Genomic DNA, 129,753 nt, shown 5'->3' with positions numbered 1-129,753 from the left:
ATTATTATCCTGTGCACAACCAAAAATATCAACACAATGTCTGATGCAATTTGTTGCCATGGAGAATATTTTTAAATTAACTATTTTTATTGTCTTTAACATAAAATGATCAACTTCTCTCATTTTTATAAACAAATACACAAATCATTTTTAATCAAGTTGTGAATTTAAATGTATAAGACATAAATCACCCATAATGTCACTTTACAGAATCAAGTATTAAAATGTCTTTGTCACACACACAACAAAAACATTGAAACAGATTCAATTATTGTGAGGCAAAATTACAGGAAGTATATTTATTTAATATTCATTTTGAATAAATTCGAGTTTTTCTGTATTTTGTATAAACAATCAAATAAAACTTAACACAATTTAATTTTCTGCCGGCATCCCTCCTGACCCTCATCATAATGCAATAAATCAACCAATATAACAATCTTGTTTCTCAGATACTATGATTCACATTTTTGTTTACGCGTCCCTCGGTAAACAAAATCAATTCACATTTTGATGCCACATTGAACATGAAAATAGACATTGAATCGAGTTAATTGTAGTACATCTCGTTTGCGTTCATTGACGCTGCAAATTACAGGATGGCAGCGAGCAAAGCAAAGCCAGAGAAGAAGCAGAACAAAAGGCACTTTCACTTGTTTGATCCGCTGCCTTTAAAAACCTGAAATACAACCTTCGTTTTAGTGACATTTGCTGCTGGATGTGTTTCACCGAATCACACGTGGATGTGTTGCTGAGGTGATGCGGTGATAATGTCTGTGTGCAGGTGAGAAAGTCAACATCATTTTTTTATATTATTTTTAGATACAAAATAATGTCACATAACTGATATAGGCCTGCATCAGACAATAAAAGATACAACTGAGTGAATATTTTCTTTATTGTTTCAGTGGAAGGTTTGAATGCAGTCGCCATCATGAAGGCTGAAGCTGCAAAAATGCATCATCGTGTGACACATAAGGTGAAAATAAGCTTTTTGTTTCCATCATAAGGAAAGAAAATGTAAGAAGTCTCATTTCCCTGCGCTTGCAGTGACAGTAATTAATCATCGCTGGCATGCGTGAGGCTGCAGGGTGCACTGAGGGGGCCCTGAGACTCCACACAGCATGTGGACACACAGTTTACCAATGCACCGCGGTTGGGATAATATTTGGTGGCTGTTAAAAAGTGGGTTGGTGTGGCAGTTGAGAAGGGCTTTCTATCACCGGACTGAAATGAAGTCTGTGACATCTTGGCCCGTCTCTCCCTCCACCTCCACCTCTCTCTCTCCTCTCCCTCTCTCTGTCTCTCCACCTCTGCACTAACCCTCAGGTGAAGAGCAGCAGGTGTTAAAACACCCTCAGCCACAGAGCTACTCACTCCTAATGAGTCCTGCCTCCGCGCTCCATCCATGCATGGAGGACTTTATTTTTAGTGTGGCTAGTTAGAGCCCTCGCTGCCACTATATAGTGCAGGAAGAACCGCTGTGGCCTGCGCTGCCCTCCTGCCAGCGAGTGCAGGAGTCAAATTATTAATGAAAGTTGTAATATTATCACACGGAAGCCTCGTCCTATATGTCACCAAAAATCCCTCAAATAAATGCATTTATAGGTTCTGAGCAATGAATTTGTGTACTTTCAATTTGACTTCAAATCTCTCATTATTATTGTTATCATTATTATTAGTAGTACACTCCTGCTATTATTTTACATTTTCTGCAAATTCTGCCTTTATTCTGTTAATGGTTTTGCTCACAGCCGTCGTGTAGATACTATAATCGTGGGAAAATAATGACAGTTATCAGTCGCACCCACCAAGTACCCATAAAAATCTGTCCTCTGTTCTGGAAGATGATAATTATTGGTTGTACTACCATTATCATTGTCGTTGTTGATAGAGGAAATCTTGAAGCATTTTTCGAAAGTAATTCCAGAGAAATCACTTCAAATTGGCCTATTTTAGAGGGACAAGGGACCAGCTTTCGTTATATAGCCTAATATTTCACAGAAATCTTTAAATCCAGGCATCCGCAGCCGCCTGGCACACTGTGGCACTCACAGGCGCGCTCCGTGATGTCAGCGCCTGCATCCCTGATAACACATTTTGCTAACTTGCTAGTTCTGTTTTGAGTTCAATTATGTAATTACACTGATAATCACAGTGACGGAATTTAACTGCCTTTAATTTGTAATTCAGGTGGAGATGGAGGGACCGCGGATGGAGCAGCCAGGCTGTGTTTCAGCTCTGCACAGACACCAGAGGAGGTGCAGCCTGCAAATGAATCCTAATAAAATGAAGAGCTGCTGGATACTTTCGCCTTCTTTCACTAAGTGCATCCCGCGGAGCCTTCCTGACCCCGGATGGCGCGGATTTATCTGCTTCTCCTCCGTCACATGATCTTTAAGTAAGTGGACAGACGTTGCTTTTTTAGCTGCTGATTGAAATTAACACGTTACAGAAAGATATTATAAGGTTGAACTCCTGCTGCATTTTTTTGTTCCTTCCAGTTTTGTCAGATCACTTTAATCAAATGTCCATGGATAATTATTTTTGTTAGGGCTGTGGGAGGATGACCGCACCCCCCATCCTCCTGTTAGATTCATAGGTGGCGGCGTTAAACAAAAATGTGATGGTGTAAAGCCGTTTGGAGACGCGATAAGAAATGTGTTAAAAAGCAGGCAAAGCTGCAGCTAAAAAAATCACCACTTCCACATTACTGTCAAAAAAGGACGCTTATTTTAGCATGTTGTAAAATGGTGGCTACAGTCAGATTATTGCTTTGGTCTGTGTTGTTCTTTAAAGCATCAATAGGCCTATAGCTGAGGCAGGAAAGCTCCTTACTTCATACCCACATGCTGCCAGGTGTAACTGAGACCCCAAGTCACTCCAACTGTTAAATACATGACTAATTACAGACCTACTTATGAAAATTGAACGGCAGTGTTATGCTAATATGCCTTCCTCCTGATGGAGCATTAATCAAAAAAAGCTTTAATCAGACTGGCCTGCACACAGAGCAGCTCCAGCACGGATGGGAATCTTATTTAACTGCATTAGACGGATGGTTTTTTAATACTAGTATCACTGCTACAAATAATAATAATATAATAATATAATAATCTTAATAATAATATAGTGAATCTTGACATGTCAACAGGAAATCTGAGGTTTTGTGGTTTTCCTTGACTTTATCAGGTTCTTCGGACCCAGCCCCACCGTCACCAATCGGCTTCCCTCTTGGAGAGAGTGGACCAATCAGCGACCGTCTTTGATGAATATTCATGAGTCCGAGATTCAAACCTTTGAGCGAGTTTGTCTTGGTCCACAGCATCATTCCTAGGACTTTTCACAGGCACAAACTACATTTTCTTATGAATGGAAAGAGAAAAAATCAGTTCGGCTTAAATTGGGACCCATCCTTCACTGAGATCATAGAAGGAAAACAACAAAAGCGAGACAAGGGGAACCGCCAGAAGAGATGACAATGACTACGATCCCAGAAAGTCTTAATAGCCCTGCCTCAGGAAAAACCGTTTTCATGGAGTTTGGACCCCCGAGTCAACAAATGTCGCCGTCCTCCATGTCTCATGGACATTATCCCATGCACTGTTTACATTCTGCAGGTCACACACAACACGACAGCTACAGTCCAGCCTCATCGTTTCCCAGATCTTTGGGTTATCCATACGTAAACTCCGTCGGCAGCCATTCCACCAGTCCATATCTCAGTACAGTACAGACTTACCAAAACAGCTCGGGACTCACACAGACGCGGTTAGAGGACGCAGGTAAGTGCGCACAGCAGCATTTTTGGATCTAAAATATTACTGTGTTTCTGTGATGGTATGGCATTCCGCTAGATACAGTCTTCACTGCATGGAAAAGACAACCAAGATGTGGAATTAGGCTTGGTAATTATTTATTGCGTAACGCTATAAACAATGTATGCAATTAAGGGTAATTATACCTAAAGTACAGCCTGTAAAACTTGCGCTGGAGTATTCATTGCTGCGCAGCACTGTTGGCTACAACTGCCTCCTCACTTTTTCCCTCTCTGTGCTCTCCGCTCTCTCTACCAGCGCCAGAAACAGAGAAAAACACCGTGGTCGAAGGCGGAGAGGTGCGATTCAACGGGAAAGGAAAAAAGATTAGAAAACCAAGGACTATTTATTCCAGTTTACAACTTCAAGCTCTGAACAGGAGATTTCAACAAACTCAATATTTGGCATTACCGGAGAGAGCAGAGCTGGCAGCGTCGCTGGGTCTCACTCAGACACAGGCAAGACCATGAACCTCACACAAAAGCATTATGGAATATTGTTATGATTATTGTTATTATTATTATTATTATTATTATTATTATTGTGATTGGTATTATTATTAATATTATGCTGTTGTATCCCACCTTAAATCGTGCGTAAAACGTGCGTAAAACGTGCGTAATTGTTTAGTTCACTGTCTCTTGACACTATTTATTTATGTCCTCTAAAATTACATCTTTATCTCCACAGGTAAAAATTTGGTTTCAGAATAAAAGGTCCAAGTTCAAGAAATTGATGAAGCAAGGCGGTGGTACAATTGACACCAGCGCTTTAGCCACTGGCCGTGGACTTTCGAGCGGTTCTCCCTCGGTGGCACCTGTCTGGAGCTCACCGACCAGCGTGAAGACTTCAGTAGGCACAACCGGATCCTATATCCCCAGCTACACCTCATGGTATCCAACCACACACCAAGAGTCTATGCAACAATCACAGCTCATGTGAACAAAGATTTCAGTATCAGGATGGTGAAAGGCCCTGCAGCCGCCGAGCGCGGCTCAACAGTGATAATGCACAACAACAATCCCGGAGTTTGCTGCCGCATCCCGTCCGCTGAAACACAGAGGCCTCCTCATGTCGGACATGACGACAAGCAGAAATGAAGACGAAAGAAGCAGGGAAAGAAGAAGAATAAAAAGAAGACAGCTGAGGAGGTGAAAAGGCACACAATGCGCCCAGGGGCAACAAGACCGCGACAGCGGAAATCGAATACAAAAGGATCCTTTTTGGCTGCTGTTGATCACTTTTATGTCCGTTTTTATTTTGATTTTTTAACTCTTATTTGTGTGAAGAGTTCTGTTGTTGAGCTGTTGGCTACATGTTTATTAGAAAATACGTGTCGGTTGACGCCCTCGGGCCGAGATGATGCGTTCATCGACAGTTGAAGGCTAATTAGGCCACATCAGTGTTCCTTTAACCAGACTATTCATTCCGAGTCCCATCCGGCCATTACGCTTACAGCAACATACTTTGCAGAGCCTCAAGTCGCTACTATGTTGTTTATATGTGTTTGTTATTTAAGTTAAATTATTCAGACTAGTTTTTTCCTTTAAGGTCAGTCTGTGTTCATTTTATACGCGTGTTTGAACAAAAACACTGTGTTGTTACTGCTGCACTAACGCAAGCAAAGCTTTTCTATGCCGTGGCCCGATGTTATGTGAAAAATGTTAAAGGCCTGACAGTTTGCTGCTTCAGAAAAACATACCGTGAGGGTGAGCAGCTCATCTGTCAGTGTGTTTTGTACATAATTTTCAGATTTGTTTTTGTGCTGTACTGGATACGCTGTGAAACAGGGTTTTAGGCTTTGTGTATTCGTCCAAGTGTGTTTAGTCAACATAGAAAATATTTAGTTTTGTATTGATCACTTTAATTTATTGATCTGTTTCTGAAGTTTATGTACATAATGTGCAAAGTTTCAAAAGCAGTAAAATATGATTTAAATTATGTCAAGAAACGGTGTCTGATTCCAGCCCCCCCCCCCCTCTCCTCCTCCACCTCCACCACCTCCTCCTCTCCACCCACCAAAGGCTTCAGCGTCGTGCAGGTTTAATGTGAGCTGACACAAAGCAGTATCATGTTGGCTATTGTAGCAGACGCCATGTGAGTGTGTGGACTGCAAAAGGCACCTCGTTTAGATTTATGGTCATGTTTAACATTTGGGCTGCTGCTGCTCACCGACTGCAGATGTTGAGCCTCGGTGGCCTAAATAAAAAAAAAATGACCAGAGATTTAAATTGTTAATTGAGCCATGTTTTAAACGTCAATTTTAAAAAAAGAATTTGTGGAAAAAAATCGATGAAAATCCAAAGTAAATTCTTCACCCGATACAAACTGTATCAATTATTTTTATCGCTTTGATCCGCTGCGGTGCAGGAGGTCCGGCTTCATTAAAGAGCATCGTTCATTTCTTTTCATCCATTCTTAAAGATAATCTCCTTTTCTATTTGCTTTCGTCAATCCCTCTTTTCTGTCATGAGAGAGATCAATTGTGTGTGTTAAGTGAATAATCGTGCATGCAGGAGCAGGTGCTGCAAAAAAAAAGTCTGGATGAAGAAGCGCAGGGAAGAACGGAGCAGATCAGCGGGAGGGAAAAGTTCAGACTGAATGAACAGAAATAGTTTTTACATTTGCAAAAAAAGTAAAGTAGATTTTAAGTTTGCATTTAGGACCATTGTTCTCATAGCACTAACACGGTTAAAAAACAAACACACACCGGCCAGGTGTGTTCACCTTTCCATTCAAACAGCATTTATGTGCAAAATAGGTTTTTTATAGCAACAATTAAAACAGAAAAAAAACGACAACAAAAAGACCAAACCTGTAAAACACACATATTTATTTAATGTGTGTGTGTCTGATTAGAAAAAATGGCAGAGCGCGTTTTGTCCTCTCTCCTTTTCCAGCTCTCTGTCTCTTTGAATTAAAAAAAAAACTTTTTTTGTTTTTGTAATTATAATCATATCTTGATGTAATTTGTACATCACATTTAAAAGTGTCTAAACCCAAAAATCAAAAGAAAAAGCCATCAAAACTTAATTTAAATTATGATCAATAATAATAATAAATTAAACAAACACTTAAAAAGATGCTCTGACCTCATTTACTGTCTGTTCTTTTGTCCTCTGTCACCATTGTTGTATTAAATTAAAAAAAACGTATACATATAGAGACCATTGTGAAGAGGCTTGCATTCAGAATGACTGTGTGTATATTTCGATACCATTAAAGAAAAAAGGCAGCGCTGCAGTATAAGGAACATGAAAATCTGCCTACCTAGCCCTAGAAAGGCGCAGCTGCACATCCAAGAGGGTCAGTGTTATTTCGCTGTATTCTCCCCTTGATTATACGAGCTGAGCCCATCAAACCCTGGCATAATTACAGTCATTTCGCCCTTATTTATTCTAATGCAGTTTCCTATCTCTGAGGTAATTATGAGCAATTTTTTTTCGCACCGAGGATCTTTCTGCGCTGACAAAAGAGATGGTGCTGTGAAAGAAAATTTCTGCTGCAATAGAAAGAGGGAGAGAAAAAAAAGTCGAAATAGGTGAGCTGCCATTTCGTCACCGTTCCCTTAGACTTAAGCCTATGTATAAGACTGACAAATTGCTTGCAGGTGTACATCACAGAGTTGTCAATGTGAAGAGGCTTCAAAATTAGCAAAGCACAATGTAAGAGTAACGAGAGCAGCGGCTAAAAGAACAACTTCTTCCCACGTTTCCTTACGTTTCTCCTCGGTATGAACAGATTTCTGTTCTATAGGAGTTCTGCACAAAGGGATAAACGGGATAAAACAACATTTTCTTCCTAGTTTGAAATAGTTTGATATCATCAAAGAATCAGGAGCATTCACACATCAAACTATGAATGCAAATGGATACTTGTTGCCTGCCATGAAAAGAAACGAAGACTCTTTCCTGTTTTTTTTTTAAATAAAAAATAAAAAAAAAATCCCACATGCATTCACAAAAACGTTAAGAATAAACACTTACACACCTTTCAGTTTGAAATCTGAAGAGCATCCTCATCCAGGCGTTTCCCGAAATCAGCATGGAGGCAGATGAGCAGCAGCATCCTGCAGCACAAGGCTCGAGATGAGCGCTTAAATCCCACCAAATGTGTCCCATGTGTCGGTCTAAGCTATAGCAGCAGAGTTCAGAATATGACTGAAAATGTCTGCTTTATTTCCCCTCTTTATAGCTGATGGAGAAAAAAATGTAGATTATTAGCATAAATGTTTACTCCTCATTACGCTGATGACATTGTGCACTCGAGATCTTGGTAATCTTTGGGGGGAAATTATGAGTAATTTTTTAAAATTTAAAGCAGCAGTTACCATGCAATTCAGGCTAATTCTGCGTAGGCTCCACACGGATATAATTATCGTTGCGTCAAGATGTTAGGCTAAAAAAACTATGCATTGATATTCCCATTTATTATGTACATACAACTTTGACAATGTTGATGCTTGAAATAGCGGGAAATTGTCTTGTGTAAAAAATTACACCCCATATTAGGACATCTAAAATTGCAAAGAATTATATAGTAATTGCAGGCTTTCAGATTTGAAAGCCAGAATGCTCAAACCAGAGCAAATGTGGATGAAATTACAGATCAGGGTATAAATTAGGATAGGGGGGTATGGCATTTACAAGTTGCCTGGAGAAATGCAAAAGTATAAACCACAGCAGCTACCGCAGCAGAGAGCTGCACTTTATTTTTTCTAATTTTTTTACAATAAAATCTGTTTTTTTTATTTATTTATTTAAAAAAAATCTTGGTGCACTTTGTTATTTATACTCTCTGTGTTGCATTAGGTGGAATCGTGTAGACATGTATGTAATGTGTTAGCTGCATGCCTGGGCTCTGATACTGTCAGCCCCAGGAGGGAGGCTCCATCATGCAGATATAGCAGCCGCTGACAGGCTGCAGTCCTAATTATGTACAAGGAAGCGATCCCACTTTACGGCCTGTGGTCGTTTGAAGAGAAGCATGCGGGACAGACAGAGCAGCATGAGGGCCTTATCTGTCTGTCTATAAGTCACAAATAAATAAAACTAACATAGGTTCCTGTTTTTCTCGTGTAGCCCGCAGGTCCTACAGCCGCATGAATAATGTGGGTCAATCTGCTCGTCCTCAGAGATCAGAGGCTTCACTGTGTGAGACGTGAGAAAGGTTTCCATGATGCTGTAGCTGCGGGCTGTCTTGGATCCAGTTCCTGTCTCTTTTTCTCTTGTTAGGCTGAGTTCATAAAACGTCTGGAAAGCGGCTCTCTGTCTCCACAGAGTCTGTGCTCATTCTTATACCCACCCTCTTCTTTCCTCTCTCGCATGCCAAGGCGTGTTGTTGTTGTTGTGCTCTCGCACCCCCCCCCCCCCCCCCCCCCCCGGGCCTCTGCCTCTGCCTGCCTGTATATACCCCGGCTCGGCTAATCAACTGCTAACAAAACCCGGCGAAAATAAATAAATGGAAGTTATGTTGTGCTTAAAATATCACCCTAATGTCTTCATGTAATCATAACCAATATTTTTACAACAACGTATTACTTAATGAATAGCATTTAATCGGTGTAATGTTAGCTAGCCAAATCATGCACCTAGCTTAATTTGAGTCAACGTTGCCAAGCAACGCGACTAACAGTTAGCATAATAAGCTAAGCTATTAGTTTGCTGGCAGCGACAGGTGTGCAACAGAAACGCAGTTAAACACAACTGTAAGCTGTGTGTCGTAGTCAGCGGTATTAGCGCTCTTGAACACAACACAGCTAATAATTAAAAAAGAAAGAAATACTACACCACAGTTATAAATGTGTGTAAATAAAACAGATAAAGTATGGCAATAAAAATAAAAATAGGCCACATATTTGTTTTTAGGCCTGCAGGAAAAATATCAATAGCATAAATAAAATGACGCTTAATTTTCTGTATAAAAAAACGCAAAGGCAAATTCACAGAAAACATTTTATTTAAATAACGTTGATCTGGCCATATATGAAACACCGCTAAAAATAAATAAGACAAAAAAAATATACAATTAAGTGTGATACAAGTAAATCGGAGGATAGGACAATCAGTAGCTTACGGTGGTTAATGGATTTGCACCAACAGCCTACAAATAAAAAATAAAAAATAAGAGTCAAATGAAGCGAGACGGGCTGTGGTAAAATAGCCTATTTACAAAGGTGGATTCAGACACTTACCCTCCCATATATAAATCAACTACATGAGGAATGGATAAAGGTAAGCTGTTTTAATCGCACAACAAAATGAGGTCATATTGAAAAAGGCACGATACAGTTAACTTTTGTGCTACATTTGTGACACGTTGTCCTGCCATCAATGTTTTATTTTTTTTTTTTGCAGGAATGGCAAAAAGTGACGTCCGCGTAAAAGTACAGGCTGGCGCCCATGCAGGCTGTGATTGCTTTGGGTAATAGTGGTTCATTCATCCCTCAAAATCAACAAAATAAATAAATACAAAAATAACTGTAAAAATCTAACATTTGCCAGCGCAAGAACTGGCAAGGTCCATGAACCTGTGTCTGGCTCCATTAACTTCTTCTATGCTTGCGTGTAGAGGTCTGTAAAATGAAGGTATTGGCATTTTCTTTTCTTTTTTTCACCAGTATTGTCCGATTTAAACCCGATATTTTTTTAGCATTTATTTCAGAATATCGTCCCAGCGCTTATGGCAGAGTTGTGGTGGTGCTGGACCAGAGGAGGCTGCAGATGCGTGGTAGAGTTCGTAGTAGAGTACCAGGAGTAGTTTGCCAAAAACGATGAAGGCGCAGTCGTGTTGGGAGGGCTGCTGCTCTGAGGTAAACTCGAGCTGACACTGTTCATTCTTTGAGTCTGTGGAAAGTCCCAGGCAGTAGTTGGCGGAGACGTGCATGGCGGAGATTCACTGGAAGCAACGTGTTGTTCAGGGGGGATTTCTCCACTTTTCCATAACTTCTTGAACTTGGAGCGGCGGTTTTGGAACCAAATTTTAACCTGGGGGAAAAAATGAAAGAAATATAAGCATGAAATTGATTAACCAATATTTTCCGGCTCAAAACCCACATGAGTCAGTTTTAATTTCTCTTTAAATGATACATGGAGTTGACATTTGACAGAGCGTGTCTCAGATGTACCCACCTGTGTTTGCGTAAGGCCCAGCGAGGCTGCCAGCTCGGCCCGTTCGGGTAGAGCCAAATACTGTGTCTTTTGAAACCTCCGTTGAAGTGCAGCCAGTTGGAAGCTGGAGTAAATGGTTCGAGGTTTCCTGACCTTCTTTGGTTTTCCATTAACCATCCGGATTTCTGGCTCGCTCTCTTCTTTCTCTGAGGGAACATTCAGATGCAATTGACATTATTTCAGTGTTGTAGAGCTGCTGCACATATATAGGCTATACACTGTTTGCAGTTTTGTGCACACACCTAATCGGATTTGGGCACGTTTTACCAATATAACGTGCTTTTGATTGTCAATATTTGAGTTTCGTTTAAAGGGAATTAACTGAATCTGTGCCGTGCGCATTGAGAGTTTAATGTCTCAGCAGACAATAATAATCATGCCTGAGAAATCAGGTTGCACCTCGGACATTCCAGGCCATACAGAAAAACATGAAAGTCACAGAAATGCGTGGACAGTCTGTGGAGGAGCGTGCGTACCTGTGTCGGCTGGAGTGGGAGAGGAGTTGGTGCCATAGGAGCTGTACGCGCCGTAAGATGCGTTGAATCCAAGGTCGTAGGACTTGGCATTATATGGCACGGAGTTTGTCGCGCTGCCGTGATACTGGTAAGAGCCGAGCTGGCCGAATGGAGAGCCGGCGCAGTGACCAGGCTGCTGGCTGTTGTAGTAGCTGCTGTCCGTCGCCGTGGACACTGGCAGCGTCGGGGACTCCTGCGATTTGTGCAAGCTGTGGTAATTGCTTGAGGTAATCTGGTTTGAATGCATATCGGTGTTCAGGTTCTCAAAAACCCCGGTCATCTTCGAATTGGAGCGGAGCAGCCTCCTAACCTATGCGCAAAAAAATCTCAAAATTGCCAAACTGCAGGCTGAAAGCACGACTCAAATCTTGGACTGATGATGACACCTTTTCGTAAATCAAAACGCATCCCGTGTAAACGGTGACAAAATCAGCGGAAGGTGTGTCCCTCTCACAGTGGCCTGTGATTATCTGCTACGGTCGGCGGTGGGAGCGCATTTATGAGAGCGTGAGAGGGAGAGCTACTGTGTCTGAGGCAACCAATGAGTAAGGGCTGCACGGCTGACTACTCCCCACCACGTCCACCCTCTATTATTTGCCCAGGTCTGCCTGTCCCGGCTGTCTGCCGATAGTTTTCCATCAAAGTATCTCAAAAGAATCAGAGAAAGGTACCGTGACCAAACCAGGCCCAGCAGGTCACGGCCACCATGCACGTGCCCAGCCACAAAAAGAACATCAGAATGACTTTAACATATGGGTCACATGTACCGCACATTAAAAAGGTTAGCAGGCCTATTAATCTGTGGCTTCATCTGGATTTTATGTTATGTTTTAATATGTTAGAATATGCTACTTTACCATTCCTCTGCACACATCTCTCTCTGCCTGCATTTTGATTTAAAATACAATTTGACAGAAACAAACATACAGTGTGGGTTAAAGGGGATCTAAAGGTGTTGGTACAAAATCACAGTCTGTGGATGCTGCTTGGTTTAGTGGCTGTAGAGCAAAGCTACAGCGCCCCCAAGTGTTGGGAACTTACTCAGACTTACAGCACCGTTCCCTTTGTTTCCATCCTCTAAAATACAACAAGGACCAAATAATCCTTCATATGATGTAACTCACTTCGTAGCTCGTGTGAAAGTGTCCACCTCCACTGGAGTGTTGGCTGTTTCTCACTGTGATGCCTTTAGATTCAACCAAATCCACAATGTGACGTCACAGACGTAGAGGTGCTTGTGTTTCTCACCAGAAGATGGCAGCATAGTTCCTTTCAGTAACAACTGGCTTGGTATACCTCTAAAGAGTTGGTAAAGTTAACTTGCCAAGTGGAGTCACTGCACAATGACAATGTGAGGAGCATTAAGGTCATTTTATAATACAGAAGAAGTCTAATACTGACTTTATAAGGTGCAATGCTTGATTGTTTTTAATTTACAGGTACAAATTATTTAAAATAACAGCCTCAGCATTGGTTTTAGAGTCATATACTGACTATGAGATTAAGTGGATATATTCAGTGCTAATGTCTTTTTACCATCTTCTAGCACAAGCCTCCTGTGTGTGTAATTGTACCACACCATCAGTGCTGTTATCTGAATAAAGATGCAGTTTTCTGTGAACATGTGTTACAGACAATCAGACTTTAGATGGCAGTCTGAAGGATTTTCTCCTCAAATGTCACATTAACATCGTGATGTTTTCAGCAGATGGAGTTTTTCATTAACTATTGCCCTCATTGCCCTCCCATTAAGTGAAGTTAGGAGACCTGTGGGAGGAGAGCAGTCCTGAGAATGAATGTAGATTTGACATATTTTCATTTGAACATCTCTTCTTGTTGTTGTCAGGTGCAGACTAAACACACAAGCTGTGAAGTTCTTATTATCTTATTTTATTGATTTTTTTGTCTGAGTAAGCTATACGCGCTGTTCTAATTTAAATATCATTTTTAACCATTTAATGTTGCAAAAGTATTTTAAAAAATGTTCTGCCCTTTGTGAGTGAGAACAAGAGGCTTTTCTATAGCTGCTTGGCTTTACAGGACCACTAGCTCACGTCCACAGAGCGCTCTATCAGCCCATTGTCTTTCTAAAATGCAATCAGCCCTCTCCCAGCACAGACCAGTGGCTGCATGTCACTGTTAATTAGTAAGACAAAGTTTCTGCATTCAGACGGCAGCCATCAGAGCCACAAGTCACGCTGAAAAAGACTGTTCTGTCTAATTAGATATTCTCAAGTTTAACAATGGAGGTCATGGCAGCAATTATCTTCTCTATACTGTTCATGTCCCTCCCTCTGTTTTTCACTGGGGGGAAAAAACACGGGTGATTTTTAAAATGTAGAGTAACTAAAAATACCATGCAGAGGAAAATATGAAAAGTGTGAGCATTGAATAAGGAAGTTCTGGATAACGCACATTCATCAGATTTTTAAATATCAGTCAGGATTTCACAACAATAGTTCACAGTGTGTGTTTTCTATTAAAAATAGAAACAGACTCTGCTCACGCTCTTGCCAAATCAATTGAAACAATTGCAGTTTTCATGATGGTCATGTCCAGTTAGTTGATTATTAATGTTTTGTGCAGAGCAGCTGGTATAGTGGGTCCTCCCTGTGTTCAGTGACGTGGAAATGAAGCCAGATGACCATGCACAGATGTACACAGAACGCAAATCTAACTATGTTGCATAGAGTTGCGTATAAATCTAGTTTACATTGTTGCATTTGTGTTTATATCATGTGTTAAAGAATAGGACAATAAAAAAAGATTTTATTGTGCACCTTCCGGTTTTTGTGCTTTTCTGCTATCAATAATTTAGTCTGATCCTGACTGAGGTGCCCATCTATTATTTAAAGGCCATAAAAAACTTGGCTTTCAACTCCAAGTGCCAATGAGGTAACACAATAGTGATTCAGCCTGTGACCCACTGATAAGATTATATATGAAAATGCTTGCATCTAATGTTATAAATTTGGTGTCTGTGCTGACATTCACAAAATCCCATGCAGCCAAAATTAGAGACATTAGAGACACCACACAGCAGTTTTCTTTCAGAGGGCAGGAATGGCTCATGAAATGACCTCACCTCACCTGTGAAACAGTATGATGCAAGTAAATACATCTATGGCCAACTAAGACTGGTTGTCTTTGACATTTTGTCTATTATTGAATCAAAGTTCACAGAACAGGATGTCTTTAAAGGATAACAGCTCTGACATTTTGAGACGTTATTGATCAGGAGCAGTTGTTGTTGTGCTCAAATGGCAAACAAACGCTGAGATTATTCTTAGGAGAGAAGACAATCAGCATAGATCAGTGTTCACCCTAACACTGGCACAGCTCTGCACAAAAAGTACACTTCAGCTAATGTGTCACACCTGGATTATTAACCTGGTTAATAAACCTAAATATTCCAGGTGCAGGGTTCATTTCTGCATAATCAGCTCTATGTAGAACAAAGGTCGTGATGGTGACCTTTTAATGATCTTTAGTGATCTTTGCAGGAGAGTGGACAGAGGAGGTCTATTGGATGTGACATGATCTGCAGTAGTAATGCTATTTATTTTAATTTAAGGTCATGTTTAATTTAATTTATAAACTAGTGTTAAATATGTTTGTTTAGTATATTATGTATTTTTACAACATATTTACAGTATAATTTAATCCCATTTTACTTAAAATGTTTGCACATGCAGTATTTAATTCTAATTAAATTATAATAATATAAGCAATAATGTAGTTACTTTATGACCAGCAATCTAATTCATTGGTCATATATGGATCTTGCTGAATTTAAAAATGGCAGTTTAGTCATATTTTAAGTTGCCTTCACCTTAAGTGGTTTAAAAATGATTGTAAATAAACTGTAATACCAAGATGCAAGATGTTTAAACATATGTTTTATGTACTCTCCTGGGGTCAGCAGGAGCAGCAGCAGCTCTGTTTGCATTGCATTGTTGTGTGAAATGCAGGCACCTCAGCAGAGTGATTGGATGTGTTGTTGGTGGGTTCTCTCAGCTGATCTCCTGCTGGGTCAGTTGGAGCATTCATCACCTTGGCAACAAACCCTTTCACTCAAATCACATTACAGCAACATTTTCAGGCTGTGGCTTAAATGTTTAAATACCTCCATGAAATGCTTTCCAACAAAACAAAGGAACAGCAGGCGGTATATTCATTTCTCCATTGTTTCAAAAATAAGCCTAAAGCACAGCACTGAAAATGAAGACAGTGTTTTTACGTTTGTCTCATGCGCTTCATTGCAAACATGGAAATGATCTACCAAGTGTTTCTTGACCTCTGTGTTTTAAAGGTTGAGTGCGCTCCGGACATGAGTTTACGTTGGAAACGCTTTGCATGGTGTTCATGATTGAGCATGTGTTTCCTAAGAATTAGTCATGGCGACTTTTCCCCCTGAAGAGAAGTTATTTTTAACAACAAAGACTTTAATGACGAGCACAGGCAGACAGTAACAATTGGAGGGAAGTGTTTAGTTGAAGCTCATAACAGATGCTAAGGTTAATGCTTCACATTGTGGCACTGTGTGTCAAAGATCACTGCTCTGTTTAAGTCAGATGCAGCCCACTAATAATGCACATAAGAAAGGAAACACAATAGATCTATTAAGTGTCGATGCTGTGGCAGAAAACACTCAAGCTCGTTAAAAAAGTAATTATCACATTCCTGATTCATTGATGTGAAAACAACCTCTGCTCATCACATTATTTCTAATTGTTCATGAAAATCTGATTGTTTTTTATCAGGCTTCAAAGATTCCCAGCTCAGGTGGACACACTTCCTACTAATGTATAATATGATCATTATGACATGTTGATCCCAGAGGAACTTGCTCTAAAGCAAAAATCCTTTGGAGCAAGAGCTTTAGAGGGCTGACAAAGGAATCCCCAGAATTCCCTGTGTCATCTGCACGTTCTGGTTGAGAAAGAATTCAGAGAGGTCTGCGAGGTCCTGCTCCCTTCATTGTTGATTCAGCAGCACGCCCCTCCCACCCAGGAAACATAAATGGAAGCGACCCTTTGTGAGAGAGGAGTGGAGCAGATTTACTGCGGATCGTCTCCTTACAAAGGGCTGCAGCACTGTCACAACAGGACCGGGATCTGCTGCTGCTACTTTCACATACTATGATTTAATGCCAGGCTTCACACAGCCACTGATGCAGACACAGCTTCAGTTCTTACTCAGCATCCCTGCACTAACAGTGAGAGCTCTCTCTCCTCTATCAGTGGATGCAAGTTCACAAAAAACTCAAGGAGGACAGGAATGCTGCTAAGCTGAGAGGCAAACACAAGATCAATCACTCCAACACAGTTTTAATTTATTTTCTGTCATTTTATTTATTAATTTTATGGTGCATTTCCCTGTTTTTCTTTGATATCTAGTCTTACACCATCTTCTCTGTATTTACCCCTAAATCAGTGCTTTTATCAATACATGCCATCAGTTATTTAGCTACACTGATTTGATGTAAATTAACAACATCTTCACTGTGGCTTAATTTCTTGGCATGCCAGCTGGCAAACTGTCTGTGCCAGCTGTACCATGTGATCATGTTTTTCATGGGTTTGGCTGGGTTTGGTTTCCTCCATGAGTCCTTGTTATATGTTGAGTTAATTTTGGAGCCGCCTCCATCTGTCTGGAGCTCCAAACACCCCAATACGTTCTTTATGTAGGTTGCAAAACAATGAAATACAAATCCATCGGCACTCTCTCCAGATTGCTGCACATGGTAGTGTACAAAATCAATTAGCTGTCTATAGGATTACAGAAGTCCTCCGTTTAGAGTGACAACATCCATCTGTTTGCCTTAAGTCGTCACTCTGCTTTATGCTTTGGCACACCAGCAAATTGTGACTGCCAGCTGTGCATTTTGGCCATGCTTCCTTGCCTCTCCGATAACTTTTGGGTTTGGTTTCCTCTGTCTGTTGTGTTGACTACAGTACTGTGAAACCTAAGGAGCTCGCCCTTCTGTCCAACCAGGATGAGAATTTCAGAGCTTCAGAAACCAAACTGCTAAAGATGTGAAGGTGAAATCAGCACAATCCAGCCATAAACAATAATTATTGTTTATATATTTGATTATTTTTCTCTTATTCTCTCATATTAGATGTGTGCACATTAACTTTTCTTTAACAGGTGGTTTGAGGCTAACATGCACATTGTGTTTTTTTTTCTAATGCATGGTACAAGATGTTTCTCTCTCTCTCTTGAAGATATTAGTTTAGTTTATAAAAATATCAGCCTATGCTCTCAGACTGATTCAGAATCAGGAAATCTGAGACGCCTCTGTTTACCTCTTTGCTTCTCTCCTCTGCTGAAACTCAATATCTCTCCCAGTGATTTAACTGAGGGGCCACACAGACCTTCCTCAAGTGAGTGTTCATTTTGTTCTCACAAAAGAGCAGCTAATCTGTGAAGAAAGGCATCGTCACCTGCAGGGGTCCACCTGCTCGACCTGCAACCTGTCTCTGGTTTCCTTCTCTTCCCACTGACCCGAGACAATACAAGGCCAGGGCGGCTTTGGCTGCTCCCACAGCTCGCGTTACACAACGACCTGCAGGCAAACAGTGGACATGAAAGTTCTCTGAGGACGGGTGAACTCAGGTAAGGCAGGTCCACACTTCCACACACACACAGACAGACCATACAGCAAACTAGATATTTTCAAAGACATTACCTTAATAATGTGATAGCCTTATTGATCACCAGCTCAATAGATAATTGTTTAGAATTTACAATTCTCTGTATTTTATTTGTGTCTTTTAGCTTTAAAGCTTCATTAGATCTGATTGGCTCATCAGGATTACTGCAAACTATACTGGCAGAAGTGAATGTTGATATACAACCTGTGAATTCTAATAGGAAGATGATGTGTGCCGGGTCTGAATGTAGGTTTCACATCATCCTTATAGAAAGTTCAGCTGTGAAACTAAAAGCAGAAGTGCTTCAAAAAAAAACTGAGAAACAACAAGTGGGAATGTGGAAGCAACTTCATCCATACGCTGCTTCCAACACCGACATGTTTTCTCAGTATATGAGTAGATAAAGCATCTTTATAGTCACACGTTTAAGTCTCTGAATAAAACGGTGGTGGGTGCAGGGCTTCGTGTGCTGTGCTGAACCCCGGTGACATCACTCAAGACATGTAAGATCTGATGCATCTGTTACCAAACCCACAGTGACAGACATGCCTTTCACATATCTTACACTAGAACCCACCCCAAGTCTTTCTTTCGCTGCAATTAGGAATGTGGTTAAGACACTGCTACACCCCTACACCCACCCACCCACGCACCCACCCAGCCCCCGCCTGCCAACACACACACACTCATACACACAGAAAACACCCCATGACATACACTTGTCTTTCTAACTCTAACAATGCCCAGTTTGTGTTGCCTTCTGCTGAGTGGTCGTGGGTTATTCTGGTTCAAACTTCACACCATCAAACAGCAGCAGATATGCTCAGATAAGTGAGCCAGAGACACAATGAAGCAGTTCTGTGTCTCTGGCAGGATTTTAAGATGACACACACACAATGACCAATTAGACTGTGTGAAAGAATTTGTTGGAGGACTGTGATCCTCAGTGACACAAGAAGTTTTTGTGTTAAAATCCATGCTGACTGAAGATTACTCATCTCCTGACCGCAGAACCACAAATTCTCCTCTGACTGATTATTTATTTATGAGCAGCAGGTGCTATTAATGGTGGTCCACATACATATTTTATTTCAATGTAGGATAATGTGCTCTGTTTAAAACACATGTTCAGAATGAGTCCTGATATTCTGAGGACTTTAAAGTCCTGCAGCAGCTTGCCTCCTTGTTTGGCTGAGATTGGGAGGTTTATTTGTTCAGCTGATGCAAACACTTGCTGTTCATGTGCAGCTACACAACAAAAATAGCAAAGAAAACGTTTCCATATGTGATATCACTGCTCACTGAAAGTACTCCAGGATGTTGTGCCTGCTGTAGATGTTCATTATGTGTATAACTGAAGCGTATTTGATCCAGAGAAACAGATTGCCCTTTTCTTTTACCGCGCAGTGCGTCCTGATGCAGCTACCTGGTGACCAGAGGGGGCGCTGTGGAGCAGCAGCAGGGAAAGCGGAGGTTAAACAGGCGGCTGCAGCCCTCAGTCATCCTGTGACTGAGCGCAGAGGAGCAGCGGGGCCCGCGGCTCTTCACCTTTGGGGCTACTGAACACATCTGCACCGCGCTGCGATGCTGCTGCCGCTGCCGTTGCACGGAGGACCCTCTGCTGTAGCACTTTTATTTTCTGTTTGTCTCCTGCACACAACTTCGGTGCTCTCCTTCAACTTGGACACCAGTAATGTCATCAGGAAAGACGGAGACCCGGGGAGCCTGTTCGGGTTTTCTCTTGCCTTACACCGGCAGATCAACCCGGATAAAGTCATGTGAGTGATGTGATGCCTTTTTTTCTTTGCGTTTCCACTAACCTGTTTGGTTCCCGGTGGTGTGTGGCTCTGGTTGAAGAGTGCAGCTCCGCTCTGAGTGCACCTCAGAGGCAGCAGGTTCAGGTACTGGGTCATGTGGGGGGGCTTTTCATACTTCACAAAGTCATGTGACATGCAGAGAGGCCAGAGTGTGCTGAAAAACCACTTTACTGAGTAGAAAGTTTCTAAATGTTAAACCTGGTTTATACTGAGTGGACCTTGATAATTCAATGATTTAAGACGGCTGAACTTATATCCATCCACTGCAGCTACTTTGCTGTATCTCAGCGCCCCTCCATGTTTTTCCCACATCACATGTTTTGTTCTGTTTGTTAATAGATTTCCTCTCTTCTTAGTGGTTGCTTTGAATATGAAATGGGAAGCAGCTTAAGGACAACAAGTGCATCAACAATGCTTGGCACTGTCATGCAAATGTGCCTGTAAGGTCAAACTGAGGGAGTGCATAGTGCAGAGCTGGGCTGGTGGAAGAAAGGAGTAACTCTCTGGTGTGGGTTTTCTCAGTTTAGTTGCTGCACTGTTGATTGGGTAAAACACACCCTGCATGCAGGCTGAGAGCATGAAGCAGTAGCCCTAGATAAGCAGCATTGTATTGAGATTTATTCATCAGTTTCCATGTAGTTGTTGCTGGGGTGCTGTGTAGATCCTCTGAGTGATGCAGCAGGTGCATTTCTTCTCACAGTTTGGTTCTAAAGTATTTACTTAATCACAGCAGTCACATTTTTCAGGCAGATATTCAGAGAAGTTTGGAATTCTAGCTCTAAGGAGGGGGAGAGGAAAGGGCGTGTCAAAAGTCTACAATCAGGGTAATGCTGCATACAAGAGGTACTGTCTATGTGGGCAGACACCCTGCTGCAGCATGTACAGAAGCAGAGAGCCATGCAGGATGAGAAGCCCTGATAACCAGACCTGCAGAGGGATTTACTGAAGATGACATAGATTAGACTTTTTCTGGAATTTTATCTTTAGTAGTTGTATTTTCAAAAGCAAGTTGTGACTTGGTGTGGTGAATGTGTTAAAGCTGTGTGCCAAATTTTTTTTTGGTGAACAACGGCTTCTTAGCAGACACATTTAGTTCAGACCTGTGCGGTGTAAGAAGATAACGGGCTGTCAGACTGATGTCATATTTGTTGGGCAAATAGAGAACTGAAATGTGACACTAGCTTGATAGTTTGTTTTCAGTCAGTAAAAGTAACAGGCTTACCTCTCTTACATGCTGCTCTAGAAAACTGGGCCAGCTTTTGCCAACAAACCACACATAATTTCTTATATTATCAATATTAGTCTATGAACAGAACAATTGGTGAAGCAATGATCAGACCGTCAGATGATTTTTTTTTTTTTTAGCTAAGCATCAACCTTTTGCTGTGCTTTTGCTTCCTCGGGTGTCGTGTAAAATCCACTTCCTGCCTGCTCGAGGAAACACAGCAGAGCACAAAACCCCATCTAACCTGAATCTGTGAGACACACTGAAGCCCTGAAACCACAGCGATGTGTCACACACTCTGCATCTGTCGCTGCTGTTCTCGGATGGTGTTTGATGATGATTGCTGGCAGCTGCAAAACTATACTGGCTATCGCTAATGTGATTATTATAAATCATTTACAGACTCTCAGACAGACTTTTTAAACAGTCTGCTTGGCGAGTAGCACTTTGAAATTCTTCTCATGTCTAAACCTAATAATGTGATGTCATAAAAAGAGGCAAATGGATGCCTTCTCCATAAATTATATAAATGTAATAATATATATAAATGTCATGGATTTAACTCAATGAAACCAGAGAAAAAGGCCATTTGACTGTACACATTTGATCTGTGCACATGTAATCTGAGAGGATCAACGCCTCAGTGACTCATCAGTCGAGATGCTCCAGTCAGACTTTCATGCTGAAGTTTGGCTAACAAAGACAGTTGAACAGGTTCATCTGAAAACTTTTGAAACTTAACTTGAGTCGAATGCGCTGAATATTCATGGTTTGTTCTGTGATGTGTATCCAGCCAATCGCAGGTCAGCACCAATCAATGTGCGATGTGTAAACTGAAGCAGTTAGAACAGCTGCAGCAGTTCTTCTTGCTTTGAGTGCACAGCTGTGAAAGCACTGCAGCACATCTGTTAACAGAGACCAGTGACATCACTGCGTAAACTCACACCAGCCATTTACACTGCAGTGAAAGACGTGCTGCGTGATGGGACAATGTTTCATACTGTAGATCATGCCACTAAAAATTTAGTGTTGGATTTCTTCAGTCATGCTGTAGATACTCGGTAGGTCTACTTATGTAACATTATGTAGAGACAGAAGCAGATAGCAGCACAGTGTGTGTGTGTGTGAGACAGGGGGTCCATGCCTGAGCCTGGCAGTTGTTCTGAGCCCATTCCTGCTTCTCATACATCCTTACCTCTCTGCAGCCTTGTCCTCACATGCCACCAGCTTCAAGTCTCTGAGGCTACTGTCTTTTAATCCTAATATTCTCTCTAGTCAGGACAGTTTGACTAGTCACATCCAAAGACCAGCTTTGGAGTCATTCCTCTCGCTGCAGAATGTTAAATCACTGTTTTCAAGCAGAAATGTGTGTGTTGCATGTAGAATGTCAAAGTTACTCCTCAGTTAGTTGCTAAATTCTACAAGCGTTTTGGGGCTGAGTAGCTCTGCTGCTAAGCTGCAGGTATTTACCTGTTATAATACATTATGGAACAGCTTACGCTTTAAACCTGAGCATCTCTAAACATACCCAACCTTATTCTACAATAACACCTTTTGACACCTATTTTGCTCAGCGGCTAACATGTGAAATTGAAGCCGGTAGAGTGTAAAGAGGAGTGTAAAGGAGCAGGTTTACAGCAGTTTGCTCTTCTTTGGTCTGACTTCCTTATGAGAGTCCTTGCAGAGCAAATGAAGGGGCCAACGGCTTACAGAAGGAACTGTAGAGTCATAGGAAGGAAAGGATGGAGGAGAGGATTTCCTTTCCCTCCTTTGAAGAAATCACTACATTGTATGGCAGCACTCACATGACAGAGCTGTTTGCTATTTGCCGCTCATTTTCAAAGTCAGACATATAAAAACATGTAGTAGGCTAGCTTTGCTAACAGTGTTTTGTGTTGTCCTAACAATAAAAATGGAAGTGAGTCTGAGGCTTGTGGTTTGCTATCTATCTGTGCACATTTCACAGCATGTAAAAAAGGTACCAATACAACCAAGCTCTAACCACAATAAATGTTTGAGAGGCTGACTGACGTACTTTTTGTTACCCAACTCTTTAAGTTGTTTAAGTTCTTGTAAACAGGCTCAGTGAGGCACATGTAGTGTGAAAGAAGTGTGTGCTTTAAGTACACCGTTTCCTCTTTGACAATCAGATAAAGAAAAGAATAACCAGAAGTTGCGCTGTCACTGCCACTGCCACAGATATATGTTTAATACTACAAGTTGCTGCTCTTGAACTTGGTTTTCTAACACAGGTTAAAAAACTATTGATGTATATTTTTGTTGTGTTTGTCCTCAGGCTGTTGATCGGTGCACCCAGAGCCAGATCTTTGGAAAAACAGAAATCAAATATCACAGGAGGTCTTTACAAATGTGAAATCACCCAATCAAATGACTGTGAGCGTGTTGAATTTGATAATGAAGGTAAAACATCTATCTATCTATCTATCTATCTATCTATCTATCTATCTATCTATCTATCTATCTATCTATCTATCTATCTATCTATCTATCTATCTATCTATCTATCTATCTATCTATCACTTACATTATTCTGTTGTGTTGTGTTGCTACCTTTTGAAAGAGGACATCCTTGTTGAGAATAAAGAGAATCAGTGGATGGGGGTGACGGTGCAGAGCCAAGGACCTGGGGGTAAAATTGTGGTGAGTCATAAACATTTTCAGCCATTGTTTCCACTGTGCCATTCTTACAAAGATGTGTCCCTAAACACTGCTTTGTTTTATCATTTCAGACATGTGCTCACCGCTATCAGAATCGCTGGTCTGTGAACACACCCGAGGAGTCTCATGACATCACTGGGCGCTGTTACGTCCTGAGTCAGGACCTGACCATTGACGTGAACTCTGAGGAGGATGGAGGTAACTGGAAATTCTGTGATGGCAGAGGCAGAGGTCACGAGTGGTTTGGATCATGCCAGCAAGGCCTGGCTGCCACTTTCACCAAGGACTACCATTATGTGGTGTTTGGAGCGCCAGGAGCGTACAACTGGAAAGGTGTGGACCTAATCTAAGTGTCTCAGTCTGTACATGACTTGCACTTTTTGTTTATATATTTAATCTTAATTACTCAAACATACATTGCTTTGCTCTCTCCATTCTAGGACTTGTACGAGTGGAGCAGAAGAACAGCACTCTGCTGGATATGGAAGTGTATGATGACGGCCCGTATGAAGTTGGAGATGAGACTCAATTGAACCCTGATCTTGTGCCTATACCTGCCCACAGCTACCTGGGTGAGTCCTCTACTTATGTGTCAATATTCTTCCTGTACCAAACATCTCTAACACATTAAAGTGTCTTTGTGGTTTATCTGGGAGCTACATAATCTCTATGTTTAAGTAAAGACGCAGAAAAATGTAAGAATGATATTCTTCTTTCTGCTTTTTTCCAATCATAAAAATGTATGTTATGTAAATACTACTGTGCATTTTCATGTAAGGAAAAAATAAAATAAATGAATGAAGAAGATTGATGCTGATAGTAAAGACAACAGTTGCAAGTCCTGTTCAAAAAAAATACATGCAATGTGCAAATATGTGCAAAAAAAGATCAGGAGTCATAATTAATCCAACGTGTCTCTGATTAAGAAGCATATATTGCATTTTCGTTGTACACAAATTTGGTGTCAGTTACTATCTATTTTTTGAGAAGAAAAGAACCACACTAAACATATTTCTTTAAGGAGAGATCATTTAGAAGAAAAGAACCATACTTAGTTTAGATGATCAGATGAAACATTATAGTATCTATATATAGATATATAGATATATAGATATATAGATATATAGATATATAGTATCTATATATCTATATATAGCAGCGTCCCAAATGAAGGTATAGGCAATAAGGCAGGAGCTTGTGGATCAGATGCTGGTGGTAGTAGGAGGTGAGGCGAGGAGGTTTGTCTGACAGCAACTGGTTTAAACATGCAGACTGATTGAATCAGAGATGGTGTGTGAAAATATGACAGCATGTAGCAGTCAGTTGAGATGACTGCTGCAGCAATGTCTGTAGACTGGCTTTTGTTATAGCATGAGCGCCTCCTACTGGTGAGGATATGAGATGACTTTATAAAAGTGCTCCTAAAATGACGATGACCTGTGAAGACATGAAGCTGCTCACAGTGCCAGCTATAGCAAGTAGCTCTGACTTTACAACCAGAAGGAGTAAAAGGAAACACATTGACTGTTAAAATAATAATTTTATATGTCCAACAACTTTTCAGGATTCTCATTGGATTCAGGACACCACATCACCACCAAAGGTGAGCTCACGGTGGTGGCTGGAGCACCCAGAGCCAATCACAGTGGAGCTGTTCTCCTGTTGAAGAAAAGCAGCCAAGTCTCCAGCTTGGAGGTGGAGCACACCTTGAACGGACCAGGGCTGGCATCCGCCTTTGGATACGATGTGGCTGTAGTTGACCTGAATAGTGATGGGTCAGTACCGTGGTGGAATGTAACAAGTATTCGTACTTCATTACTGTACTTAAGTAAATTTTTTACATACCTATACTCACTTAAGTAAAAATAATAATAATTGGACTTTCTACTTCACTACATCTCTACAATGTAGAGTTAATTTATAATAACTATTATCTTTTATGCCTGCGATCTAGCTGGCAAGACATTGTTGTGGGAGCCCCTCAGTTCTACATGAAGGACAAAGATATCGGAGGAGCTGTTTATGTTTATATCAACAAAGCAGGAAGGTGGGACAAAATCATTCCAGTCCGTCTAGACGGCACCAAAGACTCCATGTTTGGACTGGCTGTGGAGAACATTGGAGACATAAATCTGGACTTATATGGAGGTAATTGAGCTGCTGTTTTGTATGTTCCCTTCATCAGTTACAGTGAAATAAATGGGCTTCTTTTACTCACAGATATTGCTGTTGGAGCTCCACATGAGGATGGCGGAGCAGGAAAAGTCTACATTTATCATGGCTCTGCACAAGGGATCGAAACCAGTCCTGCACAGGTTGGTTCTGTGGGCTTTTATTGACAGCCTGAGAGAACTGTCCCAGACTCAGCAGTGCATTTTGGGTTAAAGCACAAGTTTGAAAAATACAATAAAGAAGAAACATTACAGTGTTATAATAGTTTTAATAGTGTATATATATTGTTATATTTCTCCTTGATTTACAGATCCTTTCAGGAAAAGAGCACAACATTCAATTTTTTGGATATTCTCTTGCTGGGAACATGGACCTGGATGGGAATGTTTATCCAGACCTTGCTGTAGGCTCTCTGTCAGACACGGCTTTAATCTACAGGTAACTGTGCCCCTGTGCATTAAGTACATTGAAACCCTACTGATATCAGCTATCAGTTATTAATCTAACAACCTGTCTTTCAGGGCAAGGCCAGTCATTAGCATCAGGAAAGATGTCAAGGTATCTCCACAGGATATTGACCTTACAATTAAAAACTGTGATGACAACATTTGGTAGGTGTTCTCATGATATTATATTAAAACAGTAAAAATGTCCTGTTTGTTAAAAATATCTTTTTTTGGTCTACAGCTTGACTGTGGACACATGTTTTACCTACAGAGCAAACCTGACCGCTTACAACCCAAAACTAGGTATGAGAGACAGACTGCTTTGTCTCTAGCTATAAGAAGCCATTTTCTCTTACATGTCTGTTACTTCCTCCCTGCAGCTATCAGCTATTCTGTCGAGGCGGATGGATATCGCAGGAAACGAGGACTGACCTCCAGAGTTCTGTTCCTGAACAAATCCAGCTCTGATTTAGACTACCAGCTCAATGGCACCGTGGACCTCCGAGGCCAAAATCAGGAAACGTGCATCAAGTTAAAAGCCAGACTCAAGGTGAAAGATATTTGATGCACAGCACACACATACAGGACAAACCTGAGTGATTTCAGATTCAGGTACATCCTGGTCAGAGAGACAAACAACCATTCACACTCACACCTGTGGTCCCTAGTTAACCCTAACATACATACACAGCTTTGGAATGTGGGAGGAAGCCGGAGAAAACCCATGCAGGCACAGGGAGAATGTGCAACGCCACACACTGCACTGTCGTGCCGCCCTGATTATAGTATACCTTAGGTAGATCGATTCAGTAGCAGTAATGATGGTCTAACTTGTCTGGCTCCTTCCACTTTTCACAGGACAACATTAAGGACAAGCTGCGTAGCATCCCCTTTGAAGTGACTGCAGAAATCATCAGTACTAAACGACAGAAGTCAAGGAACGGGCTTCCTCTGCTGATGCCCATTTTAGATCCCTCCGAGCCGAGCAAGGATGAGGTAAACAGTCGATTCATGAATAAACACCAGATGTCAGTGCATTGAGGTGACTTAGTGTTTGACTTTGTTATTTCTTGTTGTCACAGGTCAACTTTGTGAAAGAGGGCTGTGGAAGTGATCGCATTTGCCAGAGTAACCTGCAGCTGGACTACAGTTTAGTCTACAAAGATAAATGGGCCCCATTAACAAACAGGTCAGGTTCTACTTAAGAAATAATTTGAAACACAGTGAGCATTTGAAAACAAACTCAGACACTGACAGTACAGTAGATTTAACCCTGACAGCAGAGAACCTGACTCTACATGCCAGAGCTAACAGAACATTGAATGTGATGTACCACAGATGTGTTGTCTTCATGGAGCTCAGTCTGAAGTAGCTGCTCATATTTGTGTCCCTGCTGCAGGAACGGCATCCCAGAGTTTGTTCTGGATTATGAGAAAAAGGACCTGGCTCTGCGAGTGACGGTGACCAACATGAACGGTGATGATGCTTATGAAGCGAAGCTGGTGCTGAACTTCCTGGGTACCCTGTCATATTCTGGAGTCCGCTCAAATCCGACCACAGTAAGAGCCAGAACACGTGACCCTTTCTTTTCTTTTCTTTTCTTTTCTTTTCTTTTCTTTTCTTTTCTTTTCTTTTTTTTGTTCTTTTTAGCACATAGGTGCTGTCACATTTTTTTCTGTGTGCTTACGCCCTAATAACTTACTCAAACTATAAAGAGAGTAGTTCCCTTTTTTTAATGAAGCTTTGCACTAATTTGACCAGAAAGTGTTTGAATTAAACTTCAGTGAATAAAGACATATAAACATTACTTCTATAACTTATTACACCTATCTAAATTATAACTGTATATTTTGTATTCTGAATATGTAATATTGCTACATCTACATTAGTGTAACCCTGCAACACAGCAGTTACATCACATTAGCATGTTAGCATGCGCTGTTAGCTTTAGTAGAGATGAACATGTTTTTGCATCATGTCCTTAAAATAACATGTTTATTGATCTAAATAAAATGTCAGAGGATCCTCAGTCACAAACACATGTTTCTGTAAGAATTGTACACATGTCATACTGTACACAGGGTTGGAAAGGTTACTTTGAAAACGTATTCCGGTACACTTGGCCTCTACAGAGCTCCTGAGTGGATATGTATCTGCCTCAGAATTACTTGAAGTCATTGTTGTCTATGCTATTTAATGGATTGTCCTCAAACCAGCCCACTTAAAGGGTCAATACACATTAGAGACTGCATTTTCCACCTGCCAAAAAGTGATTAAGGCCTCAACAGAGTGTCTGAGTGGTTATTTCTGCCTCAAAGTTAGTTGAACTCATTCTTGTCTGTGATATTTTTGCTGCTACAAAGCACAATGATTTTTATGTGTGCGTGAATAAACACGTTAAAGTATACCGTCGTGTAATCCACTGATTTCAACAATGTAACTGTATACAGTTAGGCCTACTCATATTTTGTATTCTAATTACGTAACGCCGGTACTTGTAATCCGTTACTCCCCATCACTGACTGCACATTACAGTATGACCTGAGAATAACCTCCTGATTGGTTTGTATTCACTCATGTTTCCTCCTTGTGTTCTCCTCAATGGAGAATATCATCTGCAGTGCCAATCAGAACGACACACAAGCCGACTGTGAGCTGGGAAACCCTTTCAAGAGAGACTCAGAGGTACAAACATGTCGCGCTAACATTCTGATGTTTTTTTTTGTCTTCTTCAATTCAAACAAGATATTTTATTTTCCTTTGCCGTTTCCCATAAGACTACCTTGTACATCATCCTGAGCACTGCAGGTGTGACGCTCGACACCACAGAGATAGAGATTGACCTGCAGCTGCAGACGTAAGTGCTAAAGTGCTCAGCTGTGTGTCCTGCACATGTAAAGGAACACTGTCATAGTGCAATGGTGACATGTATTATACTGTTATTGTGTTGTTCTGTCAGGACCAGCGTGCAGGAAAACGTTGCCTCTGTGAAGGTGAAGGCCAATGTGATCATTGAATTTCCTCTGACAGTCAGCGGGTAAATATGCTCATTTTCTTTAACAGCTGTTTTGACTGTAAACCCACACAGTCCCTCTAACAGTGACCTGATGGTTTACTCTTACTTTCATCAGAGAAGCTAATCCCAGTCAGGTTTACTTTGGAGGAGTCGTAAAAGGCGAAAGTGCAATGCAGACAGAAGAGGACATTGGAAGTTTGATTAGCTTTACTTTCACGGTGTGTTTATTCATCTCCCCTACTTTTATTTATGATCATTGGGTCATTGTTGTCATATCATTTTAAAGTTGTGCCTCCTTTAGGTACACAACCTGTGGAAGTCTTCTGTCATGTCGTCTCTTCACATTCATTGGCCTAAAGAGAACCGAAATAGAAAATGGATTCTGTACCTGGTGAAGGTCACCTCTAAAGGACCAGAGAAGATCAGGTGCTCTCCTGAGGCGGAGATCAGCTCTGTTAAACACATCAAGGTGGTACATTTGGCCCTCTAGTGTCACTTGCTTACACATCCTCAGCCATTACAGCCTCTGAAATGTGAACTGTGCTTCCAGGAGTCGCCTGCTTCACGGAAAAAACGAGACATTGTGAAAAAAGAACGAATAAATGTTGGCAAAAAGGCTCTTCTGTCAGTCAAGGAGAAAGTGTTGGTGAGTCTTTTGTCATTAATGCAACCATGTGCTAATAAAGGTGCAGATGTGATGTGCTGCTCTATCTTTCTTTCCAGTCCTGTGACAATGAGCTCTCATGTGTGGTGCTCCAGTGCCCCCTGCAGGGACTCGACGGTACAGCAATCGAACTGAGAGCTCGTCTGTGGAACTCAACCTTTATTGAGGTGACAAGTTTGTTTTGTTTTGTAATCACTTCCACGATAAGAGTGAACCTCCTGATCAGGCATCCTGAGTAATTCTTGTTTTTTTACAGGAGTACGGCTCATTCCCCATCCTGCGTTTAGAGGTGAAGGCCTCACTTGTGTTTCACACGCAGGCTAAGAACATGATCCTGAAAACTCCTCACACCACTGTAAGTATTTCAGCTGCTACACCAAAACGTTTCGTGCCACCTGGATAACTCACTGTGTGTTTTATTTCAGGTGACAGTAGATGTGTCCCCAGAGGGTGCAGTGTTGCAGTACGGGGTTCCCTGGTGGATCATACTGGTGGCGGTTCTTGCAGGGATCTTGATTTTGGCATTGTTGGTGTTTCTGCTCTGGAAGGTGAGTACAGGTTTTTTTTTTGAGTGGTTACAGATTTTCAAAGGAGAAAATTGAATTTGTGTGCATTTGTGAATTAAAGGTAGGGTAGGAGATTTTGAAAGTAACACGCCCCTTTGTCTCGGCGCTCACCCCGAAACCCGGAGAGGCAGAGAGAAGTTACACTAATTTAACAAAAAGTGCATCAGAATGAAATCTCCTGCCCTACCTTTAATTCTTAATTATTTATTATGATTTTTGCAGTTTATAAAAAAGTAATTCTGTTTCTGGTCTGAATGGAAGCCAGACAGTTTTTCAATACAATGAATGACCAAAATTATTAATCTGTTATATCAGGAAAAAACTTATGGAACGTCATTTTAGTTGTAATTAAATAAATAAATGAATGAATAAAACACACAAATAAATAAATGCATAAATACAGAAATAAATAAATCCAAAGAATTTATTTATTTATATTTTATTTATTCATTCATTCATTCATTTATTTATTTATTTATTTATCATAACACTCTCAAGATATCAGTCAGGAGCTCCACATAAGCAGCAAAAAAGGCTTCAGGTGACATTTTAGGGTCAACACTGCAGTCTCCAGATTCATTTTAACAAAATGTGTGACACTCTTGCTCCTCAGTGTGGTTTCTTCAAGAGAAAGATCAAAGACCAGTTCGATGCTGCATATCACAAGGCAGAGATCCATGTTCAGCCCTCTGACAAAGACAAACTCTCAGCCGAGGCCTGATTTACTCTCTGAACAGGGGTAACGTCAGCATGGCGTGTGATTACTGCCGTCGCTAATGAGCACATTTTCCCACCAAACCTGCTGACTTCATGCAAAAAAATTCAATCAGACACATATTGTACTCACGGCTGAAATTAACATATCAGATTACTGAGTAGAGACATTGGTTCCTCGGTGTGAGGGGACACATGTAGACTCAGTAATCAGGTCTTGGTGCAATATGTGTTTCAGAATTTTTTTAAAGATATGAATGCATTGCCTGACCAACAAGCTTAATGATAAAGCTGCTGTGTGCTGTGCTGCTGCTGCTCAGCATGCTTAACCTTCTCGCTGCTCTCTCTCTCTCTCTTCTGTTCTGCATGAATATTACAGAAATGTATCTGCCTTTAAAACATATTGTTTTTTTTAAATTCTCAGTGTGGATTCTTCAAGCGATCCAAACAAGACAACAGCGTCCCTCGTTACCACGCAGTGCGGATAAGAAAGGAAGCTCCTGAGTACCAAGACAGAAAAGTCCAGCTTGATGCGTTTGATAAGAAGCCATGGCTGACGGCGTGGGTCGACAATGAAAGTTACTCGTGAGCGTTCAGGTGGATTTTTGACAGACCACACACTGAGCTTTATTTTTTTTGGCTGATTTTTATATGCACGTGTATAATTTTCAGGAATTTGTTGAGAACGTTTTTACACTGTAAAGACAATGAAATATTTTTTCTAAGTGTTGTATATACTGAAATTTTTGTGCACAATTTGTATTTATTTTTTTGATAAAAAAAATATGCAGCAAACTGATGTTTGGAGCCAAATGTCTACTACTGTTTTTTAAGAGTTGTCCTGCCCACTAAAACATCTATGCAAGGAAGGTACAGCTAGTTCACTGTAACATGAATGTAAACCGTTTAATAAAAATGCTTACATTTCTCCATTAAAGCACATTTAGGTACATTATCATGTCACACAGTACATGTTTGACCCTTCTACTCGTCTGTCACTATTCAGGTAGCATTCACTGTACTGTAGATCACCACTGAAATGAGTCTTTGTTCCATTCGAGGAACCAAAAGGGAAAAAACAGAGAAATGTACATTTTATTGTCTTCACTGGTAATTTGTAATAAAACACTGTTTAAAGATAAAAGACTGATTTCTAGTGTTGAATATTCAATTATTAATATTTTCTTTTTTTTCTTATTTGGGTTTAAATCTTGAATTTTTAAATGGTGGATAAAAATGAAATCCTCTTATTGTGTCTCGCTGCATTAACCAAACAAACAAAACTTATTCCAAAGATTTAATTATACTGTTTTTAAACAAGCACAACAATTTACATGAAACATGTTCACTACTCTACATAAAGGTTATTGCATTGAAAATATAATTATTTATGCCAACCAGACAAAACAACTGAAAAGCAGTAGTTGTTGAAGAAAGCGAATCTAAAGCTTCTCTGTTGATGACAGAGATGTCATATGTACTGTAAATCAGTCAAATGTAAGGCGAAAGGTCTTCTCTTGCTCTTTGCGCTGGGTGTCGCACAGTTTGGACACTTCCTCCACTCTCCTCTGCAGGAGTACCGAGTTCTGATCAATCCACTGCAATGAATCCATGTGGGCGTTGAGGATTTTACAGATCTGTTGAAGCTACGGGAAGAAAAAGGAAGAAAGAAAGGTATTAATTCAAGCAGAAAAACTTTAACATAGCAGGTTTAAAAACACAGCTGTAGGTGTAAATCTTACAGGATCACTGGTGTCTGCTGGGCCACTGGATGTGTTCAGGTGCTCTATGATCTCCTTCAGGTCCTGCGACATCCTCTTCAGCTGTGCATCCACATTCTCAGCAAGCTTGTATGTTCTCTCGCGTTCTTCGTCAGCATTCTGCATGTAGATGGTGCCACTTTGCTCTTTCACGGACTCCTCTAATGGGCAGAGGAGGTCCTCCAGCTCTTTCTGCTGTGACAGGATGAAGTCCAGCTCCTGGTTTAGCCTCCTCTGATCCAGCTTCACCTTCTCCATCTCCTTATGCAAGGAAGTGATCTTCTCTCCGTTCTCCACCAGCATCCGGTCCCAGGCATTCACCTGAGTCGCCTGTTGTAAGAAATGTCTCTCCTGGTCCTCCAGCTCAAGACTCCACTTGTTTATGAGGCCCTCCAGCTGGGCGTAGGTCATCACCGGAGGAGCCGTGGTGGTGGTGGCGATTGTTGTGGCTGTCGCAGTTGTTGTGGGGACTGTGCTGGATGCAGGTTTGAGTCCCAGTGTAAAGCCTGTTGCAGCTGTTGTGGTGGCTGCAGCGGTGACTGTAGAGATGGGGGTAGAGGTGGCCGCAGCTGATCCCAGTGGTTTAAGCATGAAAGCCAAACCTGTGGCAGGTGCTGTGGATGTTGCAGCAGCACTCGTCGTTGAAGCTGGAGCAACTCCCAGAGTGAAGCCTGTACCTGTTGCAGTGGGAACAGCAGCTGAGGTGATAGGTGCAGCAAAGAGAGACGGGCCTGAAGTTGGAGCTGCTTGGGTTGATGCAGGAGGAGCTGGGGTTGTTGAAGGTTTAATTCCAAAGGCAAATCCACCTCCCTGGGTTGTTGTGGCTGGAGTGGTGGAGGCTGGCTGCGGTTGACTGAGGCTGGAGGCAACACTGCCACCAAAGCTGAAGCCCCCTCCTGGTGCAGCCATGGGGGCTGCAGCTGTGGTGGCCTGTACTTTGGTAGCTCCAAAACTGAACCCTCCAAACCCTGATGTTGTGTTTGGTGCTACTGCTGCCGTCAGTGCTGCTGGTGCCGTCAGTGCGGCTGGTGCTGGTGCTGCTGCTGGTGTGACTGTTGGTACAACAGGTTGAGCCTGAGGGGCACCTCCAAAGGAGAAGCCCCCTCCTGCAGGTGCGGCAGCGGCGGGCTGTGCAGATAAACCGACGCCCCCAAGGGTGAACCCTGTCCCGGTAGGAGCTGGAGCTGCCGTGGAGCCTAAAGTCAACCCTGGTGCTGCTGTGGTTTGAGGAGCCGCACCCAGACCGAATGAAGTTGTGGGTGTCCCAAAGGCGAAGCCTCCCGTGGCTGCAGTACTCTTTGCTGGGGTCCCAAAGCTGAAACCTCCTGTAGGGTTGGGGTTGGGGTTGGGGTTAGGGTTGACGCTGGGCTGGGTAGGAGCACCGAAAGCGAAGCCGCCTCCGGAGGGTGCAGGTGTGGAGCTTGTCAGCCCGAAGCCCGTAGTGGGGGCAGCGGCTGTGGTCTTCTGAGCCCCGAAGCTGAAGCCCGTGGTAGGCTGTCCAAAGTTGAATCCACCGCTCATTTTCTCTGCCAAGATAAAACCAACTTGACAGAATCAGCTAACAGACAAAATGGTCACTTCCTTACAGGACCTCTGCGGCTTTTGGCGGGTCACAAAAACAAGCTAGTTCAACTGAAGTTACTGAACGATGTTCTTCATTTACGGTTATTTTCTAGACGTTAGCGACTAATACAGTGAACTATCGGCGTCTTAACGTCCGCTGGACCGTAAAACCAACAACTAACAACACATCCTCAATAAAAACGTGGCCTACTGCCTCCACATTTCAAGCGTCAAGCAGGCAATTCCCGAGTCAACTAACGGAAATGGCGTCGGCACAGAGGTCCCCAGTGTGGTTAGTTGTTTTCCCCTGACCTCTGTCTGCCAGGGTGTAAGTCCCGCCTTATTTGACACGATTGACAGCTGCACAGACCAATCATGAGGCTGATTGGTAGCAAGTTGAAATATGATTGGCAGAGCCTGCTGCCTGACAGACACAGGCCGGGGAAGTGACTACTCTCAAATTGCCAAAGAGTAAATAAAGGACGAGATGAAAATCAGAAAGTTTAAACAGATTGTTTTAGACTAGGCGTCAGTTTATATGAAACAAATAACTGCTTGTCAGTGTCAGTTATATTAACACTGTTTCTAACGACTGTAACAAATACACAACAGGTTTCTGTAAACATAACTGAGCAAAAGTGAAAGTGTGCGTTTTACAGTAGTTTGATGGTGAAGATGACGGAAATATTGTAATTTTTTTTCAGGGTTTAAATATGATATTATTTCTTTATGCTGTCTGTGTTATGGTCAGGAATATGCAAATATATTTTAGTAAATAAATGTGTATTTTCTTTCGTTTGTGAAGGGACCGAACGTTTCTCCTCTTGACATCGTGACTCTTTGGATTAGCTAGCTGCACGTTGAACACACAGTGTTGTTGTCATTTCGACATTTCTGCTAGCAGCTACGCAGCTGCGAGAAATAAAGCAAATGACAAACAATGACTATGGATGCTGAGATTTCACCAAACTGTCAAATAACCCAACGTTAAATACGCGAGTGGGTGCGCGGACTGCTAAAGTTAGCCATCAAGCTAGTGTCAGCAGAAGAAGCTAATTAGCTGCGAGGCTCTGCTGTGGATGTCACCGAGCGGTCCAGCTAAATATTTACAGTCTGTGACACCAGCTAAAGGTGAGCGCCTGTCAACATGAGGCTGTTCAGGTTCCTGAGGAGCAGCGTGTCCATAGGAAAGGACATCGACTTTTATTCAAAGTTTTCACCGTCTCCTTTATCAATGAAGCAATTTCTGGATTTTGGTAAGACGACACACACACACACACACACAGAGACTACAATAAGTATAAATCATGTATAGAGAGATGAACAAAGAGAACAGTCCATTTCTAGCACAATCATCTGTCATCCAGAAACCATTAGGCTACATATAATCGTGTGGTCTAGATCCAAGCCTCTGACTTTATTCAGACCTCCTGCCTCCTGAAAGCCCAGCTGATTCAGCCCACTATGTGCTGTAGTACACAAACAGTGTGTGTTTGTTGTCCCTGTCATGTCTTTATCAGTGTAGTTTAGAAAACATTGTAATTCATCCAGAAATCTGGAGCCTTCAGGAGCAGGGAGACTGTCTGTTTTGGCAAATTCATCATACAAACGTTGCTTTTTGTTTCTCCAGGCTCAGAAAATGCGTGTGAAAAAACATCCTTCGCCTTCCTCAGGCAGGAGCTACCTGTGAGGCTGGCTAATATTATGAAGGAGATCAACTTATTACCAGATAACTTACTGAGAACTCCATCAGTCCGGCTGGTCCAGAGCTGGTACGCTGCTTCTGGTTGTTTTTGGTTATCTCTTAAAATACACTCTTAACAACATAGAAACTGGCTGTTTTTTTCCTCATGTAGGTATATGCAAAGTTTCCAGGAGATTCTTGAGTTCAAAGACAAAAATGCAGACGATGAAAAGGTCACTTATGAGTAAGTCTGACGTATATATATTCAGAATGTTCTACTGATTCTGCCATGCCTTGTTCTAACCATCATTTCATCAGCTTCACAGATGCAGTGATAAATATCAGAAATCGGCACAATGACGTCATTCCCACCATGGCTCAGGGACTGGTGGAGTACAAGGAGACGTACGGCACAGACCCGGTCGTCAGTCAAAATGTTCAGTACTTTCTGGATCGTTTCTACATGAGCAGGATATCCATCAGGATGCTGCTCAACCAGCACAGTGAGCCTCTTCTCTGTTACATTTTATGGACTAAATTTTCTGCAGACACATGGCAGCCATCTTTTTTCTGTATCAGACCCTGACACATCTGAGTGCATTGTTATGTGAAACTTCATCAAATCGCTTTGAATGCTACAGAGCACAGAGTCCTTCACAGAATTGTTAAGGATACTTTTTGTGTGTCACTGGTGTCTTAAAAGTTCCCACATTTAGAATGAAGGAAGAGTCTGACTGAGAAACACCATATGGCTGCAGCCACAGCAGACTGTTAAAGGCCACACCTTTTTTTCTGGCATTGACTCATTCAAGTATTCAAGGAGAAAAGGATTAAGAGATAAACCTAAAATAACTTGTACCTTATCTGCACATACAAGTGAGGAAATTGTTTATTCTACTGCAATAGTTTAAAGTGCAAAGAGGTTACAGTACTCCAAACAGCAGGGTCATTCCATGTAAAATCATCCAGCTTCAGGCACACATCAGCCGGATGCCCCCTCAGATATTTTTCAAAAAAAAATTCACTGATGTACACCTATGGCCTGTAAGTGTAAAAATTTGCAAAATACAGCCCTTTGAAAGTTTAGTTATTTTTCTTTGGTGTGTGATAAATGCCCAAAAGAGGCTGAAAACCAATAAATGCAAAAAAAAATTTCCAAGTTCTATGCATCACTGCTCTGGTGGAGAGTTGATATTTGGTACAATTATAGTGGTAATATGTCTCTACCAGGAAATACCACCAGTATATGTATATCTTGCAAAGAAATGCCGCAGGTGGTATTTTCCTATGTCATCTTTTACACCGGCAAGTATCAACTCTCCTTCTTGCATATTTACAGACCAGTGATGCATAGACGTTGGACAAATTTTTGAGCTTAATGTTTTCTGCCATTTTTAGGCATTTATCAGGCACAAACTATTCATGATAGGAAACCTTTTGATTACATTTTTTGATTCTATGGGGAAAGTTAGCCCTGTGCAGCAAAGACCAGATTCCTACATGCAACAGAGGCCGAGCAGTAAAAGCTTAAACTTGGCAACAAATCGACCAAAAACTAAGAAAAATTACTTCAATTTCAAAGGGCTGTATTTTGCAAATGGTTACACTTACAGACCCAAAACTTTGGATTTCTCCATATTATTGATCGATGTTCACCAGTGAAGGAATCAAAATATCTACCTGAAGGTGTGCTTTACAGTGTTGGTACCTCTGTGTGTGTGTGTCTGCAGCTCTGCTCTTTGGTGGGAAGGTGAAGGTGAATCCTGCACACCCGAAACAGATCGGCAGTATTGATCCACACTGTCGGGTCAGTGAGGTCATCAAAGGTGAGAATGTCTTCATGAAACACTTAATGATGCTTCAACAGTTCTGCCCGGTGTGTAATAAAAAATCAAACACTTCCTTATAGATTCCTACGAAAATGCAAGAAATCTTTGCGACCGTTATTATATGAACTCTCCCGAGCTGATCCTGGAGGAATTCAATGGTAATTTATAAAGTGTATTTATTTGTACATGATAAGTGCCACATGTCATTTTTTAAATGTCTGATTGCCTTTGTGCTACAGTGAAAGATCAGGGAAGTCCCATCACCATGGTTTATGTGCCATCTCATTTATATCACATGGTGTTTGAACTTTTCAAGGTGAGATTTGTATTTTTAAACACTCTCTTTATACTTATTAAATATCACATGTACCCTCAGAGGTTGGGTAGTTGCTGGATCAGATCATCTCTGTCTTGTTTGTTACATGAATGCAGAACGCCATGCGGGCCACCATGGAGTTATATGGAGATGCATTGGAGTATCCTCCTGTTCACGCACAGATCGCTCTGGGAACTGAAGATCTGACAGTCAAGGTAAATATGCACATTTAGTCCGATCTGTTCACCAAAAGCAACCGAAATTAAAGTCCTGTGTGTGTTTAAGACATCTGCATCTTGCATGTTCTCTGTCAGGTCAGTGACCGTGGTGGAGGTGTGCCGCTGCGCAAGATCGACAGACTGTTTACCTACACGTACTCCACAGCTCCACGGCCGAGCATCGACGGTTCCCGTGCTGCTCCTCTGGTCAGTACTCATCATGCCTTAATCACTGTATGAGTCATTACATTCCTTTTAAATGTCTTATTTACTTAGAAGGAACACCTCACTCTGGTTTGTTGCTCTGTAGGCTGGTTACGGGTACGGCCTGCCCATCTCACGCCTGTATGCTCGCTACTTTCAAGGGGACATCAAGTTATACTCTCTGGAGGGATATGGAACTGATGCTGTGATCTACATTCGGGTAACTGACAGTCACACTGGCAGCATGAGGGGAAAAAGACACTACAATAGCTGCCCTTGTTTTAACTTTAGTATCTCCATATCATTCCAGGCACTGTCCACAGAGTCCATTGAAAGGCTCCCTGTCTACAACAAGTCAGTCTGGAAACACTACAAGACCATCCATGAGGCAGACGACTGGTGTGTCCCGAGCAAAGAGCCAAAGGACATGACAACATTTCGGAGTTTCTAGATCAAACCCAGCCAGTGTTCCTGCAGCCGATGTGCAAGCGAGGTTCTTCTAAATGAACGTGTGTGAGTAATTACAGTGCAGAAGAAGGCTTTAGTGTTGTATGTTTCATATGGAACAATAGTTAGAAGTAACATTTCAGAGAAGCAGCCAACAAACAACATTTGCTGATTCACCATAAATGGTAAAAACTGAGCATGAGCAGGACCAGACTATTTCAAATGTGCTTTTAGAGGCTAATTTACAAGCACTGCCACAGTTACAATATGTACATTATTCACTAAGGACCGAAAGGGTTTATTAAAGAATGGTGACCAAAATGTACACAGCTGTTGTGCCAGTGTCACTGTTTCTAAATGACCTCCAGCACATATTGGTCAGTTTAATGTTACATTTTTTAAAATGCTTTAAGAACAAGAAACAAGATTCCCTGCAGCTCGCTTGTCCTGTGATGTTAGCATAAGTCTCAGCACATCAAGCCTCACAGACTGAAACTGTCTGCATGCTTAGCAAACTTTCATACATTTGGGAAACTGATCCTTTAAGGTATGACTAATGTTAAAGTATTTTTTTAGTTGCTTTGCAGGTTTACAGCTTTTCCTTTGGGCACTTAGCATCAACAGTGTTGACAGATTTTGTGTGAAGTTTGTTTTTTAAAAAGAATGTTAGACATTGACAGATAAAAAAAGTATTGACATGCCATCTAAAAACGTTTTTAACTTATTTTCTTTTCATTGTGATGGAAGCAATGAGATAATTATGAGGCATCACCTATGGGGTCAAACTGGCTTTAGTATTCTCTCATCTGTGAGAAGATTTAAAGTATTTGAGTGCTGTGACTGTATGATTAGGACTCATTTGGTAAAATAAGCTTCGCTTTTTGTTTGTTATACAAACTAGTACCTTAGTGGATCATGTTAAGTATAGAATACATGTTTCAGATAAATTATGTGAAAACAGCTCTATGCAAGTTGAAAAGACGTGGACAGCGTGTTGTGATATTTTTTTGTGTAGTGATGATTGAGGGCATTAAAATGGAAATGGTTGTGACTGTGGGACTTTGTGTCCTCGCTGGGCAAATGTTAACTCAACAGTGTCGAGTGTTGACTGGTTAAACTGGCATCAGGTTTCTAGAAGTGAATGTTCAGTATATCCCCTGTACACTGTCAGAAAAAAATGTGTTAGTGTTCAATTAAAGAGTGAGCAGACAATTATTATTGTCACACACACAGATTCTGTTGGTGTTGATTCAGGTGTGCACAGAGGTTGAAATGTAACGCTTGAGATAAAGTGAAAATCAGTTTATTGATGCTGCATGTACCAGGAAACAGAAAAAAAGAAAATCATATTTTTGCAGTCCAACATGTCATATTCTATACAGAACATGGAGTCATGCTTGAGAAGAAGACAGGAAACTCTTGGATTTAGCTGTGAACTCATTGTTCAGCCTCAAAATTCATTCATGACACGGCTTCCGCCTCACACAGGTCCTTGTCCTACCTTCTGACAGACCGGTGAAGTGTAGCAGACCTGCGTGCTGTGTATTTACATGCAGCATCATGGTACCATCAGAGTCAGGGACAACAGAGCAGCTTGTCCCTGCTTGTTTGTTGCTTTTCATTCAGCAAAAAAAAATGATGCCTAGCTATTCTACTCAGTAGAAAAAAATTAGATAGTATAAAATGAACAATGCTATTTAATTAAAAAAATGCAGTTAATAGGCACATGTATAAAACCTTTTTATACATTTAAAACCTTGTCGCCCTTTGAAGCTTAAAAGACAAATATAGTGCTTTTATCTGACCTGTACAATATCTGTTCCTGCACAGAGTTTAACATGGAAACAGGCATATCATATTAGCAAAAATATAAAATGCTATAAAAGCAGAATACATTTGATGTCCATAGGTAAATGTGTGCATGATCTGCAAAAACTACCAAACTTTAGCTTTATAGTGGTAAAAATGTTAGGTCACCTTTTTGGTCACATACCAAACACTTGATATTCCCCATTGTTCAGTTAAAATCTTAAGTTTGATAAAATATTTGGGGAAAGAAAATGATAAAAGAAACAGAAGCTGCATAATGAACATAAATCACAACTGGTCCCTCAGTCAGATCGTGGTTCTCCTGTTAGTCAGTGTACTGTGGCATTGACAATGTGATGTAAACCTCAGGAGACCCAAGACAAAAAAAATGTGTCTCATCATTCTGCATGATTAAGAACTTTATGAGATGCATGGATTCAGAACCCAGAGCTGATACCTCAGCAGACAGAGTCAGTAGTGACCGGCAGTTTCCCGCTGCGTCGACCCTCCTTCTCTCTTTTTTTCTCCAGCTTCTCCTGAGCTTTCCTCATTTCCTTCAGCTTCTTCTTGATAGTTGAACGGTCACTCTGACTCGACACCCCAAGAGCCTGAACAGAGGGGAAAAAAGCACAGATAAGAACACTAGAATATTTCAGAATTGTCATAACTTTTAGAAGTCTCGAGTGTCTGAACATTCAGTGGCAACAAGTAACCAAACTTAATCTCCAGAGGGATTTGTACATACAGTATTTCCACATTTAATAGGCTGAAAATGGCCGAGTTCAGTCACTTTTTTAAACATAAATGTAACCATGTGTTGATGTATATTTATAAAAGTTAGATATTCTATAAATAACTTTTACCATTCTGGTAAAAATGGTCATATGATTCCTCTTATTAATGTCTTCAACATGCTCTTCCTCACTCACAGAGAAGAATTATTTCAAGTACCCTCTGGCCACATGGTGGCAGCACAGGCTGAAGACTTACAATAAGAGCCACTTTTTTCACAGTGCTGCAACCTCAGTAATAGTCATTCAGTTTTCCATTTTCTTTACCTTCAACTTGTCACTATCCAGGTGCAAGAGCTGCTGTCCATCCACTCCCTTAGCTGTGAATTCAGGTGTGTACTGGTCCATGTTCATGCCCATCAACCAGTGACACACCTGCTGATTTGTCCATTCAGAGACCGGCCGGTTCTGCCACTGATATTCCTTTCCTGTGGCTACTGGTTCATCATCCAGAGTCTACAGAAGAAACCAATACCACAAACACATATTAGTATCATATATTTGTGAGTTTGATTTCCAATCTACTTTCTAAACATTTCTGTGCAGGGTACAGAAAAGTAATGTGTATAGGAAGATTCCACATTCATTACTCACAAGCAGTGCCAAGAAACACAGATTAAAGACACAGTCCAAAGATACATAGTGGACACCTTCAAATATTGTTTAGCCATGCTGATATCATGGGCAGTATGTGTTGATCAGTGTAATCTCCAACAGGCTTAAAATGTTTTGTCTGAATAACCGTTAACTTGTACACTGTATGAGTGGAGGAGATGCTGTAAAGCAATTTAAGCTTGGAGTGCTGGCTGAAGTGACACAAAGCCAACTATAGTAGTACTACAAGTTCTGCCGGTACACATTCCCCCAGGCTAGCACTGAGAAAACGAGCGTGCAATGACAGCAGAGTGCCAATACATTTTTGACAGACAATATCAGAAAGAAACAGATGGTGAATTATCACTGAGCAGACAGCAGGGCAGTTCACATTGTTCTGTGGTTTGCCAAAGCTTGTAAAAAAACATAACATACAAACTAACAACGCAGCTGCCTTATGAAAAGCTAAGCCACAAGACTCAGCACAAAACAGCTCTGACACACACACACATGCAGTCTTATATTCCCTCTCCATTCATGATTAAATCTGTGCTATGAAAGGGGGGCGAGGCTCACAGAGCATGCTTGAGAATGTCGCCTTTCAGCCGCATCAAGGCGTCCCACATGGCTTTTGTGACTGTGCAACAAGGAGAGCACTCACCTCGCTGGAAGAGAAGATTAAAGTGTGTGAGCGCCCAGACAGACTGGGTTCAGCAACTAACCCAGAGATGTCTGAACTGGGACTGGCAGGGTTAGAATCATCTATGACTGAAAAACTCTGGAACAAGTGGAAACAAGGAACGCATTTACTAAAACAACACATCATCACCACACAGCAGTTCTTCACTACAAGAGGCAAACAAACAAAACATCATGCGTCAGGGTTAAGTGGTGACTGTTCTATAAGGACTAAAATTATGGTGATTAGAACGTATTACAGTGCGGCTTCCCAAGTCAACAACTGACCATAATCTTCAATGTGTGGAAGAAGGTGAGGTCAGTATCTACTGTAAAGTAGCACACTACTCAAGCTGCCCAAAACAGACACCAGTCCACCACCAATGCTAGAGTAACAACTTCTAAACTACAACAACTAACATTATCAAGTCACACAAACACACACACTCCAGGTATGAGGTAATGTTTTTCACTAGTGGGATTTTCAAAGTTAAACTGGGTTAAATTTAGAATTAGGGTAATATTATTCATAAGTGCAAGTTCATTTCAACAAAGAGTGAGATTTGATTAAAACACTACCACATACCCACTAAACAATTAACAGTGAATGAGCCATAGGGTGTCAAAGGTGAGAATTACAAATCCAGAACTAGGTTAGTGATGCTCTACCATGTCATCTAGAATCAAAAGTGAAACAAAAATGTGTATACTGTACCAAATCTAATGAGCGACTGAATAAAGAGGACCAGGAGAGATTTGTCTGTTTGAAGGAAACATGTTTCAGAGAGATACCATAAAGCACATGGTGACAGAACCAAAATCATTTTCTATGTTGCGTCTCTTCTTGGTTCAGTCTTGAACTCATTAAACTGTATCATGGGAAGAGCAGCACAACTGTGGCCTGTGTGACAGTAAGTCAGGCTTTTCTCATTTGATGTGTCAGTACTTGCAAATTAATTGAAAAGCCACCAAATCTTTCCAGGCTATTTCTCTCTGACAGCAAAAACATGGTTCAGTTATGGCAATATCTGCGAGGTATTTGAAGCCTTGAAACATGAAACCAGCCTCACATCATGTGTCAAGGATAAACAATTTACAATTTTACAGCTTACTGTGTCTTTAACAGCAAACTAGCAGACTGAAGTGTTGTATCTCAGCCTCATTTATGTGGCAAGTAGAAACATTAAGGCTCCACTTTGTACAAATATTGTCTTCATCCTGTATATCCTGCATTTATTTTCACAGAAATTCACACCAAGCTTTATACTGTACCTTATTTTTGCGATCCTGGCTTTGCTCACTGCTGGTCTCAGTTGCAGCATAGGGCAGGCTGCTGCTGGAAGACGAAGGTTCTCTGTCTCTATCTCTGTCTTTGTCTCCAAACCAGGAGAAGGGCATACAAGTGGGGATGGAGGTCATCGAGTCTGCAGGAGACAGGTTCCCTCCAGATTCCTCAAGTAACTCTGCTGACCCCCTGGCCATCAAAGAAGCAAGGACATACAACTATAAATACACAAATGCGAAGGCCTAATATGTAGTTTGATAAAATCATTAAGATTAGATAAAAGAAAACACTGAAGCATGGGTCATCATCTTTTCCCATTATACAGAGCGTTGACTTCATGCTTGGTATAAGTTACCTGCTATCCAAAGATGCTCTCATTGCCTCCTTGTCATGTTTTTTTCCTTTGCCCCCTGATTTCCTCAGGCCCCTGTTGTGATCATCAATAACATTAATTCAGTTTGTTAAGAATTGGGGGGAATCTGGGGTAATAATAGCAGTGGTGTAACAATGACTTGTTTGGATACTTGCCCAAAGTCTGGAAATCGTCTTTTAGTTTTTCCTCCTGATGAAGGTTCATTTGACTCCTCTGTAACGACACAATGATAATCAGCCTGAGCAAAGAGCAGGCCTTCATATTCCAGGCATCATATATGGGCCTTGCATACCTTTCAGCTCTTTGCCCTTGCCTTTAGACTCTCTCTTCTTGACATTGCGCATGAAAACTGAGGGAGATTGTGGAGAGGAATCGTATTTTGGAGAGGACAAAGAAGGACTTCCACTGCTTTCAATGCTGTCTCCTTGTGACAGTGACAAGGACGGGCTGCTGGAAAGCTCTGCCTTACTCTTGGAGTCGTCTCTGTTCTCGCCTGAATCATTTTTGTGTCCTTTCTGAGGATAGCAGACAGGAACTGGGAGTGACAGACTCTCCTGTATAGACCTCCTCCTCCTGGGAGATTCCTGCTCCTCCTTCTCGTTGTCATCGTCTTCGGTTTCCTGTAGGGAGCAAACTAATTATTTACAAGGACAATGTAAGGAAGAGAGGATAAAAGCTATTTATACAAGCTTGGCCCCTGAGTTCTGATTGGCCATTTTTGGTGGAGACAAGAAAAAATAATCAAGGATGCTGCCCACTGTAATCTTATCTGTTAAGACAATTCAGCATTTTAGGAAAAGTTCTGCCGTCCCACAGTAGGTCACACCTGCAAACTCAGCTCCCTCTTTTTTAAGACGGAACAAAGCAAATCAGCCCCAGAATGAGGTACCGGTAATAGTATATCTGCATGATGCTAATACGGCACAAAATACCCTTTCTGTGACAGGGTGGTTCACAAAAACGTAAACATACGTTACAAAGTGTTGAGCCTTCCTATACAGATGGGAGGTGTTTTGTTAGCTTTGAATGTCACTTGAGTGTGACTGATCCCCACTGAGGTTTCAGGCCTCATGTTAACAGTCTCAAGTACAATTCAACTACATGTTCATCAAACAAACTAGCGGCTGTTACTTGCTGACCTGAGAGTGGCATGAAGCCCCAGCAAGGCTCTCCTTGAGTTTGTTCCGAGACGGAGGCTGCCGTTTGGCCCTCTGAGCAAGCAGGCCTTTTGCCCTGTGTGCACTGGTGTCCAAGCGCTCAGTTTCAGGGACCAACTCGCTCCAGTCTTGCTCTAGCAGGAAAAAACATGATAAATACACAGTGAATGCCCTATAGGACTCTGCACCTGCAATTTCCAGAAACTACAAGGGTTCAGCTGAAACTATGATGTGTACTTGTAAACGGTTTGCAGATCACACAAGGAAGGTGTGGTGTGTGTATTTCCAGTTTAATTAGGTTTGAGAAATTTAGCATACCTTGCAGTGAGTCAACAGACTGTGTATTGGTGATGGAGTCTTGGCAGCTTAGTCTGTCCTCTGCAGCAGAGTCACGACCACTTTGACACTCCACAACTGAAGTCCCACTGGACTCCAGGGCAGCTATCTGTGGACAAAGCAATCACACTCAGTGTCTCTAGCAGGTCTGTTGGTATACAAACATTTATCTTACAAAGTGGAATCTTACTCTGTTCTGCAAGCTCTCCAGCTGATCTTTGTACCACTTGTCTTTTTCATCTAGGATCTTTTTCAGTTCCTCCTCCTTCTTCACAAAGTCTATCTCTCTGGGGAGGAAATGAGGTAATGTGGTTCCCATCAGGCTTTTAACATGTAATCATGTCGAACGTTATTATCAACAAACTGCTTAATTTCACCCCCAAATATTTTTATTAGAAACTCTATATCTATCTAATTTGACTGTTAAAATATTTTGAGTAATGTCCAAGAGTTTAATTATTTTTTGTCTGAACAGACAAAGAGCTAAGAGTCCAGTTGCCTTGATTTAAACTTTTGGACATGACCTGAATGAATGAGAACATCCACAGACATCAAAAGTAATGACTTCCATCTTTCACCTCATTTCTATGTAAAACTTCAACAGCACTGAAGTGTTGGGCATCTCAGGACAAACTCACTTCTGCTGGTAGTCCTTGAGCAGTTTCTTGGCTTTGTTGTACTTCTTGTCCAGAGTCTCATACTGTGCCTGAGTCTCAGCTAGCTGTTCATTCACATTCTTACACACAGCCTGGGCTTCCAGCCAGTAATTCTCCAACTTCAGGATCTTGTCGTCGTTATCCTCAAGCTTCTGCTCAAGTGCAGATTCCCTGGCTTCCCACAATGATTTGTCCTCCTCTGATGCCCTAAGCTGTACAAAGGCAGTAACATGTTGTAAGGATGAGGTGACTTTATTTGGCAGGGTCACTGGCAGTCTGAAAGACTGTCTGGTTGTTACCCATTGAATTAAAATATAATTTAGAAAAATCAGGTTGTACATTTTGTTTAATTTCTTAAAAAATGCTGTGTCATTATTATAACTTAAATTGGGAACCCTCAATTTCCCCAAGGGAACATCTTTAGAGGGTTAAGTATGCTTCTATGTATCTCCATCTCTCTATAGATATAGTTTTAAATGTATTTGGATTAATTTTCACTCAATGTGAAGACATAAAATTATAATATTACACTTTGTTATGTTATATAGATGTTATATGAAATACACCATACCTTTTCCCTCAGTTGACTTATCTCAGCTGTGGCAATGCTGTGTTTGAGCTGCAGCTGTGAGGGGAAAAATTAAATCAAATGGATACACTTGTTAACATTATACTGTACAGTTAGTATATATCCACATAAGGAACCCAGGGTAGGTGTAGGGTGGTATTTACAGGAGCAGCACCCTTACCAGCCTCTTACTATCACTTTTTGTGGTGTCATTGTAGTCTAGGCTCCACTGAACGTCATCTGTGGCATAATAGGCCAACAAAGTGTGCACCTCCCTAGCTATTATTTTCTTAATCTTTATTTAAAGTTTTTCACAAACATAAGTACAGTAACACAAAGTTAAGCGTTACAGCCTAGAAAGAGGGTAATAGGGATAGGTTCTACAATCTCAATTGCCCAAGGGTTCTTCTAGAGAAACTCCTGTATCCAAGAGGAAGATGTTTCCCCTCTGAGTAGCCTCATCCGTTTTGCTGTTCTTAAAGCCACTTTGGGAAGTGGGGAAATGTCTTCAGAAAACCACGATGAGTCCAGCTGCTTCTATTTCTCTTTCTCTATGATATAACATGACCTGGATGAATGGAAGTCTTTGAGAAACATCTGTTGATTCTAAACTGCCCAATATTGATGACTGATACCTCTTTGAACCTGAAGGCCATCTGAGAACTGTCCATGTTGGTCGGCATAAATGAGGCCTCTGAATCAGGTAGCTCCAACACCTCTACGTTTCGCCCTGGAGAGAAATTGGACCCCAGAATCCGCTCATCCAGGCCGTCCTCTTCCTCATATCGTTCGTCCTGAAATACATCATACATGGCATAACACTCCCCACAATTCACTAGAGTCTGAAGACTCAATACAGCATACCCAAACAAGTACATTCTCTGTGGATAACAACACTATGAACACACCCTTTACAGAACCACAAATAGACTCTGTCCACACAGAAAGCTGTGCTATTCTTCTTTGACTGCTGTAGTAAAATCCAACACACATTCCCTGCTTAATATCTGTGTTGTAAATGCAGTCTGACTTGTGGCTGCTTGAACTTCAAAAAGCAAACATTTCACAACTCTGGCAGACAGATGGCAGCTGAATGAACGGCTTCCAACACAGCAGAATAGTGACACATGGCTTACTCACAGCCAGCTGCTCATTTCCTGGTTAAGCAGAGTGGGATTGCAGTGGGTGTGACAAAGGGGCAACTGCTGTGCTCATGTCACAATAGTATTGTCTAAATGACTATTTTCTAACATGGAAAGATTTTTTTTCTGAAAGCTCTAAAACATTTGGTTTTACATTTCCACAGCACAACTCTGTCATGGCAGTATCTTAGATCTGTTCACATTACCATATGAATCATTCCCTATCTCTTCCATATCATGTATACAGCATAGGCTTAAGAATCGACTTCTGAGGTCATGATGACCAAAGGGCTCACCTCCTCTGTTGAGTGTTCATAGGGGTCATCCAGATGTTGCTGCCGCTGCTGGTTCTTCTCCTGCTCTAGTGTCTCACTTATAAGGCGGGCTACCTCACTCTGCGTACCTGGCTTCTCTCGACCAATCAGGAACCTGTTTTTTGATTTGATTTGTTAGTGCAGTGTATCACATTTTACATGTTGCTTTAAAATACCATACTGCAGAACCTCTGTTGTATCTTTTTCCACCACTGCTGAAAATGCAAATTTAGTGATGCAGTTTAAACCTGACCTTGTTGTGTGTGGGTGTTTAATTTACCTATGATAAATAATTAACATGCCACAAAACTTTGTGTAGCCTTTTTAACATGAAAGAAAAAACACCTTCATATACACTCCAATGACTCATTAGTGTGGAATAAGAGCAGTACATTCTTATTATCAACAAGGCTGTTTACAGGGTCAAGATGATGAGCTTTGAACTGACCTCACTCTGCCCTTGGTGTTCTTTAGGACTGTAGCTGCAAACAGTTGCGTGACTCCCACCAGGCTAATACCATCCACCTCCACTATCTGGTCATTCACCTGTATGCTAATGAGACAGAAGATAGTGGTTACAAAGCTTTTCCATTGAAGAGTTTTGCATCCCATTCAACATGCAGCTGTGACTAAAACAAATCTAAAAATGTCTGGGAAACAAGTGTTTTCTTTAGCTTCCTTGTGGAGATATAAATAGATTGGGATATTTGTGCAATGTATGTCACTTGAGGAATGAGGAATTTAAACCAACTGTATACAACCAGAAGCATGCACACACACTTTGTACACTACAGAGTGTACACAGAGAGTGTTATAGTAAAAACATTATGACTCTATTGTAAGTGAAGATTCAAGTGGATTATTACACAAATAGGAGGGTGACAGTACTCAAACTCACCGCCCATCATTTTCAGCTGCTCCTTGTTCAGTTATGGTCTTTACAAAGATGCCAAGCTTTTCCAGACCCTGGTCAGCTCCCACTCCCATTCCTATGATACTGATACCAAGTCCATTGTCTCCTAGGCAGAGAAATTACACAGATTTTAAAGAATGGGTAAAATGAACTGCAACAAACTGAATTTCACACTTATATTTAAAATATGCTTTTCACATGGCTACATCATGTTTGATTTGGTTCTGTCCCCTTCACCAATCCCAGTGCATTAGTGGACTACCTCACCAGTGTGTCTGTCTTAAGTGTTTTTAGCAACTCCTGTCCTTGATGTTATATTGATTTTTTTTATTTTTATTTAATGCAGGGATTGACTTCTGAAAAGCTTCATGCTGTGGTACATTTAGTAGAACCACAAGCACCTTCTGATATAATTATTACTAGGGAATTTAGTGGTATATGTTAAGCATATATATAGAAAGGTTTTTCCGTTTATGTAAACTCAATCTTTTGACAGAATTACAAAAACATACATAGAAATGTATTTTTGTCTTCTTATGCCTACCTTTTTCAATCTCCACAGGGAACACATCCATCTTCTCCACTCTCTTCTCCAGCTCATACTCTGCAGAGGCTGCCACTGGGTCAACGTCGTCATTGCGCCGATCATATTCTTCATTGCAAAAGGTACTGAAGACCTGCAATGGTCAAGACATTAAGTGTATAGACTTGATTCAGTAACAGAATCTACTGTCTTTACCAAGTGGTTAAGAAGCCAACATATTGTTGAATAGCATTTACAATATCTGCACAGGCATGAGCATTTCACATAGTTTTTTATGTCAGCGAATCTAAAATTGGTAGACATTGACTGTGTGAGAGGAACTTTAGTTTGCTAAGAAATATGAGGTACCGGTTTACTACAATAGCAAAGCTGCTGATTGGCAGTAGAAACGTTAATGATTATTTGGACCCATTTAATAAAAATGTGTTCTTTATTTAAGATATAACCTACTTATTCCAAAAAACAGAATGGAAAATATACCCCTACGTTTTTAAGAAGCTGCTAACATTTCATTCAGGCTTCCCCAATTGCTGGAAGCATCCCAAAGGCCTTTTTCTGGTTGCAATTATGAAGGCACACACACGCTGTACAGAGAACATGAGCACCGTGAAAAGTAGGGCACAGCTGGGGAGAGCTAAGCAGTGGATGTAGCAAATATCAATATTTGGAGGTGAAAAGTGTTGTCAAAACACATTAAAAAGAATATATAGATATATATATATATACATACACACACACACACACTATAGTATACTATAAATATTTATTATTTCACCTCCAAATATTTGCTACATTCACTATATAAAGGACACACAAAAAATGCAAATCTCTTATCCTTTAGTTATGCAGCAATACTAACACACTGTGCCATTTACCTTGAATACCACAGATACCACCATGCAGAAATGGCATTCATAATCCACTTGAAAGTGAGTGCTACCATGTCAGGCATTAAATGGTCTAGGGATCACCATCTGTGGGAACCCCCTTACTACATCGTGTAAAGTTCATTAAGATCAGGTTGAAAACAAAGCTCTTGGCACAGTAATAATTTTATTATTGCTATATTATTGCTGGTTGTCTCACACACTTTTAGGCTAAAATATTGTAAAGAGTCAAAAAACACACAAATTCAGTTTTGTTGTTTGATAGCATGTTGATACAAAAAGTTAAGAGTTGTGCAGACTCCCTTGGTGGATAATGCCTGTTTAGGAAGGTGAACCAAACAGAGTGCTGGTAACATTAACCCCATGCTTGGTCACAATCTGTCTGCATCTTGGTAGTGCCAATGTGATGCTGGCATCATTGTCAAAACTGCACCAAACAAGCGTCACTAAATAAATAAATAACAAGCATGCAATTAAATGCAAGCTCTGGCAGCTTTTAGTGCTTACCAAATGCAAACAAAAGAGATCCCTCTGAAATTAAATAGACAAGATGAGCAGCAAGGCTGAACATGGAGAGAGAGAAGAAAAAAAAAAGAAAAAAAGAATGTAGCAGTATTCCTTCCCCTTCCCTTATAAATATTACTACTGATATTGGTGTCTTTGGAAGTGTGTCTGAGTTAGATTTTGACCAAAGATCAATCCCACTATCTTTGCAAAAAAAGTCACATGCAGTTGGTGCAAACCTTGGTTTTTTTAGAATATTGACAGGCACAGGATGAGTTTGTGATATTAACTTTAAATTCTAGGAAGACATTATTCATTATCTAGAAACTTAAACGACACCATGTAGACACATGTAGTCGAAGCAAACCTATGCCATTTCTTTAACTCCTCCTATGAATATTAAGCCGTTTTCTAGTTAACAATTTTGAATCCCTTAAAGTCATTAAGCCCTTTCTTAGAGTTGTGAGAAGTGCTTTAAATGGCCTCTATATAGATGGAATGCCGAAAATGAATGAAGAATGCAATAAATAAATGTAAGCGCTATATATAAAAATAAGAGAAAATGGCAATAAAAAAAGAAAAAAGACTAAAGGATTCAACTGAGGCTGATTAAGACATATCATGTGGTTGTGTGATGTAATCAAATAAACATTTATACTCTAGGCAACAGTCTAAGGTCTTAATCCTGCAAGATGACAAGTCTTGAAGAATGAACCAGAAGCAATCTCCTCCTCCCTCTGTCTTTCCATCTCTTCACTATGTAACATTTGGATGAAGCCCAAACAGTACAGATAGTAAGTTTCCAGAACAACTCACTAAACTCTCCATTCAATCTGTCAAAATAAATTACCATAACTATTTCTGTTTTACAAAATCCCACCGATTATCAGATATATGTAACAAAGAGAAATCTAATTTTGCTATCTGTGAAACAGGATGTACTGATGTACTAATTGTTTGCAGGTACCTTACCCAAGTAGTGCCCCCATATATTCACTCTTGTAGCTCTGTAGCTCAGGGAGGAATGCTGTTCATGGGGCCTCAAACATCAACCCAAGAATACCTAACTCTAAACCTTTCCTTTATAGTTTACACTGGAACAAGCGTATCGTCATAGTTTCACAATCTATAACCATTTGCCCCTTTACTAAAAAGTGGTAAATGAGGCTATCCACATAGTATTTAAGAACACAACTTTAAACTTGACAAACTTCCCTGTATCTTTAAAATAATACTGCATTTCTGTTACTAACTAACATGAAAGCCAATCTATAAATAGGACAGACAAAGCTTATTAGCTTCTAAATTACACAGTTAAAATGGACTTGTAGAATTAGAGCAGACAGAAATTTCATTAAGCATAAAAGATGTGTTTTAATTTAGACTTTGGAGAGTTTAGTAATTAAAGGTTGAAAATGTAGGTTAATAGAATACAAGGAGCACCACTGCCTCCTGTGCTGTGACATTAGCAAAGTAGCAGTTTGGCTTCTTCTCTCTACCTTCCCCTAATCTCTGTCTGACTTTCTTGTTGCCATGGCCTTGTAGGCCGTTTTCAAACAATGTTCTGTTCTCTGCTGAAACATAATCACTCAACTGCTGTCTTCTTAGCAAGAAAGACAGAAATCAATCTCTTTTTAGGCTCTCCCTTAAGAGTAAACAACCTTACACACAGATAACTGTCTCCAGTGATCAGACTAACCCTAATTTTCATGTAATGTTCAGCAAATGCTCAGTTTAAAGATCACTAAAAGAAACATACTGCATTAATAAGACAACTGACTTTAACCAGTATGGCACACCAGAGAAAACAGAAAATCATATTTCCATTTCTACCTATACATTTGCTCTCAGCAAAGTGTGTGGGCTTTTCATCCATCTTCTACATCTGTAGTGGTCTGCCCTGTCTGTCTGCTCACATGTACACACCCACACTGAAACCCTTTCCATCTTTCCCCAACTCCCCTCCATACAACAGAATACCAGTGTGGGAAATGAGTCAGCAGCTGTGAGGGAAAGCAAACCAGAGAAACCTCTTGCCAAAGCAGAAAAATGAGGGCTGACCACTGGATTGAGAGACTTTATAATATAATTGGGCCGACCAAAAGACAACAAATCAAAACATGCTGTCAGAGTGCGCTGGGGTAGTGGTGGTGGCCTGGCACAGATCACAGAGTAATTAGAAAAAACACATGGGGTCCAGCTTTTAGATCCTGTGCAAACACGAGAAAAATGACCAAAATATATATCTAGTACTTTCTGTGTGCATGCTCCTAAAATGATTAACACACCATAGAGGTCACACTGGTACAATGAAGCTCATTTTTCTTTAATCCTCAAAGTGTAAATATAAGACAGCAGGAAGGGGTGGAGCCCGAGAAGAGCAGAGAATCATACTGGAGTCATGTTTCCAAAACATGGAGTGGAAACATGAACAGGTTGGACAGGTTTGTTTATGAATGTTTTACAAAAATAACTTTGTCCCGGAAGTGCTGCTAAAACACCTACTGGCTGTTTACTAGCAGTAAAAACACATTGTTATTGTCTGTAATCATATATGAGACAGACTGAGGAAATCAAACAAAGATTCATTCCACGCCTCGCTGTTCAATGAACAGCATTGAACTGACTGCATTAGTATTCTGCAGTCTCGTTAGATAGTCACACACTAACCCAGGTGGCTGGAGTGAACTCAAGATCCTTTCTGCCAGTAGGATGAGGGTGGAGCCATGTCGGATGCATTCCTTAGCAGAAGACCCATCTTGGTTAGTAAGTGGACAGCATAACACTAGTACAGGATGGGCTGGCTGCAGAGGGCAACATCTAAATATGTGGTGTGCCCAGTTTGCTTTAATAATGCAAAATTCAGGTATATGGGCAGGGGACATGTGAAATGTGTACAGATACTTCACTGCAGGCCTAGGACATATTAGACTAGCACAGAGACGAGCATGCTTTGACAAATATGAACAGAATAGATATCAGCAGAGTAAACAAAGGAAGAGGTGCTGAATTCTTTTAGTTACCGTACAAAGAACTGTACAATCCTCGCACCACACCCTGTGTGTTTAAGAACAATGTGGTCACTTGACCAAAATCTGCTGGTGGCAAATCTGCAAAGGGGCAAAGCAGCAGGTACAGATCCCAGTCAAGAAACTTTAAAGATACTATTATGGCTGTTATTTAACTAATATTCCAAATGTCCCTGTATACAAAATGACAAACTCCTTAGATATAGAACTTCCTTGGAAATTACTATAATCTTTGTCCCCAAGAAGATAACACACCTAGTGCTGGAAGCGTTAATCATTTAGCTACTTCTGGCTTTTTGCCGTACTACATGGTTAAGGGAGAAAAACTCGGGTAGATGCAAATTTATAAACTGCCAAACACAAGTCATGTAAGACTGAAAAGTTTTTTCCAGTGTGGACATGCCTGTACACACCAACACTGCATTTATTAGCAGTTACCAGGGAAATAACTTCTATTCTACAAAGAACAGGGATATAATTTAAAGCAGTGGTGCAATATTTGTACAGCCAGAGGGTATCACAAACTGATATAATGCCCTACTGAAGTGTCTTTGTGTGACCATATATGCAGAGGAACCTTCTCAAAAAACATCATGTATAATGTGCAGTGCTATTTTCAACAAAGTTTATCTACAAATTATATTTAATGCATTATGTAATGGCCGGACTGGATTAGAAACCATATTTTATTTCTTTTCAACCCTGACAAACGTGATACATGCTGAGACTCTGTGTCCCTTTTACTTCACAAAGAGGACCTTTCTTCCACACAGGACACCTCCTCTGTCAAGGAGACTCAGGTTACTTAGGGACCTAATCCTGTTGTGCACTGGAGGCACAAAGTACTTCCTGTCTCCTAGTCAGCTACAACTAAAGTGTGCTCATTTCCAGTGCCAGTTCTGACTAGTAGACTGTGGAGTGATGTAGTGCTAGCAGGAGGTTTTAGTTGGCAAGCCACAGGTAGAAATGTTGGGTGAGGGACATTTGTGTGATTTAATTACCTTAAAACTCCAACTAGTTAACACTGAACCCATGGTTTCGAAAAATCAGTGTCTTTTCCCTTGTAGAGATTCTTGCTTTTTTATAAATAACACACAGTCAAAAGATATAACTAATTAATCCATGTAAAAATAGCCACATTATTGTACTTGAAATTTTAAATCATAAATATAAACTGCCGGTATGTAGTAAAAATAATTTCATTTGCAGCCCTACACTCCAGTACCACAATTTTTACATCTCAAGTTTTATGCATACCTTAAAACAGTAGACACATTATAGTAGCATGAACACCGTGTCCTGGAGCCAGCCCTAAGGATGTACACCTTGGATTCAGTTATTCTGCGCCTCACCTGTGGAACAACCTTCCTGAATACCTGAGCTCTGCTCAGTCACTTTAAGTCAGGCCTGAAAACACTATTGTTTACTGCAGTGTTCTCTTAAATTGTCTAACTGCACTCTTCTCATTTGATTTTATGTTTTTATGATTTTAATTTCATTCCATTCAAAATGTTTTTATTCTGTAATTCCATCCTATGTGAAGCACTCTGAATTGCCTTGTGTGTCAATGGTGCTATACAAATAAACCTTGCCTTGCATATAACCTTTCATGTTAACAAATTTGTATCAGAGTGGTTGTAACCAGGATGTGAACTGCAAAAATAAGGAGACAGTCTAGTATAATGTTGTGATATGTGAATACAAAGCCGTGTTTTTATCTGTCATAGCTCCACTTTGAGCAGATGTGGTCTACTGTTGTTTTTGTCCACTAGACTCCAGGTCAGCTTCTGGTCCTGTCTCCCAGGACCCCCTGCCAGGATGACTGGGACAGGGAGGGGGGCCCACACCCTGAGATAACAGTACATTTTAAAGGCCTGGATAAACACTGACCTGTACGGAAAGCACTGAAGTGACTTGTTTTCCATGTTTTAGTGAAAGTTGATTAGATAGTTATGATGGGATACGTGTGGTGGAAGATACCACTTTTACTTGCAGCACCACACAACTAAAAACACACAGAGGCAATGTTTACAATGACGCGGTGATAAAGGAGAGCTTGAAAATTAGATTACAAATCTAGACAATATATTACATGGATATTATGAATGTACAGGGATTGTATTACAGAAAACTACTAACTGTAAAACTCTAATTTGAGGTCTTCTTGGAGATATCATTGCCTTGTGTAACTTACATGACTGTCAAATTACACATACCTTACATTATACATTTTATCAAGGTGTATCCTTACAAATGAATAGATTATTAAAAAGCAGAATTTCTCCAGTGGCAGCAAGATGACTTAGCCATGATCTGTGGTAGTTCATACTGGTGATTAAAACCCCTGAATTCCTATGTTAAAATAGTAAAAAGTAGTCACCAGAAAAGTAGCATGTAGTCCAAGATCAGGGAGGAACATGGCTGAATGAGAAAAAAAATTCCCACCCAGCCCACTGACTCAGAGGTAGTCTAAAGTTTCAGGTGTCTACCTCGCTGCAGCTCTTGTTCAGCTGTGGCCCTGCTCTCACAGGCTCTTGTGCAAAGTCAACATTATTTCCAAAAATACCACAAACTATGATACAACCTTTCAACACAAATTTCTCCCCCTCCAGGAGATGAGGCTGTCACACTGTGTGCCTCCCTGCTCACCAAGATTAGATACACCATAGTCTAATGGGTGGCAAAGCTTGTCTGATGATACAGTGCTGCAGCTGTGACGTCAACAAGCCCAACAAATGTGTTCATTCTCAGCCCCCACTAATTCGTCTTGTGTCTGCTGGGAAACACCCAGAGAAGACACAATTGCTGAGTCAGTGAAACAGTGGTGTATAATCAAGATGCGGTGCAATGTGTTCTAGGTGTTTCAGTTGATCAACAGTGCTTCAAATGTACAAAAAAACATAAAGTACTTACCAGAATGGGTTCTGTGGAGAACTTGATTTTCCTCTTTACAGGAGGTTCATCCTCCTCTGACAGACCTGGGGCCTCATAACAGTCATCATACTCCTTATACATTTGATTCTCCTCCTCGTCTTCTTCCTCCATTGCCTCCTCCTCCTCCTCTTCCCTGAGGACCTGGTCTACATCCCTGTCATCCACAAATGCTGCGTTCTCAATACCACACACTACTGGAGATTCTCTATCCACCTGCTCCTCCAGCTCACCCTCCTCCTCCTCTGCTGCTTCACCGTCTTCATCACAATCTTCATCAACCTGGCTCACAAGTACACTGTCTTCCTGTCTCTCTTTTTTCAGTCCAATATCCTTTTTATCTTCCTGGACTCTACCTTCAGCCACAGTCTCAGCTACTGTTTGTGCCTCTTTTGTGTCATCTCTTGATATGATGTGACGTGCTGGGCCACAGTTCTGTTTTCCTGCTGGAAAGGTTCTCTTCAGGTCTGACTGCCCCTTTTGCTCCTCAAAAACATTATCTTCAATGTTTTCATCCTCATTCTCTTCACTCTCTGAGGACTCATTCTGAACTACTACCAGTTCAGCCCGTACCATACCCACCCCTCTGGATTCCGGTGAAGAGGTCTGGCTGTGTACCACAGTGTCATTACTCTTGGCCTTTTCAGAGTATTGGAGTGTGCTGGCATTCTGAAAGCCACTAGCTGATGGTGAAGGCTGCTTTACATCCCTTGGGGGTGGACTTTGTGGTGTGCCTTCATCACGACCAGCAGATGGCCGACTAAATACATCACCAGATGATGGGGAGCTCTTGTAGCCTTGGCTAAACTGGGTTGTTTGCTCTGTTGAGAGAGGCTTGTGAGGGGCATCAGCTGTCAAGGAAATAGATTTAGATGCTGCCTTGTTAAGCGGAAGCGTTGGTTTAGGCCCAACATTAGACCCTGGTGAAGTTGGTTTGTTATCTTTATTCCTGTTAGTGGTATCACTTACAACTGAGGAGTCAGAGGCATCTCTGACAGGAGAAGTGGGTTTGTGTAAGCTGTCCTTTGTTGAAGAGGTAGGCAGTATGTGTTCAGTGGTACTGTGCTGTTTGGCAGACAGCAATTCTCCTTTTGCAGCAGCTGTGTTGTCTTCTGAGTCATTCTCAGCCATGTAATTCTCCAACCGCTTTGACATAGGCCCTGCATTCAGCGACGCTCTAGACGTGTGCCTCGCCATCTCGCCATCAGCCTTCTCATCCTCTTGGCTCTTGACTGTTGATGTAGCCGTTTGCTCTGATTTGATAGTGGTTTCTGAGCTCCCTGAAACTCTCCTTGTGTTTTTCCCTTCGTCAGAGGCGCTTCCAAGGGACAAGCGATTTACTACTCTGTTCGGAGACTGCTTTTCAGTTGCAGGCTGCTCTTTGATTCCCCTTTCAAAGAGTTTTCTTGTCACAGAAAACTTCTCTGCCAAAGCCACTTTGTCAATCTCAGCATCTTCTCCCTTGGGTGTTTTATCTAAAATGTTAGATTCTGGGCTTGTAGCATTGTTGAAATTAACTCTGTGAGTGCTGGCTGGAAACGGCACCTTGGGTGGAGACACCTGGGGCACTTCAGACTTTAGGGTCACCTTCCCCTCTTGACACTCCTGCTGCTGACAATCCATTTGCAGGAATATGTTTTTTATCTTGTTCACTCTGGTCCCAAAAGGCCTCCCCCTTGAGTCCTCCCGGGTGTCAGTGGATCCATTTGCAAACGTTTTGGATGTGCCTTCAGATTTTGGACCATCAAAGGTGCACTTAATGGCGTGGAAATCAGACTTGTATGCATTTCTGTGTGGAGACGCGCTCCTCAGGCTCCTCTCGCCTCCTTTGCTCTCTGCTTTGATCATTTTTCCTTGTGTATGTGCTGTAGCTGTACTTCTGAAAAAGCCGGGATTGGAGAGAGAGACTGAGAGAGTTACAGTGTTTGTTGGTGCACTCCTAGTCCTCCGCGACTTTATGCAACCGGTGCCATGGGTCCGGCGGAGATTTTAAGAAACAATGCTGTCTCAATTAAACAGACTCAGCACAGTCATCTGAAGAGAGCAAACGGAACGTATTTAGAAATCGTATGAACTCACAATCCATAAATACAGATACTTATATTATCTTATTATATATTAATCATTTCAAACCAAGTTAAAATAACCATGTTCTCTTCATTAAAACATCTACATTTAAAATCAAGACTGAACATGTAACGTGAACTTTTGGCTAACAACTTAAAGGTTAGCATGCAATTGGACGGGTGCCTACTAGCATAAGCTAACGTTAAGCCAAACTTGTTACCTTCTAAAGTAACTTTACTTGTGAACTTGTATTTTATTCAACTAAACTGCTTAAACAGCGTGCTGGTAAAGCCAACAACAGATAAAGAGACAAACAAAGTTCAACTCAGAGGGCCAACAGTTCAATAAGACCGAGTGTTAGTGTCTCAGTCTCAACAATTCATTGTGGCACTTCAACTACGAGCCTTTGAAAATGTTCCGAACACGCAACACCGAACACAGCCGAACACACAACACCACACAAAGCTAGACAACTTTCCGAGATTCTCACCTCGTAGTTGCTTCATCGTGTTAGACGCCAAAAAAATCGCCCAACGTCCCAGCTTTACAGTATCAAAGTTGTCCCTTTTCCGTGCTCACCGCCATCATTCCCCGCTCCGGCAGCGTTTTCCTGCCTCCTCTTCGCACTTCCAGACCTGCCGTGGGGATGCGCGCGCACGAGCCAGTCTGCGCGCTGCACCGCACCGCGACCGGGTGACCGGGAGCGCGCACACATTCCAGGGCTGACTGTAACCCTCCACTTCTCCTCCTCCTCCTTCGCCCGTTTATATTTCTCCACACACACGAGGGGTTGTCGGAGAAAGGCGTGGGAACAAGCTCATACCCTATATCAAAGCTCTGTACGGTCAAAAGTCCACACCTTAAAATGCAAAAACAACTCAGGAGAGAGATCAATTGCACTGCGCATGTTCAGCAACCAAAGCTGTAAGAAGTGAATTCCTGCAGACAAAGAAAGGGGCCTTTCCTCACTTGCTGCTTTTCCACTATTCTGTTCAATGGTCTCAATGAGTGACTGCTAATGTAATATGTTACACATTAAGTTCAGTTTGGTTGTCTCAATAGAAATACCACTGGAGCTGTAAAACCTAATGTCTTTTTTGGCCAGGTGAAGGGTTACTTTTGCTGGAAAGTTAAAGCTCAGAAGGTGGGAGTGTGGGGTGAAAGAGGTAAGAGATTTAAGAAGATTAGTTACATTATGTAAACATTAAGACCCTTTGTTTCTTATCCAGCCCCTAAATTCTTATATTTTGACTATTCTTGTTTTGGATCTGTGTGCTTTTGGTCTTGGAGAGCATAAAACCCACACACACACACTTAACAGTCCACATAATGGAACTCTATGGTAACACTACCTGCTATGCATGGGGAATTGTGAAACACAGAGCAGGCATCTGCATTCTTAGAAAGATGTCATCAGCAACAGAGTGAGTTTAAAGCATGAGTGAAACATTATTATTATTTAAATGCATGCAAAATGTTTTTAGAACTGTACAGTGAGACAACTTATATGAAGGATCAAAATATATATTGTGTTGAAGTAACCCAACATATTTTAATATCATGCTCACACTGAGTGAGAGAATATGTTTAGAACTAAGGGCCTCTGCAACAGTTTAAAGGAGTGTAGTTCAGTAACATAAAGTGAGCCAACTCCTTTGTTGAGAGTATATATGACCTCAATAAATATAGGTCACCAACAGAGATCTTATACCTTTTATACCTCTAGCTCTGGCTGCAATTAGTGTTTTGGGACATTTTGTAATTGTTTTCATTTCTACCTCATTGTGCTCAAATCCCATTGAAGTGATTCCACAGAACAACTGAATTAATATATATGTATGAAAAACATTTAACCACAATGCATATAGCTTTTTTCTTGCCGTTCATATTTAAAATCAGGTCCCGTCCCCAGAGAGCCACACTGTGGATGTTAACTCTTACACTGCTTAGCTGACATCTGTCTGTGCCTGCTATAGTTTGATCCAAAAAGCACAAAAGACCAACTGTTTTTGCCTGAATGAGGACATTTATTCAGATTTCCTCAGTGGATAAGAACCTACATTGCAAAAATATCATCCTGTCAAACTGACCTAGGAAGCAGAAGTGGGAAATCTCCACCCTATGGATAGTTATTTTAAATGTCTTCACAAAAATTAGAGTTTGTATGATAAATCTGTTTATACATGCCTCGACATATATTATCTATATTTGTAGTTATAAACATATAGTTGATCAATATGTATACTTTATAAACAGTCTTTAGCAGGCATGATTGCAGCAGAAAGGATCATTATGTAACAAAATGTGATGATAGTAATTATTGATAAACAGGAAGCAGACTGCAGAAAGAGGCTTAAACAGATGGTGATCTAATTATCAGGCATGTTATGTGTGCTTGGTATTTTCCTTTAGTTGCCTAAAGTCCCATTTACATTTTTAATTGAACAAAACATGAAACATTAAACACTCATTATTGAGTTTTTTCCCCTGTATAAGAAAGCCTTGGAATTGATTATTAGTGTCTATTATGAGCATTAAAAATGTTTTGTACTTTGGGTTATTTTAAGCCTTCGCTGTAAATTGGTGTCTTAAAACATTCAAATCTTTGGAAAGAATCCAGGCCTGAGGCATTTCCTCTGGAGTTATCTCCCGTCACATTCCATCTCTGTCATCTGATATGTAAAGTTTTATCTTTTTAGCCCTTTATATGTGCACAGTTTATGTAGATTGTTTATTTATTTTTCAGTGCAGCTTAAAGATGTGCTCATTTTTTGGATGAAAATCTGGATTTTGGCTGCTTTGTCTTGCTGGGGCACACACTTCAAAAGAGAACATGCATTTAAACACCATACTCTTTGACTGTACCATTATTAACTTTACTCCTACATGATGTCTCAAAATAAGAAGAGACCAATCCAAGTTTGACGCTGAACATACTTTGTTTGCATGAGTTCTACATACCAGCATAGCAAATATCTTTTCGAATGCCCATCACTACTTTAAATTGTGCTGTATTGTGCACATGAGGGCTGCATGTGTCCATGTGTTTACCATTTCCAGCTCGCAGGAGCATCTCCTAGCAACTGTTGGTCTGAGAAAGCCATGTGCACACAGTCAGCGCACTTTGGCTAACATGGCCCACTTCAGGCGAGCCAGTGGTCACTATAGCAACATTTCAAACATCACCAAGTGAGCAGGGAAAGCCAAGTGGAAAAAAAGGAGCAGGTGAGTGGCCAGTGGAACCTTTGAGACAATGTCTTAAACTCTGTCCAGTTATGTACAACTAGTACCACAAGTACCACAGTGTCTCTCTTTTCCACTGAAGTGCTCTTCAGTGTTTTTCTACAATATTATAGTACAGTGTCTGCTGCTCAACCACTTGTGTGGGCATCGAAGTGTTTTAGAAACAAGGACATTTGTAGTGTTACTTTGTTGTATCTCTGAGAACAGTAAGGTACTGTGACTGAACTGCTGTAGCAAAGGTGCAGTGCATGTTGACATCTTCACACATTGTTATGTGTTGGTCTGTTGCTGTTGTGAGTTGGTGGTATGCAGGATTACAGGAATGTGTGTTTGGTGTGGTGCATGCCCTGGCCTGAACACAGTCTTATCCTATTGGTTTTAGAAGAGTGGAGCGACTTAGAAGAATACAACAGGAAGTGGCTGCTCGTTCTGATGGAAACATGGGCCGATAAACATCTTACACTGGACAAAGTTTCAGTATTTTAATATAAATGTAAACGTTTGTCTTCAAACTAAGATTTTAAAAGTATGATGTATTCAAAGACAAAGTAAAATACTTATTGCACAGGCCTCTCTCTGCATAAGGAATGAATCATTTTGGTGCCTTTATCAAAAAAGAATTACAGGGAAAATGCTGCCATCTTGCTGCAGATAAGAGTAATACCTTTTGATTCAAATTATTAAAATCTATTAAATGAAGTAGTGATATAAAAAATAAATTACATTAAGCTAAATTATCAGCAAACCTCTGCAGTATTATGACAGGTTAAGGCAGAAAATTAATACAAATATCATTACATTCAACACAAAATCTTAGTTATGAAGTGGTGAAAAGGAAAAATGTAGTGATAGAGGCATACAACTGGGCAAACAAATGGTTTCACAGACAGCATTTCTACAGCCACCGTGGCTCCTTCTGTTGTCAAGGTAACAGAGGGAGACCGCAGACCCTTTCATTATGTGGCCCCTTGTTACAAAGCATTATTTTCTCATGGCCATTAAGGAAACGTTAACACTTTGATAAAACACAAGCCGTTATTGTCTACACAAAGAACAACAGGGCCCGGTTGCACTCAGTTAAAGCAGCCATTTAACTCCACGGCCTTGGGTGTCTGTGATTCTTACTTGAGTCACTGTATACTCCTGCTAAGGTCACGGCCATGCCCTCCATCTCCCCTTTGCAACAGTATGCTAATGTCCTGCAGCAGAGAAGTCACTTTTTGTGCTGACAGGCCACTTCATGAAAGATGCAGCCACAGTCCTGCAGGCAGCTGCCAGTAACACTGTGACCACTGTTAGCAGCTGTGCATCAGTCCTCAGCTCAGATCCTTTCTTTAATTTACACAGCAGTCTTGTAAATGGTGCCTCGTTGTATCAGGTCATTCAAATGTGGAACCTGTTGGATGTTGTATATCATAGCTTTGAAATCTGAATCACATTTTGTCTGAAAAGAAAAAGCTCTTCTTGGCTTCACATGTATTCATTTTTCCTCCTGAGTGAACCTCTGCTGTATGATGCTGCTGCAGGTATAAGCTGGCTGGTGTGGGCTGTCAGGAGTGAGTGAAGTGTGGTGAAGTTAGTTTAAGGTTGGATATTTAACAGACATCCACTCCTGTCCACCAGCTACACTTAGGAACTATCAATATATTACACACTGAACAACACAAAACTGTTGTTCATGGTGACCTGCAGATATGAGTAAAAATATAAAACGTTTTTTTAAATTAAATAATTGTATTATTAGCTATTTATTTAGACTACTATTTTTTCAATGTATTCCATGCAATAAGGCTCAGTGACAAATAAATATTATCAATACATTTTTTTCATGTAATTTAAAACAGAAACCCTCAAATTCAATAAAAAAAAGTGTGTCTCATTTGTGTCTTGTAACATAATGAGGCTTGGGTTTGGTGTTTTTTTTTTTTTTTTTTTGGCAAAATGAATTAACCAGAGCATTAAAGATTACAAGAGTCCAACTTTGTCTTAGTTTATAAATCATAATTTTCACTCACATCTTCAGGTCAGCATGAACGTGTGGAAATTGGTTTGTTGTCCCTCAGTAGGTAATTTATCGATGGCCCCTAATGAGGCTGTTGGACAGGGAGTGCATGCCAGCCGAATATCCATCCTAAACCTGTCTTCAGCAGGGTAGCGAGTGAAGGTGGGTGAAGCTGTTGTTGGTCCAGCCCTCTCCTCCTTCTCCTCCCCCTCCACCTCCGCAGCAGCATCAGCAGCAAGAGGATCGCAAGATGGTAGCAGCGCACACTTCTTCGCATTCGTCGGAATCTGCAGAGTGGACTATCTGTCTGGATAAAAGGTAATCCATTTTAAGCACGTCCCTGCGTTTATACCTGCTCATGTCAGGCTCGGCGACACCCGCGTTTTAGATTTTTTTCCAGAAGGATTTGGGCGCTGTTGTTTCTGTTTAGCTGCAGTGACACATTGATGGAGACTGAATAGTTTTAATTTCCCAAAGGTACGGCTGCATCACAGCTTGATTTATATACTGAAAGGTGAGGTTACCGGTCACATGGGACCACAGGTTAATACATTGTGACCTCACTGTCCGGCTGGACACAAACCATCACCACACTCAGCTGTAGCTTCAGGGGGACTGACCAGTGAAAGCAAAAACTATAGTCCAAGTACTAGATGCTATATTAACTAAACACGTGTTTAAACAGTTTGTTAAACGTTCACTTGAAGGTTTTTTGTCTCCTTTAGGGGCTCAGGTTACTCACACTAATGTTTAATGGTTACAGGTGTCCTAACTGTTAGCACACACCTGCCTGTATCATTCACAGTCACAGTAGTTAAAGTTCTTTATTTCATCTTAAAAATCTGTAGCCTTCTTTCTTCTCCACTCCCCCATCTTTCTGCCTGTCCTGGTCTCCAGCAGGTGGGTCATGAGCCTGGTCTGCCACCACCAGGTTTGGTAAAGTGGCACCTGACAATTGTATTCATATTATTATGGTTTCTATTTATTTCGAAAGGCCTCAATAGCCACTTGCCTTCATATATCACATTCTCTTTAAATTAATCAATTAATCATTATTTTAAGAGTAAGTGGCACAAAGGTCTCAAATGCAAATACTAAACTCAACTGCAACTGAAATGTGATGCTTCTGTCTTTCCTCTAATATTGTAATTTTCTCATTTTTGCATATTGATTATGGTTTATTGTACTCTCAACGTCCCTGAAAATAAATCATTATTATTAACAACAACGATAAATAATAGTTAAAAGAAAGTTTTCAGTAGTATTTTAAGTATTGAATGCACACCTGGAGGTAACCCATGAAGCAGCTACATATGACTGCTCAACACAAACCCCAGATTTATAATATATATATATAAAAAGGAAAAAAACATTAAGTTTATTTCTCCTATTTTCAGAGCAGTGCCTGCTGCACACCTCATGTGTCAACCAGGCTGATGAATTGGACAGAGCTTAGGTGTAAAATGGGTCACTTACATACGCAGGATGAAGATGGGTACATCACAAAGGAAAGGTCCAAAGTACAGCAGCTATAAACGGCAAAGTGACGCAGTGTGCTGGGTGTATTTACACAGTCATTTCCTGTGGTTGGGTGTAGAAGCCACCTGTGTCCGTCAAATCAAATGGTTCTGGGATGACTCACCTTTTCCCAGAAAAAAGTATCGATGCTTTTTATCACTCTGGTGCTGATTTAACGCTGAAATAAAAACACCTCACCATAACTTACAGTTATAATAGATGATACAAAGCTTACATATCACATGTGCATCTCTCTCATTATTGTGCTCATATTACTCTCCCTTACTTAGATAGATTCATTATTGTTAGGTTCATTGTCCTTCTACAGTGTACACTTAGTAACAAGCTGCCAAAATGAAAACATTCTGTCCTCACTTGGACTCCATGTCAGCACTTTTTTATTATTTAAAAAAAAAAAAAAACTCGGCTCATTTCCAGATATACTGTGGCTTTGAGGCTCTCCCACACATCTCTCTTTTTCTTGCCTCATTGTCCTCACTTTGTTGTGTATATGATGGAAACAATGCAAGTGTGATCTTATCAGGCAGTGTGTATTACAGACATAACAGAACCGCTTCAAGTTACAAGTCATTTATTAACATTATGCACAATGCGGCACAAAAGCTTGATGTCTTTTTGAATTATTGGCCCTGTTTGGTCACGCTCTTTCAAAGTATAGACATGCGTTTACATCAAAGGTGGCGTAAGCTGCAGGATATACAATCTCACACAGAGGCACTGAAACTGAGCAATTATCAGGTAAGGTGTAGGGATGTGTAGGAGCCCACAGAGGTATTAACTGGACTCCAGACTTTCACCCAGGAGGCTGGGGTTTAGTTTAGGCATCACAACTGATTCAATTTTCTTCTGTTAAGGGTGCTGCTATAGTGCAAATATAAGACATGACATGTGCAGTTTAAACTGAAAGAGGACAATGCAAAATAAATTGGTGTCATGACACTGTTCTCCTGCAGAGCGTCAGATGAAGGCTCCTCAACCTATTTATGTAAACGTCTGTTCTTTTTAATACTCCAGACCTGCAGAGCGCTCAGGGGAAGACGTCGACATAATATTGGCCCGACTGAAAAATGTTAAAGCCTTTGAGAGATTCCACCCCAGTTTGCTGCAGCAGATTTGTCTCTGTGGATTCTATGAGTGCTTGGAGAAAGGCATCACCTGTAAGTAAAAACAAAGGATTTAAAGCTGTCAACTAAGAAATAGTTCATGAAAGAGAATAAAAATGGATGCTCCTCTTACTGTTTTGTCTCGTTTTTCTCCCAGTGTATCGCCAAGGAGACATTGGCACCAGCTGGTATGCTGTGCTCTCTGGATCACTGGATGTTAAGGTGTCTGAAACATCAAGTTATCAGGTATGACTAATATAATTTAACAGTGAACCACATTTGTATCTGAAAGGTGATGAAATTCAATTCTGAGGAAGAAATTATGCTGTTTTTCTTTTTTTTTCTAGCATATCAGTTGTGATCACATCTGTCCTAATAAATGATAGCTTTGTGTTCTAAATGTGCACCCAAATTAGCATGTTCTTGTGAATATTGGAGCCATTTCATCAGTAAAGCTCCATTTGAAATTCATTAAATATAGATCTTTATTATTTTGGACATTACTCAATCGACACTGGGTGTTGATTAGAGTAATTTCTTTGCAGATTGGAGTGTATCCACGTATTAGCCACAAGTGCACAGAATTGTCTCTAACCTTTTAGAGTGGTCTGATCAGTGATGGTCCTCAAGAGCTGTGCACAAAACCCCTTTTATTATTTATAGCAGAGTAAGACGTCATAACAGCATCCTTGTCTGGCTGTTTTATCTTTATGGAGGAATGATGCATAGGTCTGTTGTAGGATGCTGTTACTATATGCACACTGGGCACTGGCACAGCGTTTGGCGAGTCAATCCTGGATAACACCCCCCGACATGCTACCATCGTCACGCGGGAATTCAGCGAGCTCCTACGCATTGAGCAGAGGGAGTTCAGGTCTCTGTGGGAGGTAAGTGCCTCTTTTTTTGCTTCGCCTGTACTTGCATCAGCCTACAGGAGGCTTCATTAAGGTCAAATCTCAAAAGGCTCCATCACATGGGCATTTCTTTTATCTATGTTGGGATGTTTTCTCAAAGTAGATCCAAACATATTTTTAGTAACAAAAATTACAAGGATACACATACTGTTTTTAAAATTACATTTCAGATCTCAACTAAATCAAAAATAACAATGTGACTTTGCATCACTATATAGGTGAGTGCATAATGCTTTTGCCCCTGTCCAAGTCTTTTATTGTTGTAAGTGGAACATTTAATGTTAAAGGTGGTGCTGTATAGAGTGTGTTTGTATGAACTATGAATTTATCGACGGGTCCACCTGTAGGCATGATGTAATGTCCCCTCTGATCACAAGAGTGTGCACTTTTATCTCTTTTGTTGGCATGTGTTGGGTTTACATCTTCTGACCACTAGATGGCGGTACAGTGCTGATTAGTAACTGACTGAGTGCCTCTGTGTGTTCACTGATGTCTCATTATATCTCAGCATCATCATCAAATGTAAGTGTAGGGCAGATTAAACAGCCACATACATTTGCCTTTAATGACTATATAGGTCCAAACATAAAATCTAATAAGTGGTTAGAAAAGAAGAATTTAAATTCTATATTGCATCTTAAGGAACTGCATTGTTTTTATGAAGACTTCAAAGTAGTCTTCGTCAGTCACAACGGCTTCACTCATGTCATTATCTCTGCTCCTGTTGGATGGTAGGTGTCATGCTGTATAAAAGTCCCTTTTGTATTAGCCCCAACCTCCCCACCCTTTTGCAGGGCTGGTTTCCTGAGAGAGACAGCCCATTTCCTCTGGGGGCCACAGGGCATCAGCGTGGGTTAAATTATGGCCTGTGTGTCTGTGTCAGTGCGCTGGCCAGCAGCAGTTTGACTGGATACTTACTGTAGCATTGACTGCTTGTATACACAGTACCACGTGGAAGTACTACTAGAGACTGCACATTTCACCTTGGCCCTGGGGCGACCTCTTCGGTAAGATTTGTCTGAAATAAGATTTTACGGCTGCTGCCTCTGCTGCCCAGATTCTCTCTTGTCTAGTTTGTATTGTAAACAATGACAGACTATGATGTGACTCTCAACATGTAGTTTGGTCATATTTTTTTAAACAGATATTTTACTGCTAATTTATGGTACATAGTATAGATGACACCTATACGCCTTCATATGTGTGCACATCAGCTACAGAGCCAGATGGGCCGTTCTGGCCAGTCTTTATAAAAGGGCCATTACAATTTGAGCTAATTCGTGTGTACTCATTTTACTGCCAATGTGTGAACAGGTAATCAACCTGTGGACTGAATTCTATTTGAAGGTCTGAGAAAAGGGTGAGATGTTTGTGCTTACTTTTGATTGATGACATTGACTGAAAAGCACTTATGATCCACAAAAAATGATTACAACCTATTTTAATGTGTTTTCCATCACTTTAATTTCTGGAGGGAATCTGACCTCATGCTGTTGACAAGTTGAAGTAAGATACTTTCCTTCAGTGGAGTTTTCAGTGTTTACAATATACTGCAGGCAATATGTGCAATTTATATCAATACATGGATCTCTTTATTATTAGATGTGCCAAGTCTATAACTGAGAGGATATTAGCTCAAAATTCACATAACCACCCTGTTGACAGGTGATCATTACAGCAGCTCTAAAATTTTACAGTTACAGCCTGGCACTGTGCTTATTTATACCGCCTAGTTTTACTGCAATGCAGAAGAATTGCTTGTGTATCTTGTTGCTGGTGGGATCAGACTTAAAACTGTGTATGCCACAATGGTTAGTGGTCAGTACTCTAATTGTTTAGACAAATACCACTTGATGCCAATTAATATGAGGAAAACAGCAAAGGAATAATGTGACTCTAAAACAAACCTACTATCACCTCCTCCTCCTCCTCCTCCTCCCACACAGATCTGTCCTCCCTGTGGCCAAGCAGTCATACAAAACTTTGCCACAGTGAGAGAGCTGCATTGCCCTAATGAACCAGTGGATACTATTTGTTTATTTATGGCTTTCCATGTCAATTATTCAGTGTATATTTTTCTCTTGTTTTGCCCCTTACTTTAGAATCTTTATAGAATTATTCTTGTTTTACATTAGTTTGTTTCTGTGCTTTTTTACTACACATCACTGCATGTGTGAGCAGCCCACGTGTGTCACTCATGCATGTAATTTTACTATATAACATATAATATTTCTCATGCTGCTGACTGCTACAGCCACTACCATGTCGGCTTTCATGTAGCTCGGTCGGCACGTGACAGAAGCTGGGATCGGGCAGCCGTGTGCCTGTTTGTTTAACAGAGCAGGCATGAGCAAAGCTCAGCATACACAGGGTAGCTGACCACAGCTTAGATGGCCTGATCCTCCACTCACTCCTTACTTTGTTTCCTGCTTCCGACAGCCACTGTGATTGAAACAACACAAATGTAATTTGTATTTTTTAGGGTTGCAAGGCAGCAGCTCTGTTACAGTCACGTCAGCCTTCACATAGCCTGTACAGGAAGCTTTGTCATTTTGTATCAGATGTGAAACAATTACACATCACAAGTTGAGTAAAAGGGCTTCAGAGATGCTAACTGTATTATGTATATCGCATGTGTGTTTTTTTATGCTTGGAAGGGTGGGAGGGCGATTGGTGTGTCACTATCATCATAGCAGCAGCCTGTTGGGCAGCCAGTGGAGAAGGCTGATGAACAGGAAGTGGCAGGGATGCAACATGCCCTCTAGTGTCTGAGGACTGGGTGAGGGGGGTTGGAAAAAAATGAGGCCACGTGTATCCTCTGCTGGTTCAAGTACTATCCAGGGCTAAAGTGCACACAGGATGTGATCAAGAAAAGAGCAGGAGGATTGTATAAAATGTCTCTAGAGGTTGTTACATCATCAAGTGCCTAGGCTTTAACCTTTAATCTGTAAAATGAAACAGTAGCCAGAGAGGCTGCAGCTGGGCTTTCTGATCATTATTGTCACTTTTTGCAGTGTTGGTTGGTTTATACCACCACAGTCATGATGAACAGATGGTAAGAGTATGTTTAATGTGTAAAAGAACCAGAAACATGATCTTTTCATCGCCCAAATTCCAAATATAAAATGCTATAAAACATTAACCCTCCTGTCAAAAAGGAAACTTTTCAATAGAGACCAGAAAAGTTTTTTGTTTTTTTTTTGTACCTGGCTGGAAACATGTTTATTTCAGCTGTAAAGTTTTTAACATTTTAACATGGGAGTCTATGGGGACTGACTCGTATTTAGGGCCCCTAGAGGCTGCAGGGTGAACCTTAATTTTTAACACTTCTGCATTCATGTTTAGAATTTATTATAATATTTATAATAGATTGTATGTCTGAAGTTGGTGCCTGTTCAGCAGCAGAACTAATTAATGTCACGTCCAAAATGAGACAACAACACAAGCCACCAGAACACTAGAGACAAATGCCGCAATAAATATTATTTAAAAACATCTTAAAACAAAAAAACCTTTACCTACAGTTTGTGCTTCAGACAACTTGCTTGAAATTAATTATGATCATACTCCTGACACTATGAATAATTTCATGGTTAGAAAATGTACAGGGAGTTTGATTCAGCTGTCTTGTGGCACTGATAAGTAACAAGGTCAAAGATAAGACACCATCTGCTTTCTGTCCTTCAGAGGAACACTATACTGGATGGCACAGTGTACAGTTTTACTGCTGGATTGGATGCACAAAGGATTAAGGCTGAGGTTCAGGATTTTATATCTCTATAACTTTTATATTTTTCCAGTAATACATAAATACCAGCTGTGCTGAATGGCAACAGTAATCCATATGTTTCTAAAATATTTAATAAAGTAAGAGCCTTTTCAGCTTCTTACATCAAAATAAAACACACATCTATTTTGCAGTATCTAATCAAGTGTTTTCAAATTGCACGTGTCCATGGTATTCATGGTTACTCAGTAGAGTATACATTCCTGTATATTTCAGCAGAATTTAAAAAAAAAAATATTAAATTAAAAATAAATATATTAAAAATTTTATGAAGGGTACATGAAAATAAAATAAAGCCATATTAGTACTTTACGTTGCGAGTATACTGCATCTATAACACTATAACATCCTCCTTTTCAACATCTGAATGTCAGAATGATTCATCCCTAGTTTAAAAGAAAATGCAGTAAATTTCTCTCAGACAGCACATCTTACAGTACATCACTGAAAGATTTTATAAGGTTCTGTTCAAAAACAGTGTTGGCGTTTCGTGTGTTCATGAACTTGCCATGCACATCTCCTAAATGTTCTTAAAAAATGAACATTTTAATAGCGTGTTCAGATTTTTGCATTTACATCTTGAGTGACCTGACTCTGCTTTAGCATTTTCTAAAGGTGGTCATGCTGAAAATAAGCGACTACTACCGTATTGTGTGTAGATTATCTCAGGCTTGTGACACAGAGAGAATGAGTGAGTGAGAAAGTGAGCGAGAAAGAGGGAGAGAGAGAGTGAGTGAGACAGAGCATGCTCTCCTGTGTGCTCAGTGACTGGAGTTGAGCAATCACCTAGCAACTGCTGCTCATAAGAAGTCAGCAGCTGACTGGCACTCTGCTGAGCTCTCAGGCTGACACAGTCAGCTTACAACGCTCTGAAGGCATCGCTGGATCACGCTGGACCCTGCTCATGAGTAGTGTGACGTCCCTGCTCGGAGTGTTTGTTGACGCCTGGATTAAGTGGGTGTGGAGGACCTTCCAGCCATTAACTCCAGTGACAGGCTGCATGGGACGCTGGTAGCATCTTTAGGTAAACTTTTAAACAGTGCACATGTTGCATGACTAAGTTGTTTGCCTGACAATGCAGATCCTTTTAGAATTTGCAATTCATATGTCAAATGTAACAATTTAGTGTTTTCTCCCCACTACAAGTAACATAAAACCCAGAATTTACAGCAGAGTTAAAAGGAGACTCTTGACTGGGGTCTTCCCCAAACTGTCTCCCCAAGCGGCTTGTAGTGTGTCTGGATGTTCAGAATGAACACTTTAAGAACAGTTTGCACTGTGACGGTTATGTAATCTGTTGGGAATTATTCAAAATACAGGAGTGCATTCATGCACAATGATGCTCACAATGCAATGCAACATACTGAAGCATGAAAGAACGAGCAGGAGCCTGAACTGAAGCGATCCGGCTTCACTGATCTGTTGTTATGACACAGATAAGGCTTATCTGTGGGCTCTTTAAAGGTTATCAACCATGTATGCCAATAAATGCATATTTTTTCCACAATGACAACAGTCTAAGTTGTAAGGTGTGTGTGGTTCAACGTAAAATGACACATTACCACAAGAGGACAGGGTTAAGGAATATATAGGAGAGCCTCCCAGCTGTGAACAGCAAAGTCATTGAATGAGAGCAAATAAGCGTAAAGTGGACAGAGCTCTGCTGGAAGAATGCTGAATCTGTTATCGAAGACATTTATAACCACTGTCTTTGTGGAGGAAATGTGTGCTGATAAGTGCAGAATCACAGCAATTAATATAACTTCAATTCAAAACTAAAGCCAGTTGTGAAGATTATTCATGTTATCTGTGATTTAGGTTAGGATAGGTTTATGCACCTAAACAAAACATCTGGTTGTTTGAAAAAAGTAAAATCAAGTCAATGATTCAAAAGTAAAAACAGACCTTCAACATACATACAGTCATCGTCACTATATTAAACTGACAGGTTAATGTTATTATTATGAATTAAAATAAGTATTATTTCATATTCTGGCCGTTATGCAGAGATCAGACTTAGATGTTTCAAATATGAAGCACAACACAAAACATGACAGAAGTTAAAAAACATTTCCCCTCTGTGGGACTAATAAAGGATTATCTTATCTTATCTTAAATACTAGGTGTATCTACAACAAAAATTTTGTTTTGAAATCATAAGAAATACACAGATTCAGACCAACTGTGGAACACTGTGAAACTTGATAAAAAATGCTTTGACCTGTGTGAGCTGATCATGGCTCTTCAACTTTGGGGAAACTTCAGGTTTTCTTCCTCTTTTTTAGGATTAAAATGTTGCCCTTTAAAACTGCCCTCAGAGTTAAACCTGAGTGGAGACAGAATTTAGACTCCTATACTTGTCTGATTGTATTACTTCCAACAGCAAAGCAATTGTAATGAGTAAAACTGTTTGAAACAACAGTTCCTAATCATTTATAGAATTAGTTTATAAAGACATCATTATGTGTTGTTTGAATCAGATGCTATAATCTGAGTTAAACTGTGAAGGATCATTTGATTAATCTCATTTGGTCCATTTAAAAACAGCACTGAGGACTGTCAGTGAATGCTGATGTATAATGTTAACTTAGCGATCATAAAAAGCATGTGTGCATCTTTCCTATTTTGATGAGGATATTTCTGACAGTATTATTGTTGTAATCTGAGAGGCTACAGAGAAGTAGATATTATATACTATATATACTATTCACAGTTTTAGTGTGACATAAATGTTTGAAATAAGTGTTTTGGGAACATGGCAACCACATTTAGCTACATGTCTGAGTAACAAGCCTATAAGTTGGAATCCCTCAGTTGGAATGTCAGAAATGCACATGATGCTTAGAGTCAGGCAAAACTCTCTCTGTCTGTGAAAATCTTTGTGACCAGTGTCACAACAAATGTCAGCCTCTGGTGGAAAAAAAATCCAGGAAGTATATACATATGATGAGCCAGACGGGGGGAGACAAAGGTCCTGCACTGTACCTTTAAATGTACTTGCACCTCTTTTTTTGGCATTAAGCAAAGCTTCTAATGTCTTAGTTTGTCAAAAGATGTCCAAAACCAAAAGATCCTCGGTGTAGATGACTGAAGAAAAGGATGCCATAAAAAGAATATTGAGTGCTGCTTTAATTCAGTTGTCTGTCAATAAACTACTCGATTGACTAATGATTTTTAGACAAGTAAATGTTAAGAACATGTTATTGTTAAAGTGTTCATAAGGACCTGAGGCAAAATTCAAACAAAAGGCAAAATGTACTTTAAGCTAAAGCTGACAAAGGGCGTCCAAACTAAGAGGCACAAAGCAGCACAAAAGAGTAACAGAACAACTGAAAAACAACCAGAAAAAAGAATAACCGTAGAGAATACATAGAGCAGACACAAGGAGACATCACCAAGACAACACAGAGGAACTCACAGTACAGACTGACCAGACAAAGGGGAAGACTGAAGTACACCAGGAAACAAGACAGAGGTGAACACAATCAGGGCGGGGCAGGTAATTACCAGAGAGGGAAACGCAAGAGGAAGTAAAACACTCCAAGAAGACAAGACTTTCAAAATAAAACAGGAAACACACAGACAACAAATGTTAAAGCTCAAGAAACTAAATACTCCAGAAAAACTTGGACAACCAAAGAGTGCAGAAAATACAACAAAAACAACAACGGATCATGACGATCATGACAATTATATAACCAAAAGTTAAAGTCTCCCCTGAAATAAGAGCAGCCAGCTGCTGGTGGTAAAACTGCTCCTCAATTGTGTAGTGTGTCACAAAAGGTGGAGTCATCAGTACAAACAAAACGGAAAGTGCTTTTTACACACCTGACAATGCTCCTAATCCCCCTTCTTCTTTTAAAACAACACTCCCACCCTCCAGACTGGATTCAGTCCCTCTGGGGTCGCGGCTTTATTGACCCTGAGGGGATCGGTTCATTTGTTCATGTGCTCCTCAGTTTAAGTGCTCCTAACTAATCCTAAAGCCTTCTTTTGATCGAAGCGCTGAAGTGCGTCTGATGCTTCAATTCTTTTGCACTGATTAACGTTGAATAATTAAATATGTGGTTTGGACGTGTAAAAAAGTATAGCATATAAGCTCATCATTAATCTGTATTGTTCAGTATCTCAGCTGTGACTTGACTCTCATCGGAAAAACTGAGGTCACTTCTTAACTGAGGGAAAAAGCCGTGTGTCCCCTGAAGGATTACTAAAGTGATTAACTGACCTCAGAGGGTAGAATTGAATTTAAAGCATGACCTCTGAGTATGTAGCCATCGGGGGAAGAAATGGCTCTGGAGTTCTTGCTTTGTCTGACCAGAAGATAGGAAGGTAGAGAGAACTGCCCAGCTGGCACTAAGTGGTCCTCCATCAGCTTTTTATTGACCCAGAATGTCGCTGCTGCAGCTCATAATCAGTTTTTGTTTCTCTGTTACCCCAAATTAACATTGAGCCATCCATCTACTCCACAAATTTAAGATAGAAATACAATTTAAAGAGCAGCTTGGATTAGCGTGACATACATGATGTGGTGTGGATTCCTTTGTGTGTGTTTTTCAAACAAGCAGAGCTGGAGCGTGACAAATGTTTACAGTTAAAATTATAGCAACTCACTGTACGTACTCACTGTAAGAATGTTTGTGCTTTACAGACATGTATATGTACAGAGAGCCATGCAGCTGCTCCTGTGTTTCAACACAAATATTTTTCTGGTTCTCTCTACCTATACACACTGTTTACGTGCACGCATGAATTGAAACATAGAGATGAATTAATCACAGAGCCACTATGAATACAGTAGTACTAAAAACAGCAAATCAGCAGATCTTTTTAATAGTCAACATTGCTTGATCCTGTCATATCTGGCAACTTATGACTCATACAGAGTCATAAATTGATGACCACAGCTAGATCGACCCATCGTCCTAAACAAAAACATGACATTTACATGAGTGCATGGGAGCACTATGATGTCGTGTTATGTAACATCTGTGATGCTGCAGGGCACAGTGATGGTAAGGCCTGCACAGCTGTATTGCTCTGTGGCCTGAGAAGTTTGCACAATATAATGGAGAAAATGCAATCTAACAGGTGAATGATGGGGGCAGGAATAAGAGAAAGTGAATATTTGCACTTCACATTTTAACATTTTTTTTTCAAATTCTAATAATTGCTTGTGTGCTTCTGTTCCTTTTGTGTGATTGTAAGTCACTGAGCCATGCTCATATTCGCATGTTAGGAGTAATGAGGATGAAATATCAACAAACACTCCAAACTCTCATTGACTTTTTTCTCATCCAGCCTGCAGACAAGTGATGGTGTGATGGGACAGACAGGCACAAAAAGAGAGGAGAAAGAGAGAAAACGGTCACCATGGTCTCTCCCACAAACATGTATCCAAAAAAACTGACTGTTGTTTCCTGTAGCTTTACCATTTGCACTGTTTTAGCATCTATTGATGCTTGTAAATATTTTTTTTTTTTTTACACACATTAATATTTCCCACAGGGTGCTGTGATCCGTCTGGTGATCCATTCTCTCACTATTTATCCAACTGCTCATAAATACCTGATTAAAAGCTGATTATAGCTGAGCCTGAGCCGTAGATTTTGTTAAGTGCTAATTAGCCAATGCTAACATGCTCTCGTTAAACAGCTTACTCATTGCTTGTTTCCTCACATACTAGCATTTTAATTTGCTGATAGCTGTGTCTTATGTACGTTATTTAGGTATTTTGAGTATATTTTTCTGTACCAAACTGTAAATTAGTTTATTTCAGCCTTAAAAGTGACCAAGTGGCCAATTGTGGAATTGCACTTTTTGTAGTTTTCTTCATTTTTCTGCCTTGGAGGCTGCATATAAAACAGATGAACTTGATCTGATGGGGATTTTTGAAGCACCATTGAGTCTAAGGATATCCTAAAAGAGCTGTACTTACAGTGTGGCTGTAGTTTGTGTGTGTAATTCAGTTGAAAACTGGTAATTTGTGTGTTAACTGCAATTTATTTTGGCAGAAATATCATCACTGCATGGCTGGACTACTCGCCCCACCCTATGGTGTGATGGAAAGCAGTTGCAGCTCTGACAGTAAGTAGCCCTGCAGAGCTACAATCACAGATTTAACTCCTACTTTTGTCAGACTTTATAATCTTTTATGCTGCTGAACTTTGCATCGAAATTCAGTCGACATTTGGCTGTAAGACATCAGTGCTGATGCTCACACATGTTCAAAAGCAGCAGCTGGTGCAGATGGTGGCTGTGCATTCTGATTACCTTCAGCTGCTTTCAAAACAGTCACTTGGGATGTAAATGTACAGATACAAAAATCTAACCTATTTTTCTGTTTAGAATCTTTTTCATGTTCTGCCTTTCTGCACCACTGTCTGACCCTCCTTTATCCTGTTGCACTGTGATAAAGGCTGATGCTATTATTCATGCTCTTCTGTTGCAAGTTAACTCAATATTGACTTTGTTGTGCTCAAGCAGAGCACTTAACTTGCTTCAAAGTCATGTACCATAAAAATGATGAACAGCAGTGTGCGGTGAGAAGTTTGCTGTTTACAGACGGCAGAGGTACTGTATAGTGTAATGTATATTTAATGATGATTCACAAGTGACTGACACATTTTAAAGTGAATGTGTCTCTTCTTTATGATCAGCTAAGTGGGCAGAGGACCCACAGCCTCAAACTGGCACCTTAAAATCAGTAATTGGATTTTTTTTGGTCTTTTGAGCTGCTTTTAAATGTAGAGGTGCCTGCTGTAGTATTCATCACTTTGCTGAGTATTTCTGCAGCGTACAGTCAGGTGCTTAGGGGATTTACAGTATGCACTCTATGCACGGATCATGGATACATCATGCAGAAGGCACACAAGCATCAGCAGCCACTATAGTGGCAGAGATAAATAAATTAAACATAACTTTGTTGTTAGAACATGTGATGCTTTTAATGCCTGGATTGTTTTGTTTAGCTCCACTCTACTGCACAAAAAAGCACTGAAACACTAAAAAAAAGCAAAAAGTCTTTTAGCAGATGTCTGATCTTGGATTCATCTTTCAAATGCATATTGTACTGTTCACTGCATTCTCTTTGATGTGACTGAGCTGATGTGACACTTCATTGAATGGTGTGTTGTCACATGGGCTGGTATGATAGCCTCACTCATAAAATGATGGACAGCTGTGTTAACTTCCCAAAACAACTATAAACATGCACAAATTTCCACACCATAAAAATAGAAATACATTCTAACAGCGTGCAAGAAGACGGCCACCAAAACAAGGCTCTTCTTTATACAAGTTTTCTTCCTAATAAAATGCAGCAATCCCCACAGGATGATTGACAGTAGTGTAAGCTGTTTGACTAGCACTTACACATCAATATAAGCTAGCCGAGCAACACTTGATTTCCTGAATATTTAGAACCAATAAGCACACATTTAAGATCAAGGATACTGTCAAAGTCCAAAATAAAAGGTGATTTTAAGAGATAAAATATCTCTATCTTATCTGTGCGTTTCAGTTCCATCAGTTCTTTTCTGTAGACATGGAGGCTAACGCTGAGAGTCGTGTCTGCCCGGTCGTGTTTCTGTTTTAATACGCTTTAATGCAGATGATGACGGCTCACAGCCAAACAGGCCAGTCCTCTCTGCTGGGACAGGCTAGCTAGCACGGTGGTTGGCCCACCTCTTCTCACAAGATCCAGCTTTTCGTGAAAGGTCCGTCTTGAAAATGGCGTCGCAGCAATATCTGTAACCAGATCTATCTCTTCTCCTCCTTCAGCTATCATAGATTAAGCAACATAGCTGTAGCTGTTGGTATCAATCGGATCTCCGGGTTTAGTTCAGACATTTTGCAAAGTGCCGCCGTTTAGGCTCTCAGCAGTGCTTATCCAATCACAAGACTCGTTCATGTCCAATTTAGCGTAAGACCTTCTAGCTGGCCTTGGTTGTTACTGACTCGAGATCTGATTGGCTATTGCAGCTGACCGTTCACTTACAGAGCATGCACTGTTGATTCTGAAGGCATTAGGCAGATTTCTTAGAACCTGGCAACAGAAGTAAGCTAAAATATGATTGGATAAAAACTCCAGTGGCTCAACCGAGTATATGGATATAATATGACTGAAAGAGAACAGGCAATAGAGGGAAAAAAGTATTTTTTTATACGTGGCTAGCAGAGAAGTCCTTGCAGGCCCTGACGGCCCACCACTGATAGATATTTATTTAAAAAAATCTTACAAATAAATCTACTATAAATGCATTTAATTTGCATTTAAATCCCTATACTCACTAAAAAATGCTTTTTTTATCACATGTTATTTTCCTTGTTGGACAGTGTTTACCCCATAGATGGGTGGTCCATGCAAACACATTATGCAACATACAAGCAACAATGGAATGAATAAAAACATTTACTAAAAGGAATTCAGGAATCACACGGAACATCCTGAATGACACAGATTAAAGAGGCTGATGCTTGAGCTGTAATCCTGAATGTGCACCCACAAGCACATTGCTCCATTTTGTGTTCCACTTTTTTATGTGTAGTGTAGATTGTGTGGTTTTGTGGTTATCGGCAGACTGGGAGGCACGTCTAAGAATAGTTTCCCCCTGCAGATACAGTTGTGACTGAGCAGCCATGACTGATTTTGCTGTTTGTCCTGAAGGGGAACAGTACAGTATGAGCTTACAGCGCCTAAAGTCTGAGGAACAACCACACCCGCCTGACAAACACTGTACACGACTGAACAGTGTAAAGTAAAAACACAGTTTGAAGTACAGATTTATTAATATTTACTGTTGTCATAATCTCATTTAAGTATATATTCCCTACAGGAGGACAACATGGTTCAATACACAATAATTTCCAATGTGATATACTGTACATAACTTACATGCCTATGGCTGACAGATCTGCACACAGAGGCAGCTATAGGCTGTCACAGAGTAAACTGTGGTGTCTGAGCCTCACTTTACTGTAGTTTCTATTGGCTGTTTGGTTCGATTTTGGGGAACAAAAAGAACTTGGTCAGGTTTACATAAAGATTATCACAACTTCTGCATGCATAAGGGCACATAGTTACACTAGGCAATTCAACTGTCTTTAATCACTGCTGTTTTATGTATATAAAGAAATATCTATAAGCATATGTGATAATTTAATGATTTAGGACAACAAAAAAATGATGAAAGACTGAAATATGTATGACACATTTCACTACCTGTTCACACAGAGGAAAGCAGAAATTAATGTAGAGAGATCTGTGTAACTACCTTTGATCATCATCATTTATTTTGTTATGTCATCAGAACAGTAATTCTAATATTGTCTCTGTACTTTCACAGATCCTACGTCACTTTACATGCAATATATTTTAATATATCCTGTTTTTTTTGCCAGGAATGCCGGACAAAGAGAACATCAGCAACAACTCCTTTGTTTCAGTCTCCAAACATCAGAATAAGGTAACTCCTCTGACACTGATGGATATGATAATTCAGTACAAGACTTTATGTTCTGTAGTTTTAGCACATTTTTTTGAAAAACAGGGAAGGGCTGCACACACACACACACACACACACATATGTTTCTGCCGCCGTCGTTTCCTGACGTCGTTTCCGCTGGCTTGATAACGTGTCACTACAGCAGATTGATGGTGCTTTGTTACGTTTAGTCACAACACAATTGTTCTGTTATGTAAAACAGGACAATCCATAGCTTACTTTGCTGTTATGTAACAACCCAATACAGCTTTAATTTACTTTTAACATATATAAATAATAACTTTAAAAGCCTGGCTCTTTGGTGACTGAGTGGTCTCATTTCTTCTAAATAAATGATGAGGCTTTAAAGCCATAATGCACGAGTTTCACTGCTCTCCGAAGCATGCACAATGCATTTTAAATGTCACAATCGTGCAGCCCACCCCATGGCCTCAGCAGGAGAAAACAATTGACAAAAAACAAAACAGACATGCTGTAATACAGTAGTGCAGAGTACAGTGTCTGCGTCCCATTAAAGCAGCTGAACTGAACTCAACACAATCAATGGTGTCACAACTGTAACTGATTCAGAAACTAGATAAAAAAAACATTAAGGTCAATTAAAATTAGACGCTAGTAAACACAAAATGTCAGCTGTGAGTCATGCAGCAGCAGTGAAGACATCCTGTAGCCCACAGCGAGATAGAAAACAGCCGATATCTATCTGGACTTGTGTGACATGTTGTTTTTTTTCCTGCTGTCTTTTATTACCACCCAATTTCACCTAATTTCTGTGACATTTAGTGCAATGTCTCCCCCAGAGTTTCATTGCCATCCATTTTATTTCCTCTCATTTTTGTTTGTTTCATTTTATTTTGCAGAGGTCATTCATTGAAAGTCAAGCCAAACCCCACCCTAAATGCATTTCTCAGGTAGTAAACACGTTCCCCTTTTGTGTGCAGGAGTTAATACAGCAAACACTCACACAGCATGATTATCAATGTGTTGAGATTCACCTCAGCTTCCTGCTGTTTCAGGTCCCCTCGGAGAAGATCCTCCGAGCGGGGAAAATACTCCGTAATGCCATCCTCTCCAAGGCGCCCCACATGATCAGAGACAGGAAGTACCATCTGAAGACATACAGGTTAGTGAGCATCCCAGAGTAAGGATTAGAGGGATTTGTTTTATTTAATTTAAAATACTGATTGAGTACTGTTCTCAATCATGTAAATCCAAAAAACAAGCATAATAAGTAAGTAAGAATAAATAGTTATAATAGTTGAAACAAATAAAGAAATTAGTGCTTTTATTATATTTGACCTTTGTGTATAAATTATAAATAAACAGTGGCTGAACATAAACACAACAAATACTGACATCAGTGCTCAGCTCTGTATAAGATCTGATGTCGACTGCTGTCCTTCCCAGGCAGTGCTGTGTGGGGACAGAACTGGTTGACTGGCAGCTGCAGCAGAGCTCATGCGTCCACTCCCGTGTTCAGGCTGTGGGCATGTGGCAGGTGCTGCTGGAAGAAGGTGTTCTGAACCATGGTGAGACTCTGTGTGATGTCTGCCTGCACGCACATGTGTGAGACTCACAGATTTCAGATTTGAAGCCCTGCTGTCTCTGCTGCTGTTATGTTGGTGCAGTGGACCAGGAGCTGAGCTTCCAGGACAAATACCTTTTCTACCGCTTCCTGGACGACGAGCAGGAGGATGCCTCTTTACCTAGCGAGGAGGAGAGGAGGGAGAGCCAAGAGGAGCTGCAGGACACTCTGCTCCTCCTCTCACAGATCGGGCCCGATGCTCATATGCGGATGATTCTGAGGAAACAGTATGACTCTGAAGCAGCTAAAGAAATGTCAAATAAAGGACGATGATATCATGAATTTGCTAACACATATTTCCTGTTATCCAGTCCTTCTGAAAGAATGGCAGACGACCTGGAGATCATTTATGAAGAGCTGCTGCATATTAAGGCCTTATCACACCTGTCCACCACAGTGAGTACAGTTTCTCTGTATGAACACAGCCTATCTGACATTTTTGTCACACAGAATGAACAGTCACATTACAACCACCTGACTATTGCTCTGATAGGATGTGTGTCGTCTGCTACAATACTAGGGTAAGTGGTGCGTGAGTAACAAAGCCTGGCCAGCCATACCCATGCAAAAATTCTGTTCGTGAAATGAGTCTGGAATCCTAAACTCTATCATACCAATCGTTTTGGATGTCTTTCTTTGATACTAGTCTGGCTGTTGCTCTGCCTACATCACACACTTAGCTTTTCTGATTGATTATGTGTCTATACAAACATGTCCAGGGGTAGCTAATTCTGCATCCATTGGTACTGACCTTTCGAAATCCACACAAATCAGACTCATTGTATTGTATTGTATTGTATAGAATAGAGAAAGGATGAGGACGGCTAGCCAGACTATGAGTTTCCCAGCAGAACATTATACCAACAGCACACACTCCCCATGAAAGGATTCTGCTACCATCTCCTCCCAAGGATGCCCCTGGCTGCCCAAATGATGCAGCATGTTCTTTCTTTTGTTCCATGGTTCAGTTCTGATGCCTCACATGTAGACATCAGCAGTGAAGAGAGAGCAGAACAGGCACTCTCAGAAAAACTCACATTCAGTTTTAGGGAGATCTTTTTCCACCAGTGGGACATTGATTGCAGAAACCTTTGCACACCATGGTTTAACCCTTAGTTAATATTGATCTCTCTGAGTTATAACGCTGTCTCCTCTGTTTGCACAGGTAAAGAGAGAGCTGGCAGGAGTGCTGATCTTTGAGTCTCATGCAAAGGCAGGAACAGTGTGTAAGTCATGTGATTAAAAACTAACCCCATGAATGATTCCAGGATTAGAGTGAATCACACTCTCAAAGCTTGTTTCTTCTCTTACACAGTGTTCAATCAAGGGGAGGAGGGCACATCCTGGTACATTATTTTAAAGGGCTCAGTCAATGTGGTCATCTATGGAAAAGTAGGTATTTCTCCAGATGAGATTACACAATATTAAATGGATTGTGTTGTCCAGAGCAGCATACTGATCAGTATACAACTCTGTGCAGGGTGTTGTTTGCACTCTTCATGAAGGAGATGACTTTGGGAAGCTGGCTCTGGTCAATGACGCCCCCCGTGCTGCCTCCATTGTCCTGCGAGACGACAACTGTCATTTTCTGAGAGTGGACAAGGAGGACTTTAACAGGATTTTGAGGGTAAGCCTGAAGAAGCAGCAACAACAAAACAAAACACTATCACCCTCTTTTGGCAAGAACGCAGTATTGCAGCCATTAATGTTTTTTTTTCTTGTAAGATTGAACACCAGGACTCATTGCACTTAACATGAAATATTAAGACATATTAAAAGTGTTATTTACAGTGGCAGCAGCTCATTTACAACAACAACAAAATGCAGATATTTCTCATGCACTCCGTGTGTTTGTGAAGGATGTGGAGGCCAACACGGTCCGTCTGAAGGAGCACGGTCAGGATGTTCTGGTGTTAGAGAAGAGTCTTGGCAGTAGTCGAAGCTCTGTCCAGGGATCCTCAGCCTCCCATTACAAGTAAACACACCCATACACCAGTAGACTACTTCAAATCACATGTCTTTTATTGAGTTGGGTGCATAAAATGAACTTGTTGCTGGGATTCTTGCCTACATATTTCAGGGGGTTGTCTTTACTCATACAACTTTAGTGCCTGTCTGCTGTTATATTTGTCATATTTCCTTGACGATCTATGCACATACACAGATAGCTTAAATTTGGAAGAAACACACTTTTTCTTTAAGCTTTGACCAATTTCTCATTTGTCGAATTTGTAATAAATACTGGACTCCAACAGCTGCAGATGAAACTGTGCAGGCAGTACAAGCACAGCAATCTGGTGCACCACAGCCAGCCATGTTATCTTAATAGAGGCATCTGTCACTGCTCCACTGTCTCCGTAATATAGAGAGACATATTAATGGTAATGATGGCCTAGCTCCAAGGGGGAAAAAGGACCTGGCAAGTCACAATTGCTTGTTCAGGGTCGCCCTCTAATCAACTCCACTCTTTACACATGAGAGTGTCAAGACAGTGTTCTCTCTCACGAGTGGGGAAGACACAGCATTGCTTGTGTGACTCCCTCTTGTCATGCTGTTATCAAGTAACAGCCTGGATTGTGTTGATTCCCCTCCACACAGAAGATGCCCCTACATTGTTTTTTTTGTTTTTGGCTTTTCTCGTGGCACTTAGCCCGGACTCCCCTTCATCTTCAGCCGGCCGAGAACACTGATTGTAAATAGGATTGTTATCAAATGAAGCAATCACAGACACACATTCAAGTAACATAAATCAGTCGAGGGCCATAGCCATGTCATTAAGCATTAAGAGCCGGTGTTTCTTGATTAGTGAAGGGTGTGTTTTATTGTGTGTTGCTCCAGATACAAGGTAATGTCTGGGACGCCGGAGAAGATTTTGGAGCACCTCCTCGAAATGATGCGATTGGATTCTCAGTTCACAGAGTCAGGTACTGCTCACCGTGCCATATGTCAGATTAATGCCATCCAATACAATCTATCAATATGATGATCATTCATTGTGAAGGGTTTTTACCTATGCAGCATGTATTTGTTCTGTCTCTGGCTCCGGCTGCCTATCTGTCCTCTGCTGGCTGCTCTGCACTGACCCGTTTGTTCTCATCTATAATTAACCACACATCACAGCGCTGATCTAATTACTCTCGGTTGTGTGGACGCATATGGTTTTCATTTGCCTGCAGAGGTGACAGACACAGGGCCATGTGGATCAGGGCCTGATGACACTCTTTGATGTGCTTTTACTCTGGAAACACAGGTGTTTGACATGAGATTCTCTCTTTTTTTTGTCGCAGACTCGGCCTTAGATGACTTTGTGCTCACACACTGTGTCTTCATACCCAACACCCAACTATGTCCAGTGTTGCTGGCTCAATATCCTTCCTGTTCCTTAATGTGGTTACATGGTCTTTCTCAATATGTGAAGCTGAAGCTGAGAGTAATAAACAGACGTTTTTGTTGTTTGGATCTTTAACTGCTGTGCAGCTATCATGCCCAGGCCTCACAGGGCTCTGAACAGGAGAAGCTGGACTACACAATCAACAACAAGCGCAGGGTGATCCGCCTGGTGATGCAATGGGCTGCAGTGCATGGAGATCACCTGCAGCAGGAGGATGTCTCGGTGGCCTTCCTTGAGGTCATTATCTGTAGATAATCAGTATATAATCTTGTATATATAATATTGAACAATCAGTTATTTATTTTTTTGAAGCTCAGGTCACATTACATCCACAACACCTGAATGAGATAACTATGAAATGACTTATCATTTCTGAGCCATTTCAAACAGAGTTTGTGGTTTGTTCCAGGAATTTCTAAGGGCGGTGTCTAGTGATGCCAAAGTACTTCCTGCCCTGAGGGACCAGCTAACACAGTTGGAGAGAATTGTAAAGTGCAAGTAAGTGAAGATTTAGTTTTTTTAGTTTGATATATACATCTATATGACTTCAGGTGGATTTATAATTGCTTAATTTCCATTTGATTTTAGCACTGAAGATGCCAGATCCTCACAGAAAAAGGTACAAGACTCACTCACTTGGTTTCCAAGTAAAGGTAATGTCTGTTTTTTCTTAAGTGTGAATCTTAACTTGTTGCACTTGTTACAGCACAAAGTCCTGCTGCGGCAGTTCAGTATGGGAGATGAGAAACCTCAGAAGCGTCAGCCCATCAAGAGTAATGATGAAAGTGAGTAAAGAGCAAGTCTCCACGTGTTTACGAGTGTTCATTAATCATACGTATGGTTCACTGTTACATTACATATGTCTTTAAATGTTACTTTATCAGTCATGTGGGAGGGAGATTTCTATGATAAAGAATCATTTCACAGACATTTCAGTCATTCCTATGAAAGAGGATCTTTAAGTAAGATCTTCTGGTATAACTAGAGTAGATATATTGATATTTTGGTCTCTTATCTGCATGATTACCAGCTAATACAACATTCAGTGTTTCTGTAGAAACATGACAGCAGTAGTGTTTTACTGTCAAGCTTTTGGTTTCCACCATCAGGAAGGAAGTAGTGGTTTCTTCTTGGTGTCAACAGTTTGTACTGACTGATCGTTTTCGTCACCCAAAAATGAAGCCATGTGCATTTGTAACACCTATCACAGCTGATGTTTCTGTTTTAATATTGAACAAAATATCTGTGACAAATAAATTTAGAGCATGCTTTATGATGTACAGTCCATTAATCTCTAACCCTGCATTGCTGCTTCACCACACTTTGATTCTGTGTGTGTTGACAGTCTCGTATTTACTCTAATTTATGACCCCAGTTCTGTTCAAAGTCTACTGCTGCGACCACACCTACACCACGATCCGGGTCTCTGTGGCCGCCCCTGTCAGGGAGGTCACAGGTGCAGTGGCTGACAAGCTCGGGTCAGCAGAGGACCTGCTCCTGGTCAACCTCAGTTCGGCAGGAGGTGAGAGTGCCAGCAGAGAGGTGTTAATCAAATTATTGAAGGCAGAGCGGGAGAGTAATAGGGAGAGCTTCATAAAGATGGTATACTAATTCACTGGGGCTGATTTAATGGAAAGATGGGGGCAAGGATTCCTTGTTTCAGTAAGTGTGGAGCTACAGTCTTTAAAGCAACATTAAGATTTTTAAATTATTTTCCCATCTGCAGAGAAAGTTGTCTTCAAGTCCAACGACATTTCAGTCTTCTCCACGCTCAGCCTAAATGGACGACTGTTTGTCTGCCGGAGGGATCAGTTGGATTCTTTGGTGTGTTTATTAGTCTTGCATAAGAGACTCTCATTCTATAAAGACTAGGCAAGCTTTTAAGCAAAGTCTCTTCAATGTGAATCTCATGGGATGTTTGTGCTTTGTAGACTCCTTTACCTGAGCAGGAGGGGCCGTCTTCAGGGTCACTCACCACCTTTGAGCTAATGAGCTCCAAGGATGTGGCCTACCACATGACTTCCTATGACTGGGAGCTTTTCCACAGTGTACATGAGGTACCACAGAGCAGCTGGCTGTATTGGTGGTTATTTATTGAAATGAAATGAGATTAAGTTTTGTTATTCTTCAATATCTTGCAGCTTGAGCTCATCTATCACACATTTGGGAGGCAGTACGTTAAAAAAACCACCGTGAACCTGGACCTGTTCCTGAGGAGGTTTAATGAAATTCAGTTTTGGGTGATCACAGAGATGTGTCTGTGCTCTCAGCTGAGCAAACGGGTGCAGCTCCTCAAGAAGTTCATCAAGATTGCTGCCCAGTATGTGAACACCTCTTTGCTTTTAGTTTCAGTTTGTGGTTATATTGCCTTAAGTTCCTTTTGTGTGTTCTGTTAAAGCTGTAAGGAGTACAGGAATCTGAACGCCTTCTTTGCTATCATTATGGGACTGAGTAACCCAGCTGTGAGCAGACTGAGTCAGACCTGGGAGGTGTGTGCTTCACACATCTTGTATCTCTTTAAAATGATCAATACCTTTAACTACAAATTGACCTATTTCTGTCATGTTTGTTCACAGAAACTTCCCAGCAAATTCAAGAAGTTTTATGGGGAGTTTGAAAACTTGATGGTGAGCAGATTCATGCTTTTTCCCCAGAGTCAGTCAGCCTGTTAGAGTCGAGTGTGTGACTGTGATGGATCTGTTTAACACAGTGCTGGCAGGTCTCAGAACAGTGTGACTGTTTCCACAGGACCCGTCCAGGAACCACCGGGCGTACCGGTTGACTGTTGCCAAACTTCAACCTCCCATCATTCCTTTCATGCCGCTGCTGATCAAAGGTCAGCCCTATATTTATGTGATGATGTTTATTTTTAATGTAACATTATTTTAGCCTCCACTATGTTCATGTCGGTCACCAAAACTTCTTTTTTTTTTCTCCAGACATGACATTCACTCATGAGGGCAACAAAACATTTATTGACAATTTGGTCAATTTTGAAAAAATGGTGAGAGCCAGCGGGTGCAGATTATTGTCCACCAGTTGGTGTTCTTCTTTATATTTCTGGAGATTTGCTGATATTTGTTGTTGTTGATTGATTATTACTCTGCTTTGCAGCGTATGATTGCAAACACAGTGAAGATAGTGAGATACTGCAGGAGCCAGGCATTCAGTAAGTGTCAGTCAACGTTTCCTCACACACAGCTGACACAGTAGGTTGATTGCTAATGATTTCCATAACAACATATATGGTCATCATTATTCCTTTGAATCAAATTGCACCTTGAGCATCAGATATTGATCAGGTTCAGGAAATGATTATAACTTTAAATTAACTGGTCTTGTCCTAAACTATGATTTACTGTTAGCAGTAAATGACAAACTCACCACATGCTGTTTTTAGTTTAAAGGCATGCCTCCATCTTATTCTATTGGACCTCCTTGCAGCTGATGCTAGAGATGTACGCTCTGCATTACAATGTGATGCATAGTTAGCCTGACGTTCATGTAAATACAAGGTGGAGCAGTGTTAACTTAACTCCAGACTTTCACCCTTTCAGTCTCGGGTTAGATTCAGGCCTCGCTAATGCAAATGTCTCCTATCTGTAAGAAGTGTCTCTGCCATGTTCTAGGTTCTAGGGTGCTAAAAACCAATCATTTTTCTTTAAAATGCCTGACTACTGTCAGGATTTTGATGGTGAGTTGTGTTTTGTTGCTGATTTCTTCTCCCTAACTTTCATCAGATCCAGATTCTCCGTTGGCCAGCAAGAACCACCCGGATGTTTGGACGTATGTCCGCCAGCTCAGCGTGATCGACAACCAAAGGACACTAACTCAGCTCTCCCATGGACTGGAGCCACGCAGGTCTTGAAACTACTCAGGGACAGAACTGTTACACTCTGATGCTGCTTCACGACATGATGTGTGACTGCTTTGGTGTGTATTTACTCCAATACAGGCAATCACATAGAGGACCTACTGATGTATCAGATAATGAGATATTGTTTCAGGAGACGTTCTCTGACTTGTTAAGCCTTTTATTATAGTAATTTGTCTTATTTTAACAACAGTAATTGTTGACGAGTGAAGTACCTCTCATATCACTGTCATGCAGATAACACACCATCTCCAACCTAAACAATTGATCTCATTCATCAGATTATTGTGTAACATTTCAGATGTAAACACATGTGATGCTTTTAAAAGTCTCAATATTCCTGATATTCAGCTGTTTCGTATCTTTTGTATCAAACAATATTTATACATATTGTGAGATTTTTATGTGTTGTAAATTGTATACAGATATTTATTTTGACATCAGCATGCAGAGGATCATGATTGTTTTGATTTTTTTTATTAATGTAAGCACATTTCCCTTTGAAAGCCTGAGATATCATAACTGCCTGAAGAGCTTTTTGTGTGCTGTAAATATTAAATATTTTAGATGTATTTCTCTGTTTGGGTTTTCTATAATTATCTCATTTACATCCATTTGATGCCATTTGATCTCAAAGGCATTAAATTGGTTCTGTTTTCAGATTTTTTTTTTCACAGCATGACACGATTAGTGCCAGAGTTTCTAAACATTTTAGACTTTAGATTTTAAAGGCCTGGTTTTTCAGAAATATCTTTCCAGGGATTAAGCATTTTAAATCTGCTTAAATTGTGTCATTACATTACATATACATTATATTACTGTGCAGTTAATACAATAGTGTCTGTCGTTTTGTCTATGTAGTAATAAGAATAATAAGAGTAAATGTGGTAGGAATAAAAAGATTATCCTTGGCATGGCATCTACAGCCAGCATAAAGTAGCATTTATTGAAAATTAAAAAAGCAGAGCCACTACCTAAAAACTGTACTTGAGTGATACTCAACAGATGAAGGTTTATTATGAAAACTTAAGTTAAAAATTAATCAAATATTTTAGTAAAACAACTGACAAAATACTCATTTTTGGTACAGTTTGAGTTTAAGATTAAGATTAAGATTTACTTATCCCTGTGGGGAAATGAAGTTGTAGTAGCAGCATATCAAAGAACAATAAATACAATAAACACAAGCAAAAACTCTTATATACACATACACGCACATGGCAGCAACAAAAAAAAGAATATATACAGACATACACATAGAAGCAGATCAAAGAGAAGATAAAAACACAGTTAATGTAACAATATAATTGCCCAAAATCTAAAAAAATCTAAAAAAAAAAAAACCAACCACCATACCTTGTTGTTTGTTGGGCCCCGGCTGGACCTCAGGTTTTGTAACTTGTTTACTTTCCGAGCCTGGGACTCATAAAGAGGCTCATGTCATGGTGGCTGTCCCCTTTTCCGTCCAGCAGGGGGAGGTGTTGTCCTCAGTAAACTGGACAGGGGCCAGCCAGCGCTATAACTGCTACACGCTGGAAGTTGCGCCGCCAGTAGAAAGTAAAAGTACAGCACGGAGAGTGTTGAAATCAGACGACGTCACATGAGTTTTTCCGGAAATCTGGATACTTTCTGAAACTTCGTTTGTTCCCGGTGTTTCCTGCACCGACGCCGAGCTGCTCTGAGGTTTAAACCTTCACACTGAATGTCGGTACGTATGTTTATCATGTGAGTAGATGGAGTTTACAGTGTTGACATGCTGTTGTTGGTCTTTCAGAGGGGGGTTCATATCCTGCAGGCTGAGCGGGGCTGAGTGTTGTTCACACTGATGAACATACAGGTGACATTACACGTGTGATGTTGGGCTGCATTTAAACTCTTATAGCCTCTTATAGCACTACAGGCTGTTACATTACACAGTACGTACATTGTGTTGAGTTACAACACAGTCTTACAGTGATTGTGACACTGCAGAGGAACATGGTGTTACATCTAAACTCAGCCCAGGAGTTACTGTGATGATGTTTTCTAGTTTTCCATGACATCATATTTACCAAAGCATATAAATAGTAAACAAAAAAGAAAAAAACCTGCAAGTGATCCTCTAAAATGACACACTTAGTAAAGGTATTTCAATGTGGTAACAGTGGAGCCTGAAACATGAGGTATACTGTGGCCAAAGTGCTGACTGTGAAGATGTGAGATGACCTCGCTGTCTGCCGTCACTGAGTGATTAATTCTTTCATTTACAGTAACTGCCTGTGGTTTGACATGTGGCTATCAGGCCATTATTGTTGCACTGCATAAAGCAGTGTTTGCTATTAAGTGAGAATCTGGCAGCAGGGACTGTGCTGGTTGTGCTACCATATCCCAGTAACCCTGGCTTCTTGAGTGGTCGGACAATACGGGTCCTCTGAGCACATTGCTGTGAGGCTAAGTATAGCATGAATACAAGTGAATCAGCAGAAAGCAGTGGCTCCCCTCTGTGACAATGGAGGCTTTTCCCACTGTGATGGATAGTAATCCCTATGAAGACCCAGGTAACAGCCTTTTAAAAGCCGTAATTGCTCAGCTGTAAATGGGAAACCTTTGAACAATAACAGAGCTACAATTTCCTGTAATGATGGAATTATTTCTTTACAAGATGCTTTTATGCTGTTACGGACAAACAAAGGGATGTGATAATCAATCTGCACGGACTCCAGCTTTGGAAGCATTATACTCCTGACCCTGGCTTACACACATAACATCATGTTTGGCCTTTATGCAAGCAGGGAGAGCTCTTTTTTTACTTGTAAAAGATAAAGAGAATGTGAGGATCTCTCAAGGTTTTTGTCTCGTAACAGTCAGAGACAGTTTATCATCACAATTTTTTTTGCCCGTCCCTGCTTGTGGCCTTACTTGTACTGAACGCAGCAGACCCTGCTGGAATAGTCTGTGCGACTTTGGCTCCATGATCACAGCATACCTAGCATGCCATCGTCCTTATACAAGCAGAGTCTGGACCCTGTGCTCAGTGCTTACAGGAACTGATGATGAGAACTGGGAAAGGAGACGGGGCAGTCAGTTAAACCAGTGATATCACACTGACACTACATGCAGACTTGATTAATGGCACAGCAGCCTCACCAATGGTGTGTTTTTAGCTCCTCTTTGAGGCAGTAAGTTGGTTTTACTGGACTTTGCTAGTGACCGGGCCTCTTTTTTGTCTCCTCAGAAGCTGAGGTGGAGCTGAGCGTCAGTATGAGATGTCGTCTCCCAGCGCATCTTTCGTGCAAATCAAGTTCAATGACATCCACTTCTATGAGAACTGTGGCGGCGGCAGCTTCGGCAGTGTGTACCGAGCCAGGTGGATCTCGCAGGACAAAGAGGTGGCAGTGAAAAAACTGCTCAAGATTGAAAACGAGGTAGGAGTCGTAATTGCCTGGGCTTTTCATATACTTTTTAATTGTCAGTATAGTAATCATTTTAATTGCTACCCCATTTAGCGGGATGTGGTGACTTCTGTACCCATCACTCATGGTCATTATACTCCCCCACTCTGAGAAATGTGCAGCAAAAGAAACATTATTGCCAAATGAAAGAATGTATTTGGTCCAATTACAGCAGAGACTGCTCTTGAAAGCACGGGCTCATTGTCTTAAAGACAAAAAAGAATTATCTTTGAAATCTTTTCAGGCAAATTGTATTACATTTGTTGGCCTGTGATAGGATGTTCAGAAAATTATTCATGGTTTCTTTTATGAAATTGTAAAAGATCACAGATATCCATTGAACTTCACTCAACTGTTGGAGAGATGATTGTTCAGTGAAAATAACAATGTAATCCTTTCACATTGAACCAATTGTTCCTTTAATTATAGTGTTTGGTTACAATTAAATGAACTCAATTTGTCAGGTTTCTGTTCATTCAAGAAATAGTTACACATACGGCTGTCTGGGCCAGAATTATATATTAATATGTCTTTGAATGGACTAGCTTGGCTGGTTGGTCCAAAGCTTTAGTCCAACAGAAATATCTCAACAACTTTCTTGTGCATGCTCATGATGACTTGTACAAATCTATGTCATGGATCCTGCTGAGTTTGTTCATGTTCTGACTTCTCATGTTTTTTTATTGAAATTTTTTTTTTCATCAGCATCTCTTTTGGATGGATTTGGACACTAATGAGTCACATAAATCTTCTAGCTTCACTTGTGATGATGACCCCTTAAATGCTCCTTGTTAGTTGCTAATGCACACAGATTTCCTTTTTTTCTGGGTCAATATCAGCAATACTGTCACTGGACCACCACAACTGATGTCAGCATGCATCTACCGTACTTACAGCGACTTGTAGATGCAGGAGCCGTGCAAGAAGGTATGACCAGTGGTGACAATCCAGAAACTGAGCTGCTGACAGCACACAGCAACTGGTGGTGCATCAGTTTCGCTGATGCAGTGACAGTATGATATTGACACAGGTAAAAGGAAATCCGTCAGACAGCTGAAAAAAAGATGTAGTGGAGAGAGGTCAGGGTTGTAGATGCAGCAGCTCAGTTTCTGGAGTGTCACCACTGGTCATACCTTCCTGCACGGCTCCTACATCTACAACCCTGACCTCTCTCCACTGCATCTTTTTCTTAGCAGTATGACTGCCATTGACTGTCCAAACATCCATAACGTCCTCTGCAGGGCATTTTCAGTGTCTGATTTTGCATCTAGGGCCTGCAGCTCAGAGTCACTGATAACTAGAAGAACATTTTAAGGCTGCACCTCTTGAAACTCTAAATTGGTGAATTTAAATAAATATAGAGCAACTATGATGTGTTTATTAGCAACTTCTAACAGTAAGGTATTTATAACCTCTTCAGAACCTCTATTATCATGAAAAAAACTTGTATTTATGTTTTCCTGTTTAACATCCAGGCGGAAATCCTCAGTGTCCTCAGCCACCGTAACATCATCCAGTTTTATGGCGCAATTGTCGAAGCTCCCAACTATGGAATCGTTACTGGTAAGTTTTAAAGCTTTATATATAAATACACACTTTATATGTAAATACATGCCGTATACAGCAGGGCTTCTGGACTACATCATGGTGGGTAAATGCAGCCGTTCATTCTGTGTGCACTAGTTGCACAGTTAGCTGAACACTGAATGGATCAGAGGTTTCTATGGAAGCATTAGTGAATGCCAGAGGCTTCAGGAAGTACACGCATTCATACTGTAGTTGCGTGCTGATGCTTTTTTTGTACGTCAGAGGAGAAAAATCAAGCAATGCTTGTATGGGTATACACTGTAGAAAACAAGGGGCCAATCACGTTTCTACTTAGACTTACATGGAGCAGGTCAACCTGCAGAAAAGTCTATTTTCATATTGTTGGGCTATGGTTCCAGAGTTTATTTGTGCTCATGAATGTGTAGTTTATATACAAAAAGACCAGAACCTGTGCAGCTTTCGTCATAATTAATGCTGTGCTTCATGATGTATGTAATATCTATGTGCGTTGGAGACCAACAGCTACGTTTTTGCTTATAGTTTTAATTGATATCATTTTTATTGCAGTATAAGGCTCCTCTATGTACTGGCATCCTGTCTGCTGTACATGTGGTGCCACCAAATTACAGGCAAAAGATAATTAAATACCTAGGTAGCATATATAATTGGAGCATTCACTATTATTATTTTTTGTATCAATTTAGAAACCATTTAATGTTTGTTATAAAACACTTGAAAATAATAATAAAAAGATAATAATCACAGTTTTCCAGAATTTAAAGTGACGTCCTCAAATATATGTCTCTGTGTAGTACGACTAGCTGGGCTGGTTTAGGTGTAGTTGAGCTGGACCTTTTGCCCTAAGCTACCAGCAGCTGGAACTGTGCCTACTTTTCAGTTTCTCTCTCTAATAAGTCCTCTATGCACCGAACACCTGATACTGACGGAAGACGTGAACACGTCAGTAACCACAAACAGGATAGGGCTGCTAATTTTGCCGATGTAACCTTAAATCAGCTGTCATGTAGATGTCAGTAGGTTTAACAAAAAAAGCCAGTAATAGTATACAATCACCTCAAAATGTGAAAATAAAGGAAGGCACTATACTACTGTAAATCTGCATTTTGCCCAGGAAATATCAATTGTTAGAACCACTGTAATAAAAGCTGTCAGAACCACTCCCTCTGTATATAATCGGAACGTCCAGTTAATCATTCAGAAGGTGAACACACCTCAGCTTATATTAACACAGACTCGATATGTGCACTGTTAAGTTAGATTATGTGAAATAAAATGACCTAAATATAAAATAGCATGCGAGTGACATCTGTAATCTTCCAATCAGAGGTACAGAAGGTGGGGATGCACAGAGAGATGGTTAATGTTAATAAAATGATATATTGTCATTGGATGCTCTGGACCTGGATAATACAACTCAGACCAAAAGTCTTGGAGAATGAGTTCAATAATTAACTGATAAAAATGGGGTTGCTAAATTGTGAATCAGTATTCTGATTAATTATTCAGCGGTATGTGTACAGTAGGTGAGTGAGGACACTCCTTCTTTGCGAATAGTAAAGAGGCCCCTTATCTTAAGAACACAACACATCAGCAGCAGCTGAAAGTCCACAGGCAGCCTCACGGCAGCCGTTCAGTGCAGATATCTCAGCCTTATGTGTGGAGAGGAAGCAGTGTTCCACTCTGAATGTGTTTACTCCCTCTACATCAAAGGATGAACGTCTGAGCCTCTTGGAGTGAACAGACTTTCTGTTTCACTCTGCCTTTATAAAACAATGTCTGGCATTGAGGAACTACTGTAGGTTTGGGAAGCCAAATGTTTCCCCTCCGCTGTTTCTGATGTTTTCTCTGTGCTGTTGCAAAGAGAGTGAAGAAAATAAAAATGATAAAAATGTAAGAAATGTAACAGACTGACTTCTGAACAGGCAGTATCAGCTCCTTTCATTGTGTGTGGGACAATACACTGTTTCCTGCTTAGCTTAAACACATTCTCTTTGTTTCTGAAGCTGATAAATACAAGCCACACAAGGTCACATGTGTCCCAGTTAAATACCAACACTAAACTGTATTTATATTTGAAATTGACCTATGTGATATAAAGGATGAAAGCTGAATTACCTGTAGAGACTTCCTGCATCTGTCAGTGATGCATTACAATAGGTGTAGGAATAAGTTATAGACATAAAATATTATATTTAAAAGTTTTCTAAAGTCTAATGTGCAAAGGGTGTAACCTAATTTCTCAATGTTTGGCTATTTAAGCAGTGTCAGTGAGTTAAATGATTAAAAATCTTCTCTTTTAAAAACAACTTTTCTGTATTTGCATGCTTAAAATCATAGAATCAATAAGAAGATGCTACAAGAAAACACTCATTTGCAACAAGAAATAAAACAACTTGATTTAAATGCCTGAAATTATTTAGTGGTGGTTAAAATTCTGCTGCGACACTTTCCTGTCATTAACACTGGGATGCCATTTTTCTTCCCATTACACCCACTGAAATGTTCTTTAATTAGAGGGTTTTGTGTGACTAAAGTCATCTCAGGTCAAGTCTGTAAGCTCAGAGTGAGTTTGATCTGTACATACCCTGTTCTATCACCATGCTGAAATAATGATGTTAATATGTAGTTGTATGAACCAGATATCATTAAAAGTTCAATGGATTCTGGATTACAGAGTTGCAGCGGAACTCGTTGTGCCTGTGTAGTATTTTGGAGCTGTGGAAAAATAGAATGTTTTGTTGTCAAGGATGGGCTGGTTGCTGCCTCTGAATCTAATTAGCAGCAGATACAGGGGAGAGAAAAAAAATAAAATAAAAAGTTTATGGTCATCCATGTCCACATTCATCAAGCGTGTTATAAATGTCCTCTGTCTGTTGACATACAGAATCAGGTCGGCCACTTCCCTTCGTCTCGCAGCCCGACTGTCTCTGTTGACCCGCTGAAGCTAAACAACTGTCATTCAGCTGCCTCATAAACCAAATTAATTGTGGAGACTTATTGTTTTACAGTAGTGGTAGTAAGATGTATTTTCTTTGTGTGTCTGATTAAAGCTATTCCGTGACACTACAATGAAAGTGGAGTTTACAGCTCTGCATCTCCTCATCTGTTTATCTGTGGAATGTTGATAGACTTCTTCAGGTGCAAAGTACAGAACCAGGCCGATCGCCAACACATCACATGCACAGCTGATGGTTAAGATTCATTTCACTGTGACACTAGTTAAAAAATCCCACCCTCACAGTCATAAAAATGCTCGGTGTATTTTATGATGAGGCTCCTGTCCTGGTGTCTCTGTGCATGTTTACAGTGCTGTGTGTGATTATTATGCACAAACAGATGGTTCCTGCTGGTGCTTGTTTATCTTTATTTAAGAGCTTTACTTCACAAGATAGCCTCTGTCTACAGATAGTAAAAATGTTTATTTGCATGTTCTACAGATCCTTCTTTTACAGAGGCTTCATCAAAGAGCTCTCTCTCTCTCTCTCTCGCTCCCTCCTGCTCTTGGACAGTGTTGTGGGGATTTTGCAAACGGCTGTCAAGGTTCATACAATTGAAAAAACAGAGCAGAAAGATTATTCCTTTGTGTTGCAGAAATTAGACACTGGTAAATAAATTGGTTGGCTGATTATATGTCTGGAGATACTGGCCTAGTGCAGCTATGTCATTATACATATATATATATATATATATATATATATATATATATATATATATATATATATATATGTGAAAAGTTGTTCTTACAGGACTGAATGCTCAGGGTCATTTAGAAACGGTGGCTTCAATCTTTAAAGCGTCATTCATGCCGGAGTCACTGCCTCTGTTGTGCGTCCTCCGTACTGTAGAATTTCTAACATTCTCTGCTTCAACTTCAACTTTGACATTGCACAAGTCTTTTAAAGTGTTTCGGCCTCTGGAGGTAATCACATCCAGTGTTTGTCCAAACTTGCCCTCATGTTGATGACTGAACCGTCCACCGCTCTCACAGCTTGCTTTCACTTTTTTCCTTCATGGCCTTACTAAAAATACCTCTTTAATCTCTGAAGTTTCTGAACATGTCCTGAGATACTCTGTGACAACAACAGCCTGTAAGCGATACACTGTCCACCGGCATCCTGCGGGGTCTGGCTGGATTTCAGATTTCAATTGTTTTCACATAATGCTCTCACATACTGCACTCATGTGTTTAATCTAACACTCAAGAAGTTTGTCACTAGAAGACATTTTTTTTCAGTTTGCTGTCGGGTGTCCGTCATTGTTAGTTATAAAAAGTTGTGTACTTCATGTCCCCTCAGAATATGCAAGTGGGGGCTCTCTGTATGATTACCTGTCCAGTGAGGAGAGTGAGGAGATGGACATGGGACACATCATGACGTGGGCTGCAGAGATTGCCAGAGGTAAGGATCTGAGATCTGTTCACAGTCATGGAGCTGATGAAGTTCAGCTTTGTATAATGTATGTTCCTCTCCTTTAGGAATGCACTATTTACATTCAGAAGCTCCTGTTAAGGTGATCCACAGAGACCTTAAATCCAGAAATGGTAACTGTTTTTTAACATCTTGTCAACAGTAAAGTGAATGCCTTCTTTTTTCTGCCTTTTAAAATGATGTTTTTCTCTTTCAGTCGTTCTAGCTGCAGACAAAGTCCTCAAGGTGGGTTTTTAAAAATAATGATGTCACATGTCAGACATATAAATCGCTGCACAATAATCCCTGTGTGACATTCTGCTGTAGTTATGTCACATTTTAGCTCAGAGTGCAGAGAAAATAAAATAACATGAAATGCTGGCATGTTATTTATCTACATTATATGGACACAAGAGGGCAGTGACTAACTTAGCTTGTGCAAGAGATCACTGATAGTAAGCCCCACTTCCTGTTACCACAGTCCTGATTCTGTCCTCTGATCAGGCTTATACTGTGCTTTCTTTTATGCTGTATTTCTATTGTGAAACATTTTGTGACTTCTCAGGGACATTTGTATCTGAGTATATGTCACAGAGCCTCATTTTCTGTAATAAAGCCTTCTTGGATGATCGGATAAATATAATAAGTCTCACTTTCTGTTTCCATTACTTTTAGATCTGTGATTTTGGGGCATCTAGGTTTCTCACACACACAACACACATGTCGTTGGTGGGAACTTTTCCCTGGATGGCCCCAGAGGTGATCCAGAGCCTGCCTGTGTCCGAGACCTGTGACACCTTCTCCTATGGTGTGGTGAGTAACATTGTTTTGGCACCTTCAAAAACTTTGTTTTAAAGACCTTTGTCTTAGAAGTCATAGCAGGTGGCAGCTTTAGCTCTTTTGGAATATGACAGTATTACAGGAGTAGGAGGAGGTAAACACCAAACACACCTGTGTTTTTTGGTAGCCCCTCGAAAATGAGTCCTCTTGTGAAGGATGTCTGGCCTCATTGGGAGCGTGTTGTCCTCTCGTTTTCTGGTTTAACTCTGCTCTGCATATAGAGTATAAATGTGGTAAATGGGGCTTTAAAGGGATTCATTTTGTGTGCATGAAGTGATTTGATTTGAAGTGATGAAGTGACTTTGGTCGCTGAATCATTGTGGATGGACATAACAGGAGTTTTTTTTTTAATCTTTTATTTAAAGTGTGTAAGTTTAACTTTTTAATAAGTGCACTGACTCATACAGCCTTAGACCTCTTCAGGGTTATAACATCTAGTTAATGTCTGTCAATTGTCTTATTCAGCACATCTGTTTCATTATGACACATCAAAGACTACAAAGTGTCTGAGAACAGTTTGGCTAACTGAGGCAGAGAAGTCACGACAATTTTTGTAAAATGTGTTTTTTTTTGTTTTTAAAGCTAAAATTTGATTGACAGGCTTTTTATTTCAGTCTAAAAGTCCAATTTGTGGATTTATTTTTTCAAATATGGTGAATACATTTGAAGAAATTGCACTTAAGTCCCACATAGCTAAAAAAAGCCACCATCAGGCTAGCTGCTTTTGTCATTTGTGCAATTTTTTCAGTGCTTAAGTGGACAAAAGCTGCAATTTTGACCTTTGCAGAAGTACAGCTGCTTAGAAACGTATTGTGTCCTTTGTTATTCTCTATACAGGCATTTGGTTACCCTAAACCTATTTCTCTCCTATATAAGAATAAATTCCTGATGTCAAATTTCCAATGCATTCAGAATAATTATGTTTCCTTACACCTATGTATGACTTTACCAGACAATGTGTGTGATTGCAATGAGAGCTTCTTATGTTTAGTGTGCTGCTAAATGATTGCAAGTTTCCCCTCACCTTTATGATGAGTTGATTTCTGTTTGAAAATACATACATGTAATGAGAGGCAGCTGGTAAGAAGCAACATGGTGAACATATATAAAGTGAAATCAACTCCTCTATCTTTTCAGGATTTTTCGGACATTGACACAGGGTGTTATTTCTGACGAGTTGTTATTGTACATCAGAAATCATATGTAAATCGTATATGCTGCATTTGTTCTCCAAGAGAAATACGTTTGGTGGTGGAGCAGGCTTCAGCTGTTACGGCAGTGTTTTAGTGTACTATAAGTTTGTTTACTGTGTGACAGGTGCTCTGGGAGATGCTCACACGTGAGATACCCTTCAAAGGCCTGGAAGGTTTACAAGTGGCATGGCTTGTGGTGGAGAAGAACGAGGTATTTTACACATTCAATCAAAAGCTGGAGCTAGAGAGACTGTTAGCTTAGCTAAGCACAAAAGAGTAACGCATAACCTTTGGGTAAAGTCACGATACTTTTTGAAGTCATATTTTCCAATATAATATTTTTTAATTAAAATTGCCAATATGGCTCCCTCCTTTTTCAGTAGTAGTCTCTAGCACGAACTTTGCAGGGTGTTACTAAGATGATTTGCCAAGCAGGACCTGCAAGGCCTGTAAAGTGAGTAAACTCTGAGCGACTCCTGCAAGGAGGCTGTCAGTCTCTGTTGGAAACCACAGAGGCCAATGCAGCCGTTTCCCTTGGTTTCCCATCTTATGCTAAGCTAACTATCTGTTGACTGTAGCTTCATTTACTTTTAGACCTTTCCATGAATGTGACTGCATCTGAACAACATTCATTTGTGGTTGCATAAAAGCCTCATATACGTGCACACACAATGCATATCATCTAATACATCTTGTGCACACACAAGATGCAACCAAGAAAGAAAGTCAGGCTGTCATGGTTTTGAATGGCATGGAAGTCAGAGATGAGAAGAGGAAAGTAATCACAGCAAAAAAGGCAAAAACAAAACAAAACAGAAAACACATGAACTTCTCAGTCATTGTCATGGTGTATCTAAATAAAGCCAGTATACAGCATTATTGTAAAAGTGGCCGTCAATCTCTCTCAAAATGTGTGAAAGACAGAATGATGCATATTCTGTCTGAAGGATCCTTAAAAGTAGTTGCATCCTTTCAAAGCTTGCGCTGTCTGATCTGTCTTTTAGAGGTTAACCATCCCGAGCAGCTGTCCTGCCAGTTTTGCTGAGCTCATGAGGAAGTGCTGGGCAACTGAGCCAAAGGTGAGTAACATTAATATATATACATTTATATGTATATTTTAATTTGAATCATATACAGTGCAAATGTATTTCTTTCTCTTCATTCAGGAAAGGCCAGTGTTCAAGCAGATCCTCTCTACTTTGGAGTCCATGTCTAAAGACAGACAACTTCCTCAACAGTGCAACTCTTTCCTTCACAACAAGGCTGAATGGAGGTAATATGATCTGCTATTCTCCAGACTCAGTAAATGTATTTATAAATCTTTTTTTCCACAAACATACTGCCTCAGCCTAAGGAAATGTGCAACTGTTTCCAAAGAATGATGTGGAAATGTAGCTGATGGGGGCCATGAAATACAAAAAAGGACTTGAGATCGTGCATATAGATCTTTAATAATTACACTGATAGCTACATAAAGACATGAAAACCCCCAAAGAATCATCCATCTGGATATACTTCCTCTCTTTACCCATAAGACCCTAAAAATAATCACCATCTTTTTCAAGTAGAAGTGTTTAATTGGCCTGTATGAGCAGCTGGAGGTTTGGTGATGTTCAGCACAGCCTGAGTCTCAGCTGTTACTTTATTCTCTGTCTGCCTCTCTGTGGGCCTTGTCTGTGCTCTGAGGTTTTTCCCTCAGAAGTTGGAGCTGGTGGCAGCCTGTCCAGGCAGCCATCAGCAGGTGGAGCAGGTTGGAGAGAATCTTAGTGCTGGAAAACAGAAAGTGAGAATCTGCTGATACAGACAGAGGCACTGGTTTTAGGATGTTTAATAGTATAACAAAATAAAATGATAAATGTTAGGTTGACTGGAGCAGAGAAATGTGTTGTGCATGTTCATGTACATAACCAAAAAAGAGACATGACAGGTACACAATGCCCATTCTTTGATATTTTTTGCTTTGTGCCTCAGCTCGGGCTAAAAATGAGCACTGTATGTGAGCATGTGATGAGACAGTAATGATCTGATTGGATAAAGGTCAGTCATGGGATGTCTGCTGCTGGATTTCAAACAATGAAAATAGTTTATTAAAAAGTGCAGTAGGCTGAATATGTTTCCATTTTATATTACTAATGACAGCTTAAAGTTTTTTTGGCCCAGGTTTCTAAAGGTGGTGAATTGGACAGCACGCTACTCATTGCTAGTAACTTAGACTTTAACTTGTAAATGAGGAGCAGCCATGTGATGCCCGTTCTACCACAGTGCAATGAACAGCTGTTTACATGGATAACTTCATCTTCACAGCAACAGCAACACTGGCTCCAGCCCCTACATGACAAATGTCTGCAGAGTCATGTGTCATCTGCCTCACAGTACATGTAGTCTTTGCCTCCATTGTTAAGATAAGCTTGATTAGTGCATCTTAGAGTAGGTTGACATCCAAATATCCTAATCCCCTCTGTACATACTACACGGTGCTATTTAGAACATCTCTGTGCATAAACATGGATATTAAGAAAAATATAAACCAAACAGGGGTCACTCATAATTTCAGGCATGTCTGGTCGTGATGGGTGTGTATGAAATGCAGAGGAGGATTGTGAGGTGAGTGGAAAGCAAACAAAAGAACACAGGATTATTAGCTTCAGGAGGTGGTTGGGGGGGGAGTAAAGCTGGGCCTTCCTGCCTGGGCTACACGTGTTTATGAAAAGAGTGTGGGAACTTAGTATACCACAGGGCTGAAGTTCTGCATGCATTTCCACAGCACACTGTGCAGCCCCACCTGCTGGGCAAACAAACCTCCAAGCAATGTCAGACACAGATTAATCACCTTCTGACAGCAGGGCGTCTCATTTTACTCAAGTTTTTTTGTCAACACACCCCCAGAAAACACCAAAATCAGCAATGAATCAAGCCTACATGCCAACAATGCATCACCCAAATCTAATGGATCTCTGTGCAGTATAGAAACTGACATGAACACACACAGTCCCTTATAGAATGTGTGTAAATCCACAGCTACAAACTGCAGTATGGAGCTCAACAGCCTATAAGACAATACAGGAGGTGGTTCAAACGTTTTGGGCTGTTTAGCAACAAGAAAAAATCTGGCAGAATGTAATGTTGACAGTGTTTCTGTATGTTAAAGGTGCGAGATTGAGGCGACACTTGAGAGACTGAAGAAGCTGGAGAGAGACCTGAGCACTAAAGAGCAGGAGCTGAAGGAGCGTGAGCGGCGTCTGAAGATGTGGGAACGCAAACTCATCGAACAGTCCAACAGCCCGGTGAGTTCCTCATTATATCCACCCCTCACTTTAGTCCATCCTCACCTTCAGGACAGCACTGTCAAGTGGTCGCAGCAGCAGCAGCATGTCGACTTTACAGTGTTGGTCACACATCTTAAGAGAAGCTCAGAATTCCTCTTAACCTTTTCAGGGGTGAAGTGGAAATGGGGAAGCAGTGAGTTGAAAATAAAAAGCGTGGAATGAAAAGGGAAGAGGAGCACATTATAAAACATGGGTAGTAGACACTATTGGCAGTGGTGCATTTATATGCAGCGTAGTGCTGAATATTTGCATCCTGATGCACAGACTGAACGCTGCATTCCTGAAAAGATGTCATTCGTCCAGGCGAATTTTTTGTTTGTTTTTCTACACAAGGCTGCAACCAATAATTATTTTGATTTTTGACTGAGCTGTTGATTAAATGTTGGGTCAGTAAATAGTTAAAAATGTTATGCCATAATTTACCATTTATATATCCAAACCATCAAACAAACAAAAGTATGAAAAAAGGCAGCAAATAATAAAACAATAAATTGATTCATGTGCTGACAAAACACATTCTCTTCTATCTGTGCGACTGTGTGTTGTGTGTGTAGTTGCACCCTCACACACTCAACACACACTTTCAATGGTTTTAGTCAGAAACAGTCAATAAAATCACTGAGTCCACTACACTGAAACTATTTCCTGTTATTTCCTTCCTGTTTCTGTTCTCCTCTCACTCTCAGTCTATTGGTAAAATTGTCCACTTTTCTTATCTTTATTTTGTGATTTGAAACTGATTTTCCTTCTTTTTCTTTTCTATTCTGTCCTCCCGTCTCCACCTGTGTTCCTGCCTCTCAGCTCCTCTTACACACGGCAGAAAAGATAAGCGCTAAGTCGTTCTATCAGACTAAGACGGAGGAATCAAACAGTTCGCAGATGTCGTGTCAGATCACAACCTCCCGTAATGAGGGGGTGAATCTGCACTCCGTGATGAAAGACTTTGAGGACATGTTTTCTCTGGACTTTGGCCCCCCTGTCCTGCACCCTGGCATGCAGGTGAACATGCAGGCCAGGCAGAGGTCCTCCAGGTCAAGCTGTGTCAGAGAGGGACACAAAATCAACATGGCTGTGGGAACAGGACGTTTCCTCTGGTCCGATGACAGTGAATGAAACACCATCCATGTCTGGAGTTGCCACAAGCTGCATGTGTCACACACTGTGATCCTAATGCATCGCTGATGAAGTAAAAGCACTGTATGAATTTAACAATACATCATGACTTATTAATTTGTCTCTATAATGTCTGCTTTGTAAGTTGCATTCATGACGTGCATTCACAGTGCAGCAGTGTGCATCACAGCAACATAGCCACAATTATAGAATATATTTGGAAGCCCTCCACCTGTGGATATTATGGATGTCATTTACTGTATGCCTAATGTTCTAGATGTATAGTGCCATGCTGTGAAGAAAGAGCCATGTGAGCCAGTTGCTTAGAGAAGGCCAGGCTTTTATGATGAAGTGACATTTTGCTGACATTAAGATTGGCCAATTTGTTCTGGATGTGGTGGAGTGCAGTTGTTGAGACGCAGTCTCTTACCAGGATGAGAAAGTACATGTTTTTTTCCTCTGACTGACCCTGGTTCAAAACAGTAGGAGAGGGACTTTGCTGTGTGACTGTCAGCTGCATTGTCTCATTTTACTTTTCAAAACACATTTCTTCCTATAAGGCCCAGAAAAAAATCATTTTCCACTAGTGTAGATTTGAATAGAATAATTTCACATTTTACATACTGTATGACAGCATATGGTGTGACTGCTCTTTACAGTAGAATCGTATTAGCATTAGTGTTAAAGTAGGCATTATGCTTCATCTGGGGGGAAGGACATGCTTCCTTGAGCATAGCCCATTAAATTGTCCCCATCGCTGCTTATAATCAGTCAGTCTCATGAGGATGTAATCCTCCATGTTCCTGTGTTGTTGCTTGTTAGCTCCCTGCCATGAGCTAATGCTCCTGTTCAAACGCTCATGTGCCATCAATCCCTACACATATTAGACAAGACATAACAATTAGTGCAGTGTTTACATTTCCCTGTGTGAAACTGAGGCACCGTTCAACCTCCAAACTTGTTGTTATATCTCTGAGCTTCCACTAAAATGATTCTGATGTGGTTTATTTCCCTGCATCCTTCATTATGTTGTTAATAAATCAACTTCTTTCTATTAACCTGTTTGTCTTACATCTATCTTATTACCTTCTATATGCGAACAAACACTGACTAAAAGAGCAAATATTTTTATTGTATGACCAAACTGTTTCAGAACAGGGCATGGCTGATAACATTTTAATAAAACTGTAAAATATATTGCTTCAATGAGTCTTTTCTTGTGACATTAACCTCATGCTACCTCATAACTACCAGTATTCATCCAGTTAGTCCACATGGGGGCAGAATTGTGTGAACTAAACCCAACTCAAAGTCCCTTTTTCCTGCAGATTCCACACAAAATAACTCAGTAACATTTGGAGTTTTTCAGCCGCCTGCCATGTATCTTAATAAAAGAAGCATGGCTGCTCATTCGTGAAACACTATACGCATCTTGAAGTGATATGAAGTCACTCCAGTCAGATTTTGACTGTGTTTTTTGAATGTGTTTATCACTGAGCTGTGGAAGGCGGAAAGCTGCTGTATAGGGCTGAGTGACAGCAGCCTGCTCTGAAATGTATGGCAGCAACTGTCAAATGTGAGCCTGCATGTAGTTCATGATCCAAGCTGCACCAGGATGTCGTGGGAAGAAGAAGAAGCTGAATGGGGGGGGGGGGGTTACTCATTCATTTAGTCATCTTTTCTCCCACTTTTCCATTGCATTATTCCTGTCATTACACACCAGGCTCATGATCACAATGATGAAATCTTTATTTTGGCTGGCAAGTTTCTGCCTGATTACACTTAATGAGCAATTTTTTTTTCATTCAAATAGATCAGTCAGACGGACGTCTCTGTTTGATGTAGACCATTAAGGGCCAAATCCTCTTACAGCACAATAACTGAAAAAGTAATGGTTACAAAGACGTGGAAAGACATGGCTGTTTCACATGTTGATAATATTTACTGTGTATCAGTCTGTGTCCGTCCATGTTGTCATTTGTCTTTTGTTTTCTCTGCAGTTGCTGCCCACCCTCGACATATACACCTGGACTGAGGAGCATGTGGTCAGTATCAGCGCACATGTTCTTGTAATTGGTGTCATTAATATCCAAACTAATGTGTCACTGTGTGTTTTCCTTCAGTACTTCTGGATGCAGCAGATCTTTGGTGCAGGTTTGTTTGTTTTCTTAAACTAATCTAACCTCTAAACTTGTGCTTTCAGACTCTTTATGTTGAATCGCTGTGTTTTCAGATGACAGTATGTGCGGCTTGCAGCTCTACGCTGACCTGTTTAAAGAGAATCACATCACTGGAAAAAGGCTGCTTCTGCTTACTGAAAACGACATGCGTGACATGGGGGTCAAGTCCAAAGGCCATGTCATGCACCTGAAGGTAAGACGCTGTTAAACATGAACCCGGCTCTCAGTGATATTTGGATTTACAGTGAATTTTTCTTTTTGTTCGCAGGCTGAAATTGAAAAGCTCACAAACGATTTCCTCGGTTTTGTCCACTTCCCACCGCTGCTAAAGGTATAAAGACTCTGCTTTACTCTTTTGAGGACTGTTGTTGTTTTTGGCCTCATAACACTTGTTTTCTTTTTAAGGATGAGCTGGAAGAAGAGGTGCAATGGAGTAAAACTGTAAATCTGGAGTTGGTGTTAGGGTACCACTGGAAACCAGGAACAGGAGTGTCTGTAAGTTTGAATATCACATTGGTGCTTGATAGATATTTGGTCTATAGCAGGAGGACATGAGTTATAGAAATATCATCAGTGTTCATACAGTCATCAAACAATGTGGATTTGACCACACCCCGCACCCACCTTGCTAATTACCATTTTGATATCCTTAACGATAATATAAATGTGTCATTGCTGTATTCTCCATAGCCACTGGACTACATGTGTACGTCTATGGAGCAATTATGCTCTCTCCATCTGACTATTTTAGGCCACAGACTTATCAATCAGCCCTCATATTCTGCGGCTGTGAGCATCTGATGCAGCTTCTCATTGGCTCTGTGAAACCAAAAAACTAACAAACAAACAAATAAAAAACTATGGAATACCAATAAATATATGTATCTTTAAACATTCTAGTAATATTATATTTACTTTGTGTCTGGATGTACAGATGTTTTTCCTGAACCAGGCTGTTGCAGCTAAAGCTGCTTGTTCTGAGGATTCATACTATGTCGGCTGTTATACTGACCGTTGAAAGCATCACTAGACATGAATTAAACCAGACAAATAAACATTTCATTCTCAGCCATGTACCACATCCACCTCGACTTGCTCACAGCCCTTTGTTAGGGTCTCAAACTGTGGAGAAAGGGTGGCTCTTCACTTGCTGTTTGAATTTAATCAAAAATAGCCCATTTAGCCAGAAGTCATTTTCTTTTAAAAGGCAAACGTTATTTAATCTTTCAGCTGTTCATTGTCCCATCATAAATAGTCCTCTTTCAGTGTGTTCGGCAGGGCTGAAACGAGCCTGCTAATTGCCTCCCATTTCTTCTGACATGTGGTGGTTTAGTGGGTAGAAAACACAGCAGGGAGAAGGAAACAGGAGGCTGAGAAAATGAGAGCTAATTATTTTCCCCTGCCTGGTGTCAGGTTCCGTGTCAGCCTTGTTTTTACAAACTGGAAGGTTTTTTGCACTAAATAAAACAAACCCGCACTGCATTTTTTTCTTCGCCCCTCTTTGCTGGCGATGTCATGGAAGCAGCTGCACTTCTCAAAGACAAATTGAGGGCCTGCGATTGTGCGGCCACCATCTGACAGCCACTGAGGGTCCCCTACTAATGAGGATATCACCGTGCAGCCAAGTGAAAGGTGCTGAATTATGTATGAGTTGTCATTAGACGCACTCGGGTCCTAGGCATCATTACCAGACATTGTTTCTGCTGGAGTGATTAGACTAGCATAGACCTGGGAGCCCTGGTGCGACCGTCCAGGGCCGACACCAGGCCAGCGCAGGGCCACTGGTGTGTTTCTGAGCCAGAGGCTGGCTGAAGCTTCCCCCTTTGAGCCGTCTCCAGCCCCTGGGGACGATGAAGGAGAGGACGAAGGCTCCTCCGACGAGTGTGTTAGTGCCACTCCTCAGATGTCTTTCTCTGTGATCACTACACAATGGTTTGGCCTGTGCCATGAACCCCATGTGGTTAAGAAGTGACCTGTGGCTTTGGGGCCAGCTTTTAGGGATTGGAGGAATCATTACTGCGATGTCAGCATTCAGTATGCAGAAAAAAGAAGGCTGGGGAATTGCTCCGATTTTTTAATTAAGCTTTATGCTGCTTAAGACAATATACACAACATGCATTTGATATTTTTTTTCTCATTTTTTGTCTCCCTGCTATTTATGTATAAAACTTTCTGTCCTCACTCACAGTGTGAGGATTTGAGACTTGCCACTGGCATTAAGCTACCTGTAGGTTGTGCTGTTGGTTTATGTACAAGATTAGCCCAATTCTCAACACAGAATAGTACAATTATAACTTTTCCAAAACAGACAGGGTCTATATAATCTCATCATCAAGTCTCTTCTTTCAAGGACTGTAAGTGGAAAATGTACATGGAGCTGGACGGAGATGACGTCGCTGTAACCTACATCAAAGACGTCATCTTCAATGCCAACAGGCAGGATGTGGAAGTCCTGCGGATGACTAAGGTGCTCTAAGAGGCACTTTGTTTCTGTCCTACAACCAATGAATTTAATTCATGCTAAGTGTACCAATGTTATTACAATGCAGCCACCCTTTGTCATGGACAAATGGATCATTGGACTACAGCAGAACCAGAAAATGGACTACATTGTCAACTATGAGGTGAGTTCATTCAGCAGCTGTGGGAGGCTCCTCACACAACAAATCTAATCTAAACGTTTTCCATTTGAAATGTAAATTTGAAAACTGGCGAACCCTGCGTAACAATTACGAACGTCCCTTTCCTAATCTCGATTGTAGATTATATGTAGGCCGTATTTACGTTAGTTTATTCACCATGTTGTTTTTATGTGTGCAGATGTACATACAGGTCATACAATCAGATAAACACAGTGCACATACATCTACAAATGTAAAGAGTCTCTGTGTATATACCACAACACTTCAACTTACATGGATTTTTGTTGTAATTATAAATAGATATATACGTCTATAGATTGGGTTTAAAATATTTGTGAATCCTTGTGAATATATTTCTGCATAAATATACCACCAAACATCAACAGATTTTCACACAGGTCCTCAGCACACTTTATGTTTGACAGAGCACAATATTTCTGTTTAATTGTGGCCTGTGTCACTACTTGTTGTATACAAATCTGCTGTGGGTTAAGGCTGTATTTATGATAGATATATGATGAAAAAGGCTTCACAAAGTTTCAAGTGCCACTGGCTATGTGTGAATACATAAGTAACCAAGTAAAAATCCTTTGTGTGTGTGTATACCTGTCTAAATACAGCTGATTCACGTCATTTCAGAATGATGTGAAGTCACCCAAATCGACCAGACACAGTGGCTCTGTGAGGTGGAGTGTCAGCGGCGGACACGATGAGATCAAAACTGTGGAGCTGGTCATTGAGACTACACCTGCTAACACAGACAGTAATACCGGGGACAGGTCCAACTCGGGTGAGTCTTCTAGTTTTGTTGTCATAGAAAGGATGCTTTTTATTGATTAAATAGATGAATTTACTGTGTTTGTTTTCTATTGTAGGAATTGATCCAACATGGATGTACAACGTGAGGCTGAAGCAGATGATGACCCAGAAATCACAGCCGACGGCCGCTGCTCTGACTGCCTTCACCAGCTCTGATGCCCGCACTCTGCCTCAGTTCCTGTCTGCACACGAAAGCCAAGGGTTTTCTTATGCTGCAGCTGTGCGTCGCTCTCCAAACCGCGTCCATGTATCTCCCTGGATCGACTCACGAAGCTCCTCGCCAACCACCAGCCTGTCGGCCAAACTCTCACAGCTCCATTTTGGGTCAAAGGGCAGTAGTCCTTCCAGCACTGCGTCAGACAGCACTTCAGAGAGAGAGCGAGAACGCCCGCTCAGTGCTGGAGCGAAGTATGACCACCGCAGAAACAGCTACTTTGGCAACACTTTAACTGTGGGAGGGGGGCAGGGTAGGGGGCATGCATGGAGCAACACCAGAGGAAGCCAGATTCACAATAAAACCAGCAGAACCTCAAGGCAGCCAGCTAAGCCACGGTCTAACAGTTACAGTGTCGCACTACAGAACCGCCCACCAATGATTCCGGGTATATTGTCTGTGACAGAAAACCCCGGCGAGGAGAAAGAGGGGGCCAAAGCCACCGATGGAGGGTGGATCAAAGTGGAGCGTCCAAAAAGATTACCACGTCAGGACAATAAACAAGTCAGAGGTCGACCGAGAAGAGGGGGCAGAGGGGGAGGGCGTGGAGCGGGAGGGCGTGGAGCGGGTGGAAGAACTTAACATGGGCCACACGTGAAGTGACAGCTTCTGGTATGCTGAACATGTCATGCATTGAAAAGGTTTTACACATGAATAAAGTCTGCTTACATGGAATCACAGCTGCGATGTGTATACTGTGTATTTATTATTATAGAAATGAACAGGTCAGACTGTATACTCTGATATGATGCTATTTATCTGCATATTTTCTCACAGGTAAAGAAAAGCTGAAATAAACACATTATGATTGTCTTCATATCGTCTGAGTTGCCTCTTTCATATGTCTCTTACTCTTAAATATTGAACCGAGGTATTACAGCTGCTAATTCAGCTACAGCTGCAGCATAAATATTGCTCTGGTGTGTCCCAGCTTGTTGTGTGGTTAATTCATGCATGCTTCCTGCACAGTTTATGTCTCACTTTTGAGTGCTGTCTTACCTTCTCCTTACATTATACCCAGCTTTACTGGATTAGATTTTCACATCCTTCTTCCATGAATACCATTCCTTCAGTAAAGCCTCATGTAGTGATTTCAAAGTTGGACTTTTCTCTGAACACACACTGACATTGAAAAAACTGTTTAAGCTGCCAAGTTGGAAGAAAGTCAAACTTTTTACCCGCGGTGTATGCAAATTAGGATGTAAAAACTTCGCGCCACAGTTAAGTGCATGGAAGGTACATACTAAGCGTTGTTCGTAAATCAATTGATTTTTAAAATCTGACAGTTCACACTAAATGGGACGTGCTTAAAGTATTAATAATGAATTCTGGATTTTAATTCCGTTTTATATCTGTTACTGATACGTGTGTTGTCTCGTATGGTGTCGGATTACATTTTATGCAGCTTCCAGGACTTTCCGGTGGCGCGGGAAATGAACGCGGCGAAGCCTGCAGCTGCAGGTCCTACTTTGTTCACTGCAGAGCTGCTGCGCGGTGTGTTTGTGTGTGTGTAAGTTTCTAAAGCAAAAATGCCACTGACCCGCTCCAAGGTAAGAAAAATCTATTTTCATTTCATTCGTAAAGCATTATGTGATCATCATCATAGCTAAATATTCAGCTGAATTACTCATTTGTCAAGTTTCCTGTAACTGTTAGTTAATTCAGGTTTGAACGGTTTATGATTTTAGAATGGTGATATTACACTTGAAAAGTTGCAAAATGACATGCATGAAATTTCAAAATTATCTATTTAATCATGTATAGTTTCAAAAGTTACCCCGACATACTTTGGTGGCCAGCTTCAGTAATGACCCAGTTACCTACATGTAGTAACCTTTAAACTGCAGCTTAAACATTAATAGAACAAGGCCATAACATCCTTCAATTGTAACATTTAATTGGATGATTTACATTGCTTTTATTGCTTTATATAAGATAAAATATATCCTCTTAAAATTTGGAATTTTAAGCTAAAATGTATTGTTGATTTTTATCATTATTGTTAATAATAAGTAAAGCCACAGAAGCTTAATGGTACGGTTTGCTTCTTACGTGTTGCTCTGTATAGAAACTGGCTGCCCAGCCTCCAACTACCAGGATGAATTTGAGGAGCTTCCGCAGCGTCCCACTCATTCCCATGGAAACGTCTTCCTCCTCCTCATCTGATGATAGCTGTGATAGCTTTGGCTCAGATGGAGGCTTTGCCAATACGGTAATGACACAATGCCAAGTTTGAGTGTAGCTCTAATCCTATCAAACAGTTGTGATGATAGAGGAACTTTGGGGCACCATCTGCAACTGATGGTTGTGTTTGTTTAGAGGAACAGCTTGAGGCAGACGAGGAGGATGGCGGAGAAGGCGAAGGAGTTTGAGGCCACATCAGAGGAGGACTCCTGCAGTGGTTTTGAGGAGAATGTGATCAGCAGTCAGATAAAAGCTTTGGTAAGTTGTCATGGCAAATTAAATAACAACATATTTATTAACTTTAACAGAATATTTACTGTAACTACACTAAACTAAACTTTTTTTTCTACAGAAGGTAAACACTCCCAGACGTGGCCGCAGGTCCAACGTCCTGAAGGTTGCCATTACATTCCCCTCTAAAAAGGTGGGAAGGAAGAGGCCTGCATCCGAACCACTGCCTCAACCTGAAGTAAAGGACGCAGACTCTGATGGGGAAGAGGACTTCTTAAGCAAGAGGTCGCTGAACATCAAAGAGAACAAAGAAATGGTAACATTTGTTACACATTAGTTACTTGATGTTATAAGCTGAGTATTTTTGAGTGTTGATACATGTCTGTTGTCTAATCATTCACTTTGTGTGGTTTCAGCTTGCGAAGCTCATGAGTGAGCTGAACAAAGTATCTGGACTGTTCCCTGGAAGACGTCTGATGTCTGCATCAGCTACGGTACTATAACCTAATAAATACATCTGTTGTTTCAGAATGACTACACAAACACAGGGCTTTATGGTGAATTCATTTTTTATATTTTTCCCTCCTCAGCCCCGTCAGACACCACGGCAGTCTATGGGAAAACCAGGAGCATGGAGGAGGAACCCTGAGCGCTTGTCTCGACCCCACACACGGTCCCGCTCGCTGGTGGATGGACCTCCTAGCCCACCTCCAGAGGAGGAGCATGAGGATAAGTTCTCTCTGGTTCGCAAAAGCCCCTACTATGAGGAATATGATGAGCCTGTAAGTCAAGCCAGAGAGTTGTTTTTCTTTCATTCATAAAAAAAGTACAGGCAATAATGAGATCCTTCATTTCATGTACAGCCCCGCCGTCGGTCTTTCAATGGTACCAAGTCCATCCCTCACATGGTGCGGCCTGTTGAGGACATCACTGAGTTGGAGCTGCAGAACATCTGCCACAATGTCCGGGAGAAAGTCTACAACAGCTCCACTGTAGGTGTCGCACTGTTCAAAACACTTAAGCAGCTGCCTTTGTGTTAAAGCTCTCTCACCAGATCTCTGTCGCTTCTTTTCAGGGATCTACTTGCCACCAGTGCCGCCAGAAGACAATCGACACCAAAACAAACTGCCGCAATCCAGAGTGTGTGGGCATAAGGGGTCAGTTCTGCGGGCCGTGTCTCCGCAACCGATATGGAGAGGAGGTCCGAGACGCTCTGCTGAATCCTGTAAGTAACCAAACGCGCATTACACACAATGCTACATGTACCGAGCATAACTCTGATGCACTTCCGTCTTTTAGGAGTGGCAGTGCCCGCCCTGCAGAGGGATCTGCAACTGCAGCTTCTGTCGGGCCCGCGAGGGTCGCTGTGCTACAGGAGTGCTTGTTTACCTGGCCAAATACCACGGCTTTGATAACGTGCATGCCTACCTGAAAAGGTGACTAAAGAAAAATAAGTTAAGTTTGAAATGTTACCTGTAATAAAACACATTTTTAACATACATTGTTTTTTTTTCTCTGCAGCTTAAAAAGGGAGATGGAAGAGAGCAGCGAGTGAAAGAAAAAGGAACCTGTTCTACATGCACAGTGAAATACTTTTCATAGTTATACTGTAGGATAATATTTGACATGTTGGATATTGTTTCCTACCTTCTTAAAAACGTCAAGCATCTTTAAAATGGGTTAAATGTGTGTGTATTTTGAGGCATGAACAGAGTTTCATAGCTGAATCTTTGTTCTTGTGATCTACTGTATCATACGTACATTGTTTTAAATGTATAGATTTTACACTGCCCGTTTGAATTGGCCTCCAAGAGTTCAATATTTGTGCCTTTGAGTTGTAAATGTATGCTTGTGGTTTTCACCTGTTTTTTGAAAACTAATTTTGTAAGAAAATATTTTTGCTTTTTTTGGGAAGTTCTGTAGAAATGTCCCACGATCTGCATGCTGTAAGCTAAAAGGGGGGTTGCTAGTGCAGGTGGAAAGGGCACAGACTGAGGTCCACTGCTTCTCCCTTCTAAACCGAGATGTGATATACTACAGCGCCTGGTTAAATCTCCTTCATTAGATAACTGTCACTAATGGTGTGGAAACAATTAGCACACTCTAATGGGAACCTCATACCTGTAAATCATTTTCTCCTGTTAAAGCACGTTCTCGCTCTGCTCCAGTCTCTTTGGCTCATTTTCTACTCAATGCTGTTAAGTAGGAATGGCTGAAGGTGCCACTGAAGTGGCAATGGAGTTATGGCCTGCATTTTCTGTTCAGAAGTGTGATACACGAAATGACATGAAATTAACCTTTTGTGCTGTTCATCTTTGAAATGTTCTTCATTTGACCCACAGGAAATACTCTGATTATATGATACTGTTTCAATAATAATGGCAGGTGGAGGTTATCTTACTGCGGCGTGTGTTTATTGGACTAACAGGAAGTGTGATGCTGAAGGGATTCTCTGTTGTGCTGATGCCTGCTTTGTGCTTATCGAGCTAACTGTACATTTTCATTAAAGCGTTCATCAAGTACAGAATCAACGTTTTCTTTGACCATCACTCAGTGCATACACAGTGGCAGCTGTAATTACTGTTATCGAAACATGCTGTGGTGTCTAAAGATGAAGCTTTATCTTTTTTTTTATTTGTTAATGTTAACTAGGTACCGTCAGGGTTTATTGTTAGTTTGTGTCCCCTCGCAGAGTAAAACTCTTAACAAAGCTGACACTATCCTACGGGGCTGTCAGAGCCACTGCTCTGTGAGGAGGTCTGCGTTGTCACTCAGCTGCCTGCACAAGCTTGAATGGGTCAGATAATCACCATTTACAACAGCACTATGCTGCATTAAAGGCGCGACACACATACAAACACAAATGGATTAATCAATCCTTTCAGGTGCAAAGAGGACGTCTGGTATGGACACCGACATGTCAGAACTCCAATGTTAAGGATATTTAAAATGCTTATATGTTTAAAGTTGACGTAATAAACATCTGTTATCTTAAAGTACTGAAAAATGCCTCTTTAAAGCAAAATGTCATGCCTGACCAAGAGTTCAGAATAAACACATCAGTAAAACCGGAATCAACTCAGGACAAACAAAGAATTCATTAATGATATTGATCGTCCTTCAGTCAATGTCCTAACACTACAGTCATTAATATGAGGTTAGCTCAAGTTAGGAGGACAGCAACTTCCTCCCAAATCCACTCCTGTAACCTGTAATATTAATATCAGATTACAAAGGTCCATCACAACGGTGACCTCACTATACAACTGACAGAGGTCAGAAGAGACTGTGGGATTAAGGATAATCTTGTTGACCTCTTGGCCTTTCTGCCTTTCACTATATTGCACAGTCCTACTGATCTGGAGTGGAAACATGTGGCACCTGTCAACAACAAGGCATTTAATTTACTTTAACAAATATGCAGTGAGTTAAAACATCCGAACAAACATAAGAGAATAACATTTATAGACTGAGATATAAATACAATACAGGTGGGAACCAGCACTGGAGCTGGAAGCTACAATCATATGTGGAGCACATGCTTCTCTTTGTGAAAGCTAACCTGGATGATCTGACAGACCTGCAGAGCAAATATAAAGACAAAAAAAACATCAGATGTGAAGCTCCTGCATATCAAAGCATGTAGAGTACTGGCAGAGGCAGACTGACTCACATTATTGTCTGTGTGACAGACACCGGGATTCTTCTGTGGTGCTGGTCAGCCTTCATCAAATACTACCTGTAAATATACTCTGAGCAGGTACAAAAGTCAGCGCCCACCCACACACACACAAAATGCACTTTACCTGTCATGCTACCTGACTTTAAATATCTGCTGTGGTTACTTTAGGTATAAAGTGCTGAGGGCTCAATTTCCCTCTTCCATTTTTAAAAAATATAAACATATAGCAGCATTACCGATTCACCACAGTGTCCTATTTTATTCTGAGAGTATTTGGTGAGAAGACTGACATCACTGATGATCATTAAAATGTAACTGAGCTTAGCAAACAGACTGGGAACAGGTAAAGGAGAGGAGGAGTCAAAGAGAATGAAAGTAAAGTGCAAACAAAATAATTTTAAGTGATAAAATAGGAGAAGTCAGTGATAAAAACCTGACAGGAACAAGAGGCCAAGGTCTGAGATAAGCTGTTTGTTGACTTGTCATACAAATGGAACATAAAGTGTTAATTTGTAGAGGTGCAGGTGGACAAACACATGAGTGATATCAATATATTCATCAATCATTCTGCAAGAAAATGATGCAGGAATGACCACTAGCTCATGATTTTCAGTTTATGAAATCTGTCTTCTGCCATTACTAATGAAATGTGTGAGTATAAAGTTCATTAGTTAATAATTCATATATTGTCATCATACACATGTTTTAAAGCTGTGTCAGTAAATATATAACTTTCAGTGTAACATCTCTTTGTTTTTTCCTCCTAAAGGAACATTTCAAAAACTATTATTAGTATAATAAAGATGCACTTGAAAATACTAGTCCTGTATTAAATACCAATGATCATCCACTTTGGGGTGATGAATATTTAGGGAAGTAATTGTTTACAACGCTCAAGCATTGAGCTGATCTGGTAATCAGGCTATGAAATACAATATTTATTCATTAGAGCAGATTTAATGAGGCCTTGCGGTGCTAATTATGAAAACCAGTGTAGCAGTAAATGAGTAGCGCACGGTGGCGGGCTGCGGGGTACCTGTAAGGAGGGACTGGGGGGTTGAAGTGCCCTGAGTGCCATGGCACAGTGAGCAGCAGCACACACACACACGGTGGCCGTCCAGCCCACAGCTATACATCAGCCGACCAGCAGACAGGTCACAGATGCCCTCCATGTCTCTGTGTGCCCCCCTCCCCCAAGCTCCGAGCGTTAAGAATGGAATTCCCCAAAGCATCTTAATGTCCAGATTATTAGCTTCATCGCAGGTCAATTGCTGCAAAACTCAGTACAGTGGAGCTTCATAGGGACGCAGCGGTGCTTTTAAACATTGTCTCAGTGATGTGCTGCCAGCTGTAACACTGAACCAGGCTGAGCGCTCGCTCTGCAGTTTCTATTTGTATGCAGGTCTGGAGATATGTGGTAGGATTTCACAGCATAATATGGGTTTTGATTGACTGATATTTTCATTATGGCTGCAGGGTAGCGTGAAGACTGTTAATTTGCTTGAGAGTCCTGCAGGTCTGCAGTGATTGTAGCAGAGCCAGAAGAAAAGCTGAATAAATGAAACTCACAGGGCACAATCACAATCTGTGGGTCAAAATCAACTGATTAATTATAATTTAGAATCAATCTGTCAGGCCTCTGTAATAAACACCCTTTCAGGCTTGCTGCTTAATAACCAGCTTTACATGGTGTGAATGTAACATGTAGCCTACACCGTCGTGCACGGCATAAAGCCACTGCACATGCATCCTGTGGATAATTGAACAAAAAAAAAAAATACTTGAACATTTTAAATGAGACAAAGATGAAAAGAGGAGATACTTTGACTACTTTTTTTTTGATGCAGCTCAGCAAGGAGACTACCACACAAGAATCTCCCACTGGCTCTGACCTCTACATCCTGTAAAGTATAGTGAGGAGAGTGCTGTTAAATGCATAGTGAGTGACTCTGGGTGGCAGGAGGCTTATGACATGTTCCTTTCCTCCTGTTCCAGCCTGGAAAGTGATGGAAACAGCAGTTTGGTCCAGGTGTCAGGGACATTATCAAAGAAAAGGGCTGCCTGCAGTTGCTCCATCTCACAGGAAATTGCCAACTCACCCTAACAAAGGAAGGCATAAGTGCACTTGCTGCTGCCTTCAAGGGGAGCGTGATAAGATGACATTATAAATACAGAATTGTTCACGGAGGTGGAGGGGCAGGCACATCAGACAAGCTGAACTTGACAATTCGTTTTTTTTCCCCCTGTGTACGACCAAAGCCTGTATCTAAAACAAAATGAGACTGAGGGCGTGTTGTAAATGAATAAAAGTGTAACTGAGAACACAACACTGTACACAACCTGCAACACTAGAGACAAATCACACAACACACATGATGCTAAAAAGGAAAGCAAGCTAATTATACCACACACACACACACTTTGCATATATTGCATGCACCATATAGAGTAATACTAACATGAATGGTCAGGTGTGTTTGTACATTTTGTAAACACAATATGATCAGAAAAGTCCAGTTTTGTCATTTAAAAACCCAAACCAGTGTCTCTGATAAATAATGTGCATTATTCTGCTCTTCTCCACAGTCAGAGTTCTCACTGGAACCTGAAGGGGGAGCTCTAATACAGGTAACTTTGTCTTCCTCCAACTTTCAACAAGTCTTCACAGTGCAAAGTGAAAAGAGCTCTACCTCACTTATCATACCATTTGATCGAATAAAATCACACACAAACATGCTGCTTTGCAAACACTCACAGGGTCTTATGACAGAAATTGATTTTGCTTCTTTAAGGTTGCTCAACATTCAGAGACTTAAAAAGATGTGAAACTTTACAACAAGAGTCTGAAGGAGTGCGCTGCTCACTGTAGGAGGGGAAGGTGGTGCTTGTGCTGGTGGTAATTATGACCAGGGGAACACAGGGCTGTAATCTGTAAATCTATTCTAAGAAAGAGCTGCTACATTGGATTGATTTTATTGAGATCATACATTATAAATGGGGCATGGAGGAGCTTACAGCCTTGAGATGGCGGTGCTCACGTGCTTCATTAATTTTTACTTCATTAACTCTCTCCTTCAGACCCTTCAACAGGGAGAATTCATTGCTGGCCATGAAGCCAAGCAGCGCGCAGGCAAAAAATGGACAAGCACCCAGGATGACTTCCAGTGGAGTGGATACACCGAGTAACGCTGTCAAAACAAATCAGTGACACTTGAAAAATACTGATCAATCTTTGCTCCTGCGTGTGTGTGTGTGTGTGTGTGTGTGTGTGGGGGGGGTCACTTCTTTTTAAACTGGTGGCTTTACATTAAAAAGGTGAAAAAGCCATCTCAGTCCTACATGTAACTCTCAAGAAGTTTTTAAAAGGGGAAAAACTTCCAATCCTATGTGTTCACAAAAGCAGTGAAATTCTGCTGCTGATGTCTTCTGATCGGTGTGACTGGTTAGAATCCAGCATGATGATTACACACCCTCAGTCTTTCATAGCTACTGTATTGTCCCGCAGTGCGTTTACTTACTCAGGTGCTCCAGCAGCTTTTTTTTTGTTTCACAGCAAGGAATTTGAGAATTCCCAGTGGGCCCTTTAGAACGGACCATTTGTTTAATATTATAGCCTCAAACCCAACAATATCAATCAGTCATGAAAGCACCTATGCATGCTGCTGTGCCCTGCGTCACCATTAACTCTAGACAAGTGACGGCCTCTGCTGGATTGCAAGGCAAGCAGAAGGAGGGTGTTGGGGAGGCAGAGAGGGATAAATAGATGGTGTCGGTGTGCTTGTGCCCCCCCCCCCCCACCCCCACCCCCACCATCCACCCGCACCGCAGTTTTTTTTGTGATTGACCTATTCAGTAACAATATGAGTGTACGTGTGCTGCTGAATGTAACACTCTTGAGAAAAGTTTGGAAACTTACAGAGGTTTGTTAGAGATGAAGGAGAGAGACTGTGTGTGTGTGTGGGGGGGCTAAATGACAGCACTAGAGATAGATAATATATAATATAACATAATATAGAAAATATAATAATAATAATAATACAAACATCTTGTGTTTATAATGTACACATATCTGTTAATTAGACAAAATATAATTACACATCATTTGTGTTGAAAACTGGTGGTTTCTCTTTCTTAGCCAGAACTGCATAGCAAGCCAGCTACTTTACAATGCTAACAGGCTAACCACCTAGCAGTTTGGGTAGTTTAGCTTGCTTTGACCACTAAGTGTTCAACTAACCGATGATGCCCTCCGGTCACAGGTCGTCCATGTATGTAATCTATTGGTTGCTCATGGTCTAAATATGTAACTCCTCTAAATGCACTGATTAGCTTCCTGAGGCTGAGACATGCAAACTGCTTTAGTGCATCGCAGCCTGTTTGTGTTCCAGACCTGTTGTGTTCTACAGAGCATGGGAACAGCACACATCAGTGAGCAGGCGCTGAGTGTTTCTCCTTTGAGGCACCCTAAAGTCCTTAACACTTCCAGATCTGTTACAATGACAGCTGTCCCTGGGACTGTTTGTGAGATCCTTTTCAGCGCCGCACATGTTGAAATGATGTTTCCCTCATTACATTTGCCAAATAATATCTCCAAAGCTAACAAGTTGACAAAATCCAGTAAAACAACATTCAGGGCAAGCTCTTAAAGGGAGAATTAATGGGAGCAAAAGAAAAACAGCTCTTAGACAATTAGCACCAGAGACCACTCTGTAATCTTAAGATTATTTTCACCACTTAAAAGCAGCACACATGGTTTGTATTGTGGCAGGGGCAGAATGAAACAACACTCAAGTGGATTTGATTTGGTCTCACTAATCTGCATTTCCTTTAACATGCCTTTCTTCTGTTCCAAAATGTCAGCACTGATCAACTGCAGCTGGAGCGAGTCGGTGTCTGTCATCCCACAGTTGCAACACTGTGGAGAAGATTTTTCCCAAGAGGACAGAATGAAGTGTTCGGTCTGAGGACTGTTTGTATTCAGCTCATTTGTTGTGTTTATTTGTAGATGCACCTCATGGATTCTAACCACAGCGGGAACATTTTTTTTATCTACACAGTACATATAGAGATGTCTCATTCATGACCCAAAAAAACAGACAATCTATTCTCCTTGAATGAAATTGTGAAGAGTTAAAATAGAGTGAAATTAATCTACAATTCATTTTTCTGTTGAGGCCCCTCAGGGCAATCTGAAAGAACCTCAGGGGTCCCCAGACCTCACTTTGAGAACCACTCTATTGGATCTGGTTGACAGAAACATCCCAAAGCTATGTTCATTTAAATAACACAATGCATTTTGTGGATTAAAAAAAACACTGTAATTGCAAAATGTGAAATTTAACCCTGGGGCTGGTTGCTTAACCAAACACGCTGTGGCTGGTTAGGCTCAGTCACAGAGGAGATGTCTGGCACACAGATTGAATTTGTTCTCTCTAAAGTCAAAGGCAGGAAAACAATTAAGTGTCTGCCGCACATTTCACTCTGTACCACTTGACACAGTTTTTCACATCACTGGGGCAATTGTCTGCAGAGAGCGACGAGACAAAGTCATTACTTCCAATAACTCACAAAAAAAAGGAAAGAAAAGAAAAAAGATGGCATTGTTATTTTCTGATTTTTGAAACATTTCAATTAAGCTGCTGATGGAGATAATAAACATAATGGTGTGAAACTTGTACGGTTTTATTTTATCCATTTTCAGGATGGTTACTGCTGAGGTGCATCAGAGGGAGCTTTGGTCCCAGAGGTGTAGGCTGTGACTGTGTGTGTGTGTGTGTGTGTGTGTGTGGTTCGAGCCCCCATCCCCTTCTCAAATCTTGTCTTTCATTCAGCACTGAGTCCTTTCAAAACAAGGTGAAGTTCAGCAAAGTTTCTCTGCAGAGATGATCAAACAGTCACATCACTAATGGCGATGGGTGACAGGGCCAGTGAATACAGATCAGCTTTAATTGTGGTGGGTCTTACTGCCACTGTCTGTCAATCTGAGCCTTTGAATTGGTGAAAATTTGCTCTGTTCATTCTGTTAAATGATGTATCCAATTAAATGCTTTAGAATTCATGATCTTCAGTCAAGGTTAAATGAAAGCAGTTACTCCTGTCAGTAAGGTGATTAAAAGCTGCCGACATCAGGCACATTTTGTGCAAAAAAATTTAAATTTGGGACTAAAGCGTGAATCTTTATTCATTATGTGCAGTCCTGCTCTATAAATGTCCAGCGCAGCCGCTCTTAATCACCTTGTTCATTTTAAATCTCACTTCAGTCCTTTTTTTAATTTTTTTTTTATTAAAAGCCACTGTGCTATTCAAATTACAGTGTTTTACATATCCTGATTAAATAACTTTCTGTTCAGCAAATAAACACTTTTGATGAAGCCAATCCATGTTTATGGTAAAAAAAAAAGGCGAAGGTTTCAACTGTTTAGTTAAAAGGCAGTCACGCTAACAATGCAAAATAAAAATTTGTCCCATTAGCCTTTTTAACTATGATTGAACGGATACTGCAAACCCTGCTTAGCAAAACAAAGAAAAAGCTTCTTTGACAATTGACATTAAAATGAACAAGTGCATAAGAGCAAGGGAAATTAATGCTCTTCCTGCAAGATGAATGCTGTAGCAGGTTATTAATGAGCTGGTAATGTGCTTGTGTAAGTAAGTTCTGCGTGCGCTTGTGATAAATGTGATGATGGAGGTGAAGAGCATGTTGACTAATGAGTGTGCAGTCCAGGGATCTGATCTCGCTGCCCTCTGGGGAGAAAGCCACTGTCTGAATTTCACACATCACATGATGCTAACACCCCGAGGTCCACCACACAAGCTGCTTGTTAAAGACTCAGCGCTGTCATGTCGTCACTGACTTTGACCCATTCTGGATCAGGTGCAGGGTTTACATTCACGTCACATGCTTACAGATGTATATCATTGGAAACATTAACTTCTAAAATTTGAGTTCATAAAAAAGAAATGTTAAAATATCTATAGCATAATGTAAAGAATCCAGCACACACAAATCATGTCTTGGCATGTGCCATAAAAATGGCTGCCTAGCTACTAGCACAGTGTGTAGCTGCTATTGCTGCTAAGCCAAATATCTCAGGGGATGACAGAGGGTTTATTATGTAAAACAAAGTGCGCTGCTTTCAGAAAACATGATGGCAGGTGAATCACCAAAGAGAAAACATGTAGCATGTAAGTTAGCATGTAAGAAAAATGTGTTAATCTACTGTTTCATGTTTACATCAACATGAATTGTCTACTGAGAATGAACACAGTTCTCGGCAGTGGTTCTCTGCATGGATATCGCCGCCTATCTAAGATGCCTGCTGTCATGTCATTTGTGTCACTGATCATGAAACAATCAATTGCAAATAGAAAAAAACTTCAAGTTTAGGGGGGATGAGACTGAGCTGTGTAAACAAGCCCATAACTGCTCCTCACAGGACGCTGATTGGCTGCAGGCACAGAGCATGAAGCCTGGAAAAATGGATGAATGCGGTTATTCTCATGATTTTCATAATAATCCAACTGAACAACAAAGCAAAGGCCTGACAGTAATTAGACTCTTCACCATATAACACCGGTTTGAGAGTTCAGTTGGAATATTGGTGCAGATTGAATCACCAAAGAGAATGAGCTGCAGTTTGTTTGCTAGCTCTGAAACGTGCTGGACATGACTGTCTCCAGGCTGGTTGTTGGGCTGCATCACAGAAAACAGAGACACAGGAATTCACTGTTGTGATGTCAGTATTGTGACTTTTTTACATTGTACTGAATAAGTTAAAAGGTATTAAAAGTATTAGCTGGGTTTATATATCACACATGTGAACGTGATTTATAACTAAAACAGAAACATGTTCTGAAGAAGGGATATCAAGTTGACTCATGTTAGCAAAGAATGTGGTGCAACTTGTGGTAAAAGTTACGAGGGAAGAGGAGGAAGGGGGATGGAATGCAGCTGGATCAGCAGACCAACTTTAAAGGCAGCAGAATTCATAGGTTTCTATGTATTGAGTCCTATACTGTAGACACATAATGGGCCACAGGCCTGGGGGCCGAGATGCACATTTGACTGACTGCCAAAAACATAAACTAGGCTCACTCAGGGGTGAATAAAGACGGCTGAGGATTACATCAAATCTCTTCTCAAACCACTACTCCTGCATGCCACTCCCAGTGTAGAGACCATTTAAACTCTAGAAGGGGCCAAACATCAGCAGTTGGTCTCCTTTAAACAAGTCTGACTAAAGTAGAAAAATAAATAAAGCCTCCGGCGCTCTACTTTAATGTATTCAATTAACTGGGGTCCCTCTAGAGAACTCCAGCGCACACTTGGATAAAGAGAGAGCATATCGCCTGGAGATGAATACGCTGAATGCACTCATTCTGAAGACCATGATTGGAAATCTTCCTCAACAGGTTCTTACTTAATTAAACTTCCCTTCATCTGACTTTCTGTCGCTTTCGAAGGAAAATTGGGAGAGGCACATTCAAAGCCGAGGGAAACTTTGTTCACCACTGCGTGTTGTTTACAGGGCAATTCGGAGGGGCTTGTAGGGCCCCATGATAACCTCCAGCATCACTGTGGAAAGTCAGCTCAGCCTGAAAGAACAGAGAAGTATATAAAATCTCCAGTTCAATCACAGACAATTATGTGGTGAAATGAAAGAAATTCAGCAGCCGTCAAGTCTGAGTGGGAGGGATAATTATCTGGCAGTCATTACTGCTCCCATTATAGCATTTAACGACATTCATATACTGTATGAACATATTGCACTTGTTGGAAACATGCAAGTTGAAAATAATCAGAGCAGCCGTTGCTCCAAAATATATGAAACCCTGCGTGCGGCTGAGAAATATAACGTGTTCATCATGCCCTTGAGTGAATGATGTATGTTAGTGTGAAATTTATCTAATTATCTCAAATATGTCTCGTGAGAATCCATTCAGCATCCCTTTGTACCGTATTTTCCCTCTGCAGCTCCATTGTGCAGCAAAGCCCCAACAGTGTTCTCTATCTATTAAAATCAATCTCTTGTCGCCCACATCCACCATTTTTGCTGCACTTTTTTTTTCTTCCATAACAAATCAACTTAATCAAGCTCATTAAGTGTCATTATTAGCTATTTATTGTTATCTCCCTCAATGTAGCGCTGACAGGTCCACCCCGCCCACATGTGTCCCCCCTGATACCGGGACCTTTGCTTGTCACAACGGCTCGGCACTCAGTTCTAATTGGCCTCAATTGTTGTAAGAAAAAGGAGAGATGTGGCATCATTTTTTTTTTTGCTTCACAAGTTTGTTCCTTGCACTTAATTCTCCATAAGCAGCTAAAAAAATGAATTAAAAATTCAGTGTGTATTTTCTTTAAAAGCTGTGAATTTGTAATGAGGATGTGGGAAATAGGCGTGGAGAAGGTGCCCCCAACAATCCCTTTGTGTTTAAGTGTGGTGTTAAACACTGTGGACGCTCCTTAATGCAGCATGGTGAATGTATTTCCACAGCTGTCAGAGTGATGGACAGAGCAGCCTCTCTCTCTGTGTGTTACCTCTATCTGCACACAATAAACCTGCAGGATTGTAGACAGCGAGAGGAGGGTGGATGTATGCTGCTGGAGGTGGAGGTGGTGGGGTGGTGGGGGGTGCATGTGGAGGTTTGTCCCGTCGCAGGAGTTATTAAGTTTGTCTCTCGGACACACTTGGTTTCACCAGGGTGCTCGTCCTTCATTCATAATAGATGCTAATCTGTGTCAGGGCTGACTGATGACAGAGCTTCCTGCCCTTCATAGAATTAGTCCTCAGCTTTATCAAAGGACCCAAACTGCCTGCTAATTAGACTCATTTCCTTCCAGCATGAATTATTTATTTCCATTGTAACTGATCAGAGGCGATTGTGACGCATCAAGCTGCCACCAGTTTTCACACAGATGCGCATGCCACCACAACTTCTCACAAATCCTGAGCTCAGTGTCAGGGCTTTAACGGCAGCAGGAGCTGGTTCATCTGCTGGATGAAGTGTTTATAGAGGTTTGAATGGCACAAAGGAGACCAAAGATGCAGTGTACACTCTGTATATTTAGAGTGGGAATATAGCTTCAAGATAGTTTGAAAACAAAAGAGTTCATTCTTCACACAACAGGAGAAATAGGAATGGATGCGAGGGGGTCAGGACATGGATCAGTATGTGATTTAGGCAACATTATAGGGTCTATATGACCACAGAGGTAAGGCAGGAAACAATACAGAAATATTCATTCATAAATTACACTTTGATGTTTAAAGCACACACCAGTCACACCAGTCATACTATCCAGTCCTAAGTATGACAAAATAAATCAAAGTTAGCAAAGTTAACCGAGTAAAAAATAAATATCAATATCAATGAACACTGCTGCTTATTCTGGCTTGTTTTAAGCTGTTGTTGGTTTGGCCAGTTGGTTTTAGCTGCAACATTATAGTGAAGTCATGTGAGACATTACTATACAACATACAGTGCAGCGGGGTCTGGAAGTGTGTTAGCATTTTAGCACTGATTCAGTCTTCCTATTGATGAGTTCAGGCCTGTGGTTAACAGAAGATCAGGAGATTTACACATTTAATGCTTTGACACAAAAAAAATAGGTTGATGGTTGTTATTTAGCTGCACATAGTAAGGGGTAACACTGAAGCCAAGTGACCATGTGCACGGCCTAACATGAAGCTTTTAATCCTTGTACACAGTATGGCCACTAGGCATAATTATACAGGAAAGTAAAGTATTGATAATTAACATTTGTACAGTAATTTGTACTTCTTCCACCAATGGCATTGTGTGCATTAAACACCCTTTATTCTGACATCCACAGTCCTTTTTCTTTGTTAAATTTCAACAAATGTCATTCAATCGATTAATGCAATGTTCATTCTTTTTGAGTAACGCACAGAAACA

General features: G+C 40.8%; 9 protein-coding genes across 20 annotated transcripts; 6 read left to right on the top strand and 3 right to left on the bottom strand.

Moving 5' to 3' along the window:
* The first annotated feature begins 872 nt into the window (after positions 1-872).
* On the top strand, positions 873-5,634 carry dlx1a (distal-less homeobox 1a). Its single transcript, XM_028393442.1, has 5 exons — positions 873-979; positions 2,194-2,401; positions 3,193-3,785; positions 4,077-4,276; positions 4,509-5,634. The coding sequence occupies exons 3-5, from the start codon at positions 3,476-3,478 to the stop codon at positions 4,758-4,760; spliced, it is 762 nt and encodes a 253-aa protein (XP_028249243.1). The 5' UTR covers positions 873-979; positions 2,194-2,401; positions 3,193-3,475; the 3' UTR covers positions 4,761-5,634.
* A 4,525-nt stretch (positions 5,635-10,159) lies between these two features.
* On the bottom strand, positions 10,160-11,956 carry dlx2a (distal-less homeobox 2a). Its single transcript, XM_028393575.1, has 3 exons — positions 11,464-11,956; positions 10,949-11,133; positions 10,160-10,804 (listed from the first exon to the last, which is right to left on the bottom strand). Exons 1-3 carry the CDS (start codon positions 11,780-11,782, stop codon positions 10,478-10,480), a joined length of 831 nt encoding a protein of 276 aa, XP_028249376.1. The 5' UTR covers positions 11,783-11,956; the 3' UTR covers positions 10,160-10,477.
* A 7,721-nt stretch (positions 11,957-19,677) lies between these two features.
* Positions 19,678-32,604, top strand: itga6a (integrin, alpha 6a). 2 transcript variants are annotated; one of them, XM_028393352.1, is made up of 26 exons: positions 19,678-19,939; positions 23,500-23,624; positions 23,785-23,864; positions 23,954-24,215; positions 24,323-24,454; positions 25,447-25,657; positions 25,837-26,030; positions 26,103-26,197; positions 26,365-26,492; positions 26,576-26,665; positions 26,742-26,803; positions 26,881-27,050; positions 27,359-27,496; positions 27,583-27,689; positions 27,900-28,059; positions 29,108-29,185; positions 29,278-29,357; positions 29,460-29,537; positions 29,632-29,734; positions 29,818-29,985; positions 30,067-30,162; positions 30,240-30,347; positions 30,437-30,535; positions 30,606-30,728; positions 31,360-31,485; positions 31,885-32,011. In XM_028393352.1, the coding sequence occupies exons 1-25, from the start codon at positions 19,746-19,748 to the stop codon at positions 31,465-31,467; spliced, it is 3,189 nt and encodes a 1,062-aa protein (XP_028249153.1). In that variant the 5' UTR covers positions 19,678-19,745; the 3' UTR covers positions 31,468-31,485; positions 31,885-32,011. The 2 variants fall into 2 exon arrangements, with proteins under 2 accessions (XP_028249153.1, XP_028249152.1); XM_028393351.1 differs by lacking the exon at positions 31,360-31,485 and having other exon boundaries at positions 31,885-32,604.
* Positions 32,605-32,744: 140 nt separating this feature from the next.
* nup62l (nucleoporin 62 like) lies at positions 32,745-35,045 on the bottom strand. The gene is made up of 2 exons (XM_028393353.1): positions 33,203-35,045; positions 32,745-33,106 (listed from the first exon to the last, which is right to left on the bottom strand). The coding sequence occupies exons 1-2, from the start codon at positions 34,739-34,741 to the stop codon at positions 32,948-32,950; spliced, it is 1,698 nt and encodes a 565-aa protein (XP_028249154.1). The 5' UTR covers positions 34,742-35,045; the 3' UTR covers positions 32,745-32,947.
* Positions 35,046-35,258: 213 nt separating this feature from the next.
* Positions 35,259-40,136, top strand: pdk1 (pyruvate dehydrogenase kinase, isozyme 1). Its single transcript, XM_028393354.1, has 11 exons — positions 35,259-36,039; positions 36,414-36,555; positions 36,640-36,711; positions 36,786-36,970; positions 38,198-38,293; positions 38,377-38,454; positions 38,536-38,612; positions 38,729-38,827; positions 38,927-39,037; positions 39,141-39,254; positions 39,345-40,136. Exons 1-11 carry the CDS (start codon positions 35,931-35,933, stop codon positions 39,483-39,485), a joined length of 1,224 nt encoding a protein of 407 aa, XP_028249155.1. The 5' UTR covers positions 35,259-35,930; the 3' UTR covers positions 39,486-40,136.
* Positions 40,137-40,768: 632 nt separating this feature from the next.
* Positions 40,769-60,721, bottom strand: ppp1r9ala (protein phosphatase 1 regulatory subunit 9A-like A). 7 transcript variants are annotated; one of them, XM_028393348.1, is made up of 21 exons: positions 60,550-60,721; positions 58,226-60,026; positions 57,975-58,123; positions 50,642-50,774; positions 50,083-50,203; positions 49,633-49,737; positions 49,167-49,299; positions 48,364-48,522; positions 47,732-47,785; positions 47,143-47,372; positions 46,695-46,791; positions 46,487-46,613; positions 46,151-46,302; positions 45,304-45,631; positions 45,167-45,224; positions 44,994-45,065; positions 44,626-44,827; positions 44,069-44,113; positions 43,337-43,453; positions 42,349-42,537; positions 41,749-41,898 (listed from the first exon to the last, which is right to left on the bottom strand). In XM_028393348.1, the coding sequence occupies exons 2-21, from the start codon at positions 59,838-59,840 to the stop codon at positions 41,749-41,751; spliced, it is 4,236 nt and encodes a 1,411-aa protein (XP_028249149.1). In that variant the 5' UTR covers positions 59,841-60,026; positions 60,550-60,721. The 7 variants fall into 7 exon arrangements, with proteins under 7 accessions (XP_028249150.1, XP_028249145.1, XP_028249151.1 ...); XM_028393347.1 differs by having other exon boundaries at positions 57,975-58,387; positions 58,442-60,026; XM_028393343.1 differs by having other exon boundaries at positions 57,975-60,026.
* A 2,534-nt stretch (positions 60,722-63,255) lies between these two features.
* On the top strand, positions 63,256-91,422 carry rapgef4a (Rap guanine nucleotide exchange factor 4a). Of its 4 annotated transcripts, XM_028393188.1 has the most exons (32): positions 63,256-63,284; positions 65,453-65,622; positions 67,858-68,000; positions 68,104-68,192; positions 68,687-68,833; positions 78,662-78,734; positions 82,050-82,114; positions 83,014-83,064; positions 83,170-83,276; positions 83,561-83,682; positions 83,782-83,965; positions 84,050-84,134; positions 84,904-84,964; positions 85,054-85,130; positions 85,219-85,365; positions 85,598-85,713; positions 86,577-86,662; positions 87,026-87,104; positions 87,216-87,366; positions 87,539-87,627; positions 87,718-87,748; positions 87,836-87,914; positions 88,505-88,651; positions 88,856-88,953; positions 89,061-89,186; positions 89,271-89,449; positions 89,528-89,618; positions 89,706-89,756; positions 89,878-89,965; positions 90,069-90,133; positions 90,244-90,298; positions 90,870-90,997. In XM_028393188.1, exons 2-32 carry the CDS (start codon positions 65,555-65,557, stop codon positions 90,995-90,997), a joined length of 3,078 nt encoding a protein of 1,025 aa, XP_028248989.1. In that variant the 5' UTR covers positions 63,256-63,284; positions 65,453-65,554. The 4 variants fall into 4 exon arrangements, with proteins under 4 accessions (XP_028248989.1, XP_028248991.1, XP_028248992.1 ...); XM_028393190.1 differs by lacking the exon at positions 63,256-63,284 and having other exon boundaries at positions 65,555-65,622; positions 90,870-91,422; XM_028393191.1 differs by lacking the exons at positions 63,256-63,284; positions 65,453-65,622; positions 67,858-68,000; positions 68,104-68,192; positions 68,687-68,833 and adding an exon at positions 69,754-69,867.
* Positions 91,423-92,482: 1,060 nt separating this feature from the next.
* On the top strand, positions 92,483-113,553 carry map3k20a (mitogen-activated protein kinase kinase kinase 20a). Of its 2 annotated transcripts, XM_028393883.1 has the most exons (20): positions 92,483-92,711; positions 94,218-94,407; positions 95,910-95,997; positions 100,299-100,400; positions 100,478-100,543; positions 100,627-100,655; positions 101,085-101,222; positions 102,567-102,653; positions 103,447-103,521; positions 103,609-103,715; positions 105,591-105,726; positions 108,882-108,926; positions 109,005-109,035; positions 109,115-109,254; positions 109,330-109,392; positions 109,467-109,556; positions 111,412-111,528; positions 111,611-111,685; positions 112,343-112,493; positions 112,579-113,553. In XM_028393883.1, the coding sequence occupies exons 2-20, from the start codon at positions 94,249-94,251 to the stop codon at positions 113,316-113,318; spliced, it is 2,439 nt and encodes an 812-aa protein (XP_028249684.1). In that variant the 5' UTR covers positions 92,483-92,711; positions 94,218-94,248; the 3' UTR covers positions 113,319-113,553. The 2 variants fall into 2 exon arrangements, with proteins under 2 accessions (XP_028249684.1, XP_028249685.1); XM_028393884.1 differs by lacking the exons at positions 108,882-108,926; positions 109,005-109,035; positions 109,115-109,254; ... (4 more) ...; positions 112,343-112,493; positions 112,579-113,553 and adding an exon at positions 106,570-107,939 and having other exon boundaries at positions 92,485-92,711.
* Positions 113,554-114,202: 649 nt separating this feature from the next.
* Positions 114,203-117,675, top strand: cdca7a (cell division cycle associated 7a). The gene is made up of 10 exons (XM_028393737.1): positions 114,203-114,286; positions 114,805-114,948; positions 115,056-115,178; positions 115,273-115,467; positions 115,568-115,645; positions 115,742-115,933; positions 116,015-116,143; positions 116,227-116,376; positions 116,451-116,587; positions 116,673-117,675. Exons 1-10 carry the CDS (start codon positions 114,266-114,268, stop codon positions 116,704-116,706), a joined length of 1,203 nt encoding a protein of 400 aa, XP_028249538.1. The 5' UTR covers positions 114,203-114,265; the 3' UTR covers positions 116,707-117,675.
* The last annotated feature ends 12,078 nt before the right edge of the window (positions 117,676-129,753 follow it).

Source organism: Parambassis ranga, chromosome 21 (assembly GCF_900634625.1).
Source record: "Parambassis ranga chromosome 21, fParRan2.1, whole genome shotgun sequence".
NCBI classification, from domain to species: Eukaryota; Metazoa; Chordata; class Actinopteri; family Ambassidae; genus Parambassis; species Parambassis ranga.
The sequence above is the reverse complement of the archived record's forward strand: the minus strand, read 5'-3'. Positions and strand labels throughout refer to the sequence as shown.

Bases quoted from the DNA above. Each gene is read 5' to 3' on its own strand.
- dlx1a (XM_028393442.1), top strand. From the start codon at position 3,476: ATGACAATGACTACGATCCCAGAAAGTCTTAATAGCCCTGCCTCAGGA. The intron at 3,786-4,076 runs GTAAGTGCGCAC...TCTCTCTACCAG, and splicing joins GACGCGGTTAGAGGACGCAG to CGCCAGAAACAGAGAAAAAC. The intron at 4,277-4,508 runs GCAAGACCATGA...TTATCTCCACAG, and splicing joins TGGGTCTCACTCAGACACAG to GTAAAAATTTGGTTTCAGAA.
- dlx2a (XM_028393575.1), bottom strand. From the start codon at position 11,782: ATGACCGGGGTTTTTGAGAACCTGAACACCGATATGCATTCAAACCAG. The intron at 11,134-11,463 runs GTACGCACGCTC...ATGTTCCCTCAG, and splicing joins TCCCACTCCAGCCGACACAG to AGAAAGAAGAGAGCGAGCCA. The intron at 10,805-10,948 runs GTGGGTACATCT...TTTTTCCCCCAG, and splicing joins TGGGCCTTACGCAAACACAG to GTTAAAATTTGGTTCCAAAA.
- itga6a (XM_028393351.1), top strand. From the start codon at position 19,746: ATGCTGCTGCCGCTGCCGTTGCACGGAGGACCCTCTGCTGTAGCACTT. The intron at 26,493-26,575 runs GTAACTGTGCCC...CCTGTCTTTCAG, and splicing joins GACACGGCTTTAATCTACAG to GGCAAGGCCAGTCATTAGCA. The intron at 30,348-30,436 runs GTGACAAGTTTG...GTTTTTTTACAG, and splicing joins GGAACTCAACCTTTATTGAG to GAGTACGGCTCATTCCCCAT.
- nup62l (XM_028393353.1), bottom strand. From the start codon at position 34,741: ATGAGCGGTGGATTCAACTTTGGACAGCCTACCACGGGCTTCAGCTTC. The intron at 33,107-33,202 runs GTAAGATTTACA...TTCTTCCCGTAG, and splicing joins CAGCAGACACCAGTGATCCT to CTTCAACAGATCTGTAAAAT.
- pdk1 (XM_028393354.1), top strand. From the start codon at position 35,931: ATGAGGCTGTTCAGGTTCCTGAGGAGCAGCGTGTCCATAGGAAAGGAC. The intron at 36,040-36,413 runs GTAAGACGACAC...TTGTTTCTCCAG, and splicing joins GAAGCAATTTCTGGATTTTG to GCTCAGAAAATGCGTGTGAA. The intron at 38,455-38,535 runs GTAATTTATAAA...TTTGTGCTACAG, and splicing joins GATCCTGGAGGAATTCAATG to TGAAAGATCAGGGAAGTCCC.
- ppp1r9ala (XM_028393343.1), bottom strand. From the start codon at position 59,840: ATGATCAAAGCAGAGAGCAAAGGAGGCGAGAGGAGCCTGAGGAGCGCG. The intron at 45,632-46,150 runs GTCAGCAAGTAA...TGCTCCCTACAG, and splicing joins GGGCTTCATGCCACTCTCAG to GAAACCGAAGACGATGACAA. The intron at 43,454-44,068 runs GTACAGTATACA...CACTTGTTCCAG, and splicing joins TCAGTCGCTCATTAGATTTG to AGTTTTTCAGTCATAGATGA.
- rapgef4a (XM_028393190.1), top strand. From the start codon at position 65,555: ATGGTAGCAGCGCACACTTCTTCGCATTCGTCGGAATCTGCAGAGTGG. The intron at 78,735-82,049 runs GTAAGTAGCCCT...TTTTTTTGCCAG, and splicing joins AAGCAGTTGCAGCTCTGACA to GAATGCCGGACAAAGAGAAC. The intron at 85,714-86,576 runs GTAAACACACCC...GTGTTGCTCCAG, and splicing joins TCCTCAGCCTCCCATTACAA to ATACAAGGTAATGTCTGGGA.
- map3k20a (XM_028393883.1), top strand. From the start codon at position 94,249: ATGTCGTCTCCCAGCGCATCTTTCGTGCAAATCAAGTTCAATGACATC. The intron at 108,927-109,004 runs GTCAGTATCAGC...GTTTTCCTTCAG, and splicing joins CCTGGACTGAGGAGCATGTG to TACTTCTGGATGCAGCAGAT. The intron at 109,255-109,329 runs GTAAGACGCTGT...TTTTGTTCGCAG, and splicing joins GCCATGTCATGCACCTGAAG to GCTGAAATTGAAAAGCTCAC.
- cdca7a (XM_028393737.1), top strand. From the start codon at position 114,266: ATGCCACTGACCCGCTCCAAG. The intron at 116,144-116,226 runs GTAGGTGTCGCA...GCTTCTTTTCAG, and splicing joins AAGTCTACAACAGCTCCACT to GGATCTACTTGCCACCAGTG. The intron at 116,588-116,672 runs GTGACTAAAGAA...TTTTCTCTGCAG, and splicing joins GTGCATGCCTACCTGAAAAG to CTTAAAAAGGGAGATGGAAG.